General features: G+C 46.2%; 1 protein-coding gene across 1 annotated transcript; it reads left to right on the forward strand.

Moving 5' to 3' along the window:
• The first annotated feature begins 6,345 nt into the window (after positions 1–6,345).
• LOC138473498 (vomeronasal type-2 receptor 116-like) lies at positions 6,346–81,542 on the forward strand. Its single transcript, XM_069612137.1, has 4 exons — positions 6,346–7,252; positions 23,754–23,884; positions 29,221–29,344; positions 80,641–81,542. Exons 1-4 carry the CDS (start codon positions 6,346–6,348, stop codon positions 81,540–81,542), a joined length of 2,064 nt encoding a protein of 687 aa, XP_069468238.1.
• Positions 81,543–144,179: the final 62,637 nt, after the last annotated feature.

The following is a 144,179-nucleotide window of genomic DNA, read 5'->3' on the forward strand; positions in this document are numbered from 1 at the left end:
TGCCATGGACACAGAACTAGCAGTATGCCAAGTTTCGAGGGCCTCCTCGAAACAGCGGCGGTGACAGAGCAAACGTCCCGTGTAGGCTGGTCAGCCCACTGGTTGGCCCAGAGACACTTCCGAAGAGGCTTACTTGCAGGGTTTGGGGTAGACAGGATGTGTGGGAGGGGGAATAGGCACCCTGGAGTGGGTTGCCTACGCAACCCAAGTCGCACTCTGCCCTGTTGGGCTGGGGGGTTCTTCTGCCAGGAGAGCCACCCCACTGTGTGAGTGACAGCTAGGCTGTATGAATGGGAGTCTTGCTGCATAAAAGCAGGGTCCTGAGGACTGGAGGACAAGACATCGCCACTGGAACTAAAAGAACCAAAGAGGAGAGAAGCTGAAGACATCTGCAACGACTGAACCACCGGTGAAGCCCTGCTGCAGATCCTCACCATTTTTCTCCAACGACTTGAGAAGATCTTACTCTGCAAGAGTCTTCTTCCCTTGAGCTGGTGGGGCCAACCAGTTCACCAATCACCTTCCAGGACCTGCCTTGGTTGAATCGCCAGTGCCCTGCACTCGGAGACCGGATAGCCAGGCACTCGTCCACCCAGACCGCGATCTAAAGGAGCGTACTTTTTATTCGTTTTGCCAGCACCGCGGCTGGTTTCATCCCTGGGCAGTGCAGTTACTCGAACCTTCCTTGACGACAAGAGCCTCTCTTCCTCTGCTGGAACTCCCGAACTGCAGGAACGGCCAGGAACTACCGCCACCTCAGGAGCCTCTTCCACTTTTAAGGTACATTGTTCTGCCAGGCCTCCCATTGTCGTTGGTATTGCTAAAGGTTTTTTAAATCTTTTACTTACCTTCTGGGCTGGCCGCCTTTTTGTCTAAGTTTATCTTTCATCGTCCTGAAACCGCCTTTTCAATCATTTAACAAAGACCTGACTGCAGCTACTAGAACATTTTGAACCTAGGCACTTTACCTTGTACCACTGACTCTGGCACAGGACTATTGACTTTGGCTAGATCTGATACAACTGCCTTCTCTAGATTGTTTCTCTTCAAGAAATATGTTGGTGCAACTGAAACTCTTATAACCACCTTTCCTTCCCATTTATGAATTGCTGAAGTGCCATTTTGCTCGGTTTTCACCTCAGTTTTATACATGCTAAAGTACTACCCTGCTTAACTTGTTCACAATCTTCTTGGGAAGTGTTGCTGGCGTGTGTAAGAGTATATTCCTGTATAACTTGGCCTTTCCCTCCCTTTTGAGAAATTGACAGAGTGCCATTTCTGCTTGGTTTTCACTGTGCCATTTTGCTCAATTTTCACTCTTGCTCAAACTTGTCTACAATTTAAAAAGGGAGTTGTGTATACTTTTCAGACTGCTTTAACTTACTTTATGAAAGTGATTTGTGTGTAAACATCAGAGTGTGTAAGATAAATATATATATTCTTTTTGATACAAAGCTTTGGTCAGTGTTTTCTTGTTCCATAGTAACGTAGTCCTGTTGTGTAAACCCTGAATACTGCTCATCTCCCTCTTGAGATAAGTCTGACTGCTCAGCCACAGCTACCAACTTACTCTTTGAGGTACAGACTGATACCAAAGGGGATTGATTGCATATACCTGTAGTCTTAGGGCCTCATTACACGGAGGGCGGTAAGGATTTATCGGTACTGGTAAAATACCGGTACCGGTAAATCTTTACCGCCTTACTACAAGGCCCCTTTGCGGGTTGGGGGATTTAACGCTTGCTTTTTGCAGGCATTAAAAACCAAAGAAATCCCAGGGAGCTAATTACGGTACCGCAATTTGCGGTACCGTAATTGGCGCCTTCCCCATTCCCATTGAGCCCTATGGGCCAAAAATGGGAATGGGGAAGGACAATGGTTGAAGGGGGAATTACCGCCCCGCCAACCTTGGAATGGGGCGGTAATTCCCCTTTCCGCCAAGGCGGTGCCAGTATTTTACCGGCATGAACAATGGCGCTAATAGCGCCATGGTTCTCTGCCATCCGTGTAATGAGGCCCTTAATCTTCTGTAGTGCTCCCTAAGGGAACTGCACAGGATTCTGCCTAACAGCCAGTGATTTGGAGAGGCATGCTGGTTTATGGGCTGGGGCCATAGGAAGCCTGCGATTCGGAAAGGCATGCTGGTTTATGGCCTGAGGTCATAAGTAACCAGTGATTCGGAAGTGGGATGCTGGTTTATGGGCTGGGGTCATAAGTGCCCAGTGATTGGGAGAGGCATGCTTGTTTATAGGCTGGGGTCATAAGTAACCAGTGATTCGGAGTGGCATGGTGGTTTATGGGCTGGAGTCATAAGTAACCAGTGATTCGGAGTGGCATGCTGGTTTATGGGCTGGGGTCATAAGTGCCCAGTGATTGGGAGAGGCATGCTGGTTTATGAGCTGGGGTCATAAGTAACCAGTGATTCAGAGTGGCATGCTGGTTTATGGGCTGGGGCCATAAGTAAACCAGTTATTCGGAGGGGCATGCTGGTTTATAGGCTGGGGTCATATGTAGCCAGTGATTCGGAGCGGCATGCTGGTTTATGGGCTGGGGCCATAAGTAAAAAAGTTATTCGGAGGGGCATGCTGGGTTATGGGCTTGGATCATAAGTAGCCAGTGATTCGGAGATGTTAGGCAGAATCCTGTGCAGTTCCCTTGGGGACCACTGCAAGAAGATTAAGACTACAGGAGTAAGCAGTAAACCCAATTGGTAGCAGTCTGTACCACCCAGATTTACCTGGTAGCTGTGGCTGAGCAGTCAGACTTCTCTCAAGAAGAGTAGGGCTGTATACAGAGGATACACAATAGGGCTAAAAACGCAGTAGAGCAAGCAAACACTAACCAGAGCTTTGTATCAAAAAGTATATAATTATTTATTTAACACACACTTGAAGAAATACACCAGCACTATAAATCAAAGCAAGTTCAAACACAGTCAGAAAAGTATACACACCTCCCTTAAGAATTATTAGACGGAGGCCACCAGGGGGCGCACAGGCAATGGCAGCCTGATTGCGGTGCTCCCGGCGAAGCTGGGCCCATCCAGGGGATTGAGCCCCCCGAGAGACCCCAACAAGTGTAACGAGCAGCGGGAGCTGGCGACCCTCCCGTGGCGCCCCTGCTCGAAGAGACGGCCCTCCAGCGCCAAATGGAACTGGAGAACCGCGAGTGCTGGTGCGCGACTGGGAGGGCGGCGCGTCCGTCGGCGCAGGAAACGATGGATCCCTCCGCGAATCGGGAGCCGGGGAGAAGAGCCAGGCCCTCCTCTGGGCCCAGGAGGTGAAAGGCGAGTGTCGGGGGAACGGCGCTCCCCGTGCGGGCCCCAGCAGCGAGCCCCCCCGTCCTCGGGGAGAGGAGACAGACTCTTTCCCGGCGCTGCTCCGGACACCGCGGCAAGGCAGTAAGGGCCTGTGGGGTCGGCGCGGGAGGCCAGGCCCCGCCAGAGGAGACCCAGGTGAGGACGCTCTCCAGCGACGCTTCAACTCGGGTGGGGGGCGGAGCCGTTCCCCCCACGAGAACCGAGACATCCACTATCAATGCCAGCCAGATCTCCCCACCCAGGGTCACAATAGTGGCCCCCAGCCAGAGAGCAGGTGGCACAGACCCCCACGACCGTGGGAATCGCAGGGGTAGACCCCCAGGGCCGCGCCCCGGATTGAGAACCCGCTGGACAAAGGAGGTCCCCAGGGACACCGGCCCAGGGGGAAACAGTGGTCCGGCAGTCCAGGTGAGAGGCCCCCGCTCCTGGTAAAGCGGGGCGAGTGCCCGCCTGCGGGGCTGACCCATCACTCACAATGGCTAAAGCCCACACCCCGGAGATATTCACAACACCGCGGGCCCAGGTCAGTGCAGCACAACTCCAGGGGCCCACAGGGCCACAACGCACCACGCAGCTGGGAGGCGTTGAACATTTAAGACCTGAAGGGAGACCCACGACCACGCTGCTCAAGGGCATTGGAACACACCTTTGGCGTCCTTCACATCACTGGACCCCAGGCCCACCCTGATCACACAAGCGGTCCGCGAACCAGGTGAGAGGCCCCCGTCCTCAGCTGGCGGGGCGAGTGCCCGCCTGAAGGACTACCCCACAACCCGCAGGTGACAATCCATTGTCTACAATCCCCATCGGAGCGACGCACTACAGACTGGTCCCGGGACGGCACGGTGCTCTCCCCAAAGGCCCCTCGGACCCCAGCGGACCCCACCGCAGGGGATCAGCAACACCCCATGAGCTGGAAGAAGGCCCTACAAACGTTTCGATTCCAAGAAACAGAGAACTCCACCGAGGTCCCCAATACCTCCGGAACGATGGCCCACGCTGAATCCAAGGACCAATCCGCAGCGGCGATGGAGAGGGGCTTTGCCTCCATCCTCCAGGAGATTAGAGAAATGAGATCGGACATTGCCCAGAAGTTCGAGAAACTGGACCAAAGGGTAGACAAAATCGAGGACAGAGTCCTGCAAGTGGAAAATTATCAATTGTCCTCTACATCTCAGGAAATCCAATTCGATACACGACTTGTGGCTCTGAAAAAGAGGGACGAAGAGAGAACCAGGATTATGGACGACTATGAAAATAGGGAAAGGCGGAACAATCTAAGGTTCTTTGGGATCCCGGAGACGGAGGGCGAGACGGAGAGGGAGCTGACCCGAGTAGTGAGAGACATCATCACCCTCCTGTTTGCCGAGGAAATGACGACGGAACTCATGTTCGACAGGGTGCAGAGGGCTGGGGGAAGATCGGGGAGCCCCAGATCGGTTCTAGCTCGCTTCCACTATTACACGGAGAAAGCTAAAGTTCAAGAGGCGGTGAGGAAGGCGGGGGCGATAACTTATAACGGTGCACAAATCGCCATTTTTCAAGACCTCTCAGCTTATACTCTAGCTAAACGAAGGATGTGCCGCCCCCTGACACAACAACTGAAAGAGAAGGGCATCCGATACAGATGGGGATATCCCTTCTCCCTGTCCTTCGAATACCTAGGCCAACGCACAACGCTGGTAACGGAAGAAGACATCAAGGGTGCTATTCAAGTCTATGTGGAAGCACCCACCCCCGGAGGGGACCAGTGGGTCCGGAGGCGCTTAGCAGGGGCACCCCCGGGCAGCCCAACTACAGAAGGAGAAAAACCGGCGCGAGGAAGTTCAAGAAACTGAACACACCACCAACACCGATGGAGGACGACCATGCCGATTCAGAGGGGTGACACCTGCGACCCCATGCAGATCACCGAGATCGAAAAACAGGAGGACCCTGGGGTTGCTCTGTTTGCTGCACCCCCTCAAACTGCAAGTATATGGGGGCTTAGGGGGGCACACAACTGTGGGAACCGAGGGTAGTATCCGGGAGAGTGCCCAAACGGAGAGGTTCGGGGGAGAGTCGAGATGGGGGGGAGGGGCTCACGTTAACGAGATTTGTAAGTGAAGCCTGGCCGGGGGGATCCGGCTGGTGGTCCAGCCAATAATCCAGGAATGGAAGAACTACATGGCTGGACGCCGGGGAGGGGGGTGGGGGTCTGTTTACAAGTTGGGGGTTTTAGGGCGGGAAAAGTGTTGAGGGGTAAGTTGGGAAAACGTTTCAAAGAGGCCAAAACAAAAAAACACAGTAAGCAGGGTGAGAGCGACCATGCAACATCGGTGACCAAGGGGAAAGGTGACAGCGATTATGGCTGATGACCGACCGGCCCTGGGGGTGGGGCCCCTAAACGTACGGGGCTTGAACACTCCCACGAAGAGATCCCTAATCAGCAGGGAATTTAGGAGGGCGAAGCTAGATCTACTTTTCGTGCAGGAAACACACTGGGTGAGGGGGAGGGAGCCCAGGTTGTGGGGAGGCGGAATCGAGGAGGTTTTCCATGCATCCCATAAAGGAAAGAAAAGAGGGGTTGCAATTCTGATCGCCAGAGGGTTGGGTTTCGAAAAAGACTCCGCCCTGAGGGACCCAGAAGGCCGCTTCCTCTTCGTACGAGGCTCCCTACAGGGATCGCCCAAAACATTGGCGGTAGTATATGTCCCAAACGAGAGCCAGGCCCAATTCTGGGAGGGAGTGGGGGAAAGGCTGAAAACCTTTGTCCAGGGCCCATTGGTGGTGGGAGGCGACTTCAATATGGTCCTAGACCCATCCAGAGATGGACAACGGGTGGTTCCACCAAAGCCCAGACCCGCTGGAGACGCCTCGGCACGTTGCTTTCAGAGGGTAAATGAAGACCTGAACCTGGCGGATACACTACCTACCCCCAGGCAGGGACTTCTTCTTTCTCGTTCTATTCCTCCGCCCACAAGGCCTTCTCAAGGATAGACTATATCCTCGTGGACGTGGTACTCCGACCTCACATAGCGGGTTACATGATAGACCCCGTCCCCTGGTCAGACCACGACTTGGTTAGGGTCACCCTGGCAGGGGACTGGTGTAGAGAACGGAGGGGACGTTGGAGATGCAACGACGCCATCCTGAGGGACGAGGTACATGCCCAGAATGTCCTGGATGCCGTTACAGAGTTCTTCAAGCTCAATGACAACGGGGAGGTGGGGACGCACACCCTCTGGGACGCCTTTAAGGCGACCCTAAGAGGAGTGCTCATAAAAATAGGTTCCCGACAGAAGAGGGAAAGGGAAACCCAGGAGAGGATTTTGAGGGAAAAAATAGCTCATATTCAACCGGGGGGCTCCCCGACACGGACCCTGGAGCGAGACCGCGTGGCCGCCCTGGAGGACTATAGGCTCCAATTGAAGGATCTTCTCCTCCACAAAACCGAGAGGAGCCTCCTAATGGTTAAACAGAAATATTACGAGAAGGGGGACAGAGCGGACAGGATCCTGGCCTGGAAATTGAATGAGGTCCAGAGAAGCAGGATGGTGAAGGAGGTGAGGGATAGCAAGGGTACACTAGGCTGTGACACCCCCCACATAAGCGAAGCCTTCCGCCAATACTACGAATCACTATACGCCTCCAAATATGACGGCGGCGATGCCCAAATTGAGGAATTTCTCGGCTCCATACAGATACCGTCCCTTTCACGGGAAATGGCGGAGGGGCTGGAGGGTCGGGTGACCGAGGAGGAGGTGGAGAAGGCGATCAGCGGGATGAAGGTGGGGACCTCCCCGGGGGAAGATGGCTTCTCGGTCTATTTTTATAAGAGGTTGCGGTCCTCCCTGTCTCCCTATCTGGCGAGGGTCTTCAACGAGGTCTTGGAAGGGGGCACCCTCCCCGATTCCATGATGGGTGCCATTATAGTGGTCCTCCCCAAGGAAGGTAAAGACCCGAGGAAATGCTCATCCTACCGACCCATACCATTGCTCAACACCGATGTTAAAATCTTGGCCAAGGTGGTGGGTAGACGAATGGAGGGGATAATGCAGAAGTTAGTCCATGGGGACCAGGTGGATTTCATTAGGGGCAAAATCAAAAAGAGTCCCACAAATCAGCTTCCTTACCTTACCGCTACGAGTGAGCTACCCTAGATGTATACACATTTAGTTCTTTGCATTTTTTACCCCAAAACAAGGGCTCTTAACCATGTAGATGTTGAAAAAATATACATATTTTAATATTTATCACAACATATTAAATACACAATGTTAAAACAGTAGATAGATTTGGCCACATATTATTGTGTGTGCATTTCCACTGAAGGCGTACAAACCAAAGAAATAAGAAACCTTAATTATGCCTTTCTATGGTGGCTACTCCACAAGGAGCCACCGTTCTTGTTCATGCCCTTCCCAATATATACGGGCAAAAAAGGAATGTGCCAACACTTGATACAACAATGTGTTTCTAGAACCAACATGGAGATGTATCTCTTGACAGATCAGCAAGGCCAATGTTCCCTGTTGCGTATCCTGTTGGTCCTGTCCTCGGGGCACTTGGGCTTAATTCATGTTGTGGTTTTCACACATTGAATGGTACACCACAATTTGCAATCTCTATAGATCATCTTTAGTTCTGTGTAGTAACAAAACTGTTCTATTCTTCTTTTGTTTCTTTTATTGGAGTTACATATGTCAAAAGTTTGAATGAACTGCGTGAATCCGCTGATTGCCACAAGCATTAAGTCCAACAAGTCCACAAGTCCACAGTTTGCAGAAGAACGGCAGCACCAGCAACAAAGTCCTTCAGCGGCAAAGCAGTACTTTCGAGAATACCATTCAATGTGTGAAAACCCGAACATGATTTAAGCCCGAGTGCCCCCAGGACAGGACCAACAGGATACGCAATAGGGAACATTGGCCTTGCTTATCTGTCAAGAGATACAACTCCATGTTGGTTCTAGAAACACATTGTTGTATTAAGTGTTGGCACATTCCTTTTTTGCCCGTATATATTGGGAAGGGCATGAACAAGAACGGTGGCTCCTTGTGGAGTATCCACCATAGAAAGGCATAATTAAGGTTTCTTATTTGTTTGGTTTGTACGCCTTCAGTGGAAATGCACACACAATAATATGTGGCCAAATCTATCTACTGTTTTAACATTGTGTATTTAATATGTTGTGATAAATATTAAAATATGTATATTTTTTCAACATCTACATGGTTAAGAGCCCTTGTTTTGGGGTAAAAAATGCAAAGAACTAAATGTGTATACATCTAGGGTAGCTCACTCGTAGCGGTAAGGTAAGGAAGCTGATTTGTGGGACTCTTTTTGATTTTGTGTTTGATTAACCTCACCCACTCAGCCCCTAAAAAGAGGATCATTGTGGCTCATGAAAATTTGATGTTCATTAGGGGCAGACAGGGATCAGATAATATCCGCAAAACAATAGACTTGGTACATTTCGCCCAAAACTCAAATCTCAAAGCATGCATACTGTCCCTGGACTCGGAAAAAGCTTTCGACAGAGTAGAGTGGAGATACATGATCCTCCTCCTCCAACGAATGGGCTTTGGGACACACATCCTGAGCTGGGTTGCTGCCCGCTACAGAGCCCCCACCACAAGAGTCCAGGTGAATGGAGTGCTGTCAGAATCTTTCTCCCTCACCCGAGGGACTAGACAAGGCTTCCCCCTATCCCCCCTAATATATGTCCTCACAATGGAGGCCTTGGCCATAGCGGTCAGGTCCCACCCAGACATCAGGGACATAAGAAGGGGAGAAGTGGAATTCAAACTCTCCCTGTTTGCCAATGACATCCTGGCATACCTGGTGGACCCGGGCTCTTAGCTTCCCCCCTCCTGTCCCTGGTCAGCTCATTTGGGCGTTTCTCAGGCCTGAAAATCAACACGGCTAAGTCTGTCCTCCAGTGCTTTAAGTGGGGTAAGAAATTGAGGGGGGGCCCTCGTTTGGGGGCGTGGCTTTCATTGTGGGCGTGGCCTAAAAGTGCACAAATCATAGTAAGGTGCAAACAAATATATAAATGTATGTGAGCATTTATATGTTTTTATGCGTACCTTACTGTGGTGTGTGTACTTTTCAAACCATATTTTATAAACATAGCAATGTTACATGTTTCTATGTTTCTAAAAGATGGCTTGACACGTAAACAATTCAAGACATCTTTTATAAAGCGTTGATGACGGACAAAACAAACCGCAAGGTTGGCTTTGTCCGTCGACAAAGCTTTATAAAAGATGCCTTGAATTGTGCACGTTTCAAGCCGTCTTTTATAAACATAGAAATATTTCTACCTTTATAAAAGATAGCTTGAAACGTACACAGTTCAAGGCATCTTTTATAAAGCTTTGCCGACGGAGAAAGGCACCTCGGGCTCTGTGATCTCTGCTCAGAGCACATAGATCACTGAGCCCGAGCCGTCTTTCACCCTCTGTGAACCCGCGGGCTCCGTGATCTAATCTGCATATTAGATCACGGAGCCTGCGGGGGTCACTGACCTGGGGAGGGAAAACAAAGGGACAGTAACTTCCTCTGATGACCCTGATGAGGGGTCATCAAAGGGAGTTACACTAACTGACAGAAGTGCCGCCAGCCTCAGCGTCGCTGAGGCTGGCTGGCACTTCTGTCAGCTTGGCCGACATAATGACGGGCGCATCTCCCGTCGCGGCTGCGGCCGCGGCGGGATAATGCATCCCGCCAATGTTGTGTGGGACGGGGGCCCCGGCTGGGCCCCGGCTCAGCCCCACTTTCTGGAGACTGCCGGGGCCCGGCCCCGGCAGGCCCCGGCCCACTTTAAGCACTGCTGTCCTCCTCCCGATGCGCCTTGTGGACCCAGTACTAGACCCCCTGACCAGGTTTCATGGGATAGCTGTGGGCAAGAACACCATAAAATACCTGGGTGTCCTCCTCACTAGGGACTTATCAAAACTGGGGGCTTCCAATTACGAACCCATGTTGTCCGAGATAGCCTCTGACTTGAGGAGATGGGGAGGAATGATCCTCTCGTGGTATGGTCGGATGACGGCAGTTAAAATGAACATTCTGCCCCGGCTTTTGTACCTCTTTACAGCCCTCCCTACCCGGGTACCCGCGCAAACCTTCATAGATTTGCACAAGGGGGTCCATGATTTCATTTGGCAGGGGAAAACTCCACGGATTGGTAGGGCCACCCTAACGCTTCCAAGAGAGGAGGGGGGATTCGGATTCCCAGACTTCCAATTGTATTATCACGCAGCACAACTGCGGGTCCTCCTAGAACATATGAAGGAAGGCTTGCGAACATATTGGTCATATTTGGAGGACATGGATGTCCACCCCCTTAAAGTCCGCGACCTCCTGTGGGCCCCTCGCAAATCCATACCGAAACAAGTACTCTCTCACCCGACCCTGGGCGTTCTCTGGGACGTCTGGAGGGAGGGCCCCCGAACAGCCCATCTTTCCTCCTGGCCCTCCCCCATGACCTCCCTGTGGGGGCCCCCCCTGAAAATGGGCAGTATAGGGTTCGGACAATCCCAGCGTTGATCCGATGCGGGACTGGAATGGGCAGGCCAGCTGTTGAGGGAGGGTGAATTCTTGAGTTACGAGGACCTCCGGGAGGGACTGGGAGGTGGGACCCTCTCCATTTTTGAATACCTCAGGCTTAAGGGTATCCTCAACGATCGTGCATGGGGCACAAATTTGCGGAGACAACTAACTCCCTTCGAGAAACTCCTTGACTTAGCAACCTCCAGAAAGGGAGCGGTCTCCAGTATATACACAATCCTAAACACCCATGACCTTCAGGCTAGGAGGGGCTTCCGGGGGTTTTGGAATGATCTGGCTGGGGAGGAGATATCAAAGGATGCCTGGGCCCGTATTTTTAAGGTATCGTTTCATGGCAATCTTTTCACTGCGGATATGGAACATAACTTTAAGATCCTGCAGGGGTGGCACAGGGACCCGGCAAAACTCTCGAAAATGTTTGCTGGGGTATCACCAGAAGGCCCGAGGGGCTGTGGCCAGATAGGTTCTAGAGGTCACATGTGGTGGCTATGTCCGAAGGTGCAGACCTACTGGAAATCAGTGAGAGACTGGATAGCGGAGGTAACGGAGGTCCCTCTGCCCCTCAGTCCGTTGACCATGCTGCTGGGCCTCCCCCCGGAGGATGAGGAAATACACTGGTACCCAAGGATGTGGGAAACTATGTTGAGAGCGGGCAGAGTGGCCCTAGCCCAGAGGTGGGAGAGCCCGGAAACCCCTTCCAAAGAAGATTGGACGAAAAAACTTAAGAATATGTTTTTGATGGACAAATTGACCGCCCTGGTAAACAAGGACTCATCCTCATTCCTCGCTGACTGGTATGGGGTCCAGCAGACATGGGGATGGGATGTACATTAGTTCTGAGATCGTACCCCCGGTCAGTCGGGGCGGGGTCGCCACCGAGAAAGACTGCTCCCAACGGGGGGTCCGCGCGGCCCGGGACGGCGTCGGCCTCAAGCCAGCAATGGAGTTGGTCACACGTCGCAGCGCTCTGAAGAACTAGAAAAAGATGTGAAAGTTTGGTCTCTTTACTGTTGTTTTGTTTGGTTTGGATAAGGGGGGGAGGGAGGAGGGGGGATGGGGGGTACTGTGATACCCCTTTTTCTGTCTTTTGACTTTAAAAATGCCAATAAAAACTAAAGTTTAAAAAAAAAAAATTATTAGTCAAGTCAAAACACCACTTTCTGTCAAAACAGAGATGAGCGCGTAACTTAGATGGCACTCCAATAATTAAGTAAAAGGGAGAGAAAAAGGCAGGTCATGAAAATAAAACAGTTCCCAAAACTTTTAACAGACCAAAACAAGTTAAAGAAGGCAGAGTCTACTGTAGAGCCAAAGTTCATAGGCCAGGCCCACTTTAAATGGAGCAAGGTGAAATGTGCCCAAGATCACACAGTTGAGAAATGTATTCAAGTCTTTGTAAAATTGTTCAAAAGAGGTTGGGTTGATTCTGAAGGTAAAGTTAGAAGGTCTGGGGCCAATCCAGTTGTAAAGCAAAGGATTTAAGGGTCACCTTTAGCAAACCGTAGAAAGAGAGGCCAGGTGGAACACAGTACCTTTAAAGTTGAGGAAGCTCCAGCGGTGGCAGTTGTTCCTGGCAGCGGGTGCAGTTCATGGTTTCGACCAGGGGAAGAGATGATCTTGTCGAAGAGGAAACTTGGAGTCGTTGCACTGCCCAGGGAAGAAACCAGCCATGGAGTTTGTTGGTTAAAAGGTGCGTTCCTGGTATTTGTGGTCACAGTGGTGCAGCTTGGCTATCTGGCCGCCAGAGTGCTTGGCACGGGCGATTCAACCAAGTGACGTCCTAGAAGGCGAAATGGCGAACTGGTTGATGCCACCAGCTCAGAGGAAGAAGACTCTTTCAGCAGAAGATCTTCTCTTGTCGTCGGGAAAGTGGTGAGGTCGTTGCAGCAGGGCTCCACCGGTGGGTCGTCATTGCAGATGGCTCAGCTTCTAGCCTCTTTGGATTTCTTAGGTCCTGTGGCGACTTCTGAAGTTCCAGTCCCAAAAGCCCTGCTTTTATGCAGAAAAACCCCCATTCAACAGCCTAGCTGCCACTCATACATGCTAAGTGGTGAGCCGGGTGGCTGACCACTGGGCCAATCAGAACAGAGTGCGACTTGAGTTGCTAAGGCAACGCAGTCTAGGGTGCCCATTCCCCCACCCACACATCCTGTGGAACCCAGACAGAGTGGCACCAGTTGGAGGGCTTCTGTGGAGAAGCCTGCCAAAAAGTGGAACAAAGGGCCCGACCTTGGTTGGAGTTACAGAGACGGACACGAACGCCATTTTAGAAAAGAGTTCTGGCAAAAAGACCCAACCGGTGATTTTATATTAAATAAATAAACCGGCGGTATCTTTAACATTGCACCACAAAGTGGTGCGTTTAAAATCAATGGGAAAATCCCATAGGAAATATTCTGGTGGAATATTTTGCGTGGTAACCACTGTCACCAGCCAGAAACTCGACAAGGGGGGACTGGACAGTGCCCCCTTGATAACAGACCCAGGGTCAATCTAATTACCCCCTTCCAATACTTCCACAATATGATGGTTTGTACTGGTTCTGTTCACAATTTTGGACTAGTAACGTCAATGGTGACTTTACATGCCCTGGGAGACAGTAGTCAGTCCCAGGGTATGGAGTCTATGTTTGGGGGTCACTATGATACCCTTGTGTTACTGCACTGCGGGTGCTGTGTAACACACATAAAAAAAAACAGATGATACCCCATGGAGTAAAAGACCCCATAGCCCATAACCACACAAAGAGTCAAAGACATACCTCAAATCATGCCTAAGAGTGGGAGGAAAAGAGTCTCACTCTTAGCAGGAGAAAAAAACAAACCCTAAAAATCCAGCAACGCTGCTGGGGGACTCACTAGGTTTGGGAAATTAGCCTTATAAGAGAATTCTCCCTAACAGGAGAGGCATGCGGGTTTATGGCCTGGGGGCCATAAGTAAACCAGTGATTCGGGGTGACATGCTGGTTTAAAGGCTGTAGTCATAAGTAACCAGTGATTCGGAGGGGCATGCTGGTCTATGGGCCTGGGTCATAAGTAGCCAGTGATTAGTAGAGGCATGCTGGTTTATGGGTTGGGGTCATAAGTACCCATTTATTCCAAGTGTTATGCTGGTTTATAGGCTGGGTCATAAGTAGTCAGTGATTCGGAGAGGCATGCCGGTTTACTGACTGTGGTCATATGTAGCCAGTGATTCGGAAAGGTATGCTGGTTCATGGGCTGGGGCCAAAAGTAGCCAGTGATTTGGAGAGGCATGCTGGTTTATGGGCTGAGGTCGATTTGGAGAGGCATGCTGGTTTATGGGCTGGGGTCATAAGTAGTCAGTGGGAGTCATTACAACCTGGACGCAAAGGGATACCGGGCACCGGTAATGACACACCGGTGCCGGTAATCCCTTTGCGCCCTACTACGAGGTCCCTTTGCGGATCCCGTAAAGGCTGCCTGGTTTTACCAGGCGGCCTGAGCGGGAGCCGCAAAGGGAGCAGGGAGCAAATAACAGTACCGCAAATTACTCCATTCACCAGACCGGAATCGGACCGATTTTGGAGGCAGCCATGGCGCTAAAAGCGCCATGGCTGCCTCCAAACTCAGAATGAGGGCCAGTGGGTCTCCTACCGAGGTGGGCGCAAAGGTATTACCGGTAACAGTAAGGAGACCGGCGCCGGTAATCCCTTTGCACCCTATTCCGAGGTCCCTTTGTGGCCCCGTCCTTAACGCCTGCTTTTACCTGGCGTTATGGACGGGACCCGCAAAGGGACTTCAGAGCTAATAACGGTACCATAATTTACGGTACCGTTAGTAGCAGCCTCCCCATTCCCACTGAGCCCAATGGGGGCTCAAATGGGAATGGGGATTGACATATTCAATTCAATGGGAATTTACCGGTCCGGCAAAAGTCGGACTAAACCGGTAAGTCCCCATCGAACCAGGGCGGACACGGTACCAGTATTGGTGCTAATCATGGCGCTAATAGTGCCATGACTAGCACCAACCTCAGAATGTGGCCCAGTGATTCGGAGAGGCAAGCTGGTTTATGGGCTGGGGCCATAAGTAGCCAGTGATTCGGAGAGGCATGCTGGTTTATGGGCTGGGGCCTATAGGTAACTAGTGATTCGGAGAGGTATGCTGATTTATGTGCTGGGGTCATAAGTAGCTGGTGATTTAGAGTGACATGCTGGTTTATGGGCTGGGGTCATTAATGCCCAGTGATTCAGAGAGGCATGCTGGTTTATGGTCTGGTTCATAAATAGCCAGTGATTCAGAGAGGTGTGCTGGTTTATGGGCTGGCGTCATAAGGAGCCAGTGATTCGGAGAGACATGCTGGTTTATGGGCTGTTGTCATAAGTAACCAGTGATTTGCAGGGGCATGATGGTTTATGGGTTGGGGTCATAAGTACCCAGTGATTCAGAGAGGCATGCTGGTTTATGGGCTGAGTCATAAGTAGCCAGTGATTCAGAGTGGCATGCTGGTTTATGGGCTGAGTCATAAGTAGCCAGTCATTCGGAGAGGCATGCCGGTTTATAGGCTGGGGTCATATGTAGCCAGTGATTCAGAGAGGCCTGCTGGTTTATGGGCAGGGGCCATAAGTAGTCAGTGATTTGGAGAGGCATGCTGGTTTATGGGCTGGGGCCATAGGTAACCAGTGATTCGGAGTGACATGCTGGTTAATGGGCTGGGGTCATAGGTGCCCAGTGAATCAGAGAGGTATGCTGCTGGTGTTAGGCAGAAACGTGTGCAGTTAGTTCCATTAGGGACCACTGCAAAAGGCTTAAGACTACAGGTGTTGGCAGTAAGCCCAATTGGTAGCAGTCTATACTCCCCATATTTACCTGGTAGCTGTGGCTGAGTAGTCAGTCTTCTCTCAAGAAGAGTTAGGCAGTATATAGAGTATACACATTAGGTACAAAAATACAGTAGTACAAGCAAACACTGACCAGAGCTTTGGTATAAAAGAATATAATTATTTATTTAAAAACACACTTGTAAAAATACACCGGCACTAATATGTCAAGCAAGTTGTCATTAGAAATATATACACCTCCCTGATTAATTATTTGACAAGTCTAAGATAAAGCACCACTTATTTGCAAAACAGAGGTGAGCGTGTAACCTTAGATGGCACTCCAATAATTGATTTTAAAAAGGGAGAGAAAAGGCAGACATAGGAAAACACACAATACCAACACTTGTAAAGAACCACAGCAAGTCAAGAAAGGCAGGGTCTACTGTAGAGCAAAAAGTTCATAGGCCAGGCCCATTCTTGGAGAGAGCAAGGTGGAATGTGCCCAAGATCACACAGTTGGATTACACTTTAAAAGTCTTTGCAGATAGTTCAAAAAGGAGTTAGATCAGTTCAGAAAAGTTAGTTAACAGGTCCGTGGTCACCCCAGGATAGGGAGTCAAGGACTTAGGAGACACCTTGAACAGTCTGTTGCAAGGGAGACCAGGTGGTACACAGTACCTGAAATTGTGAGAAAGCTCCAGCGGGGGCAGTTGTTCCTGGCAGCGGGTGCAAGTTGGTGCTTCGTCCAGGGGAAGAGAAGTTCTCGACGTGGAGGAAAGCTGGAGGTCGCTGCACTGCCAGGGAAGATACCAGCCGCAGAGTTTCCCGGTTAAAAGGTACAACCCTTTTATTCGCGGCAGTGGTGAAGCGTGGCTATCTGGCCGCCGGGGTGCTAGGCACGGGCGATTCGACCATGAGACGATCCAGGAAGGCAAAAAAAAGGTGAACTGGTTAACCCCATCAGCTCAAAGGAAGAAGACTCTCCTGGAAGAAGATCTTCTCTGTCATTGGGAAGTGGTGAGTTCGGTTCAGCACGGCTCCACCGGTGGTGTCGTTGTTGCAGGTCGGCTCAGCTTCTCCCTCTTCGGATTCTTTAGGGCCTGTGGCGACTTCTGAAGTTCCAGTCGCCAAAGCCCTGCTTTTATGCAGCAAACACACATTCATCAGTCCTAGCTGTCAATCAAACATGCTAAGTGGTGAGCCGGGCGGCTCACCACTGGGCCAATCACACAAGAGTGCGACTTGAGTTGCAGAGGCAACTCAGTCCAGGGTGCCTATTCCCCCTCCCACACATCCTGTAGACCCAGACAGAGTGGCGCCACTTTTGGAGGCTTCTGTGTAGAAGCCCGCCAAAAGTGGAACAAAGGGCTCGACTTGGGTTGGAGTTACAGAGGCGAACACAAACGCCATTTTAAAACTGAGCCCTGGAAAAAAGACCCACTCAGAGAATAAATATTAAATAAATAACCCGGCGGTATCTTTAACATTGCACCAAAAAAGTGGTGCGTTTAAAATGAATGGGAAAATCCCATAGGAAATATTCCAGGGGAATATTTCACGTGGTAACCACTGCCACCAGCCAGAAACTCGACAAGGGGGGACTGGACAGTGCCCCCCTTGAAAAACAGACCCAGGGGAAATCAAATTACCCCTACCAGTACTTCCACAATATGATGGTTTGTACCAGTTCTGTTCACAATTTAAGACTAGTAAAGTCAATGCTGACTTTACATGCACTGGGAGACAGTAGTCAGTCCCAGGGTATGGAGTCTATGTTTGTGGGTCACTATGACACCCCTGTGTTACTGCACTGAGGGTGCTGTATAACACATATACCAAAAACACATGAAGCCCTTTGGAGTAAAAGACCCCATAGCCCATAAAACACATTACAAAGTCAGAGGACATTCTCAAATCATGTCTAAGAGTGGGAGAAAAGGAGTCTCACTCTTAGCAGGAGAAAAAATAAACCCCAAAAAATCCAGAAAAGCTGTTGGGGGACTCACTAGGTTTGGGAAATTAGCCTACACAGAGAATTCTCCCTAACAGCTGGTTTAGGGGCTGGGGTCATAATTAGCCAGTGATTCAGAGAGGCATGCTGGTTTATGGGCAGGGGCCATAAGTAGCCAGTGATTCGGAGAGGCATGCTGGTTCTTGGGCTGGGTTCATAAGTAGCCAGTGATTCAGAGAGGCATGCTGGTTCTTGGGCTGGGTTCATAAGTAGCCAGTGATTCGTAGAGGCATGCTGGTTTATGGGCTGGAGCCATAGGAAGCCAGTGATTCAGAGAGGCATGCTGGTTTATGGGCTGGGGTCATAAGCAACTAGTGATTCAGAGTGGCATGCTGGTTTATGGGCTGGGGTCATAAGTAGCCAGTGATTTGGAGAGGCATGCTGGTTTATGGGCTGGGGTTATAAGTAACCAGTGATTCGGAGTGGCATGCTGGTTTATGGGCTGGGCTCATAAGTGCCCAGTGATTAGTAGAGGCATGCTGGTTTATGGGCTGGGTTCATAAGAAACCAGTGATTTCGGAGAGGCAAGCCAGTTTATGGGCTGGGGGCATAAGTAGCCAGTGATTTCGGAGAGGCATGCTGGTTTATGGGTTGGGGGCATAAGTAGCCAGTGATTCGGAGAGGCATGCTGGTTTATGGGCTGGGGTCATAAGTGCCCAGTGATTCGGAGTGGCATGCTAGTTTATGGGCTGGGGGCATAAGTAGCCAGTGATTAGTAGAGGCATGCTGGTTTATGGGCTGGGTTCATAAGAAACCAGTGATTTCGGAGAGGCAAGCCAGTTTATGGGCTGGAGGCATAAGTAGCCAGTGATTTCGGAGAGGCATGCTGGTTTATGGGCTGGGGGCATAAGTAGCCAGTGATTAGTAGAGGTATGCTGGTTTATGGGCTGGGTTCATAAGAAACCAGTGATTCCGGAGAGGCAAGCCAGTTTATGGGCTAGGGGCATAAGTAGCCAGTGATTTCGGAGAGGCATGCTGTTTTATGGGCTGGGGGCATAAGTAGCCAGTGATTCGGAGGGGCATGCTGGTTTATGGGCTGGGGTCATAAGTGCTAAGTGATTCGGAGTGGCATGCTGGTTTATGGGCTCGGGGCATAAGTAGCCAGTGATTTCGGAGAGGCAAGCCAGTTTATGGGCTGGGGGCATAAGTGCCCAGTGATTCGGAGAGGCATGCTGGTTTATGGGTTGGGGTCATAAGTAGCCAGTGATTAGTAGAGGCATGCTGGTTTATGGGCTGGGTTCATAAGAAACCAGTGATTTCGGAGAGGCAAGTCAGTTTATGGGCTGGGGGCATAAGTAGCCAGTGATTTCGGAGAGGCATGCTGGTTTATGGGCTGGGGGCATAAGTGCCCAGTGATTTCGGAGAGGCATGCTGGTTTATGGGCTGGGGTCATAAGTGCCCAGTGATTTCGGAGAGGCATGCCAGTTTATGGGCTGGGGGCATAAGTAGCCAGTGATTTCGGAGAGGCATGCTGGTTTATGGGCTGGGGGCATAAGTAGCCAGTGATTTCGGAGAGGCATGCTGGTTTATGGGCTGGGTTCATAAGAAACCAGTGATTCGGAGAGGCAAGCCAGTTTATGGGCTGGGGGCATAAGTAGCCAGTGATTTCAGAGAGGCATGCTGGTTTATGGGCTGGGGGCATAAGTAGCCAGTGATTAGTAGAGGCATGCTGGTTTATGGGCTGGGTTCATAAGAAACCAGTGATTTCGGAGAGGCAAGCCAGTTTATGGGCTGGGGGCATAAGTAGCCAGTGATTTCGGAGAGGCAAGCCAGTTTATGGGCTGGGGGCATAAGTAGCCAGTGATTTCGGAGAGGCATGCTGGTTTATGGGCTGGGGGCACAAGTAGCCAGTGATTAGTAGAGGCATGCTGGTTTATGGGCTGGGTTCATAAGAAACCAGTGATTCGGAGAGGCAAGCCAGTTTATGGGCTGGGGGCATAGGTAGCCAGTGATTTCGGAGAGGCATGCTGGTTTATGGGTTGGGGTCATAAGTACAACACAGAAAAGCAAACAAGGTGATTCCACCCTATTAGAACTGGCACTTCACAGTTGGCCCCCAATACGAAGGGCTGTAAATTTCAAAAATGGTTCCAAAAAAATAATACAAAGGAATTCAATAGATTTTTTCAAATAGTAATACTTTCTAAATAGAGTCTTGAATCGATGTTAATATAACAGGAAATGTTCTATTCACATTCCTGTTATATGTTTTCCAAGTAACAATTATTCTCATTATACCGAGTTGCGCATTCATATCAGTCTGCCATGTTTGTACAATAGCCCATGCATTTCGGATAAACCTTCCTCAGGGCTGTACATGAGTTATATTTCACTCTATTAGGCTTTAACTGTTTTGATGAGACATGCATTTAATTCAAAGTAAACATAGTGGACAGATAATGCCATGTTCAAAATATAATAAAGCAATGCACATACCATTCATAGTTGTATCGAGCGTGTTGTGCCAAAGAAAAGAAACAAAATCACTTTTTAGTTTAAATGCATAAGAATCTAGAATATCAACGTATTCACACAAGGTGCATAGCCCCGTCCTACCTGATTGCGTAAAATGTTCTTATTCAAATGCGTGTCAAAACACGTAAAGCAGTGCTGTCCCTGCTGGGAGAAGAAACAAACCCTCAACTAATGTGGCTTTTTAAGTATTTCGCATCACGAAAGCTAGCGTAGGAGCGCCAGCTCTTACCTCTTGGTCAGATCGTTTTCTGCCGATAACTGTGCTAGCCGCTGAGACGCGTGCTTGCGCAGGCTGTGGACCTGTTTTAAGCGTCTCCATGGAGATGGTGCGAGGCGCCGCAGACCTGCTGTAAAGCTGGTGCACGTATGCTTCACGCCCCACCCTCGGGTGTGCACCCTGGGGCAGGGATGTCTCCATGGCAACGCAACGTTGTTGTAGGAAAACAGTATATGGAGCTGTCAAAGCTTCTGGTACACATTTAACTAACATGAATTGTAATAACCGTTGTGCATATCTAGATCATGCTGTATTGTTGCCTTACGAGAATGGGGAACAAAATGGAGTTAAAATTGAACTGTGAAATTTGAATAAGGTCAAAGCTTCTGGTACACATTGAACTAGCATGAATTGTAATAAACGTATTGCATATCGAGATTATGCTGTGTTGTTCACTACGAGAATAGGGAAGTAAATGGAAATTTAAATTAAATAAGGTAATTAAAATGATTTGACTGGTAAATCCCTTAATGTAGAGTGACGATTACCCTAAAATTGAATTTGTTAAATGTACAGTTCAGGTTGTAAGTCAGACCTCTGTGTCTTGAGCTAAATATAAGTCAAATCATCTGTGGTGCCATTAAGGTGGGTGCAAGGGGATGAGTATAGCATTAGAATCAAAATCATTCATTCACCAAGGTAACACATTATATTTTCATCAACATTGGCATTTATAGAAAGCACATGTAATTGATCTCTTCGTTTAGCCCTTTTGGTGTCAAGGAGCTAAGACGATCGATCCAAAAGGTTTCACGTTGGTCCATTGTTTTCTGAAATTTCTCATGAAGATCTCTTCTTTCTACTACCTCCAGAATAGCACATTTAATCTGGGCCAAATTGTGTTTTCTGTCATGCCAGTGTCTGGCCACAGCCGAGTTTGTATTGTTGTTCCTTATGCAGGACCTGTGTTCATTCCATCTGGCTTTAGCTGCCCTCAGTGTTTGGCCAACATAATACAGGCCACAAGGACATTTTATTGTGTAAATCACGTTATGGGAATCACACGTGGCGAAACTTTTTTATCTGATTGTCTCTCCTGTGTATGTATGTTTTAGTGATTCACCTTTCATTATATAGCCACAATTAAGGTACCAATTCGCCGCGGGAACACTACTTTTTTTGTGCTGCTCTGGTTTTGACAAGTTTATCTATGAGATTGTGGTTCCGTTTGCAGGTGAATGTGGGGACATCTTTGAATAAATGTTCAACACGTTGTTCACATGTCACTGTGTTCCACTGTTTTTTTAATGACGGTTTGAATGTGATTACTTTGTCTGGAGTACTTAGATACGAACACTTACGGAGGTGCATTTTCTTCCTTGATTTTGACTTTCAGCAAATCTTCCCTATTTTGAGTTGCTGCACGTACTTCTGCTGCAGCTATTTCTTCCTTCGTGTATCCTCGGTCCAAAAATGTCTTTCCCATTTCTTTAACTTCATTGTCGTTGTCCGTTGGGTCACCCACCAGTCTTTTCACCCAAAGCATCTGGCTGTAAGGAAGATTTTTGATAAGACTAGGTTAATGGAAACTTAGTCGTTGAAGCAAGTGGTTGCGGTCTGTAGGTTTTCGAAAAATAGTTGTCTGATATCCTGTATTCTTTATGTTGATCTTCACGTCTAGAAAGTGGATACTCTCTCGGGAGTATTCATGTGTAAACTGGATTCTGGTGTCTTTGCTGTTTATATATTCAAAGAATTCTAGTAATTCCAGTTCACTGCCTTTCCACACTCCGAAAATGTCATCTATGTATCTGATCCAAATATTCAAATTTTGTTGCCAACGTTGATTCAGGAGTAAGTGTTCTGTTTCAAATTTATGCATAAATGCATTAGCATAAGGTGGAACCATGGTCGCCCCATGGCTGTGCCTGCTACTTGGAGATAATATCTGTCTTTGTATTGAAAGTATGAGTTATTGCTTATGAATTCGAGGAGTGCCATTATGAATTCTTTTTGCGCTGGTATTTCTGCTGCCTTGAGTAGTATCCATTCTACAGCCTCACTTCCTAGGTCATGTGGGATTGACATATATACACTTTTGACGTCTATTGTAAAGTAAAAGTTATTGCAGTCAAATGGTATTGAATTTAAAAATTTCAGAAAATGAGTCGAATCCTTGATGTATGTACTCGTTTTTTGAATGAGAGGTTGTAAAAAGTAGTCTACGTATTTACCAAGAGGTTCTAGAGTACTGTTCATCCCTGCTACAATCGTCTCCCTGGTGGTTTCGTTGGGTCTTTATGCACCTTAGGTAATGTATAGAAATGTGGTATCCGAGGGTATGGGTTTGTCAGAAATTTCCTTGTGTGATGGTGGATCCATTTGAGTTCTTCAGCCTTATCTAATAGTGTTTCCAAATTGCACTTGATTTCTGGTGTTGGATCGTTCGCTAGTTGTGCATAGGTGTTTGTGTCACTCAGTTGTCATTCGCATTCCTCTTCGCAGTCTGTTGTGTTCAGCAATACTAGACCACCTCCTTTGTCTGCAGACCTAATAGTCACTGATGGATCTCCATATAGATCTTGTATTAATTTCAGTGTGTGTGGTTTTATATTGCGTGTTGAGTTGGACTTAAAACACATCTTTTCAAAGTCTCTCGTTACTTGTTTTTGGAAAATGTCAATTGAAGGTATGGTAAGCGGAGGGATGAAAGTACTCTAACTCCTGAATTCTTTGAAATCCTCTTCTTTTATATCTTGTTCTCCTTCTTGTTCGAGTTCCCTAAAGAACACTTTCAGCTTAATTTTCCTGATCAATTTGTATAATTCTATTTTGGACTCGAATAGTGTGCTATCGTATGTTGGCACAAAACTAAGAACTTTCTGTAATGTTTGCATTTCTTGGGTGGTCAGTGTTCTTGTAGACAAATTAATTACAATGTTTTCTTTTGCTGTAATCTTGTGTTTGGTTTTCCTCTCTGTCTTTCTCCCCCCCTTCTTGTTCTCTTCTTCCTTTGTCGAAAAAAGCTGTCTGCCTCTTGTTGATGCTTCCGATGGTCTTGAAGAACCTGACGTACTTGGGAGGGTTTCTTCTTCTATATTAGAGGACACTCTCTCTGTGTCTGTTCCTGAGCTTGATGTCTCACTAGTGTTTGTAGGTTTGGATTTCCTTTCAGGAGGACCATATTTGTCCATCCATGTGTAGACCTCATCTTTCAAATAATCATATGTGTCTCTTTTAAATTTCGGGATTTTTTTTAGTTTCAAGTTCCGCCTTGGCCTACGAATCCAGTTGCGCTCTACGTTGTGCAAAGAGAGCAAAAGCTTTGTAAAAAAATGGGAGGCCATACTTAATAAGTGTTCTCTAGACCTTATACTACTCACTCTTCAAGAATTGGCAAACAATTTGGCAGACCTTAACAACGAAATTCAAGGGATAGAAAAAGACCTTGTGGCAACACTGAACAGAGAAGAGGTGGATATCATTCTAGAAGAGATTAACAACAAGTTGGCAGAATATAAGGCAGAGGGGAGGGGGTGCTAGCGGGTGTGAAAACACTGTTGGTTAGCACGTATGACTTTAATGTGAATGACCCCTTCTTTTATTCAGAGTTAGCTCAGATGTGGGATTCCTCTGACGGCTTTGTAGTAATATGGGGAGGTGATTTTAATCCTATACTCGACTTACAAATAGACCGTTCATCGACGATGGGCGCATACAGCATCCACAAGAGTCATTAGGTGGACTATGGGGCTCATTCCGACTTTGGCGGTACAGTACCAACGGTGCCGGTTCAGCACCGGCACCGTTGGCACCATACCGCCAAATTATGAATTTTGCTTGTGGGTGCCTGACAGCCTGCGAGGTCTGACCTGGCGGGCTGTGCACCACCTGTTTACAAAACCAGCGGGTACACCGGCACTGTTATTAATGGTGCCGGTGCATCCATGCTCCCCACCCCCATTCTGCCCTATGGGCAGAATGGGGATGGGGAGACGGTAATACCGCTACCCGCGAATGGGCCATTAGCGTCCCGTTTAACTCTCAATGGGCTGGTAAATGCCCATTCATGTGTGGCGGTGCCGGTAGCGAGTTTGGCGGTAGCCATGTCTGTTTTACAGGCACGGCTACCACCAAACTCGTAATGAGGCCCTATGTGTCTCCACTTCAGCTGATGGATGCGTGGCGAGCTAATTCTCCTTTTATTCTTTGGTGCACAACACTATGTTGCGAGTAGACAACTGGCTGGTGTCGATGGCACACCTGGGGGCTCTAGATGGGTGCGCCCTTCTACCCTGCACATATTCAGACCATTCCCCAATCTCTTGGTTTCGATGCAGAGCATGTCTCCCATAGTTGTGGAGGATGTTGGGGTCAGCACTCTTTGAAGACATGGAAGACAACATTGCCACATACTTTGATATAAGTGCGGCTCGGTTTCAAGTTCCTCAACCCTGTGGGAATCATTCAAGGTTTATGTAAGGGGAATTGCACTATCCTCGGTGGGTGTGATCCTGTAGCAGATTAGAAGGGAGCTGACAGCTTCAGAGGAGATGATACGAGCCCTGGAGAACCAACATGGCACTGTGCGGAGGGAGGCTTTTTTAGGCATGATAAAAAGTGAACTCCTAAACTTTCAGGTTCTGGTTGAAAGTGAGATTCCTTATATCAGTGGGCTGGTCCAGGCTCATAAATACAGTGAGGCCGATAGAATGGGGCACACATTAGCCGGATTGATCAAACACGAGGGCAACAATACTACAATCACAGAGATACAGGATCGGACAGCAAGTCCTGTAACAGACACCATCGGTATAAACAATGCTTTTACCCATAATTATAGCACTGACTGTGATGCTGGAAATGCATTGGAGGGACAGGGCCTCCATGTCCTTGTCCTGATCTCCTTTTTCATATGTGTTCTGTATAATTCTTTGTCAAAAAGTCCATGTGGGACACCTGGCAGTGCAGCTCTTCCTCTTTCTGATTGGGGCAACAGATGCTTGGGATACCCTTATGGCACCCATGGGTGGGGGTACAACCCTGTACCCCTAGTGTATGTTTTTGGGCACCTGTGTGTGGCCAACAGAGCAGGGTATGTGCTGGTGGCAGCTCCATGCTGAATTTGACAGGTGCTCTGAGTATCCTCCATTTCTTGTTAAACCCAGGCCCTGCCATTTGAATCAGTTGATTCCTGATAGGAGACAAGTGGCCCGTGCAGCCTCTTGCTTTCTATTGCCTGTTACCTTATTTTCCCAAAGTCCTGGGAAGCCCTGACTCTGCCCCTTCCCCCTGACTGGCTGTTGGGTGGAAGTTCCAAATATGGTATTGTGGGAAAGTCCAGGCCAGACCGGCTGGAGCCTTCCCAGTGACTGGGCCTCATTAGGACCCTGGCGGAGAGGGTGTTACGCCAGCGTAGTGCATGGCGTACCTCTCCGCCATACTACGAGTTCCCGTAGCGCCATGGAGGTTTTCTCCGCCTGGTTTTACCAGCCGGAGAAAACCATGGCGCTACGGGACCTCGTTGTTAATTACGCCACCGTATTTTACGGTGGCGTAATTAACTCCTTCCCCACTCCCATTATACCCTATGGGGCAAAAATGGGAATGGGGAAGGGTAAAATGGGGATTGGGGATTTACCGCTCCGCCGAGGTCGGAATGGGGCGGTAAATCCGCCAACCCCCATGGCGCTATCGGCGGCTTTCCGCCATGCTTCGCGGTGCATTTAGCACCGCGAAGTCCGCCTGGGTCGTAATGAGGCCCACTGTGTGTTGTGAGTACACCTTTGGGGTGGGACCTGGGTAAATGGAGTGTGTGACCAATATGCAATTCATGTTATGGGTGCCTGGTTTCTGGTATGTGATACAAAGGCTGAGACAGCCCTGCCCGAAAATGGTATGAATGCAGTGTGGAGTGCTGAATGGCTGGGTGCTTGTCCCAATACACATTCCTTGATGTGGGTGTCTGGAGGGAGGAGAATGGCCTGAATGCACTGTGAGCCTGATTGGCTGCCTGCCTGCCTAAATGCCCTTCTGAATGATTGGTTGCCTGAATGTGACCCAGCAGAATGAATGAGAGACCAAACAGTATATCTGGGGACCTCTCACTGATGGAAATTGTTTAGAAGCTGAAGTCGAAACTTGATGCTTATTCTCAAAGCCGATCCGGTAAGAAGAAGGTGAACTGCTGTTTCTCTTCCATGCAATCTGAAAGCTGCCGTGCCTTCAAGGAACTGATCCAAGAGAGGATCTGGCTAGGAGACCTTTTCCCAAGTTACGAGGGAACATTGTGCAGACCACTAATCTTTGCCAAAGTGCCCTGGAAGCTAGCCTTGGAAAGACTGTAAATCAGAGACAGGGACCGCAGAGGAATCCGAAGTAAAGCAGCTGGACGTCAAGGCCATCGTCATCGACCAGGGTTTGGAGGACCGCCATAACTGCTGGAAGCCTGTCGAAGCTGTGTTGCCCAGAAGCGGGAACTGCTTGATACCATGCCAATGACAACCGGAGCGGCACTGCTAAACCTTTTGCCTAAAACACTTGAATCAAAGGACTCTTTTGTCCACACCGTCGACTGCTTTGTCCTGCTGGAGAAAGTCGAGGTCACAGACGTGCTGAGCTGAATCCGCCTGTGGGTTTCCCGCCACCCGAAGACCAGAAAAATGCCAACGACCTGATGCCCTTTTGGGCCAAAATTCTTCAGTGACTCTTTGCGGCAACAAACTATCGCTGTCGAGGTGCACCGCATGCCTTGTCTTTGCAGGATGTCCACGACCGATCGTCAACGAGCACCGCCCAGACCAAAGCTGCTGCCTTGACTCCACCAAACATTTCATAGAGGACTCTCAACGCCAAGTTCACCTTCTTCGAGGACTATCGACGATCTGTGGCTCCTGCCTTAAAGGGGGCCACTCAAGAAGGATTTGTCGATGACCCATCGAAGAAATCTTCTATACCAGGTACATTGGGGTGGTAGAAACTTTGTAGAAGGAAATAAGACTTTAATAGACAATATATGGACTGGGCTGGTTGAATTGCATGATTTACAGGGTGTCCAGGTGTGGGGAGCCTCATACAGAACTGTGCCTAGCGTAGGAGCCCAGTATTCTGCCAATTGTATAACCAACTTGTTTTCCTTTTCAAGTCTAGTGTTGGTTCACTGTTTATTAATGGATTTGTATGCCATATTGAAACTGTCTACAGTTCATGCATTTCAATGGAATCAAAGGAGTAATGGTGGTACCACATGGAGACTGTATATATTTACCAAGTTCGAATTGCCTGAGCACAAAATGTGTTATTGTATGTGTACATAATCAAAGCCGTATTTATATAAAGAACTGTGTTTTCACTAACATAGTGTGTGGACATTCCTTTGTGGGTGCTTGGGGACTACACTGTTCTTAAGAACCAGCCTGCATCACCTCCTGAGAGCTGAAGCCTTGATTGCTCGTCCATAGCTACCCTATCTCCTCTGCCATATAGAGAGCAGGGGTACAGATACCCCCCTCCAGTCTTTACATCCTCTGTGCTGACAGAGAAATGCATTAGTGCCAAGGAATTACTCAGTACATGCACGGGATAGATCTTCCCCACCTGACACCAGAGGACTCACCTTCCCTTGACGTGAAGTTCACAGTGGAAGAGGTTGAGCATGCAATTGAGACTTACCAGAAGGGAGAGCCTCAGGCACAATTGGCTTGGGTTGTAGGTTTTCCAAAGAACCAGTCGGGCTTCTTCCCTTTGTGATCCACAGTACACAACTTACTGAGGTTCCTCTGTATACTATCGCAAATTTATCTCCCTGGCATGAGCGATTGCAGCAGCGCTGGATGCCGAGCAGGTATTTGACTCAATCTCCGGGAACTATCTTCACAGAGTGCTGGACACTCTCCATCTAGGCCAGTACTGCATAGGCTTTGTCAAGTTACTTTACAAAGTCCCATAGCTAGAGTCTCTACCCATGGTCGTCTCTCGCTGCCAATACAGCTGAACAGGGGCACAAGGGAGAGATCGCTGTGTATTACTGCTATTATCATGCACAGCATTTCCATAAGCGAAGGCTGCTGAGCCCCGCACTGCCTATGCCCATTGTTTACCTCATGTAACTCGATGACGTTGGAGCACAACACTGCTCCTGGCAACCGACCACCAATCTGCGGGTTTGGGAGTAAACACAGTAATAATAATAGTCACCACTTGAAACAAGTGACATCTGTTGGACCGTAGCTCACTTTAAAAAATACAATTCAGAAGAAATCTGGTCTGGGGAGTCTACTTCATATAGAAGGAGCAGGAGAGAGATTGTTAGGCATCCATTGCTCTCTGCACCACGCCATGCTCACTTGCAAAACCTTTGGTGGTCTGTACACAGCTTTTCCACAGTTTAGGAAATATGTCTAGAGACTGCATCAACTAGTGCCTGTGTTGAGCTATGCCCCTATTTATACAATGATGCACTAAGTCTATGCTTGCTTCCCACGCACACAGACAGAGCTCTGGGGATTGAAGAACCCATCATTACTTAACATAACATTCCTTAACTTAATTAAATTGCTCAAGAACAATGCAACATGCATGAACAGTGATTTAAGACACAGTAAAGAACTTGAAAGCTACTGGAGTGAGTGATCAGCCCCCACTTGTTCCATGGAGATGAACGTTATCTATGCGCTCAATAGCGACGGCATCTTAACAGGTCTGAAAAAGACTGATGTGTACATTTCCATTTCCCTGATAAATGCTTTACTTAAATGTGTGACTGTCATAATCCCAACCAAGAAGGGTTACAGCAGATCCCGAGCCCTGACCTGACTCTTACAAGTGAATCGTTCTCTATGAATCTCTCTTTCTTGCAGATCCCGCGCTCTGTCTGCAGTGAGAGCTGCCCCCCTGGGTCCCGGAAAGTTCATATGGAGGGGCGTCCCATCTGCTGCTTTGACTGTGCGCCCTGTGCAGAGGGAGAGTTTTCAAACAGCACCAGTGAGTAAAGCTTGTTCACCTTATGCTTCATATTGGCCTCACCCTATTAACTGTATATCAGGTCTATTTCCCTGTATTTCAGGTTTAGTTCCCATATTTAAGGTCTATTTCCCACATTTCATGTCTATTTACCGTATCTTAGGTCTATTCCCTGTATATCTGTTAGGGAGAATTCTCCAGAATGGCTTTTTCCCTTACCTACTGAGTCCCTCAGCAGCTTTGCTGGATTTCTAAGATTAATTTTTTCACCTGGTAAGAGTGTGAGCCTTTTTTTTCCCACTCTTACATGTGTTTTGCTGTGTGTGTTTAACATTTTTGTGTACATAGACTGTGCAGCCTCACCTACTCCATAGGCATCATCTTTTTACTGTGTGTTGCACCGCACCTTCAGTGCAGTGACACAGGGTTGTCTTTTTCAGACATCCCCTTTAAATTCCATTTTCTGGGACTGACTACTGTCTCCCCAAACATGTAAAGTTGCCATTGACTTTATTAGTCTTTTTAAATCCACAGACCCAGTACAAACTATCTTACATAGAGTTCTGGAAAGGGTTAATAGTTATCCCTTTTTGTCTGTTTCTCATGGAACATTATGTTGTTCCCTTTTCATCAAGATTTGGCTGGTGGCAGTGGTAACTACCCTATTTTTCCTACCGCGGTTATATTAAATAGCCTTGGTTTTGTTTTAGGCTATCTTAGTACCCTCGAACTTAAACCCGCTGGACCATATTTACTTTTATACAGTTCTGGCTGGGTTTATTCACCATTTCTTTTTGTTAAATTCTTTCTCGTGTTTTACTCTGCGTGCCAACCAGGTTTGATTCCTTTGTTCGCCGACCTTTCGCAGGCTTCTGCGCAGAAGCCCTACTTAGGCGCCTGAATGTCTCAAGCGGACATGATGTGAGGGAGGGGTTTGAGACTCCCTGCACAGGGTCTCCTTGGAGACCCATGTCGTACTCTGGTATGATTGGCTGTGGTGACTGTCCCGGCGGGACAGGCACCTTGCTGCGTGATTGACAGCCAGGCTGTGTTAATGGGGGAAAACTGCATAAAAAGCAGGTCTCTGGGTCTGGAAAGGCAGAGTCGCCACTGGATTGAGACAGTCGATGAGAAACTGACAGAAGAGGACCTCTACGATGACTGAACCTCCCGGTGAAGCCCTGCTGCGGGTCCGAATCTTCAAACTTTGACGACAGGGAAGATCTGCAAGGAATCTTCTCCCCTTGAGCTGGTGGGAACAACCAGTTCACCAAACTGCTCGCCAAGCCTCCCTTCTCTGGTCGAATTTGCTGTACAGAGCTACAGTGAAGTGGATAGGCAAGAGGAATGGACTCTGCTTGGGTTTTAAGGAGCGCACCTTTTATTTGTCACTTTGCTCTGCTGCCGTTTTCTTCCCTGGGCAGTACAGGACCCTTCAGTCTTCCTCCTTCTTGTCAGTCTGACAGTTGCTTCAGGAACCGTGAGCCTGCAGGACCTGCCAGGAACGTCTGCCTCAGCTACAGCATTCTTCTGCTCTAAATGTACTGTACTATCCCAGTTGTTCGTTTCGTCCAGCCACGGTGAAAGTGTGTGAAATCTTTCACCAATCTGAGAGCTTGTACTTCTCTAGTCTTTAAAGTAACTTTTCGTCCGACCAACTTCGTTCTGAACTCTTGGCAAAGACTTAACCGCGAACTACCCTGAACTGTGTGATCCTCTGCAAAGACTTTGGTCCATTGACTTTGGCCCTGGCCTCTTGATTTGATTTCCTCACTGTAGTTCCTCTTTCTAGATTGCCCTGCTTACTTACATGTTGGTGCTGCTCAACCTCTGTCTAACTTTGTTTTTCTCTGCCTTTTAAATTACTGGAGTGCCATTTTGCTCACACTTCATTCTGAGCCTAACATGTCCAGAATCTATTGGGTCTGGTGTAGTGTATAGAATCGTGATTTTTTTTCAACTGCTTGATAATAGTGAAATGTTTAATAACTGAAGTGTAAATAAATGTATATTATTTTACTCAGAAACCTTGAGTAAGTGTTTGTTTGAATCATAGTAATTGCTGTCCTTTGTGTAACTATTAATACTTCTCACTTTACTCTTGAGATAAGTCTGGCTGCTCAGCCATCGCTACCACTTCACTGTGTAGTACAGGCTTGGACCAAAGGTGAATTTGTACTTGCACTTGTAGTCTTAATTGTGTGTGGTGTTTCCCAAAGGGGACTGCATATAATTCTCCCTAAAAATATCAGTTCTGTTTCTCTATATTTTACATATATTTCCCATTTTAAGGTCTATTTCCCACCTTTCATGTCTATTTACTGTTTCATAGGTCTATTCTCTGTATATCAGTGCATTTCCCTATATTTCTGGTATAACATCCATATTTAAAGGGATAGTCCAGCAAAAAATGTTATTTAAAAAATAGATAGGCAACATTAAAAAAGAAATACTAGCACTTTTTTTTTAAAACTTCCTATGTAAAATTTTGAGCTATTCAAGCTCAAAATTCGCAAAAGCAAGCACATGGGCGCATCCATTTTGTGAAATGGATGTCCGCCTGTGCTGGCTTTTGCTTTTGCGGCACTAATGAAGGAAAAGCCAGCCAGCTGTAGTAAACAAAAGCTACCGCTGGGTGGCTTTTCCTTCATTGGTGCTGTACGCGGAGGACGGGGACCGGAGACCAGAGCAGGAAAGCTGCAGCTGAATCTCGGTAAGTGCTATTTATTTTTTTTTTTAAAATAAGCACTAGCTGTGTTTTTTTTTTCTAAGTTTTCCGGGCTTTTATGCAGCAAACCCCCATTCACTCAGCCTAGCTGTCAATCAAACATGCTAAGTGGTGAGCCGGGCGGCTCACCACTTGGGCCAATCACCCAAGAGTGCGACTTGAGTTGCCAAGGCAACTCAGTCCAGGGTTCCTAAACCCCCTCCCACACCTCCTGTGGTACCCAGACAGAGTGGCACCACTTTTGGAGGCTTCTGTGGATAAGCCCGCCAAAAAGTGGAACAAAGGGCTCGACTTGGGTTGGAGTCACAGAAGCGAAAACAAACGCCATTTTGGAACCGAGTTTCGGCAAAAATTACCAACCAGTGATTTACTATTAATTTAATAAACCGGCGGTATGTTCGAGGCTATATTAAAAAGTGCTAGCCTCGAACAATGGGAAAATCCCATAGGAAAATATTCACGGTCGAATATAAAAAGTAGTATCCACTGCCACCAGCCAAAACTTGATCAGGGGGGACGTGCCCCCTCGAACAACAGACCCCGGGGCAATCGAATTGCCCCGACCAGTACGTCCACAATATGATGGTTTGTACTGGTTTCTGTTCATAATTTGGGACTAGTAAAGCCAATGGTGACTTTACATGCCCTGGGAGACAGTAGTCAGTCCCAGGGTATGGAGTCTATGTTTAGGGGTCGCTACAAAACCCCTGGGTTACGGCACGGAGGGTGCTGTGTAACCCACATACCAAAAACACATGAAGCCCTATGGGGTAAAGGACCCCATAGCCCATAAAACACATTCAAAGTCAAAGGAACACCTCAAATCATGTCTAAGAGTGGGAGAAAAAGAGTCTCACTCTTAGCAGGAGAAAAAAATAAACCCCAAAAAATCCAGCAAAGCTGCTGGAGGACTCACTAGGTTTGGGAAATTAGCCTTTACAGAGAATTCTCCCTAACATTGACGTATCGTTGAAACAGGTGTTGACGCTGGTAAGTTCAATATACTTCGCCAGAAGAGCTCTTCAATGCGCTTCCAGAATTTTCGCGGGATCATCAACATAGCGTCTGCGCCATAGATTAGGGAAGGAACCACTTTGCCCTTGTAAAATTGTATCAAGGGGATTGTTGTAAATTGACAGAATCTTCTGTCTATCGCTTTGGCCTGACTTGCCAGATTCTTCAATTTTTCCAAAAGATGTTTTTGCATTGGACACTCTTGTTTGTTGTTGCTAAGAATCACCCCTAGATACTTAAATTCCCCCACCTGTTCAATCTTCTCCCCTCCCAGGGTCCATCTGAATGTTTCGGTATGGATGTTATGTTTTTCCATAGTCATAACTTTGGTTTTGGTTTTGTTAATTTCCAAGTTATTCTTCTTTATGTAAACTACCAACTCATTTAATTGGCGCTGCAGGCCAATCAGTGTATAATCCAGTAAGATGAGATCGTCCGCGTAGAGAAGTCTCGAGATCTTATATCTTCCTACTGCTGGTGGAAATGAGCGGATCACTAGTTCTCCATCTTTAATATCCCACAGGTATGAGTTGAATAGCGTCGGGGCAAGGGGACACCCTTGCTTTACTCCTCTGGCCATGTGAATTTGTTCTGAACGGAGCCCTTCTCGATTTAAGCATACCACTACAGAGGTGTTTTGGTGAAGAGCTCTAATGGGTTCCAAAATGCCTTCCGGGCAGCGTTTTGCTCTTAATATTTCCCATAAGATTTCCCGGTTGACCTGGTCGAAAGCCTGGACCAGGTCAACAAATGCCAGATGGATTTTAGGACTTCCTTTTGAGAATCTTGCTTTTTAAGATGCTTAACAGCAAGATATTTGGGGCCGTCCCGGCATCCTTCACAAACCCCGATTGAAGTGGATCCTCAGTGCCCGAGGTTCTTGCCCATTTTTGAAAGTTTTCCAAAAGTAATGAGCCGACATTTTTTCCAATGACATTGAGGAGTGCTAATGGCCGACACTTCTTTGGTTCCTCTCTTGGTCCATGCTTATAAATTGGCACAATAGTTGCAGTCGTCCAAGAGGTGGGTATGGATATGTGTAATGTACAGTTCTTTATAACCTCATGGGTAAATTCCGTCCATTCTTCTTGATGTTCTTTTAGATCTGCGTTTGTAATGCCATCTGGCCCGGGGGCCCTTGAATTGTTCAAATGGACCAGTTTTCTCTTATTGGCGTCCCGATCCCATGTTGTCATCCAATCGGTGTTAGAGGCTGTTGGAATTGTTGAATTATGACACCCGACTTTCTGGAATAGGTCACTGAAGTGCTTAATCCACGCTTCTTCTCCAACAAAGTTATTTATTGGATTTGTTTGGATCCCTGACGTTGTTCTTATCAAGGTCCAGAAGTCTCTTGATTTCCGGCTACATACTGTCCTCAGCATTGCAGTTGCATCTGCTTGGGTGATTACAGCTCTTTGATGCCATAGCCAACTTTTGTATATCCTTACAGTGGTTTTAACTTGGTTCGCCATCTCAAGGGTATGTGTTTTGCTTGCAAGGGGTTTAAGTTTTCTTAATATTTTCCTCTCTTCCACAATGCATTTATTAAATTCGTGTATGTGGGTTTTTATTTCATGATTAGGCCATACATTTTTTTCCTTTTCATAAACTTTTAACAATGGATGGTAATTGATGTTGTCTTTTTCGTTTTTCAACCCCCTTTGATGCTTTCGTTTGCATATGATAGTGTATGTACCCGTTAGCTCTTCCACTGCTTTAGCTGACAGTCTCAACCTTGTGCCTCCTTTACATGTCTCAATCCCGACGGCCATGGTTGGTCTAGGCCTCCTCGTGTTGATCCATTTTACTTTTAATAAGTTGTGATCACTGTTATATGTTTTCACCACTTCAAAATCAACCATAATCCTCAGCATTTCGTTAGAGACAAATATGCGATCTAAATTTGCACTGTGGTTGTTTCTTTCCCATGTCGGGATAAGTAAACCCCCACTGCGCATTGATGTCTCTAAACTATGAAGGTCCCATGCTGACATCGTCGCCTTCCATAAGTGGCCTCGGACCATATTTAGTGGGACTTTTTTCGTGGTTCCATTGAAAATTATGCTTTTAGAGCAGATCGCATTAAAGTCCCCACAAAGAATAATACATTTGGGCGCTCATTCTAAATGTATTTTCTCCAATATGCAATCTGCTAATTTCAGGAAGTCTTTATTCTTAATTACTGCTGGGTTCCAATAGGTATTTATCAAAACCACTGTCTCCTCCTTTGCAACTTTTTGATTATTAGTATCCGCAGATGTTTTTGTCCATTTCAAAACGGATACTTGGAAATGAGCATTTGACACTTCCGTTTTTATATATTGGATTCCCACTCCAGATCTGATGGCTGTCAGCAAACCTGACAATGGAAAGCCTTTCCCCGAATGCGTCGCTGGGGATAGGAAGGTTTCATATCCCTCCAAAAAGGGTTTATTCATTAACCATGTCTCTTGGAGACATAAGATGTCAAACTCCCCTAGATTTACATCACTTTTTGCCAAGAGGTGGCTAAAACCTCTGGTATTCCAACTTCCCATTACGATAGTATCTTTTCCTGCTTCTTCCGGGTCAGCTCTCGGCGCTTGTTCCGTGCTGTCCTTCACTTCCCTGGGTGGCTAGCTCTTCTTTGTTAATGCTTTTGAAATCCACGACCATCTAGTGAGGGTGCCTTTTTCTTCATCGTTGGGGGTGATTATGGTTGTTTGTCCGTTGTCCCTGGTTAAATCTTCTTGTGCAAATGTTATTGTCAGGCTCCGAAGAGGGCCCTTGGGGTGTCTACCGTTGTTGAGAGGGTCCAAATATGGAGTTGTCACCGTTTCACCAGTTGTAGGATTTCCTCTTTGGGTCTCCCTCTCCGGGGAATCGAGCTGCGTTGGATTTGTGGATTCTGCCTCTTTTTGTTTCGACCTTTCAATTGGTCTAGATTTTAGTCCTTTTGAGCTGGCCTGACCCTTCTCTTGTTTTGACTGTATTCTCTTGTTTTTCCGGTTTACTTTTTCCGTGCCCCAATTTTTGGCTTCTTAGATGACACTCACAAACGTCATACCCCAGCATATGAAAGCTTTCCTGTTCCAATGTTATCATTGCTCTGATTATTGGAGAAGGGATATGTAGATAGACACAGTCTCTTTTCCCCGAGGAACTAAATTCCACAATTCTGATGTCGTCCGAATTGATCTGCCTCAGATTTGGTATACAATTCATTAGGGCCATTATGTTCTTCTTGTTCAGTATCAGTTTATCTCGTGTGTCCCCCACACGTTCCAATTTAAAAAACCTTTCACTACCCATTTTTTTACTATATGGAATGTAAGTATCTTTCTCATTCTCTGAATTGTTATTTCTTTTATTTCTTGAATTTCTCTCATAATCTGAATCTCTTGAGTTTTTTTTTGAGTATGTTCTTTCCTACGATTGTTGACGGATTTGACTTCTTCCCAAGAGTTTTCATGATTCCTTTTGTACGGGATGAACTGCTCCTGTGGTTCCTGTCCCGTGAGTACAATTCTTTCTCTCTGGAGTCAGTCCATCTTTTTTCTATTTCTGTTGGCAACGTTTTGTCCCTTTTGCTGGCCTTAGGGGCCCCGGCAATTTTATCACGCCTTTCTTTTAAGGTGAGAAAAGGACTTTTTTGATCTTTTTCTACAATTCCATTAGTTTTGACTCCTGCTTCTTTTGTCACACCTTCTAATTGTTGCATCTCTAAGCTGGATTCAGTGTCCACGGTTTCGACAGAGTATATCGACAACTCCATAAGATCGGTGCTCTCATCCAGGACTTGGTTCTCCTTTTGTCGACCTTTTATGCACGAACCTTGATCTGCTTTTTCCACAATTGGGAGCTCTACGTCTCGGAAGAACACAGTTCGGTTTGTCGTTTGTTCATTTGGCTGGATGTTTTTATTCTGGAAGTTTGCTGACTCCTTTTTCATCACCGTGTGGACCAGCTGTGTTTCTAGTGTGACTATTCTCTGTCCAACTTTTTTTGCATTCGTTTTCTCATTTGCAAAAAGCGGGTATGTTGTTTGTTCCAATATTTGTGGTTTAGATTGTCTTTACTCCAGGGTCGTGTTTTGAGATTTCGCTCTCTGAGCCTCAATTTGATGTCCTTTACTCCTACGCCCTCGACGGGCGTCGTGCTCAGAACGTCTTTTTCTAAAGTCAGGACTACACACCCATTTGTAGTTAGTTTCTTTGTGTCACCCTGCCGTTTACCCCCTTGTTGATTTTGTGCTTTTAATTGGGGGCCTTTCTTATGTTCTTCTCGGACGTACCGAGGGGTGATCTCGTTTTCTTTTATCATTTGCGTTTCACCCAGCTGGTTTTCGTCCGACTCTTTCCTGACTGCTTTAGCTGTGTCCTCGGTCTGCGTAGCGGTTGAATTAATTTGCTTGGTATTATTCGTCGCTTCTGTTTTATTTTGTTGTCTGGGTTCTCTGTTCAATAAACTGTTCAGAGTGTGGAGATCCCCCCCCCTTAGTTCCATAGCCGTAATGAAACCTTCAACATAGATCATTTTCGTGTGGAGCATTGCTACCAGAGCTAGCTGGTCCTTTAAGGTATCATGTATGGATTCATACAATTTGCAGACTGGGTTCATTGCAATATTTATCACTGACATTATTGCGAAAATGTCTGTTTTTCAGTTGTTAATCCATTCTCATTGTCACTGGTCACGGTTGAAGATCTTCTATTACGTGTTGGTGTCTTTCTCTCATTGTTCACTGACCAATTTGAGCATCTTCTATTTTGTGGGGAGGGTCGCTGATGAGGACCTGCCGAAAAGCAATGTCCAGAAACGTTGGACCTCAGAGAATTATCAGCTTAAAATTCCTCTTCTATATTTATTATTTTTTCTGATATATTTTCTTGATTTTTTTCCACAGGTAGAGCATCCGATGTCAGATCCCTTACGTTATTTCCTGCTTGCGGTAAGATATTTTTTTTCATTGAAATTGAAATTGTCTGGGCCTTATCTACAGGTAAGCTCTCTTGTAATGAGTCCCTTGTGAGCCTTTCATCTCATACTGGGTCTGTTTCCTGCGCTGATGTCCCGCTGGACTCCTTCAATGCGCATGGATCAACCTCCCTATTACTGTCAAATATATTGACTACCTCTGGTATGGAGGAACACCCTTTTGCCTGTTGCTTCTGGCTTTCCCCTGAAATATCGCTAGTGGTTTCATGTATTTTCTCTGATTGTGTGTTGTTTTGTAGGGGCAGGCTCGGGACAACCTGCTTCCCCTGTAAATCTGGGTCTTTAAAATATCGAATCCCTGTTTTTAGGACTGCTCATGGAGAGTCCGTTCTCATCCCTGACTATACAAACCTCCGTTCTTGTAATCTGTCGCTTGTATGGGAAACATCACCCTCCAACAACTCAGCGTCTGACAATTCTTCCATTTGACGATGTTCTTCCATCAATGGTTTTTTTAAAAAATCTTGCTACTGAATTGCTACTGAATTAGCATGGAGAGTGTTTGCTTTTTGTCTAGGTATTGCTCTCCTCAGAGCTCTTTTAGTTAGTACATCTGAGGTCTTTTTCTGAGGCATTTTCCCCGTAAATGTTAATGACTTTGGCTTACTGCCTCTTTGTTTATTTCCTAGTTTCTTTGGGGAATTTTTTGGTGGCAATTTCCTGGGTATTATCCCATCCCCTACCCCTTGAAGTTCATTATGTGCTGGTGAATGGCATGAATTTTCGGGATCATTATCACTGAAATCAACCCCCTTTTCTGTAGTCATTAGCTCCTCTTTGTCAGTCTCCTAGAACTGCTTGTTTTCTTCTATAAAAGATTTGACAAGGACGATCGTTGTATTTGGGCTCTTCGAATTACATATTGTTTTTTGTTCATTGCATGCGGGCAGGGAATCGTGGTTTTGAGGATAGCTATCACCAAGTTCAATCCTCAATTCCGAGATCGCTGTTTCCACTATTAGACCCTCCCCTAAATCCATGCTTTCTTCTAAAAAAGATTTATCCATTTCGGTCATAGTGTCCGGACTCTTCAGGTCGGGACAGGCCCTTGGAGAGTAGATCTCTATGGCAATGTTTATTAGGGAGTTTGTGTTTTCTTTCACTGTTGTCTCCCCTTGTTCGTCCTGAAGAGCCTCTCTGGACTCCTCCCAGCATGTTACGTTCCGACTGGCGGGCGGCTCTGCACCGAAGGCAGTGCACGGGGTTATCCCACCCACAGCGTCTGCTTCGAGTCCTGTGGGGATCGCCTGCAGCGCGAACACTTCTCTGCCGGCGGCCACCTTCGTTCTCCCCGCCAAGTCCTCCAGTTTTGATTCACTTTCCCCCCACCTCACCCACCTCCACTCCCACTGACTTCCCGGGAACTTCGACTTCCTGACGGGGACTCGAGGACTGCAAATGCTGCGATGGCTCAGCTTCGAATAACCCGTCATTTTGAGCCCCATTCGCCACCTCTCCTCTGTCCGGTAAGTAGGGCGCACGGGGCTTGTCGGCAATGGGGGGTGAAAAGGGGAGTTCTTGCTCCAAAGGGGTCAGCGCATGGGTTTTCTCCTTCTGGGAGTCTGCCCGTTGGTTTTGCGGAAAAGATGGCATGGGTTGGGGTATACCCCTAATTACATCAATATTTGAGCTTGTTTCCAAACGTTTTGAGTCACGCAGACTCATACCTGAGAGTTCTTGTGTTGTCGCCGCCATTGCGGATGATGCAGATGATGTAGGAACAGGTCGACGCTGGCGTGTAGGTTTTTTCAGGGGACTTCTCAAGTCCAGGACTGGGTCCTCTCGACTCGATCGACTGCTTCTCAGGGACCGCCCAACCTCCTCCATGTTCGGGAGGACAGGGGAAGCCTTCGCTCCCCGTGCTTCCACGGAGTGCCACATACTGCTTCCAACCTCAGCTTCCAAACTCTTGTCTATTTACCGTATCTTAGGTCTATTATCTGTATATCAGGTCTACTTCCCACATTTCATGTCTATTTACCATATCTTAGGTATATTCCCTGTATATCAGGTCTATTTCCCTGTATTTCAGGTCTAGTTTCCATATTTAAGGTTTATTTCCCACATTTTATGTCTGTTTACTGTATATGAGGTCTATTCCCCTATATTTAAGGTGTAGTTCCCATATTTAAGCTCTATTTCCCACATTTCATGTCTATTTACCGTATCTTAGGTCTATTTCCTGTACATTGGGTTCATTTCCCTATATTTCTGGTCTAGTTCCTGTATTTGTCTATTTCCCACATTCAATGTCTCTTTACCGTATCTTAGGTCTGTTCCCTGTATATCAAGTCTATTTCCCCATATTTCTCGTCTAGCTGCCATATCTAAGGTCTATTTCCCACATTTTAAACCAGTCAGCGTCAGTCCTCGTCCAGCTGCGTTGTGCTGTGCTGCCACTCTCTTTACATCTCCCGGACTCCGAGCGGAATATGGGGTTGCAGGACGTCCTTGCTGCACTTGAAGCAGCTAAAGGTACAATAATGAAACAACAGATTATAACAGATCATATTAGTAAAACAACTAGCAGACTTAAAACGGCATTAGAGGACATAAATAACCTGCTTGCACTAGAAGATAGTGATGACCAGATTACTTCATGGTCTACCTACAAGCCTGAGCTCGCTACTCTAACCCAACCCAGCTCACCTGCTATTGTTTTATCCATCACTTACAACTTCCTTATACCTGACCCTCTCACGGATACAGATAATAGCCTCCCTCTAAAAGAAGATCATATCTCTAATTCTATACGTAATAAACCCCTCACTCCCCATTCCTCCATTAAATTCCTCCTTATAAATACCAGATCGCTAGTAAAACATGCCCTGGAGATTGCAACACATATTGAAGAGCATAATGGGCCCATACAGCAGCAGGCCCCTCTCTTAATCTGGTCATGGGATGATTAGATGTGACAGGAGAGAAGGAAGGGGAGGGGGTGTTGCCCTCATACACAGGTTAACTTTTAATATCTGGCCAAGTAGGGCATTTGTGATGGAAGGCGTTGACTCCCTCTGTATTAAAACTAGCTTGAATCCAGAGAACACCCTCAACATACTCCTCATATATAAACCACCTAACATAGTTGTAGACTTTGTGAAAAACCTCTCTGCCTTCCTACTCTCCTCTCTCAAAGCAAATACAAAATGGTACTTCTGGTTTGACCACAAGGATGACAAGGTCGCACTTGAACTACAAAATGCTCTGTTTGAATTGGGCTTTACACAATTCATTCAAGAACACACACATAATATGGGACATACCCTAGACTGGGTAGCTAGTCACGCAATTAATATTAATAACATACTAGTATCACCTTGTCCATGGTAAGACTACTTCTTTGTGAATTTTGACATCTTGGTTGACCTTCCTATCAAATTGAATTGCCAAAATAATACCGAAATATTGTATCGGAACTTAAAAAATATCACTATAAACAAAGTACAACCAATATTTGACTCTATATCCATGCATCCTAAACTTGACACACCGGAAGAACTAGCAAAACTAATCTCCACCAATTTAGAAACTGTGGCTAACATTCTGGCTCCCATCAAAAAGAAGTCAGAAAAACCTGATACTAAACGCAACCTATGGTTCACACCAGAACTTCAATTTTTGAAGTCACTGATCCCCAAATCTTACCATATATGGAAGTCATGTAACACACCTCTGCTCCTCAGTAAATACAAAGCCACAGCCTCCACCTATAAGGCCAAACATAACTTCTTCACCTATAGGATCCAAAATGCTCAACACGACACAAAAGAGCTGTTTTGCGTACTGAAAGAACAAGAAAGAACCAATCACACTATCCCAGAGAGATCCATCACTGATGATGTCTCCTGTGTAATAAAATGCAACAAGCCATGCACAAGAAACTAGATACTATCAAGGAAAACTTCTTGGAAAAGAGCTTTAACTTAAAATGTACTGGGTCTAAGTCTGCGACTGCTTCTTTCAAAGATCTTCGCTCATCCCCACTTTCAACCTATCTCCAGTTACGGAAAAAGAACTAGAAATCATTATGAACCAACTTAAGCTCACAAAATGTAAGAACGTTATATCTACACCACCATGTTGATTAAAACCTGCGCCCCCTCTCTAATCACCTCTATCGGCAAATTTGTTAATGCTTTCATAACCTCTGGTATGGTCCCACAGGATCTTAAGAAGGGCTGGGTCATGCCCATTCTGAAAAAGTCTGGCCTCTCAGTCGATGCTCCAAATAACTACCGGCCTATCACTAACACAGCGTTTCTACTAAGAATCCTTAAACGCGTGGCCTACATACAAATTGCAGATCACCTAAAGAAATATCCAGTTCTAAATGACCATCAGTCTGGGTTCCGGGTTGGCTTTGGAACTGAGACCGCGCATCTGAAACTTAAGTCCAAGCTTATGTCCCGCATGGATCGTAATGAAGCCACACTAGTTATGCTTCTTGATCTCTCTGCGGTGTTCGACCTGGTGGACCATGATACCATGGCCACCAGGTTGCACGAAGTAGTACATTTCTCTCCTCTCATGTGATAGTAGGGTTTTCTGCTGCACGGCAGAATCTGAACCCATTACGATCACCTGCGGCGTACCTCAGGGTGCTTGCACCTCTCCCTCTTTCTACAACATTTTCACAGCCCCTCTATTTGCAATGCTTGACCATGAGAACATAATATTTACCAATTACGCGGATGACACTCAATGTGTCATCCCACGCTCTGGCTTACATAGCATAGATGAACCTGCCATCAATAGAGTCTTTGCCTTAATTGAATCTTGGATGGTCCATAACAAGCTTGCCTTGAACAAATCAAAAACTGAGCTGCTTGTTATAGGATCTTCTCACACTCTAAACAAATTTGGAACACAGTATGATAGTTTTCAGTTGGGAGATGAAACTATCATGCCACTAAAAAAAGTGAAAACATTAGGGGTGACCTTTGACCAAAGTCTGACGATGGAACAATATGTCAGCAGTTTGGTATCATCATGTGCCTATTACATTAAACGTTAAGTGCATCTAAGGCCCCTCATATCCCAAGACCACGTAGAGACCATCGCAAGAGCGATAATAGGATCCAAAATAGATTACTGCTCAAGTCTCCTCATGGGACTCAATAAGACTGATTGCAACAGACTGCAAGTATGCCAAAATGGGGCAATCAGAACTGTGATGAAACTTAAATATAGAGACCATGTCACGACCGCAAGACGCAATCTCCACTGGCTGCCCGTAGAGCCCAGAATCCTGTTCAGGACTCTGACCCTAGAGCAAAAATGTAGACTTGGCAATATGCCTGAATACCTACAACAGCTCCTTATCATGAGAACAAACACCAGAACATTAAGATCTAATAATCAGCACCTATTATTGGTACCGAAATGTCGAACTATTAAAGTGGCCAACTCACCCTTCTCCTCTATTGGACCAAAGGTTTGGAATGCTCTTCCCTTGGACATGAGATGCATCGAGTCACTTGAGATCTTTAAAAAGAGGTTGAAGACTCACCTTTTTAATTAACTCACATATTGTTTTTATCTGACGAGTACATCTCTTTTTAGCATTTACACCTGTATTTAACATGATCTTTGTTATTTGTTGGTATATGTCTTGTAGCGCCCTCATGCCTTAGGGTCCATGGCCGCCCTAAATAAATGTAATAAAGTAAAGTAAAGTTCATGTCTATTTACCATATATTAGGTCTATTCCCTGTATATCAGGTCTATTTCCCACATTTCATGTCTATTTACTATATTCCCACATTTCATGTCTATTTACTGTATCTTAGGTCTATTCCCTGCATAGCTGGTCTATTTCCCTATATCTCAGGCCTAGTTCCCACATTTAAGGTCTATTTCCCACATTTCATGTCTATTTACTGAATCTTAGGTCTATTCCCTTCGTATCAGATATATTTCCCACATTTTATGTCTATTTACTGCATCTTAGGTCTATTCCCTGTATATCAGGTCTATTTACTTATATGTAGGTCTAGTTCCCATATTTAAGGTTTATTTCTCACATTTCATCTCTATTTACCGTGTGTTAGGTCTATTCCCTGTATATCAGGTCTAATTCCCACATTGCATGTCTATTTACTATATTCGCACATTTCACGTCTATTTACTGTGGCAATAAGCCACGAGACTGCGGGCCAATACCGCCCCAGGTAATGCCCCCGGGGCCGTAGTTACAGGCCTGAGCGTAACGATGGCCTTAATGAAGCCCTGGGGGCATTACCTCGGGCCGTATTGGCCCGCAGTCGAGGGGCTTATTGCCATTAGTACCCCGGCCCGTTAGACCGGGGTACTAATTGCTTTTTTTTCTGTTCTGAAACACGTTTTGAAAAAAACTAAAAAATAACACAAACAAAAAAAATTGCCGCCAGGAAAGGGAAAACGTAGTCCGTTTTCCCTTTCCATGGCGGGCATCGGGAGCGGGTGCGCTGGGAACACTATGTTCCCAGCGTGTCCCCTCCCGAGAAAAGAAGAAAAAAGAAGGTAAGTGGGGTGGGGAAGAAAAGAAAAAAGTACCGTGGTCTCCGGCGGGGGACGATGGAAGCCCCCAGCCGTGTGGAGGCTTGGAGTGGGGATGCCCCCGCTCCGAGTCTCCACACGGCAGGAGGTTTCCATCATCCCCCGCCGCAGACTGCGGGATAGAAGGTAAGTGTGGTGGGAGGATCTAGGAGGAAAGGGGAAACAAACAAAAAAAAATTCTTACCTGAATCCCCGGCGGGGGACGAGGGAATCCTCCAGCCATGGGGAGGCTTGGAGCGGGGATTGCCCTGTTTCGAGCCTCCTCATTGGCTGAGGGGCTGCCACGCCCCTTACCGGGAACAGAGTAGCCGGCACGCAGGGCGTAAAAGGGAATACCGTGTGGTATGGCTCGCAAATGAGCCAATCACCATGCTCTATTCCCGTTGCACCGTGCGTGCCGGGTACCAATGTATCTTAGGTTTATTCCCTGCATATCTGGTCTATTTCCTTATATCTCAGGCCTAGTTCCCACATTTAAGGTCTATTGAAAGTTTATTTCCCACATTTCATGTCAAGTTACCATATATTAGGTCTATTCCCTGTATATACATTTACTTATATTTCAGGTCTAGTGTTAGGCAGAATCATATGCAGTATGTTCCCTCTAATTATTTTTCCCTAAGTGCGGAAATGCTTAGCTTTCGTGCACAACTTATTTTCCATGTGCGCAACTAAATTACGAGGTAAGCTACTTTGTGAGCATTGAGCATGCGTAGTTGGTGAGCTACCATCTCCACAGAGTTTGGAACAGAATTTCTCCTTCCCAACCACTGCAATTCTTTACGAGTCAGTGTAAAAGGTGCATCTTGAAACACTTTTTCCAGACATATAGGCTTAACAAAACCAAATATTTGATGTGGTTATAAGGAGAGCTCATCAACCAGTCCAAGACCTCAAGATATGCCATATGATATGCCATGGTTCATGACCAAAATTACTCATATGCAGAGAAATAAATTGTGTATGCACTAAAAAGCTTTGTACGGTCGGGATAAACAATAGGTTTAGTTGTGGCTATTCATTTGTCGAAACTGCTTAGAGACAATGCAGAAAGTGTGTAAAAACATTTGAAAAAGATACTTTACAAAAAAGCAAATATCACTTATCACTGATGTGGCTGTCAAAGAATTCAGACAGGATAACATTTTTGCAAATTAAATAATGGCAACTAAAAGGAATGTGTCAGAAAACATGCAAATAGGAATTCATGTGCCACTTTAATGAAGTAATTCAAGGGACAGGAGAACATGCCTCAAAATGTGCGTAAGGACGATAATTGAGTAACAGCACCACAGACTATGATGATCAGACCTTCTGGGCCTCTGCTCGCTATACACATTACGTGGTCCTGTGAGTTGTGACATTTGCTCAAAACCAGCCTTACAGCTGAGAGGCATATACACGATCCATTGTTACTCCCTAAAACAGAAGAATGTACCCAACAAAAACGAAAAACCATGAACATATAGGAACCTACACCCTGCTTCTACCCACAAAGTTCCACTGATATTTTTTTGAATCAGTGACTCGCAGAGCAGTGGCTTTGGTAGAAACTCAAATACTACTGCCCAATCTCAAGAGGAATTGTAAAGAGAAAACATATTTTAATAAACATGAAATATCCCCACTGCAAAGATAATTACTTTCTTATTCCCTGAAAAATCATTTCATTCGGAAGTAATATCATATCAGAGCCCTCCTTGTAACCCTGACATAGGAAGTGACATGACAGGATACATAATATAGCTTACAGTTTTGCCCACCCTTCCTCACCACAGCATAGACACAATTCCACTAGAGTCTTACTGAGGTTTTTTCTGGAGCACCGTTGAAGCAAATCACATATGTTTGCCTTTTAAGTCAATAGCAGCAATGTTCCTAGGTACAACAGATCGAGTGCTTTCTTCTTTAACTAGGGACCCCACTAATGAAATTCACTGTTATCAGTTGGACAAGATACATGGGGATGCTAGAGACAATAAACGCAAACACATTAACATATTGAAAAACCCTCAGCAGCTGAGCAGAGTAAGAAACCGAAGGCACAGTTTCCTAGAGTGTTCCTAGAGTATCCTAGCCTTCAGAAAACAAACGCAGTTCCGTCACCATACTGCCCTGCCAAAACGTCTGATTTGGTTTTTGAAAGTTGCTGATTTGTTTTTCACCCCAAAGGAGTGTTCCCCCGTACCCTTCCATCTGTACCCCACCCCCGCTCCTGTGCTAGCCTCCAATACCAGTTGACAGGGCTCTGTAAAAAGTGAGGAATTGTAGCAATAAAATGTGCAGTTTAAGAAAATGCCATGAATCTGTAAGTGCCCAATTCCTATGAAGTGTATACAAGATTGTCTGCAACATACCCCACCTTTAAATTGTTGGGCAGGATTATAAAAATGCTCAGTGAAACTCTTTTTGTATTGCAGCGAGTTAGCATACAATTTGTTAAGGTCTATGACCCATGGAACTTTGAAAACTTGGAAAGGCGGAGGATTGTGTGAAAAGTATTCTAGTATTCTGAATATCCATTGCCCTAATACTATATACGAATAATGGCAGGCATAGCCCATGCCCATTATCCCTTGCAGGCCAGGTAAATGATATTGCAAGCTTGGCTCCTATAAATTAAACATAACATTTTCCTACTCAAAATACTTAGAGGACAAATTAATTGAGTTTTAGAATGTATTAACTTGCAAGGGTGGCCGCTTCAAAGTGCTTGTGTAACATACGTACACAGAATAGGAATCATGGTATGAGGTTTGCACTCAGTATCTGATATTTGAGCTGACAGTTGACGCTTTTGCTAAGGCGCCATGAGTAACACGTCATTCATATTAGGAACATAAAACAAGTGGATGTAGGTTTAAGTCTGGTAACCTTTTGCAGAGCCAAGGTAGGCAGAGTCAAGGTTGTCTGGTAATATCTGAATGAGGCCTGGGGCGGAAGTTCGAGTCATAAGGTATACGTGTGGTGGAGTCAAGTATAGGAATCATGGGTAGGGAGGGGAGATAATTTGGTTAATGTGTCGAGACATCCCTTAATTATATCTTCTGTTCCTGCAGTAACATTTTCATATTAGTTTTGAACCTATTGTGAATGTATTCTACTTTTAGGGTTTGGGGGGTTTTAAGGTCAAGCTTGCATAGTAGGGCAATGTAAATGAGCTAGACCAGAATATCAAGACTAGTTCATATAATTTAGCTTCATTTTGAGAGAAAGCAAATATTAGGTACCTGCTGTGCCTTGTGCATTATTAAATCATTTTAAATAGGTGGGAATTGTCTGTGTGTGCTGCTGAAATTCTTATGAGCGGCACCCAGAAGGAAGTTGGGCAAGCACACATGCGCACAGCTTAGAGGGAACAATGTGCAGTACCCTTTGGGAACACCACACACAATTAAGACTACAAGTACAAGTACACATTGCCCTTTGGTAGAAGCCTGTACTACACAGTAAAGTGGTAGCGATGGCTGAGCAGCCAGACTTATCTCAAGAGTGAAGTGAGCAGTATCAACGGTTACACAAAGGACAGCAATTACTATGGTTCAAAGAAACACTGACTCAAGGTTTCTGAGTAAAAGAATATACATTTATTTACACATCAGTTGTAAAACAATTCACTAAAGTAAAGCAGCAGAAAAATCACAATCTTAATACACCACACCACACCCTATGAATTCTGGACAAGTTAAGCTCAAAATGAAGTGCGAGCAAAATGGCACTCCAGCAATTTATAAAAGGAGGGAAAGACAAGGTTATCAACAATCAATCAGCACCAACGAGTAAATAGTCAGGCAATCTAGACAAGGCTTACTACAATGAGGATTCAAATCAATAGGCCTGGGCCAATGTTAATGGGTCAAAGTCTTTGCTCAGGATCACACAGTTCAGAGTAGTTTGCGGTTACGTCTTTGCCAAGAGTTCGAAACGAAGTTGGTCGGATGAAAAGTTATTTAAAAGAGTAGAGAAGGACAAGCCCTCGGATTAGATAAAGATTTCACACACTTTCACCGAGGTCGGACAGAACGAACGACCAGATTTGAACAGTACCTTAATAGAAGACGAATTCTGTTGCTGAGACAGAAGTTCCTGGCAGGTCCTGCAAGCTCACGGTTCCTGAAGCGAATGTCGGACTGACAAGACGGAAGAAGACTGGAGGGTCCTGCATTGCCCAGGGAAAAAACCAGCAGCAGAGCAAAGCAACAAATAAAAGGTGCACTCCTTAAAACCCAAACAGGGTCCGAGCCTCCTGGCTATCCAGTTCACTGCAGCTGTGCAAAGCAAATTCGACCAGGAGAGGGAGGCCTTGCTTGGTGTTTGGCGAACTGGATGGTCCCACCAGCTCAAGGGAAGAAGCTTCCTTGCAGATCTTCTCTGTCGTCGAAGTTTGGAGATTTGGACCCGCAGCAGTGTGGCGTTGGCCCTTTAAGGGTACGCACGCGACGGGGTGATGTTCACTCCGTCGCGTGCGCCGTTAAATAAACGGGGCGTTCCCGGTGACGACACAATCACCGGGGAGCCCACACTGGTAACACAGCTGTCTCCGTGTCTCTGTGTCACGGGGGTGGGGGGCTCACGGACGGCGGCATCCGGAGACCGCCAACAGTGGCGACGAGTGCCGGGATCACTTCCTGGAACAGGCGGAGACATTCGCTGGGAGCGTAGATGATCCTACGTGAACGCTCCAGCGAATTCTGACCGCGGAGAAGGAAGAGACACACGCTGCCGGCGGCCATCTTGATGAATAGGCCTCGGAGACTCACGGCTTCATAACGAAGTGTCGGTGAGCCATCCGGACATAATTTTTGGATATTTCAGCGGCGGACAGTCGCTGGAGACAACACGTGTCAATTTCAGAATGAGTCATTGACATTTTCACTGTTTTTCACCGAGTAGATGGGTAAGACTCTATGGGAAGCCTGCTGAATGCACTAGGGGCCTTCCCCCCTGCTCAATTTTTGGACACTTCATTGTCTGCCTGCTGGCTTGAGTGATACATCTGCGAGGAGCGCGCCTGGTGAGAGGCAGAATTCAATCCATCTCTGGAGGCTGACTGCTGGTGGTGAGTTGCGGCCCCATCAATTATATCTTCTGGGGTGCCTGTGCGCTATCCACCATGAGTCAAGCTGCTGCTGCTGCCGCTGCTGCTGCGCCTCCGCCTGCTCCCCCGCTGAAACCACTTGGGTCCCTACAGCCAATGCCTGAGTTTGATACCTCGGGTGCTCCATCAAGCCTGGGACAGAGGTGGAAGATGTGGATGGATAGGCTTGAGATGTACTTCAGGGCCACGATGGAGACAAGCGACAACAGCAAGCTGGCCACTCTCCTATACTCTGCTGGCCCAGCAGTGCATGAGATATTTCTGTCCCTGCAGCCGGCGGATGGGTCGTTTGCGGCGGCAAAGGATGCACTCCATAATCACTTTCTGCCAATGGCCAACGCAGATTATGAACGTTTTCTCATGGGAACGGCTCGACAGAAGGATGACGAGACTCTGGATGTGTTCTATGGGCGGCTGCGGAGACTGGCGGCGCCATGTGCGTGGAACGACCCTGAAGTCATGATTCGCAATCAACTCATTCAGGGGTGTGTCTCTGGGAAACTGAGGCGCCAGATATTGCGCGAGCCTGGCATCACCCTTCCTCGCATCCTAGAACTGGGAAGGTGCCACGAAGTGTCGGAATTGCGGGCGACCAGAATGGAAGCTGGTGCCCGCCCAGGCAAGGTGGAGGAGGTCTGCGCGGTCGGAAGAGGCCGTGGAGCGAGGCGCCCCATGAACACTCAGAGCCCGTGCCCGCCTGGGACGACTTCCTCGTGCCCAAAGTGTGGGTACGATCTCCCGCACCCAGCTGAATGCCCTGCGACTGGGGTTAAGTGCAGTAGGTGCGGAGGTGCGGACCACTTCGCCAGGATGTGCAGATCTGCAGCTCCCAAGATAGTGCCTAGGGGGCCTGTTCGAGCCGGTTTCTTCCGACCCCAAAGGACGTCCAACGTTGCTCAGGTGGACCAGGGTGACGAAGGGGCCCCTCAGGAAGGGGAGGAGGAGGACGAGGAAAACGTCTTCTTCGTGTCCAGTGTGAGCATGCTGAAATCCCGCTCCAAGAGACAGCCCAGGTGCAACGTGCTTGTCAATGGAGACTCTGTACCAATGCTAGTGGACACCGGTGCGTCCGTGAATGTGATGGCCAGACAGCATTATGATACCATGCAGGCCCTGCCCACGCTGACCGCACCGAGAGCACGCATATTCGCTTTCGGGGGCGATCAGCCCCTTCCTCTGGATGGCGTATTCGTGGCTGATGTTCAATATGGTGACTCACACATCCGGGCCAGGTTCTATGTCACACCGGTGAGCGACAACACCCTGCTTTGCTGTGCTGCGGCTGAGGCGCTGGGCATTGTCACATTCGCATACTCAGTGTACTTAGACGACATTCAGGTGCTCTTGGCCAAACACAGCTCCCTGTTTGAAGGCATTGGACAGTTGGTGGGTGAGCCGGTCCGGCTCCACATCGATGAGTCGATCCAACCAGTGGCGCTGAAGCACCGGCGAGTTCCTTTTCATCTCAGGGATCTGGTGGATCGAGGAGAACTGAACAATCTGGTGGGGCTGGACATCATTGAAAAGGTTGAGGTCCCCACCCCGTGGGTATCTCCCATTGTCATTGCGCGCAAGCCGAAATAGCCGGATGCGGTGAGGATCTGTGTGGACATGCGACTCCCCAATAAGGCCATAAAGAGGGAGCGACACTTGACCCCTACCATCGATGACATCATAGCAGAACTGCAAGGGGCGAGGTTCTTTTCCAAACTGGACCTGAGAGCAGGCTATCATCAGGTGGTCCTGCACCCCGAGTCCCGCTACATCACAACCTTTACCACTCATCGAGGTCTTTACCGATACAAGAGGTTGAGTTTTGGGGTGTCTTCCGTGGCGGAGGTTTTCCAAAACATCATAAGAGGGGCACTAGCGGATCTGGATGGAGTCCTTAATATTAGCGACGACATCTTGGTGTATGCCAGGTCGGAGACGGAGCATCTGGCACGCCTGGCCAAGACCTTTGAGCGCCTGCGCTCGCTGGGACTCACCCTGCACAAGGACAAGTGTGAATTTCTGAAAACAACGATCGAATTCTTTGGGTTCGTGTTTAAGGCGGATGGGGTGTCGCCGGACCCCCGCAAAGTGAGGGACATAAAGGAGGCGCGTCCGCCAGAGAATGTTGCGGAGGTGAGGAGCTTCTTGGGCATGGTCACTTACTGTGGCCGTTTCATCAGGAACCTGGCGTCCCGCTCAGAGCTGTTGAGATCGCTCACAAAGAAGGACACCACCTGGCAGTGGGGCCCCCTTGAGCAGGCGGCATTCGACGACATCAGAGGTGCCTTGGCGGCGGACGACACCATGGCGTTCTTCGATCCGAGCCTGCAGACAGAGATCGTGGTGGACGCCAGCCCATATGGACTGGGGGCAGTGCTTACACAAGTGGGGAATGACCAGGAGATTCGACCCATAGCATACGCCAGTAAGGCGCTCTCGAACACCTAGCAAAGGTACTCCAAGATTGAGAGGGAGGCCATGGCGGTGCTGTGGGGTTGCAGACATTTTCGCCTCTACATTCTGGGGCACCCCGTGACTGTGGTCACGGACCACAAGCCGTTGTTGCCGATCATGGCGGGCTCATCATCCGGTCCACCAGTGAGAATAGAGCGCTGGATGCTCGCCCTGCTCGAGTATGGAGTGTCGTTGACATATCGTCCAGGGGCTAACAACGCGGCAGACTACCTATCTCGGCACCCAAGAAGGGACTCGCAGGAGTCTGCATCAGCGGAAGAGGCCGACGAACATGTCCGTCTGGTCGTGGAGACGGCCACCCCAAACTCCATGCAGGTGGAAGAACTCGAGGTTGCGTCAAAAGGCGACGAATGTTTCGTCATCCTGAGGGAAGCCATGCAGAGGGGTACCTGGAAGAAGGTACTGGAGGCTGTGGAACGCAGGACATGTGAAGCCAGAGTGGCCCTTGAGCAGTTATGGAGAGTGAGAGAAGAACTGACATTCTCAGAGTCGGGGCTGCTACTGAGGGGTGAGAGGATCGTGGTGCCCCAGGCCAAAGTGGCACAGGTCATCGTCTTGGCGCACCAGGGTCACCAAGGGGCTCCCAAAACCAAATCTCGCCTCCGCCAGAAGGTGTGGTTCCCGGAACTCGAGCGGAAGGTGGAAGCATTTGTGGCGTCATGCGTATGGTGTCAGGCTGCGGCACCGGCCCAGCGGGAACCGTCCATTGAAGCGATGCCCAGAGGGACCCGGCCATGGGAAGTAGTGCACGCAGGGTCCACGTCAAGAGGCACTCACTTCCTAGTTGTGGTGGACGAGTGGTCTCGATACCCGGAGGTCGAGTTCATAGAGTCTGTCGCATTTGAGAACGTGGTGGTGGCGCTGGAGAAGATTTTCGCCACCCATGGCCTGCCCTCTGTGCTATGCTCCAACAACGGGCACCGTTCCAAGGCGAGAGTTTTGCCGAGCTCATGAGGAAGTATGGCATTCAACACCGGCGGGTAACCCCACTGTGGCCCCGGGCCAACGGGGAGGCAGAGCGCATGATGCGCACCCTCAACAAAGTGTTCAGGATCGCCCATGGAAAGGGCAAGTGCTTGCAGAGGGCCCTGTACGTCTTCCTGCGGGGATATCGGACCACACCTCACTCCTCAACGGGTGTGGCCCCGGCGGAGGCTCTCTTCCAGAGATGCCCGAGAGACGTCAGACCGGAGGTGGGGGACAGGGACCCTGCCGTCATTGACAATGAACAGGTCGAAGAGGACAGACGAGTCAGGACGCAGATGGAAAACATCCGGAGGGGCCTAAGGCCCCCACACATCGCGCTGGGAGATGAGGTGCTGGTGAGGAATCGTCACCCACAAGGAAAGTTGTCGCTCACGTATGAACCCGCTCCTCTAGATGTCATGGCGGTCAAGGGTTCTATGGTAACAGCCTCTGATGGGACGTCGTCTGTAACAAGGAATGCTTCGTTCTTCAGGAGAATCGGCGACCCGAGAGTGGACAGCCCGGACAACCGAGAGGGTGAGGGTGCCTTGGATGAAGGTGGGGGTGACAGCCCCGCCGTGGACTCTCCGGCTCGAGGCAGACCCGGTCAAGAGACACCGGCCAGGGACGTTGGCAGGAGGTACCCCCTGAGAACAGGGCGTGGGAAACCTGCCCGTCTCACAGACTATGTGACGGACTGAGCTGGGGAGGCTGACCGGGGGCTAATGGTCAGGCCGTGACAGGTACCCGCGGGGGATCCAGGTGGCTGTGAATAAATGGGGGTTTTTGGAATTGACAGAGTTGTGTGCTTTATAAACGTGTGATAGTTAGTCCCTCCTGTTTCCAATTTGTTGTTATGGAAAAGGAGGAGTGCGGCGTTGGCCCTTTATGGGGTACGCACGCGACAGGGTGACGTTCACTCGGTCGCGTGCGCTGTTAAATAAACGGGGCGTTCCCGGTGACGACACAATCCCCGGGGAGCCCACACTGGTAACACCGCTGTCTCCGTGTCTCTGTGTGACGGGGGGTGGGGGGCTCACGGACGGCGGCATCCGGAGACCGCCAACAAGCAGGGCTTCACCGTGAGGTTCAGTCATGGTAGTGGTCCTCTTCTTTCAGCTTCTCTTCAGTTCGCTCAATCCAGTGGCGACTCTGCCTTCCAAGTCCCAGAAACCTGGTTTTTATGCAGTTTTCCCCCATTCACACAGCCTGGCTGTCAATCACACAGCAGGTTGGCTGTCCTGGCAGGACAGTCACCTAGCCAATCAAACAAGAGTGCGACTTGGGTTTCCAAGGGAACCCTGTGTAGGGGTCCTAAAACCCCTCCCTCACAGAAGCCCGCCAAAGGATGTAGAACAAAGGAACCAAACCTGGTTTGGCGCGCAGAGTAAAACAAGAGAAAGACCTTAACAAAAAGAAATGGTGAATAAACCCAGCCGGAACCAAATAAAATTAAAAGGGGTCCAGCTGACTAAGGTGCAAAGCTATTAACATAGCCTAAAACAGTACCAAGGCTTTTTTCACAGTCCGCGGTAGGAAAGAAATGGTAGATACCACTGCCATCAGCCAAGTCTTAAAGGAAGGAGAATGAAATAATGTTCCATGAGAAATAGACAAAAAGGGATAACTATTAACCCTTTCCAGAACTCTATGGAAGATAGTTTGTACTTGGTCTGTGTTTTTAAAAAGACTAATAAAGTCAATGGCAACTTTACATGTTCTGGGAGACAGTAGTCAGTCCCAGAAAATGGAGTTTAAAGTGGGAAGTCTAAAAAACAACCCTGTGTCACTGCACTAAAGGTGCTGTGTGACACACAGTAAAAGGATAATGCCTGTGGAGTAGGTGAGGCTCCACAGTCTATGAACACAAACATGTACACACATAGCCTAAAACACATGTAAGAGTGGGAAAAAAAGGCTCACACTCTTACCAGGTGAAAAAAAGAAATCCTAGAAATCCAGCAAAGCTACTGAGGGACTCAGTAGGTAAAGTAAATTAGCCATTATGGAGAATTCTCCCTAACACTCTTCAAGCTCATCTTTGCTTCTTTCGTTCCAGTGGTCGACTCAGCCTCCCAAGCCTTGAGACTTGCCTTTTATCCAGTTTCCTCCCATTCATTCCAGCCTAGCTACCACTCACCCAGCAGGGTGGCTGTCCTTGCCGGACAGTCAGCCATCTAATCACGCCAGAGTTCATTTGGGTCTCCTGGGAGAATAAGCACAGGAAGTATTGGCACATCCCTCACTTCCTGCCCACCCCAGACACTCAGGCGCCAGTGGTGATCTTCAGTCCTGATGCCCGCCAAAGGCGGAGGAACAAAGGGACCAAACCAGGTTTGGGGCACAGAGACAAACACTAGGACCTTTCCAAAAATAAATGGCGAAAAAAGAAAACCCGGAACCTGTTTAAACAAAGGGGGCTCAGAAGCCATCTTGAAAAACATGGCTCCTGCGATTTTTAGCTACCCGTGTTCACGGTCGGGAAAAATCATGGTAATTAGTTGTAAAACCACTGCCACCAGCCATTTCGATAGGAAAGGGTAGCATTTGACTGCTACATGAGTATCTAGACACAGGGGATACTAGGTAACCCCTCCAGCACTCTATTGTAAAACAGGGTGTGCTGTGTCTAGGAATTTACTTTACTTCCTCTGGGAAACAGTAGCTCATCCTGAGAAGGTATTTAACCCTTAGGAGAGACTGTAAGGCTTCCCTGTGTCACTCCAATGAGGGTGCTGTGTGACACACATGACAAGATGATGACTGATAGAGTTGTCTAAAACTCCATAACCAAAAGAAATAAACACAGAAAACACATGAAAAGTTCAAAGTCCCAAAGTTTAGCAAAAGAGCTGAAGGGCCTGTTACACTCACCTGGTATCCACGTGGGCGCCACACGATACTGGATGGATGGCCGTGCACTGTCCTGGACCCCTCTCTGCTGGTTTGTATGTCGGTAGTTGGGTAGAACCTGTGACAGGAGAACGGAGGATTTAGATACTGAGTATGTGATGGGGGGGCTCCCACCTCCCACTGATCCAAGTCCCTCCCTTGGAGGCTATGTCTCACCTTGGTTTTTTATGCATTGAGCTCTCCGTCCTGCATCTCTGTGGAGGGGCACGTGTTAGCTGTGGGCGTTCTGAGGGCTAGTTGCTTCACTGGTCCATGTGCCCTTGTGTTGGGTCCAGACAGGCTGTGACACTGACTCTGATTATTCTAGTCATGTGAGTCTTCATGTCTTTGTTCTCTCTCTTTCTTCTCTTCGTTTCCTGTGCCTTTTCGGTGTTCCTTTTCTCTGTTTTGCTATTTAACGTCTCTTTCTGTCTCCACAGGGGTTATAGCAGTTGCAGAGCTGCAGCGCCGGATGGAGAAGACTGAGGTAAGCAGATGAGCACGGAGTGCGGCGCTTTATAGTTAGAACCAGTTGCTAACCCACATTCCTTTCTCTTCTTCATACAGGTTGCAGCGCGCTAATGATCCGGAGTGATGTTCGATGGACGAGCGGCTATTCAGGTGAGTGTTTATTGGTATTGCGCTTGTTTCTTCTTAGCCTTTGCAGGTTACAATGCAATCCAGAATGGGAAGAGGGCCGAAGCGCAGCGCGATGTCAGGGCACGCTGATTGCCAGGTACGGGTTATTGCTAATGCTGTCCTTCTCTTTTCCTCTACAGGTCGCAGTAAAATCCGGAGATGGGTGAGATCACCGAGCGCGGATGGATGTAGGAGCTGCAACTCACAGGTAAACTTTCTTTGTTAACACTGTTCTTGTTCTTTCAGGTAGCCGGTGGGATCCAGGACGATGACTTGATGTTCAAGCCGCCGGGAGGAGCAGATGAGCTGGAGCTGGACACGGTGAGCATTACGCTTCAGGAGAGCAGAATAACGCGAAGCACGAAACCCAGTTCGGGCATGGCTTATATAGCCAGCCACACCTGATGATCCAGCCACACCCAAAACACTAGTCTGCACAGCTTGTTTCATGAAACTGAGCTCCGTGATGTACCTCCATGTTGATTTAAGGCCCAAAATGGGTACTTGCCTTATTCTTGATAATGAGCCTGGCGCCAAAGGCGCCAGGACTAACTCCATGTCTTCTGCTGATGGACTTTTAAGACCCTTGGAGCCACTGTGGGGGACTGTAGCCCCCTACTGTCAGGGGGCTGTTGCATCTGAGGGAGTCAGGGATGTGGGTCGTGACAGCACTCCCCCCTAAGGCCCCTCTCATTGTATTCCTTCTGACTGGCCGCGGCTTAGTTGGATGGTTCAGATGAAAGCGTTTAACCAGGCGTGATGCATGAATGTGCTCGCTAGGCTCCCATGTCCTTTCCTGAGGACCGTACCCTTTCCAGTCCACTAAATAATATAACTTGGATCTGGTGATTTCGAGTCTAGAATTTCTTTAACTTAACCAGTACCGGATTTGGTGGTGCCTTGACCATGGTTCCAGGTTGAACAGGCTTTAGGAGGGAGACGTGCAACACAGGATGGATCTGCATGTTTGGTGGTAATGCTAGTTTCCCTTCCACAGGGTTTATGACAGCCTTGATGGTATAAGGCCCTATGTATCTGGGACGAAATGATTGAATTCCTCTTATGGGCACATGCCAAGATGCCAACCAGACTTCATCTCCAACTTGGTAGGCTGGGGCTCTTCATCGATGTTGGTCAGAGAACCTTTTCTGTATTCCTTTGGCTTGAATCAAGTGTTCTGCAGCCCTTTTGAAGGTCTGAGTGATAGTTGTATGTAAAGTCTTTACTGCGGGCATTTCCAAGGTCATGGGGGCGTCCAACTCAGAAGTACGTGGATGCCTTCCATACATGGTATAGAGTGAACTCTGTCCAGTGCTGGTGTGTAACGAATTGTTGTAGGCATATTTGGCTATCCACAGCACATCCTCCCAACCTTCTTCCATTTGATGTAACATGCACCTTAGATATTGCTCTAGTGTCTGATTTGTCTGCTCTGTTTGACCATCAGTTTTGGGATGGTGACTAGTGGATAGGCAGATATCAGTTTGGGCAATTGCACAACTCTTCTTCCAGACGTTAGACACAAACTGACTGCCTCGGTCTGAAATCAGGACAGAGGGGAATCCGTGTAGTCGCACGATTTGTTCTAGAAATACCTTCGCCAGACTGGATGCGTTTGGTAGCTCCTTAAGAGGAATTAAATGGGCCATTTTTGAAAAGTGGTCAACTACCACCAAAATAGTGTTGAATCCTTGGCAGGAAGGTAGGTCAGTGATGAAATCGAGGGAGAGAGTGTGCCAAGGTGCTGGTGGAATTTCCAGCGGCTGAAGAAGTCCTGCAGGTCTTTGCTTCTGGGATTTATTCTGTGCACAGATGCCACATGATAGAATAAACTGTGTAATGTCCTTTCGCCAGAATGACCACCAGTAATCTCTTTTCACTTTGGCTAGAGTTTTGTCAATCCCTGGATGTCCTTCCACCAGGGAGTCATGATAACCTGAGATGACTTGTTCTTGTAATGCCTTATTCGGTAGATATAAACGTCCCCTGAAATATGGGAGTTGGTCCTTGGTTGTGTGATGTTCACTGAGAGCGGCCCAGTACTGTAATGCCTTGGTGTTCATTAGGAGCTGAATTTCCTTTTTGAGTTCGTACAATGATAACGTGGTTGTGAGTCCTAGTAATTTTTCACCCGGAATGATGGCTACGGGGTCTGGGGTTGAGTATGCATTCTCATCAACTCAAATGCGGGATAGCGCATCTGCCTTTCCGTTTTGAACTCCAGGTCGATAGGTGATTACGTAATCATACTCTTCGAAGAATAAGGCCCATCGGAGTTGACAAGAGGATTGAGCCTTTGCCGTCTTGAGGTATTGTAAGTTCCGATGGTCAGTGATTACAGTGATGGTATGTCTGGCGCCCAAGAGGTAATGTCTCCAAGCCTTAAAGGCTGCCTTAATCCCTAGGAGTTTCATGACTGTTATTGCATAATTAAGTTGAGGTGCGGAAAACTTACGCAACCAAAAGGCCACGGGATGTAATTGGCTGGTTCTGGGATCGCTTCGGGAAAGAACAGCCCCCATTGCCATGCTGGAGGCGTCTGTACCCAATACATACAGGAGATCCGGGCGGAGGTGTCGCAAAACCGGGGCTGATGTAAACCTTCTCTTAAGTTCCTGAAAGGCCTTTTCTGCCTCTTCTATCCACTGGAAATGCTTGTTCTTCCTTCGTAATAAAGAATTGATCAGGTGTACAATCTGTGAGAAGTTGGGATGAATCAGCAGTAGAGGTTCGCAACACCGAGCATACTCTGGACACCTTTGACTGAAGACTGTGCTGGCCAATTAAGGATGGCATCTATCTTGTGCATATCCATCCGGACGCCTCTGGGAGTGAGGATGAAACCAAGGGACTCGACTTCGGTGACATGGAAGGAACATTTCTCGAGTTTGGCGTATAGCTGGTGCTGTCGGAGTTTTGCAAGGACTGAGCGACATGCCTAACATGATCTTGTTTGGAAGAGGAGTACACCAAGATATCATCAATATAAACTAGGGCACATATATCGATCAACTCCCGCAGTACCTCGTTCATGAAGTACTGGAATGTGACGGGAGCGTTGCAAAGCCCAAAGGGCATCACCTGATATTCGTACAGCCCATACTTGGTGTGAAAGGCGGTCTTCCATTCGTCTCCTTTCTTTACACGCAAGAGGTGGTATGCCCCCCTGAGGTCCAAATTGTTGTAAATTTGGGCATATTTGACTTGGTCCAGCAGTTCTGGGATAAGGGGTAGAGGATAGCGATTCTTCACTGTTACTTGATTTAGAGCACTGTAATCGATGCACGTCCTCAAGTCCCCCTCCTTCTTGGGTACGAAGTATAGTAGTGAGGCTGCCAGGGATTTAGACAGGCGGATGAACCCGTTTGCTAGATATTGGTCCAGGTATGATATCAGATGGAGGTTTTCTGGTTCAGTGAGCGCATAAATGCGACTACATGGGATTTGCGCACCGAGTACAAGGTCGATCTGACAATCATATCGCCTGTGAGGGGGTAGGGTATTAGCCTGTTCCTTCTGGAAAACATCTTGGAAGTCTTGGTATTCACTGGGTAACATACTCGTTACACGTAGAACCACTGCCTCTTTTCCTTGAACGGGTGTCGATGGATCGGACATTGGTACCTCCACTTGGTAGCAGGCGTGAGCACAGTCATTGGAGAAAGCCATTTTCTTTGCACGCCAATCGATGCTAGGATTGTGAGCCACCAACCACAGCAGCCCCAAAATCACCCAAAACTGAGGGGCCTTGATAAGGTCGAAGGCAATGGCTTCCCGATGTCCGCCTTGGCACAGAAGGATCAATGCCATTGTGCGTTGAGTTACAGGACCAGAAGCTGTCTCCGTACTGTCGACAGAGGTGACCTTCTCAGTTGTCATTTTCTGACAAAGGGGAAGCCACATCCTTGTTGCCAGGCCTTGGTCTATGTAGTTACCAACGGCGCTGCTGTCTATATAAGCCTCCACAGCATGCATCCAAGATGGTTGTTGGTGACTGATCAAAATCACAGGCAGGGCAAGGTGCGAGGTCTGTGGCTCTTTCCTTTCGCTCGACAAATGGACCTCTACGCTTGCCGGGCCTGGAAGTTTTCCGACTCATGTTCTCCTTCTTTTTCTGTAGTACTGACTATTCTCGTAGGAGGTTTCACTGGACACTCCCTGAGGAAATGACCGGACTTCCTGCAGTATGGGCATAATTGCTGTTGCCTTCTTTTGTCACTTTCGGCTTTGGTCAATGGAGCATGTACCCCCCTGATTTGCATGGGTTCAGAAGTGTTTTTTTTTTTTATCTGTTTATAGTTCAAATACAAAAATGTAGAACCTTTACAAAACAAAATTTAAAAGAACAATAACATATTTACATTTACATTTAGAGACAAAATTTACATCTTCTTATAACACAGTTTAAGATGGAGGATATCTAACACTTTTGTATCCTCTAGTTCTTAAAACTTAGTAGCTCTTTTTCCATGTACTTACACAGGCTAACCAATTCAGATACCACGGGTTTATGCGTACCTTGCATCATTCGTGCCCAAAGAAATTGCAGACAGTCTTCAAAATCAATGTTTAAAAATTTTGCGAGTCGATTAGTCCTCATTGATTTGAAGTGTGGGCGTTCAAGAATAAGATGTTTCATGGACTCAATCAGTTCTTTACATAAGGGGAAACGGCATTTACTTACTTTAGGTTCCCCTTTGTTGATCCAAATAGCAGTTCTTTCTCTAGTATGATATAGGTTCAGTCTGCACCATATATTCGCTTGTCTGGAGTGGTTGCATGGGAATAAAATAACATGATCGAATCTATGGATACGTTGTTTAAGAAAAGCACCCTACTCTTTGTACATTTTATATGCTGATATTCTTTCAATTGTAAGCAGCCAATCCTGCTCAAAGAGATTCCTTTTCCTTTTTGCGAAGCCTGGTCGCAGATATACATCTTTAATAGTAATACGTAAAGAATACAAAAGATACTGCATACTAAGATGATATTTGTTAAAGGAAGCTGAGGTGGATGAATCCAACATACATTTCAGGTCTTCGTACAAAGAGTTTTTAGGTGGAAAATGAATTTTTACATAGTGAGATAGCTGTCGCCATTTCCAGCGTGTAGATAGTGCAACCAGGCCAAACTCATGGCGTATTACTGCGTTAGGTGTGCACATTGGGAGGTGCATAGCAGATTTTATCAATGAACCCTGCGTGGAATCAAGGATTGTACTCATATCACATAGGCCCATATCCATGGAATACAGAATGACACTTTCTATTTTTAACGTTAAGAACTCAATCATGGGGATTAATGAAAATGTACAATATTTTGAATAAATCCTTTTTAACTGGGATAATAGAGGACGTGAATTGTTTTTAATCAATTCTGTCCATGCATTAATGGAATTTTGAGCCGTGAGATTGTATCCCAAATAAATCGCACTGGAAGGGCATGGGATTTGAGTTTTCATAATCTCCCATTTGAATCCCTTACTATTTTGTTTCTTACCAAATTTCAAAATAGCCGTTTTTGCGGGATTTGGGGTCAAATTATGAGCAACTGCAAATTCCTCAAAAAGCAATAGCTTAGTTTGTAACCCGGCCGGTGTAGGGTCAAAAATAATTATGTCATCTGCGAACGGGATCCATTTCATCTGTAACGAGCCAATTTTAACAGAGAACAGATTGCTATGATCCCATTCCTTATCAAGGTCAGAGAGATATAAATTTTAAAAAGTTGCCACTAAATTTCAGCCTTGCTTAAGACCAATAGATGTACTAATGGGGTCAGTTGTTCTTCCGTCTGCAGAAATTTTTATTTTGTAGGAGGTGTTAGTATGGAGTTTTATAAACCAATAAAGTAATACTGTAGGGATTCCCATAGTCCTCATTTTATCCCACAAGTGATTTCGTACAACGTTGTCAAAAGCTGATGACATATCTGTATGGCTATGTATACAGAATGCAAATTCTTTCCCTTAGTGCCAGCGATCAAATGTGACATGATAGCCACATTCAGAGAGGTACTCATGCCCTTCCTAAAGCCTGTTTGGTATTTTGAGTAAAGTTTGTTTTCCTCGATAAACTTTTCAAGGTCATGTAACAGATGAATGGTGAACAGTTTCGCGTCCGTGTCAATCAAAGAGATTGGCCTGTAATTCTGTGGGAGAGAAGGATCGCCCTTTTTGAATATTGGGACAATATTCGCTGAGGTCCATGAGGGGGGAATATGACCAGTACTGACAATAAAGTCAAATTTAGTTTTGAAGTGTTTTCTGATGCACGCAGATTATTCTCCTTAGGGCGTACATACACAGTACGATTATCTGTTCTAGCTCAGTCTGTCTTTCGATCTTGTAGTCTGTGGTCGAGCTGCACAACTAGGTTGATGAATTTAGCACAGTCTCTTGGTGGGTCTACCACCTGGGCAAGGACATCTTTCAATTCCCCCTGTAAACCTCGATCGAATAACGTGTTTCTTTTCTCCTCAGGCCACCTGGTTTCAACGACGAGTCTGTTAAAGGTGGCAATATATGTCAACAAGTCTTGGTTGCCTTGGCAGAGAGACAGAAGTTCGTTATCCAGAGCTTGGCCCTCGGTGTGTCGGGCGAACAGCTTCTCCATCTCCTGTTGGAACCCTCCGAAATATTGCAAGAGCTGATCGTCCTGCCTCACTAATGGTACGGACCAATCCGCAGCACTACCACTCAGATATGACAGAAGGAAGGCAACCCGCGACTGATCATTCGGAAAGGCTCCAGGTCTGCAGAGAAAATGGAGGTGTCACTGGTTCATAAACACTGCATGTCTTTTTGGGTCCCCGGTGAACGGTTCTGGTGGGGCCAGAGGAACCGCCGCAGGGAGGACTACTGGTACTGGATTGACGAGCGTGGCTGAAACCGATGGAATAGTTCCTGCCAACGGAGCCTGACCAGCCTGCGTTTGGAGTAATTGCCTGGCTAATTCATTGGTACAGTCCTTGGCGACTATTAACTCTCTTCTAAGGGCGTTGGTTTCTTGCCGGGCACAGTGCACTTCAGCCCTTAATTCTCCCAGTAGCTGGGCTAGTTGGTCAGTCTCTGATGTTTCCATGATTCCCAGGTAGATGTTTAAATTGAGGCTTTGTGTTCTGTTACGCTCACCTGGTATCCACGGGGGTGCCACACGATACTGGATGGATGGCCGTGCGATGTCCTGGACCCCTCTCTGCTGGTTTGTATGTCGGTCGTTGGGTAGAGCCTGTGACAGGGAACGGTGGATTTAGATACTGGGCCTGTGGGGGGGGCTCCCACCTCCCACTGATCCAAGTCCCTCCCTTGGAGGCAATGTCTCACCTTGGTTTTTTGTGCATTGAGCTCTCCGTTCTGCGTCTCTGTGCAGGGACGCATGTTAGCTGTGGGCGGTCTGAGGGCCTAGTTGCTTCACTGGTCCATGTGCCCTTTTGTCGGGTCCAGACCGGCTGTGACACCGACTCTGATTATTCTAGTCATGTGAGTCTTCATGTCTTTGTTCTCTCTCTTTCTTCTCTTCGTTTCCTGTGCCTTTTCGGTGTTCCTTTTCTCTGTTTTGCTATTTAACGTCTCTTTCTGTCTCCACAGGGGTTATAGCAGTTGCAGAGCTGCAGCGCCGGATGGAGAAGACTGAGGTAAGCAGATGAGCACGGAGTGCGGCGCTGTACAGTTAGAACCAGTTGCTAACCCACATTCCTTTCTCTTCTTCATACAGGTTGCAGCGCGCTAATGATCCGGAGTGATGTTCGATGGACGAGCGGCTATTCAGGTGAGTGTTTATTGGTATTGCGCTTGTTTCTTCTTAGCCTTTGCAGGTTACAATGCAATCCAGAATGGGAAGAGGGGCGAAGCGCAGCGCGATGTCAGGGCACGATGATTGCCAGGTACGGGTTATTGCTAATGCTGTCCTTCTCTTTTCCTCTACAGGTCGCGGTGCAATCCGGAGATGGGTTAGACCACCGAGCGTGGATGGATGTAGGAGCTGCTACTCATAGGTAAATGTTCTTTGTTAACACTGTTTTTGTTCTTTCAGGTAGCTGGTGGGATCCAGGTTGGGAGAAGCAGATGAGCTGGAGCTGGACACGGTGAGCATTACGCTTCAGGAGAGCAGAATAACGCGAAGCACGAAACCCAGTTCGGGCATGGCTTATATAGCCAGCCACACCTGATGATCCAGCCACACCCAAAACACTTTTCTGCACAGCTTGTTTCATGGAACTGAACTCCGTAATGTACCTCCATGTTGATTTAAGGCCCAAAATGGGTACTTGCCTTATTCTTGATAATGAGCCTGGCGCCAAAGGCGCTAGGACTAACTCCATGTCTTCTGCTGATGGACTTTTAAGACCCTTGGAGCCACTGCAGGGGACTGTAGCTCCCCTACTGTCAGGGGTCTGTTGCATCTGAGGGAATCAGGGATATGGGTCGTCACAGGCCCTAAGGTAGAGGGAATTGGCACATTTATGAGAATTTTCCCAAACAGTTCCCCTTATTTAAGGTCTATTCCCCACATTTCATGTCTATTTACCGTATTTTAGGTCTTTTCCCTGTATATCAGGTCTATTTCCATATATTTCAGGTCTAGTTCCCATATTTAAGGTCCATTTCCCACATTCCGTGTCTATTTACTGTATCTTAGGTCTATTCCCAGTTCTAATTCCCATAGTGCTAATCCCCTTTCCAATAAGGCTTTGTGGTCTGTATTTTATGTCTCAATCCTGTAGTGTAAGTCTATTTCCGAGGAGGGCTACCTGGTACCTATTTTATATCTTGTTCATGTAGTGTAAGTCCATTTCCCAGTAGGATGGCCTAGTCCCTCTTTTAGGTCTATTTCCCTTAGTGTATGTCCATTTACCAGGATGGCTTCCTGGTCCCTGTTTTAGGTCTGATTCCTGTAGTGTAAACCATTTTCCCAGCAGGGCTTCCTGGTCGCTATTTTAGGTGTTGTTCCTTTGGTGTAAGTCGATTTCCCAGCAGGGCTTTCTGGTCCCTATTTTAGGCCAATTTCCCATAGTGTAAGTCAATTTATCAGTGGGGAGCCCTGGTCCCTCTTTTAGGTCTAATTCCTGTAGTTTAAGTCTTTTTCACAGTAAGGGTTCCTGTTCCCTATGTTACGTATATTTCTTTTAGTGTAAGTCTTTTCCCAGTAGGGATTCCTGGTCCCCATTTTAGGTATATTTCACATAGTTTAAGTCCATTTACCAGCGGGGCGCCCTCATCCAGTAGGGTTTCCTGGTCCCTAATTAAGGTCTATTTCCCGTAGTGTAATTTACTTTTGCAGTAGCGCTTCCAGGTCCCTATTTTAGGTCTCGTTCCTGTAGTGTAATACATTTCCCAGTAGGGTTTCCTGGTCCCTATTTATGGTCTGTTTCCTGTAGTGCAAGTCCATTTTGCAGTAGGGCTTACTGGTCACGATTTTAGGTATCATTCCTGTAGTCTAATAGATTTCCCAGTAGGGCTTACTGGTACCTATTTTAGGTCTTGTTCCTGTATTGTAAGTTAATTTCCCAGTAGGGTTTCCTGGTCCCTTATTAAGGTCTATTTCCCTTAGTGTAAGTTACTTTCCCAGTAGGGCTTCCTGGTCCTTTTTTGAGGTCTATTTCCCATAGCATAAGTTGATTTCCTGAAGTGTAAATCCATTTCCCAGTAGGGTTTCCTGGTCCTTATTTTCGGTCTATTTCATGCAGTGTAATCCATTACCCAGTAGGGCTTACTGGTCCCTATTTTATGTATTTTTCCTATAGTGTAAATTTATTTCCAGTAATACTTCCTGATCCCTATTTAATGTCTCTATTTTAGGTATTGTTCCTCTAGTGTAAGTCCATTTCCTAGTACGGTTTTCTGGTCCCCATTTAAGGTCAATCTACCGTAGTGTAAGTTCATATCCCAGTAGCGTTTCCAGGTCCCTATTTATGGTCTGTTTTCTGTAGTGCAAGTCCATTTCGCAGTAGGACTTACTCGTCAATATTTTAGGTATCATTCCTGTAGTCTAATCCATTTTTTAATAGGGCATCCTGGTACCTATTTATTTTTTTAGTTTACATTTTTATTGATTTTTGAACATCGATATTGGACATACAGGTGGGTGCATTTTATATTCACATGGTTACATTAGGTAACAGTTTCGTTCCACCTGAAGAAAATTTTAACATCATAACATTATATACTTGTCCCCCCTGATTGGTAGGACGTTTTCAACCCTTACCCCCTCCCTCCCACTCCTTAGCAGTGCTCATAAAACTTCCAGGTCTTTGGCGTTTATTGTAGCGATTTGTTACGGGTGACGTGACATTCGGTGCTGGTCGTCGCTTGAGTTGAGAATGCTTAAGTTTAGGTTTAAGTTTGCGACAGGCATGTTTAACTGGCGGTGTGTCCTGTGATGCTCTGTTCGTGCAGGGGCTGAGTGTTTCCTAACTTCCTTGATGCGTCGGGTTGCTTACCCCTGAATCTGCAATGTAGTGACTTGCAAAGTTGAACCAGGCCTCTTCGTGTCGTGCAGCCTTATCGTGGAGGGCTGCTGTAATTTTTTCCATTGTGTAAATGTTTGTTGCGATCTGTATCCAGTCTTTTTTAACTGGAAGGCGTGGAGACTTCCATTTGATGACCAGCCCTGCTCTCGCAGCCAATAGCAAGGAGGATGCCAGTCCTTTAACTCTAGTCAGTTCATCATCCTCTTCTTCAAGACCGAAGAGGATCAGAAGGGGGGACGGTTCCCTTTCTATGCCATCTAACTGTTTGATCCATCCCAGGACTTCTTGCCAATAGATGCGAACCTTCGGGCAGTCCCACCACATGTGCTAATAATCGGCATCCATGCTGCATTGCCGCCAGCACCCTGGGCTGGAGGACTGAAACATTTTGGAAAGCCTGCGTGGGTCATACTGACATCTATGGAGTAGCTTTATTGCATGCAGCTTATACTGAGCTGCAATTGATATTCTGGATGGTGTTTCACAAATTCTGTTCCAAGACTGCTGATCGAATTCTCTGCCGAAATCTTTTTCCCATCTCACTTTCAGGCGGGCACTTAAAGTTTGTTCTTTACAGATCAGAGCGCTGTACATGCGTGCTATTAGGCCTTTATTTGTGTTGGTCGTGCCCAAAATGGTCTCGAAAGACGTGAGTCCTCTTTGCGTTTTGGCTTTCCACTCCCTCTTGGATAATACACCTTTCAATTGCAGGTACAAGAAGATCGGAATCGGGTGTAGTTGAAGAGCTTCCTCTAGGTCTGTAACTGAGATGAATTTCCCGTTTCTCCACAACTGGCCGACTCTCTCAAGACCAGCATCGAACCAAGCTTGATATCTGGCGTGTTCGGGGATTTCCTCTCTGATCCCAGGGGACCAAAGGTGGCTCGAAGGAGAGGGCCACGTTGTAACTCCGGACATTCCCTTCCCTTCCTTCCATATGTTCCACAGTGTCCCCAGTATTGGGTGGTTGCGCAGTCTTTTTATCAGTTTCGATCTGTGAGAGTAGCGGGAGTCAAATTATCATTGTCCAACTGAACCCATTGCAGGTCCCTTCTGTCACGCAGGTGTGGGATCAGGATTCTGAGTTGTATCGCCTGATAATATCGCTCTATGTCCGGGAGGCCCACTCCCCCCTGCTCCTTTGGTAGTATCAGGGTTTGATAGGGTATCCTGGGTTTTTTCCCATTCCATAGGAATTCTAATATAGGCTTTTTAACTTGTTTGAAAAATTGGTCCGGGATTGTGATGGGCAGGACCTGGAAGGGGTATAGGAAGTGTGGGAGACTCACCATCTTAATAGCATTTAGACGACCCATCCAGGAGATTGTAAGTGATTTCCATTTTGTGAGATCCGCTTTAAGGCCATCGAGGAGTTGGGGAAAGTTTGCTTCATACAGGTTTTCGAGTTCTCTTGTTAGATTGATCTCCAAGTATCTCAGTGTTGGGCCTCTGATGACTAGTCCTAGACGCTTGAGGTCTATTTGATGGTCTGGGGAGGGTTTGTGGAGCAGGAAGAGGATAGATTTGGTTTTGTTTATTTTGAAGCCTGAGAGTGTGCCATATTCTTCTATCAGACGGATCGCTCGGGGGATTGATGATATCGGGTTTAGTACGTGGAGCAGGATGTCATCTGTGTATAAGGCCAGCTTATACTCTCTGCCGTTTACTCGCATCCCCTCCACGCCGGCGTCTGCTCGAAGCATCTGGGCAAGGGGTTCCAGCGATAGCGCAAAGAGAATTGCTGAGAGGGCACAACCTTGTCTCGTTCCTCTACTGAGGGGGACCCAGCGGGAGTATTGGGAGTTCACTACTACAGATGTGCGTGGAGCCAAGTAAACAGCTTTGATCCCTCGTCGGATGGTGGGGCCCAGGCCAATTTTCTTTAGTGTGGCCTCCAGGAAGTACCATTCAACTCTGTCGAATGCCTTTTCGGCGTCAATCGAAAATAATGCAGGCGTGTTTGGCATCTTTTTGGCCTCATGTATGAGTTGGAGGGTCTTCCGGGTAGAATCTGCGCCTTGCCTTCCAAGGATGAAACCCACTTGGTCGTTATGAATTAGCTGGCATGTGTGACTCAAGCCGCGCGGTGAGGACTCTCGTATAAATCTTGGCGTCAATGTTTAGGAGGGAAATTGGGCGGTAGGTAGTGCACAGCTTTGGGTCCTTGCCTTCCTTAGGAATGACGGTCATTAGTGCTTCTGAGAAGGATTCGGGCGCCACAACTGATTGGAGGATGTTATTGAAGAGCTCGACCATGAATGGGAGAAGGGCGTCCTTAAAAGTCTTATAAAATCATGTTGTGCGGCCATCGTTTGTGGGGGCTTTCCCCGCAGGAAGTCTTTTGATCGCTTCTTCAATCTCCTCTACTGTGATAGGGGTATCTATGGCTTGTGCTATGTCCAGGGGGAGGGTCGGGAGTGACACTTTGTTCATATATTCGGTGATCGCCTCTGGGTGTGGGGCGGCATCTGAGGTGTATACCTTCTCGTAGAAGTCAGAAAAGACTTCGGGGATATTGGGAGGCCGGTGTCAGTGAGGTGTTTGTCCATTGTGTATCGTTGGGACCCATCACTCTTTGCGTTGCACTCGGAGTCTTGCGGCAAGTAAGGCACCCGCCTTATCTCCATGTTCATGTTGTTTTTGCTTAAGACATTGGAGTTTGTGCATGATGCTGCCAGTTTCTAGTTGCTGCAATTTCTCCCTCTTGTTGTTGGCTTGCTCAATTTTTTGTAGCCTGTCGGGGCCTGAGGATTGGGCGATGAGGTCGAGTTGGGAGATTTCTTTTCGGAGCCTTTTTTCTATGAGTTGGCGTTCTCTTTTCTTAGCAGCTCCCTCTTTGATGAGTAGTCCTCTCCAGGTGGCTTTACCTGCCTACCACACTGTGTTTACAGACGTTTCGCCTGTGTTGTTTTGTTCAAAGTATTGGGTGATGTCCTGCTCAAGTTGATCCCGAACGGTCGGGTCTTTAAAGAGAGACTTGTTGCATCACCACTTGGAGCTCTTCTGGGGGAGAACCATCCGGTCGACGGTGACTATGACCATGTCGTGGTCCGACCATGTTACGGGAGATATGCTGGATTCGACCATTGCCTCAGTGAGTTCAGGGGTGAGATATATGTAGTCAATTCTGGTGAATGTTGTGTGCGGTGTAGAGTAGAAGGTGAAGCCTGTTTGATTCAGGTTCATGTGTCTCCATGCATCCTTGAGGCTGTAGACCTCCTTCATGTCCGTCACTTGTGAGCGACCGGGGCCAGATGGTGGGGCTGCAAGTGGGTTGCCTGCCTGTCTATCCAGATCTGGATCCCTCCACGAGTTCAGGTCGCCTCCAGGATCACCTCGCCTTCCGCTTCCGTCATAACTTTAGCGACTGTTTGTTGTAGGAACCTGGACTGTCCAGTGTTAGGTGCATATATGGACGCAAGTGTGATGATAGTGCCTTGTATTTTGCCGACCAGAACCAGTGCTCTTCCACTTATGTCAGCCCAGGTTTTTAAGTGTTCGAACCAGATTGCTTTGTTGACTAAGATGCCAACTCCAGCTTTCTTGAGAGGGCCTGAGCCCCAGTATTCGGAGCTTGCTTTGGTGTATAGAACTTTCTTCTCATCTCCTTTGGTGTATTGGGTTTCTTGTCAAATAAAGTATGTCAAGCTTTGCCCTCTTGAACTCTCTGTATACTAGCGATCTTTTGGTGGGAGAATTTAGCCCCTTGATGTTCAGTGTGCCAATTTTGAATGTGCCATGCCTGTCACTTGGATTGTCTTGTCCGTAGATCATTGGTGTGCCCTTTGGATTCACTCATCATGTTGTGTCGCCCGTCGCGAGAAGTCGCCGCAGTGAAAGTAACCTGGTAAGTGCCTCCAACAGACTGAGGCTGTAAAATATTTTGCCTTCCTTCACCCTCACCTCCCTTCCAAGGTATTAAACATAATACCCATTGCCCTCAGTCTCGTCTCTTCGTTCTTCGCTCTTTCGATGAGGGTCTGAATCCTGGATCGATGGCGTCCGAGTTGGACTTGATGTATACAGCCGCTTTTACTGTAGAATAGCATACGTGGTGATACATGCGGTTTCTGGGTTCATCGTCTGTCGGCTACTCGTCCTTGCAGCCCGGGCAGTGGACACACCCTGAATCTGGTCCAGCAGCGAGGGTGTTATGAGTTCTGAAATGTAGATAAGTCCAAAGTCAATAATTTCGAGGTGGACATCGCAGGGATACGGGACTTGAGTGAGCAGTGTCATTTGTTACTGTCTGGTGTGTCGTTGGGTCGTCTGTACTTTCTGGATCCCTTGGCTCTTTTCCTTCTCAGGCCCTGGAGCTCCCATCCCGGTCTGTCCTGCACAGGGCCCTCTTGTGCTCCACCTCTCAGGCCTGTCCCAAGGAGATCTGCAATACATTCTCAAATTTCTTCTTCGGAGCGGAGCAGGATCTTTCTGCTTCCGTGTTCGAACGTAAGGGAGAAAGGATATCCCCACCTATATCTCATGCCTTGGTCTTCAAGCCATTTTGTTAGGGGGCTACAAAGGCATCTCAGGGCCAAGGTGAGCGAGGACATATCCTGATAGATGGTGATTTAAGCCCCCCCCCGAGGGTGAGGGAGCGCCCGGCTCTGGCTTTCACGAGTATCCGTGTTCTGTCCTGGTATCTGTGGAATCTGGCAAGGACGGACCTCGGGCCACCTGGTGGGCCGTCAGCTCTGTGTATCCTCTCGGATTTTAGTTCATCAATGTCCTCATCTGCTGTTAGGATTTTAATGATATTGTGTATTGTTTGTTTGAGGTCCTCTTCTGTTTCCCCCTCGCCCTCCGGAATCCCAAAAAACCGTAGGTTATTCCTTCTTTCTCTGTTTTCTAAATTGTCTATCTTAAGGCGGATTTCATCCTCCCTCTTCTCTATGTTGTGCATCCTGAGGTCTAGTTGGGCTTCCAGAGTGTCTCTCAAGGCTTGATTGTTCTCGATGCCCTCCAGCCTCTCCCCCGATGTTGTCCGCTCTCTGGGTCATTTTGTCAATTCTGCTGCGAGGTTGGCTCCCATGTTTTGGATTTTACTGAAGAGGGCAGCGATGTCCCCCTTGGTGCCCGCCGCTCCCGTCTCCGAGGCTTCAAGTGACATTATGGGTCTTGGCTTTGGTTCCGGAGGGAGGGTGGTATATGCGTATCTGGCCAATTTGCTCTTAGTGTTTATCTGGTACTGGTGTGCGAGGAGGCACATGCCCCGGGAGTGGGGGCCCTACCCTCTGCACTGCCGCATTGTACAGTTCTAGAAGTATGTAGTGGGACGTTGTGCAGGGCGTCCTGTGGATCGGGAGTCCATGGGTGGTAGGAGGCACATGCCCTCAGTCCAGGGGCCCTACCCTCCGTTCAAGTTGGCTTCTGTTCATTGGCCCTTATACAATGTCAAGGGTGCTCCAGTGTTGGTGCGGGCCCGTGTGTAGCCACTGATGGGGTTGCGTGGGATCGGACCCTTAACAGGGGGCTTTGGCTTGAGTTAAAGTTCAGGTGGGGACACAGTTGGCTGTTCCGTTTCCCTTCGTCGCCGGCCCGCCTGTCCGGATCTTGTCAGTGCGAGGGGCCGGTGGTTGTACAGAGGAGGGCACACGCCCCAAAGGTGGGGGCCCAACCCTCTGCGTTGTCTTTGGTGCAGGCACAAGCTCCTTGCCTTAAGTGCTGTGGTCCTGGTGGTAAACTCAGCAGAGAGACCGCAAAAAGTTCTTCAGGGGCTTGCAGTAGGTTCAGGACTGACTGTTTAGGTGCTGTGGTTGGGGGGATAGGGTCTGGACTTGGTATAGGGCACTCCCAGGTAAAAACGTGTGTTGCTGCCCTCTGGGAGGAGTCAGGAGGTTGCTGATTCTCTTGCGGCGGCACCTGGGGGAAGTTGTGCCTCGGCCGGGGGTATCTAGCGTGTCAGCCACACTGAGTTGGGCACTGCTCCCTTGTAGATGAAAGGGGAGCGCACCCCTAGGCATGCTGTAGGGTGCTTATGATTGGGGGCAGGCTGAGGGCACATGGGGCTATATGCGGTATTGATTGGGGCATGGGTTGGCATTGTGCCAAGTGCAGGAGGTATGACAGGGCCTACGGCTACAGCCGTATGTTGAAATCTCCTCCCTTATGCCCCCAGCACAGTATTCATTTGGGCCCTCAGGGCCTTCTAGGGCAGGGGTGTGGGCAGGGTCCAGTCCATGCGTGCCCTTTCCCTGGGGGCCATACCTTCAGGTGTGGTTTAGCAGATGGTGCGGTCAGCGATGGGCTTGTGCAGGCTTACACGTCACTGCCACCGTGATTCTGGTCCGGTCCTCTGGTGGGGTGGAGGGCAGGGGGCGCTCCTCCCTCACGACAGGCACACCACCACCTGACTCCGGATCCCCGGGGGAGCGCCCTGTGCGGAGATGGGGCCTCGGATCTCGCGGGGCGCTTATGCTTGTTCCAAGGGGGAGGAGGAGCCATCTACCTTGTCTCCGTGTGGCGGGGCGCCTGAGGCCGGCGCTGCACAGGCGGCCGTACCGAGAGTATGGAAACGTTCTCCGGGTGTTCGGCTGTCCCACAGGGGCTGTGGGACAGGCAGCAAGGCAGTGACTGCTGGGGGAGCCGCAGCGCGTCCTGCGCTCTCCGCAGGAGGGTGATGGGAGGAGCTGGATGCCTCGGGTGTCAGGCGGCCTCGGCCCTCGCCTGAAATGCTGCATTTGTGGCTAAGAGGGGGAGGCGCAGGTTGATGGTCTTTTCCCCGTGTTGCCTTGAGCGTTTTTCTCCAGAATTTCGCTCGGTAGATGGGGAGCCGATTCACATTGCCTGGGCAGCCGTTGTTGTGGACCGGGGGGGTCAAAAGTGGGGGCTCAAATCACTTTTAGGGCCCGTGGGTCCGGAGCTCACACGGAGGTGTCCTTCATCCGTGCGCCCCCTGGTGGCCAGTCTGGTACCTATTTTTAGTCTTGTTCCTCTAGTGTAAGTCCATTTCCCAGTAGGCCTTCCTGGTCCCTATTTTGGATTTCGTTTCTGCAGTGTAATCCATGTCCCAGTAGGGCTTACTAGTCCCTACATTAGGTCTATTTCGTGTAGTGTAAGTCCATTTCCCAGTAGGTCTTACTAGTCCCTATTTTAGGTCTATTACCTGTAGTGTAAGTTTATTTCCCAGTAGTGTCGCCTAGTCCTTATTTTAGGTATATTTCAGATAGTGTACGTCGATTTCCCAGAAGAGCTCTCTCGTCCCTAATTAAGGTCTGTTTCCCATAGTGCAAGTCGATTTCCCAGTAGGGACCCCTGATCCCGATTTTAGGTCTCATTCCTGAAGTGTAAGTCCATTTCACATTAGGGCTTACTGGTCCTTATTTTCGGTCTATTTCCTGTAGTGTAAATTCATTTCCAGTTGTACTTCCTGATCCCTATTTAATGTCTCAATCCCATAGTGTAAGTCCATTTCCCAGTAGGGCTTTCTGGTCCCTATTTTAGGTCTTGTTCCTGTAGTGTAAGTCTGTTTCCCAGTCGGCCTTCCTGGTCCCTACTGTAGGTCTCTATCCTGTAGTGTAATCCATGTCCCAGGAGGGCTTACTGGTCTCTATTTTAGGTCTTCTTCCTGTAGTGTAAGTCCATGTCCCAGTAGGGCTTCCTGATCCCTATTTTAGGTAGGTTTCCCATAGTGTAAGTCCATTTACCAGTGGGGCGCCCTGGTCTCTATTTTAGGTCTATTTCCTGTAGTGTAAGTCCATTTCCCAGTGGGCTTCCAGGTCCCTAATTTAGGTCCATTTCCCATAGTGTAAGTTAATTCCCTAGTAGGGCTTCCTGGTCGTTATTTTAGGTATATTTCACTTAGTTTAAGTCCATTTACCAGTAGGGCGCCCTGGTCACTATTTTAGTTCTCATTCCTGTAGTGTAAGTTTATTTCCCAGTAGTGCCTCCTAGTCCTTATTTTAGGTATATTTCAGATAGTGTTCAGTCGATTTCCCAGTAGGGCGCCCTGGTCCCTAATTTAGGTCTTGTTCCTCTAGTGTGAGACCATTTCCATGCATGCCAACATTCTGTGACCAAAAATCTGTAGGAATCTGTAGGAATCTTAAAGTTTCAAAAATAGTCAGGCAAGGAGGTAATGATAGGAATAGGGCGCGTTAGCAGCCCATAGTCATTGAATGAGCCCACCTTCGCGGGTGCATTCAATGGCAATGATGTGCCTGCCACGCCTTCTGTCACCACGCCAGCTCGGGGCAGCCCTTGAAAGACTCCCCCGAGCTGGCATGAGGGGGGCTAATGGTGCCTTTTGTCAAAGGCACCCGCGGCCGTGGGGCGCATTTAGCCCACCGCCGTGGGTGCCTTTTGACATCAAAAGACTGCATGCCGCGCCTTCTCTCGCTACGTCAGGTCGGGGGAGCCCTTGAAAGACTCCCCAAGCTGGCGTGCGTGAAAAAAAAATGTTAAAAAAAACAAAAAAATTGTATTTGTTGCCAATAAAGTGGGAGGCGGTAGGACTGCTTAAAAAGCAGTATCCTACCGCCTAAATCGGTAGGGTTGGCAAGTATGCATTTCCCAGTAGGATTTCCTGGCCCCTAATTAAGGTCTATTTCCTGTAGTGTAATTTACTTTTGCAGTGGTGCTTCCAGGTCCCTATTTTAGGTCTCATTCCTGTTGTGTAATACATTTCCCAGTAGGGTTTCCTGGTCCCTTATTAAGGTCTATTTCCCTTAGTGTAAGTTACTTTCCCAGTGAGGAACCCTGGTCCCTCTTTCAGGTCTATTTCCCAGTAGGGTTTCCTGGTCCTTATTTTCAATCTATTTTCTGCAGTGTAATCCATTTCCCAGTAGGGCTTACTGGTCCCTATTTTATGTATTTTCCCATAATGTAAATTTATTTCCAGTAATACTTCCTGTTCCCTATTTAATGTCTCAATCCTATAGTGTTGCTATTTTAGGTATTGTTCCTCTAGTATAAGTCCATTTCCCAGTAGGGCTTACTGGTCCCTATTTTATGTATTCTTCCCATAGTGTAAATTTATTTCCAGTAATACTTCCTGATCCCTATTTAATGTCTCAATCGTATAATGTCGCTATTTTAGGTATTGTTCCTCTAGTGTAAATCCATTTCCCAGTAGGGCTTTCTGGTCCCCATTTAAGGTCTATTTACTGTAGTGTAAATTCATATTCCAGTGGTGTTTCCAGGTCCCTATTTTAGGTCTCGTTCCTGTAGTGTAGTACATTTCCCAGTAGGGTTTCCTGGTCCCTATTTTAGGTCTCATTCCTGTGGTGTAATCCATTTCCCGGTATGATATGATATGATATGAAATGGCATTTATAATGCGCCTATACACAAGTGTTTAAAGGTGCAACGAGGCAAGGGAGGGCAACAGAGGGAAGACAGAGACAATGATCTTACTAGGCCAGGTGACATTCAGATCACGCAAGTGCAGGGGAGGCGGAACAGGGAAAGGTGCAGGGGGAAAGTGGGAGGGGGCAGTGCAGTACATAGGATAACAGTAAAATAAATAAAGACAATAAATAAAAGTGCAGCCAGCTGATGGCAAGTGCAAGGGTAAGTGCAGACATCGGGTGTCAAGTGCTCGTAGGGTCTGTAGGGATATAGAAACAGTCCCCGGGTGCAAGCGTTGCCAGGGGGGCAGTGCAGATTTACAACTGGTTGGGAGGGGGCCTGGGCCCGAGATCAGAGGGTAGCCAGGTAATCAGTGCAGTTTCAGCCATTACATCAGCAGGGGAGAGCAGGAGATAAAGCAGAAGCAAAGGGTAAGGTCTTGAGGTGCTTCCAGAACTGGAGATGCTTCTCCTCAAGTTTCAGAGAGGCAGAGAAGCTGTTCCAGAGGGAGGCCCCTGCAGAATAAAGAGATCTACCACCAACTCATTGCTTGGAGAAGCGACTGACCCTGAGGGAGTTGGAGGCGGTTGACCGAAGAACTCGAGAAGGAAGATATTTAGGAAGAGAGAGTTGAGGTATTGTGGCCCCAGAAGGCCTTGTGGACAATGCAGAGGATTTTGAACTTAATCCTCACCGCCACTGGGAGCCAGTGCAGAGATTCCAGTCCTGGAGAGATACGTTCCCTGGACCTGAGGCCAAGGACAAGTCTCTCAGTGCTGTTTTGGATGTGTTGCAGAGGGCGGAGAGTAGAGGCATGCAGATTTAGAAAGAGTCTGTTGCAGTAGTCCAGCCTAGAGAGAACCAGAGCTCTGGAGACGGTGAGCTTCTGGGGCTGGGGGAAGGAGAGGAAAGGAAGAATACCTCTAAGAAGGTGCAGCTGGTAGTGTGACTTCTTAGAGACGTCAGAGAGGTGAGGAGAGAAGGAAAGTGTGGCATCAAAGATAACTCCAAGGTTTTTTAGCCTCACCGGTGGGAGCAGGAAGAGGGCCTACTGGTCCCTATTTAAGCTCTATTTCCCATAGTGTACACCCATTTCCCAGTAGGGCTTCCTGGTCCCTATTTAGGTCTATTTCCAGTAGTGTAAGTCTATTTCCCAGTGGGGCTTCATGGTCCCTATTTAGGTCTATTTCCTGTAGTGTAAATCTATTTCCCAGTAGGGCTTCCTGTCCCTATTTAGGTCTTGTTCCTGTAGTGTGAGTCTATTTCCCATTGGGGCTTCATGGTCCCTATTTCGGTCCATTTCCTGTAGTGTATGTCTATTTCCCGGTAGGGCGTCCTGGTCTATATTTAGGTCTCATTCCTGTAGTGTAAGTCTATTTCCCAGTGGGGCTTCCTGGTCCCTATTTTAGGTTTCGATCCTGTAGTGTAAGTCCATTTCCCAGTAGGGCTTCCTGGTCTATATTTAGGTCACGTTCCTGTAGTGTAAGTCTATTTCCCAGTAGGGCTTCCTGGTCCCTATTTTAGGTCTATTTCCTGTAGTGTAAATGCATTTCCAGTAAGACATCCTGGTCCCTATTTAGGTCTCGTTCCTGTAGTGTAAGTCTATTTTCCAGTGGGGCTTCCTGGTCCCTATTTAGGTCAATTTCCCATAGCGTAAGTCTATTTCCCAGTAGCAGTTCTTGGTCCCTATTTCAGGTCTTGTTCCTGTAGTGTAAGTCTATTTCCCAGTGGGGCTTCCTGGTTCCTATTTATGCCTATTTCCTGACGTGTGAGTCTGTTTACCAGTAGGGTTTCCTGATCCCTATTTTATGTCTATTTCCTGTAGTGTATGTCCATTTCCCAATGTGCCTTCCTGGTCCATATTTATTTATTTATTCACATTTGTATAGCACGCAAACAGCCCGGGGACATTGTGGCCTCTTACAGAGAAAGGCTTAGTTACAGGAATAAAATAATATTTACATTTTTTGTACAGATGAGGTAATGCATACATATACAGAGCTCTGCGGGATCGCAGAAGTGGCCGAGAAAGTGAGAAGTACATGCAGTAGAGAGTATAGACAGTGTGGCTGGGCAATTTGGGAGGGTGTAGGTAGAAAAGAGAGGTTTTCATTTTTTTTCTGAATGCCAAGAGGGAGTTCTCTGCTCTTGAGGTCTATTTCCCAAAGTGTAAGTCTATTTCACAGTAGGGATTTTTGGTCCCTAGTTATGGTCTATTTACCATAGGGATCATCTATTTCCCAGTAGGACTTCCTGATCCCTATTTTAGTGTAAGTCCATTAACTGGTAGGGCGCCCGAGTCCCTTTTTTAGGTCTTGTTCCTGTAGTGTAAGTCTATTTCTAAGTGAAAATTCCTGGTCCCTATTTTAGGTCTCGTTCTTGTAGTGTGAGTCCATTTCCCAGTGAAGCTTCCTGGTCCCAATATTAGGTCTATTTCCCATAGTGTAAGTTCAATTCCCAATAGGGCTTCCTGGTCCCTATTTCAGGTCTTTTTCCTGTAGAGTAAGGCCATTTCTCATTAAAGGTTCCTGGACCCTATTTTATGTCTCCTTCCTGTAGTGTAAGCATCTTTCCCAGTAGGGCTTCCTGGTCCACATTGTTGGCCGATTTCCTGTAGTGTAACTATTTCCCAATAGGCTTTCGGGTCCCTATTTCAGGTTTATTTTCCGTAGTGTAAGTGCAGTTCCCAATAGGGCTTTCTGCTCCTATTTTAGTTCTCTCTCCTGTAATGTAAGTCTTTTTCCCAGAAGGGCTTACTTGTCCCTATTTTAGGTCTTGTTCCTGAAGATAAAGCCATTTCCCAGTAAGGCTTACTAGTCACTATATTAGGTCCGATTCATGTAGTGTATGTCTGTTTCCCAGTAGGTCTTTCTGATCCCTATTTGGGTCTCATTCCTGTAATGTAAGTCCATTTTGCTATACGGCTTACTGGTCCCTATTTTAATTCTTGTTCTTGTAGTGTAATCCATTTCCCAGTAGGTCTTACTGGTCGCTATCTTAGGTCTTTTTCCTGTAGTGTGAGTACATTTCCCAGTAGGGCCTCCTGGTCCCTATTTTAAGTCTATTTCCCATAGATTAATTCTCTTTCCCAGTAGGGCTTCCTGGTCCCTGTATAAGGTCTATTTCCTGTAGTGTAAGTCTATTTCCCAGTAGTGCTTGCTGGTCCCTATTTTAGGTCTTGTTTCTATAGTGTAAGTCTATTTCTCAGTGAACTTCCTGGTCCCTATTTTAGGGGTCGTTCTTGTAGTGTGAGTTTATTTCCCAGTGAAGCTTCCTGGTCTATATTTCAGGTCTACTTCCTGTAGCGTAAGTCTTTCTACCAGTAGGGCTTCTTGGTCCGTATTTTAGGTATCGTTCCTGTAGTGTAATCAATTTCCCACTAGGACTTCCTGGTCCCTATTTTAGGTCTATTCCACACAGTGTGAGTCCATTTACCAGTAGGGCACCCTTGTCCCGCTTTTCGGTCTAATTCCAGTAGTGTAAGTCTTTTTTCCAGTAGGGCTTCCTGGTTCCTATTTATAGGTCTCATTCCTGTAGTGTAATTCTCTTTCCCAGCAGGGCGTCTGGTCCCTATTTGAGGTCTTGTTCCTGTAGTGTAAGTCCTTTTACCAGTGTGACGCCTTGGTCCCTGTGTTAGGTCTCGTTACTGTAGTGTAATTCTATTTCCCAGTAGGACTTCCTTGTCCCCATTATAGGTCTATTTCCTGTAGTGGGAGTACATTTCCCAGTAGGGCTTTCTGGTCCCTATTTTATGTCTATTTCCTGTAGTGTACGTCTAGTTTCCAGTAGTGCTTATTGGTCCCTATTTTAGGTCTTGTTCCTGTAGTGTAAATTCATTTACTGGTAGGGCTTCCTGGTCCCTATTTTAGGTATTGTTCCTGCAGTGTAAGTCTATTTCCCAGTGGGGCTTTTTGTATTTAAAACTGTTAATTATTGATCTTTAGTATTTGCATTTCTGACGTTTTTAACTGAAATATGTTATGTTGATGGTGATAATGTTGATGATGAATGTTAATCCTAGCTCCCAGGAGTGATGTCTGCTGCACGAAAAAAGTCTATCTAATGATCGAATGATTGAATAAATGAGTGTCTGATCTGTCGAAATAAACAATGAAAGAACAGTCCTCAGTTTCATACTCTTCCAACACCTGCCATTTTGCAGCCTAGTTCGGATCCCTAAACCGATAGAAATGATTCCTGAAAGCACTCATGCGTTATTTTTACTTGCAGATATGGAGAACTGTTTGAAATGTCCCGAGGACCAGTGGCCCAATGCAAGGAAAGATGCCTGCATGGAGAAGGTCATAACATATCTCTCATACAGTGATGGCCTTGGTGGGAGTTTGGCATTTCTGGCTATTCTCTTCACTATAACGACGGCTGGCGTGCTGGGAATATTTCTCCAACATCGAGATACACCAATAGTGAAGGCCAATAACCGGGATCTGAGCGAAGCACTCCTCGTCTCCCTAATGTTGGCCTTTCTCTGCTCCCTCTTATTCATTGGGTGTCCGGCTAAGTGGGCATGCCTGATCCAACAAGCTGCGTTTGGGATTGTTTTTACTGTTGCTGTGTCTTGTGTGTTGGCAAAAACCATCACTGTTGTCATTGCCTTCAATGCCACCAGGCCTGGGAGCAGTTTGAGCCGATGGCTGGGGTCCCGGGTATCTGGCTCTATGGTTCTCTTATGCACACTGGGGGAAGTAGTAATTTGCCTCTCTTGGCTGCTCACCTCTCCTCCTCATCCTCACACTGACATGCAGTCTGAGACTGGGAAGATGATCCTGCAGTGTGCTGAGGGCTCTGTCACTGCCTTCTACAGTGTGATTGGTTACATGGGACTCTTGGCCTTTGCCAGCTTCATGGTGGCTTTCCTAGCCAGGAACCTGCCTGATAGATTCAACGAGGCCCAGCTCATCACATTCAGCATGCTGGTCTTCTGCAGTGTCTGGGTCTCCTTCATCCCAGCCTACCTCAGCACTAAGGGCAGGTACATGGTGGCTGTGGAGGTCTTCGCCATCTTGGCTTCCAGCGCTGGACTGCTGGGCTGTATATTCATCCCCAAATGTTACATCATTCTATTCAAGCCAGATCTTAACATTAGCAACCATTTAACCATGCAGAATAAATGATAGGTGAAGGCATTGCTAGCTATCTGAAACCGGCTATAAAGACTAGCAACCCTAGTCGGGTGTAGGGAATTGCTAGTCATCTCAAGCTGAACATAAAGACTAGCAACCATGAAAAATACATGATAGCCAGGTGAAGGGCATTGCTAGCCATCTCAAGCTGGATATCCAGACTAGCAACCATGATAAATACATGATAGTCGAGTGAAGGGCATTGCTAGCCATCTCAAGCTTGATATCCAGACTAGCAAATGTGATAAATACATGATATTTGGGTGTAGGGCATTGCTAGCCATCTCAAGCTGGATATCCATACTAGCAACCATGATAAATATATGATAGTCGGGTGGAGGTATTGCTAGCCATCTCAAGCTGGATATAAAGAATAGCAACCATGATAAATACGCGGTAGTCGGGTGTAGGGCATTGCTAGCCATCTCAAGCTGGATATCCAGACTAGCAAATGTGATAAATACATGATATTTGGGTGTAGGGCATTGGCAGCCATCTCAAGCTGGATATAAAGACAAGCAATCATGATAAATACCCGGTAGTCAGGTGTAGGGCATTGCTAGCCATCTCAAGCTGGATATAAAGACAAGCAATCAGGATAAATACCCGGTAGTCGGGTGAAGGGCATTGCTAGCCATCTCAAGCTGGATATCCAGACTAGCAACCATGATAAATACATGACAGTCGGGTGAAGGGCATAGATAGGCATACTATGCCACCATAAGAACATCAACCGCAAACATACTACTACACTCAGTATGGCAACCAATTTACCAAAATATCATTCCATACCCCCTACCCACTTTCTGCCGCCCTTACATTTCACCATCTCATATGACCTTCTGTCTCCCAGAGACCACAAGCACAAGCCTGGCCAACTCAAGACACAGAACCTCATGAGTACTAATCACACATTAGAGACCACACCTATTAGCCATTATCAGCCATATCCACAGGCAAACATGATCCCACACTACACCTAACTACAACCACACCACCCTCTCAAACCACAACACCCTCAATTATATGGAGAAACACACACCTCAACTCAAGAGCACCCCATCCTATCCCCAAAAGATTCCACTCTCCACATCACATAGATACCAAGCGCAATACAATGCCTTCCACCTGGGAAGCTTTATCCATCACACCCAATCAGCCAGACCCTTGTAGTCACACTCCCAGAATTATTAGCACCCACACAGTGACCACCTCCACATCTCCCCACCCCCACCTAGGCTTTCAACCACAACTACCCTGCCAACACCTGTTGTTTCCAACAGCCCTGAAGCCCCAACACTCAAAGGCACTCTCATTAATGCAAGATCTCTCCCAGCTCACACGTTAGACATCGCTGACCTCATCATGACTAATAATTTGCACTTGCTAGCCATCACTGAAACTTGGCTCCACGCTGCAGCTGGACCCTCACTGACCATCCCCAATAACTATACTATCTTCAGAGCAGATAGACAGGGCGCCAAAGGTGGAGGAGTGGCTTTCATTGCCAAAAACCATATCTTAATTAGAGAAATTCCCAACCAATCATTTCATTCAGGAGAAATACTCTCCATTAAATTGTTACTAACCCACTCCAGCACTGTGACCATCCACCTAATCTACAGACCACCTGGAGCAGGCCTAACATTTGAAGAAGTCAAGGCTCAACTCCTATCAGCGAACACGAAGCCATCCTCACAAATAATTCTGCTGGGTGATCTAAACTTAGGTCTCTGTAATCCTAATGATGACTATGCCTCCACCATCGCCAACACCATTGAAGCACTTGGGTTCACTCACTGCATTACCAGCCCTACTCATTTTAAAGGTCGAGCACTCGACTGGCTGGCTGTCCACAACTGCCAGACCAAGATCCTTTCCAACGCCACATGGCCTTGGTTTTATCACCGCATCATCTCTTTCACCATTCCCAAAAACAAGTCCCAAGACACACCAATACCACAAGCCCCAGCAGCCCCTTCGAGAAACACTTGCAACATAATGCTTGAAAAACTATTACCACTTCTGACTGAAATAACAGACTCCCAGAAACACACTTACAACAGCCCATCTGCTATGTTAGAGCTTTATAAGCAAACACTGCTAGTTTTGAACTCTTGGCAAAGACTTAACTGCGAACTACTCTGAACTGTGTGATCCTCTGCAAATACTCTGAACCATTAACATTGGCCCAGGCCTATTGATTTGAATCCTCATGGTAGAAAGCCTTTCCAGATTTAATTGCTGGAGTGCCATTTTGCTCATACTTCATTTTGAGCCTAACTTGTCCAGAATTCATTGGGTGTTGTGTAGTACATTAAGAGTGTGATTTTTCTGCTGCTTTACTTAGTGAACTGTTTTACAACTGATGTGTAAATAAATGAATATTCTTTTACTCAGAAACCTTAAGTCTGTGTTTGTTTGAACCATAGCAATTGCTGTCCTTTGTGTAACTGTTGATACTGCTCACTTTACTCTTGACCTGAGTCTGGCTGCTCAGCCATCGCTACCAGTTTACTGTGTAGTACAGGCTTGTACCAAAGGTGAATTTGTACTTGCACTCGTAGTCTTAATTGTGTGTGGTGTTCCCAAAGGGTACTGCATATGATTCTGCCTAACACTGTGCAAATGCTTCCCCAGTTACCAGCTCTCATCCAGTGCAATGACATGACTGTCAAGATACCTGTTATTGTGCAGAGTGAAGTGCCTGTGAGAGTCCTGTTGGGTAATGACCTGAAAACTCTTGGAGTTGTGTCTAGTATCCCTAAGCCTCCCACTAAGAGGAGACAGGAGCTCACTAGGCCTGCAAGGGAGAGGACCTCAAGAGGCTCTCCAGGGGAATTGATAGAGAAAACTATCACCCCCAGTCCACAGGAATTGCTCACTGCTATTTCAGGAAAGAAAGAGGCAAAGAGGAAACCTAAGACCTTCAAGACGAAAGCAGATAGCACCCCTGTGCTACCAACGAGGACATCCCCAAGATTGTTCAAAGTCACACCTGTGACTCCTCCACCTGCTGAGGCTGACTGTGAGGTACAACCCTGTGTGGTTCAGCCAGCTTCTGAAGAGTCAAATATGGAAGAAGACATTGCTCTAGTTGGATATCTGGATCCTGTTGACCATCCTGAGCTGCTGTCTTTACTGGCAGAAGGTTGACCCAACAGGGCAGACTTCAGCAGAGGACAAAGAGAGTGTCCTGCTCTTGAAGGTATTTGACAACAGGCAGCTTCTCAGCTTGATGGGAAAAAAGTTGGGAAGCATAGGTTGAGCTGGGAAGATGGCCTCTTCTACAGTGAACCGACTGAGCCTAACCCCGGGGACTGCAAAAGACTTGTAGTGCCCCTAGAAAATAGACTCCAGTTCCTACAGTTGGCCCATGAGATACCTTTGGCTAGTCATTTGAGTTTCAAAAAGACCAAGGAAAGGCTCTCTTTATACTTGTACTGGCTATAAATGGGTTCAGAAGTTGACAAATTCTGTAGGAGCTGTCACACTTGCAAACCTCTGGCAAGAGTGGAGCCAAGAATGTGGCACCATTGGTGCCTCTCCCGGTGGTGGGAGTTCCTTTTGAGAGGGTGAGCATTGACATTTTTGGTCCCCTTGGCCCTCCCACTTCTTCAGGAAACAGGTTTATCCTGGTTGTAGTAGACCATGCTACTAGATATCCTGAGGCAATACCTATGAGGACTGTTATGGCTCAGGCTGTGGCTAAGGCTCTATTTGGTATTTTTAGCAGAGTAGGGTTTCCTAAGGAAGTGATATCTGACAGGGGGTCCAATTTTATGTCCCACTACATGCAAGCCATGTGGAAAAACTGTAGTGTCACTTACAAGTTCTCTACAGCCTACCATCCACAGACAAATGGGCTGGTAGAGAGGTATAATCATACTATGAAGAGCATGATAGGTACTTTAGAAGAACCCCTTAAAAGAAAGTGGGACCTTCTACTGCATGCCCTCTCTTTGTTTATTGAGAAGTCCCTCAGGAGGGAGTTGGATACAGTCCCTTTGAACGTCTTTATGGCCATCCAGTCAGAGGGCCCTTGGCCCTGATTAAGGGGGGGTTGGAGAGTGCTCCTCCCCCAAGCCAGTGAGAGTGACTGACTATATGATAGGTCTCCAGAGGAGAATGTCACACATGATGGCAGAAGCTAGTGATAACATCAAAGCAGGTCAGGCTCTGGTCAAACATTGGCATGACTAGAAGGCCAGCATGGTTCAGTTCACCCAAGACAGGCTTGTACTAGTCATGGTGCCAACAAGGCAGAGGGCCTTGCAGGACAAATGGATAGGACCCTTCAAGGTTGAGGGAAAACTTGGAGAGGTGAACCATCTGGTGGACTTAGGCAGACCTAAGGAGGCTCCCAGAGTCTTTCACACCAACCGTTTGAAGGCATATGTCTCAAGACCAGAAGTGGGAGCTTTGCTTCTAGCTTCTGCTCAAGAGGAGGGGGAAAGTGAACCTCTACCTGACCTACTCAGTGGCCAACCTTTAGATGAGAAGATAGAAGGAGTTAATCTCTCTTCTAATCTGATATCTGAACAACAGGATGAGTGCAAGTTTCTGTTAAATCAGTTTGCCTCCCTGTTTTCACTTTCACCAGGCTTGACTACTTGGGGCCAGAATGAAATTCTAACTGGTGACTGTTTACCTGTGAAAAGCAGAGGTTACAGAAGGTCAGACCATGTAAGAACCCACATAAAGGAAGAGGTCAACAAGATGCTTGATCTCGGGGTTATAGAACCATCTACAAGTCCATGGTCTAGTCCAGTTGTTCTAGTACCAAAGGCAGAATCCAAGGAGTTGAGATTATGTGCGGACTATAGAGCTCTAAATGCAGTCACTAACACTGATGCCCCTCCTTTACCAAGGACAGATGAACTGGTGGATATACTTGGTGCAGCCAAGTACCTCAGTACATTTGATCTGACGTCAGGCTATTGGCAAATAGCTTTGACAGACCATGCCAAGGAGAAAACTGCATTTTCAACCCCAGAAGGACTCTACCAGTTTAAGGTGATGCCTTTTGGATTAAAGAATGCACCTGCTACATTCCAAAGGATGGTCAATCAAGTTCTGCATGTCATACTTGGATGACATTGCAGTGTTCAGTTCTACTTGGAAAGAATATGTTGATCACTTAGGATATGTTTTGCAGGTACTTGAGCAGGCACATCGGACCATAAAGGCAAGTAAATTTCAAATTGGTCATGAGGTAGGAGGAGGTGAAATAAAACCATTGCCTAGCAAAGTACAAGCTGTACAAATCTGGGCCACCCCTACTATTCAAACCCAAGTGAGAGCCTTCTTAGGTCTCACTGGGTACTGCAGGAATTTCATAGAGAACTATGGGTCCATAGCTTCTCCCTTGAATTTAGTCTCCTCTCCAAAATTCCCTAAAAAGGTTAGATGGAATGAGGAGTGCACTCAAGCCTTTGAAAACCTAAAGAAAGCCCTTTGTCAAGCTCCAGTCCTAAGAGCTCCTGATTATCACCAACCCTTCATTGTGCAGGTAGATGCATTCAATACAGGTATGGGTGCAGTCCTTATTCAACTGGATGAGAAAGGTAGGGAGCACCCCATTTGCTGCATCAGCAGGAAGCTGAAGGAACCAGAAACAAGGTGGGCAACCATAGAGCGTGAATGCTTTGCTATTGTGTGGTCTCTGAAGAAGTTTAGACTATACTTGTATGGATCTACTTTTGTGATTCAGACAGACCACCATCCCTTGAGATGGTTAATGCAAATGAAAGGGGAGAACCCAACACTTCTAAGATGGTCAATCTGCCTGCAAAGGTTTGATTTCACCATTGAGCACAGGTCAGGATGTCACCAACAAAATGCTGATGGTCTCTCTACGATGTTTATAACTGACTAGAGGTAAGAGACTCATCCAGGAGTGGATTAAATCCTCCTGTTCCTTAGTCTTGGGGGGGCGAGTGTTAGGGAAAATTCTCCAGAATGGCTAATTTCCCTTACCTACTGAGTCCCTCAGCAGCCTTGTTGGATTTCTAGGATTTTTTTTCACCTGGTAAAAGTGTGAGTCTTTTTTCCCATTCTTACATGTGTTTTGCTGTGTGTTCATAGACAGTGGAGCCTCACCTACTCCATAGGCATCGTCTTTTTATTGTATTTCTGTGAGGAATAAGGGCTGGAAGCGCACAGGAGTCACACGTTTTGTCTCTTAATCCTTTTTGGGCTAGTTTTGGAGGCAAAGACTACAATTCCCAGCAATCCACGGGAGGTTGGTAGTTCTGTGCACTATCAGGAAGAAGGTCACGTGCGCATTGCCAGCTGCAGTGATTACAAACAGCATAATGAGCTGAATCCAGGAGCGGTTGGCGTGAGGAGCATGTCGGCGAAACTCTGAGGAAACCATGGACAGCAAAGCTCTGCCCCAAAGCTACACGAGGTTTCGAGCGTTCTCTTGCACTGAGTTGCATGCGGAACTGCGGCAGCATTTTCAGCGTGCTACTAATCCTCCGAGGAGTCCCGCGGGGCCCTCGGAGCTCAGATAAGTGTAGAAGGCATTGCGGGGTGGGAGCTTATGATGCATATGTTTTCTCTCGCATGAAGCTGATACTTGGCAATCACGGAAGGGCTGAATTTGGGGATAAAGCAATTGGTTTTGTGTAATAAGACACAAGGACATTACGGAACATTTTTGGGGCATATTCTCTCGAATACAGCTCATTAAGGGTGACAAGAGTAATCACTCTCATGGGGTGATGATGTGTATTAGTTTGTCTGGTTAAACCGCAAGGACATGCATTTATGTGTTTATGTATTGCAGTCGCAAGCTTGGCCTACGGGCCATGTGTTTCGTTTTTTCATTGATGGGAAAAGTTCCACTGTCCTGTGTTCATCCCGCTTGCTACTACATGTGCATGTTTTGTGCTCTATGTTTGTTCTGAAGTCAGGGGCATACGTATTAAGGTGTGTCCTGATCTATGTTACTGGGTATTCATGTAGTCAATGTTACAGTGTGTCAGGAACTAGGATATACAGGTATATGAAAGGAAGGGTTTTTCCCCAGTGCTCCCCCCTACCTATCCAACTTAGGTTTTGTCCTAACCCTTTTCCCGGTTTCCCTAACTTCCCCTCCCCATCCACAACCTCTCCCTAACTCCTCTTCCCCCCATTGGCTGCCACGTGGTGTCCTGTGTTACACTTCAGGCACCTGTGCCAACCACGGTGGGAGGGTCGAATTCATTCAGCTTCTGTGGTTCGGGGAGAGTGTTGATTCTCTCCTCCAAGTAAGTGTGTGTTTAGACATAATAAGCCACCCCCATATTGGGATACTTACAACCACCCAAGCCAATGGATTCGACACCTCCGCCTTTGACCGATGTTTTAAAGGCCTTACAGGATATTCAGGTAGAACTGGCACAGGCCCGTCAAGAGTCGGACACGTTAAAGGCACAAGTACAAGGTTTAGTGGCTCAGCAAACCCCTTTGGAAGGGCCAAGTGGGTCTTCTGCAAGGCCCAGGGAAGTAGTTTCTAATAAGAATGCTACAGTAATCGTGCAACCTCCCAGCAGTGTACCATTGGCAGCCCCTGAACGTTTTTCAGGAGATCCTTGCAAGTACATGATGTTCTTGACTCAATGTAGATTGCATTTTCTTTGTAAATCTACAGCCTTTGAAACAATACAGGCTCGAACTGCATTTGTGATTTCTTATTTAACGGGGGATGCAGCAGCTTGGGCTATGCCACTAGTTCAAAAGGATGACCCATTGTTATATAATTGGGATGCGTTCCTGGCAGAGTTTGGTAGATTATTTGATCGCCGGGAGGTATCTTTGGCACAGGATAAGGAAATGTTGAATTTGAAACAGGGTAGTAGAGATCTTGTGACTTATGTGACTCAGTTTAATAGGTTAGTAATTGAGACAGAGTGGCCTGTGGAGAAACAGACGGTTCTATTCTATCAGGGTTTGAAGGATGAATTAAAGGATGCCATTGCTCAGGTAGAACCACAACCAGGGACATGTACCGCTATGATTGATTTGGCGTTAAGATTGGATCACAGAATGAATGAGAGAAAAGGAGATAAGAATAAAACGGAAATTACCTCTTTTGTGAGACTGGATAAGATGAAGGGAGGCAAGGGAAGTGAAGTGGAACCCATGCAGATCGGTAGTGTTAGAGGACCCCTATCGGTAGCAGAAAAAGAGCAGCGTAAAGTGAACAAATTATGTTTGTACTGTGGGCAGGCAGGACATTTTATACGTACCTGTCCCAACACACCAAATAGAGGGGTAGGAAGTGAAAAGAACAAGAAGGAAGCAGGATAAGAGACGGGCCGGCCGTAGAGGGAACACGGGTGACAGGCCCCAATGACATAAGGTTCCCTAGATGGGTAGCTAACACCATTGGTAATAGGACTTCACATGTGTATATTTTGGTGACGCTGTGTTTTGCAATGTCTAAACAGGAGGCATGGGCCATGGTGGATTCAGGTGCAACTTGCAATTTTGTAGACATTGCATTAGCAGTACAATAGAAATTACCAATACAGGAGAAGGAAAAGGTGGAGGGAGTACAGTCAGTGGATGGATCGCTGTTAATATCAGGCCCTATTCGGCAGCAAACAGGGAAGCTGGAGATGGTGTGTGCCTCCGGCCCTAGAGAAGAGATTACATTTGACTTAATTGCAGCACCTCAGTTTGGGTTAATCTTAGGAATGCCCTGGTTAAGAAGACATAATCCTCGAACTGATTGGGTGAAACAGATGGTGTGGTTTGAGAGTCAGCATTGTCAGGATCATATGTTATCGGAAGTAGGAGCTGCATCTTGGTTGGCGGAAAGAGAATCCTCGGAGCAAATGGTGGGAGCAGTTGATGTAGGCATCCCTGTCCAGTATAGAGAATTTGCAAAAGTTTTCGATAAAGGAGGAGCAGAAAAATGACCTCCTCATCGTCCTTATGACTTTGTAATTGAATTGGAGGAAGGGGCAAAATTACTGTGTAGCAGGATATATGCTCTCACAGAGTCTGAAAATAAACATCTCAGGGAATATCTTCATGAAATGTTGGCCAAGGGATTCATCCGGCATTCTACCTCCCCGGTCTCCTCGGCTTTATTTTTCGTTCCTAAAAAGGAAGGTACCTTACGAACTTGTATTGATTATCGGGCTCTAAATAGAGTTACGGTTAAAAATAGGTTCCCATTACCATTAATTTCAGTGTTGTTGGATCAAGTGAGATCCGCCCAGATTTACACCAAGTTTGATTTAAGAGGAGCTTATCATTTAATAAGAGTGAAAGAGGGAGATGAGTGGAAGACGGCTTTTCGAACCAAATTTGGGTTGTTTGAATACCTAGTGATGCCGTTTGGTTTATGTAATGCCAGCAGCTTTTCAATTTTTTATGCAAGAAGTATTGCGAGATTTCATTGACATTTTTGTTATTGTTTATATTGATGATATTTTGATATACTCAGATTCGCCTGAACAGCATGCACAACATGTTCAGGCAGTGTTACAGCGTTTACAAGAATACCAATTATGTGTAAAATTGGAGAAATGTGCTTTTCATGTAAAACAAGTGGACTTTCTTGGATATCTGCTGACGCCATCTGGTGTGATCATGGACCCTAAGAAGGTACAGGCAGTCAAAGATTGGCCATCTCCACAATGTGTCAAAGACATCCAATCCTTTTTGGGATTTGCCAATTTCTATAGGCGCTTTATCAGTAATTTTTCTAAAATAGTTACGGCCATTACACAATTGCTGAAGAAGGCAGTCAGTTTTGTGTGGAGTCCAGAAGCAGAGAGGGCATTTAAGGAATTGAAAAAGGCCTTCACTACGGCTTTGGTATTAAGACATCCAAACATGGAAAAACCGTTTCAGGTAGAAACGGATGCAAGTAATATCGCAATAGGAGCCATATTATCACAAAAGGATGAGGAAGGGGTTTGGCATCCCGTAGCCTTTTTCTCAAGGAAATTAACTGGTTGTGAACAGAATTATTCAATTACTGACAAAGAACTGTTGGCCATTCGAGCTGCATTCTTAGAATGGAGACATTATCTATTGGGAGCGAGACATCAGGTGGTGGTGGTAACTGACCATAAGAACTTACAATGTTTCAAAACAGCACACACCTTGAGTCAAAGACAGCTCCGATGGTCCCAGTACTTTAATGAATTTGATTTTGTAGTAACATTCAGACCAGGGAGTAAAAATGGGAAGGCGGATGCATTATCCCGGCAACAACACACAGACAAAACAATAGGTAAAGTCAAGACCATTATTTCTCCAGAGAAAGTCATTGGGGCAGTCACTAAACAACTAATTGACCAAATAAAGCATGCAGTTTCATCTAGACAATTGCAACAATGGAAAGACAGTCATCCGGCACGTACGGTGCGAGATGGGTTACCCTATCATCAGGGTCATTTGTATTTACCCACCAAAAGGTTGCAAGAAAAAGCGATGTTTTGGTGTCATGGATCTCCTTTGGCGGGGCATGCAGGTCAGAGAAAGATGAGAAAAATGTTGGAAAAGTATTTTTGGTGGCCTACCCTAAGACAGGATGTGGTTAAATATCTGTTACAGTGTGAAAATTGTGTAAGGAACAAGGCTAAGCATGTCAAAAAGAGAGGGTACTTACAGCCATTACCTACACCAGAGAAAGTGTGGACTCACATTTCCATGGATTTTATCACAGATTTACCACCAGATAACCAGTTTGATACCATATGGGTAGTGGTGGATTTCTTGTCCAAACAGGCTCATTTTGTTCCATGCATTGGTATTCCCGGGGCAGGCAAGTTAGCTGAATTGTTCCTACAAAATGTTGTTAGGTTACATGAGTTACCAAAGAGTATTGTTTCAGATCGAGGATCACAGTTTACCTCCAGATTTTGGCGTGCTTTCTGTCGAGTGCTAGGAATCAACTGTACTTTGTCAACCAGTTACCATCCCCAGACTGATGGTCAGACTGAAAGAGTTAATCAGACTTTGGAACAGTATTTGAGAGGTTATCTAGGAGATGGTAAAGAGTCCTGGGTGCAGGCACTGTGGTTGGCGGAATTTACTTACAATAATACTTTTCACAGTTCACTGGGAATGGCACCTAATGAATGTTTGTATGGACAGGAACAAAATGTGATCCCTCAACAATTACCTGAGGTTGAAACCATGCCAGTGTTACAAGACAGAAAACAGTTGCTTCTTGCATTTAGACAGAGAGCACGCACAAATTTGGAAAAAGCCAAGAAAGCCTACAAGAAACAAGCTGACAAGCATAGGCAAGAGAGCCCACGATATAAGATTGGGGACAGAGTGTGGCTTTCAACACAGAATTTAGCTTTGGTTGGATCGAGGAAATTTATGCCTAGATTCATTGGTCCCTATGACATCGTTAAGTGTGTATCAGATACTGCCGTGAAATTGAGTTTGCCAAAAACTCTGCCGGTACATCCGGTATTTCATGTATCTCTGCTTAAACCTGCAGCTCCGGAAGTAAAGACAAAGCGCCCTCCTCCTATGGTGAAAGTAGGACATTTGGAGTATGAGGTGAAACGCATTTTGAATGCTAAAAGAGTGAAACAAAAACTATGGTACTTGATCCAGTGGAAAGGTTATGGATTGGAAGACTGCTCATGGGAGCCGGCAGAAGCGGTACATGCACCGCAATTATTGAAACTTTTTCATAAGAAACATCCGCAAAAACCTGGTCCTGGAAAGAGGCCTGGGAGGGGAGGTAATGTGAGGAATAAGGGCTGGAGTCACATGTTTTGTCTCTTAATCCTTTTTGGGCTAGTTTTGGAGGCAAATACTACAATTCCCAGCAAGCCACGGGAGGTTGGTAGTTCTGTGCACAATCAGGAAGAAGGTCACGTGCGCTTTGCCAGCTGCAGTGATTACAAACAGCATAAAGAGCAACGGCGCGTGAAACAGGTGTGGCTTATTACGAATCCAGGAGCGGTTGGCGTGAGGAGCATGTCGGTGAAACTCTGAGGAAATCATGGACGGCGAAGCTCTGCCCTAAAGCTACACGAGGGTTCGAGCGTTCTCTTGCACTGAGTTGCATGCAGAACTGCGGCAGCATTTTCAGCGTGCTACTAATCCTCCGAGGAGTCCCGCGGGGCCCTCGGAGCTCATGTAAGTGCAGAAGGCATTGCGGGGTGGGAGCTTATGATGCATATGTTTTCTCTCGCATGAAGCTGATACTTGGCAATCACGGAAGGGCTGAATTTGGGGATAAAGCAATTGGTTTTGTGTAATAAGGCACAAGGACATTACGGAACATTTTTGGGGCATATTCTCTCGAATACAGCTCATTAAGGGTGACAAGAGTAATCACTCTCAAGGGGTGATGATGTGTATTAGTTTGTCTGGTTAAACCGCAAGGACATGCATTTATGTGTTTATGTATTGTAGTCGCAAGCTTGGCCTACAGGCCATGTGTTTCGTTTTTTCATTGATGGGAAAAGTTCCATTGTCCTGTGTTCATCCCGCTTGCTACTACATGTGCATGTTTTGTGCTCTATGTTTGTTCTGAAGTCAGGGGCATACGTATTAAGGTGTGTCCTGATCTATGTTACTGGGTATTCATGTAGTCAATGTTACAGTGTGTCAGGAACTAGGATATACAGGTATATGAAAGGAAGGGTTTTCCCCCCAGTGCTTCCCCCTACCTATCCAACTTAGGTTTTGTCCTAACCCTTTTCCCGGTTTCCCTAACTTCCCCTCCCCATCCACAACCTCTCCCTAACTCCTCTTCCCACCATTGGCTGCCACGTGGTGTCCTGTGTTACACTTCAAGCACCTGTGCCAACCACGGTGGGAGGGTCAAATTCATTCGGCTTCTGTGGTTCGGGGGAGAGTGTCGATTCTCTCCTCCAAGTAAGTGTGTGTTTTGACAATTTCACACAGCACCTTTAGTGCAGTGACACAGGGTTGTCTTTTTCAGGCTTCTCACTTTAAACTCCATTTTCTGGGACTGACTACTGTCTCCCAGAACATGTAAATTTGCCGTTGACTTTATTAGTCTTTTTAAATTCACAGACCCAGTTCACACTATCTTCCATAGAGTACTGGAAAGGGTTAATAGTTATCCCTTTTTGTCTGTTTCTCATGGAACAATATTTTGTTCCCCTTTCTTTAAGATTTGGCTGGTGGCCGTGGTATCTACCATTTTTTTCCTACCGCGGACAATGAAAATAGCCTTGGTACTATTTTAGGCTATGTAGGTAGCCTCCAACTTTAATCCGCTGGACCCCTTTTAATTTTATTTGGTTCCGGTTGGGTTTATTCGCCATTTCTTTTTGTAAAGGTCTATCTCATGTTTTACTCTGCGCGCCAAACCAGGTTTGGTTCCTTTGTTCGCCATCCTTTGGCGGAGCCTGAGTGTCTGGGTGGACAGGATGTGAGGGAGGGGTTTTAGGCCCCCTGCACAAGGTCTCCTTGGAGACCCAAGTCGCACTCTTGTTTGATTGGCTCGGTGACTGTCCTGCCAGGACAGCTACCCTGCTGTGTGAATGACAGCCAGGCTGTGTGAATGGGGAAAACTGCATAGAAACAGGTCTCTGGGACTTGGAACGCAGAGTCGCCACTGGATCGAGAGAACCGAAGAGAAGCTGAAGGAAGAGGACTACTGCAACTACTGACCTCTACCACGACTGGTGGTTTGTCTGAATCACAAAAGTAGATCCATACCTCCTTGTGATTGGCAAACTGGTGGGTCTCACCAGCTCAAGGGGAGAAGATTCCTTACAGATCTTCCCTGTCGTCAAAGTTTGAAGATTCGGACCCGCAGCAGTGCTGCAACAGGAGGTTCAGTCGTGGTAGAGGTCCTCCTCGGTCAGCTTCTCATAGGCTCTCTCGATCCAGTGGTGACTCTGCCTTCCCAGACACAGAGACCTGCTTTTTATGCAGTTTTCCCCCATTCACACAGCCTGGCTGTCAATCACACAGCAGGGTGGCTGTCCCGCCGGGACAGTCACCACAGCCAATCATATCAGAGTGAAACATGAGTCTCCAAGGAGACCCTGTGCAGAGAGTCCTAAACCCCTCCCTCACATCCTGTCCCCCTCAGACATACAGGCGCCTAAGAAGGGCTTCTGTGCAGAAGCCCAAGAAAGGACGGCGAACAAAGGAATGAAACCTGGTTTGGCGCACAGAGTAAAACACGAGAAAGACTTTTACAAAAAGAAATGGCGAATAAACCCAGCCAGAACCGTATAAAAATGTATATGGTCAAGCGGGTTTAAGTTTGAGGCTACCAAGATAGCCTAAAACAACACCAAGGCTATTTAAGATAACTGCAGAAGGAAAAATAGGGTAGTTACCACTGCCACCGGCCAAGTCTTAATGAAAAGGGAACGAAACAATGTTTCAAGAGAAACAGACTAAAAGGGATAAGTATTAACCCTTTCCAGAACTTTATAAAAGATCGTTTGTACACGGGTCTGTAAGTTTTAAAAGAGACGAATAAAGTCATTGGCAACTTTACATGCTCTGGGAGACAGTAGTCATTCCCAGAAAATGGAGTCTGCGTTGGGAAGTCTAAAGGACAACCCTGTGTCACTGCACTGAAGGTGCTTTATAACAAACAGTAAAAAGATGATGCCTATGGAGTAGGTTAGTCTCCACAGTCTATGAACACAAGAAAATGTTAAAAACACACAGCAAAACACATGTAAGAGTGGGAAAAAAGGCTCACACTCTTACCAGGTGAAAAAAATAAATCCTAGAAATCCAGCAAAGCTGCTGACGAACTCAATAGGTAAGGGAAATTAGCCATTCTGGAGAATTCTCCCTAACACTCGGCCCCCCACCCACCAGACTAAGGGGCAGGAGGATTTAATATACTCCTGCATGAATCTCTACCTCTAGTCGGTTATAAACATCCTAGAGAGACCATCAGCATTTTGGTGGTGACATCCTGCTCTGTGCTCAATGGTGAAATCAAACCCTTGCAGGCAGATTGACCATCTTAGGAGTTTTGGGTTCTCCCCTTTCATTTGCACTAACCATCTCAAGAGTTGGTAGTCTGTCTGAATCACAAAAGTAGATCCATACAAGTATGGTCTAAACTTCTTCAGAGACCACACAATGGCAAAATAGTCACACTCCATGTTTGTCCACCTTGTTTCTGGTTCCTTCAGTTTCCTACTGATGAAGCAAATGGGATGCTCCCTACCTTTCTCATCCAGTTGACTAAGGACTGCACCTATACCTGTATTCGATGCATCTGTCTGCACAATGAAGGGTTGGTGATAATCAGGAGCTCTTTGGACTGGAACTTGACAAAGGGCTTTCTTCAGGCTTTCAAGGGCTTGAATGCATTCCTCATTCCACCTAACCTTTTTAGGGAATTTTGGAGAGAAAATCACATTCAAGGGTGAAGCTATGGTCTGATAGTTCTCTATGAAATTCCTGTATTACCCAGTGAGACCTAGGAAGCCGCTCACTTGGTTTTGAGTAGTAGGGGTGGCCCAGTTTTGCACAGCTTGTACTTTGCTGGGCAATTGCCTTATTTCACCTCCTCCTACCTCACGACCAAGGTAGACCACTTCGCTCTGACCAATTTGACATTTGCTTGCCTTTATGGTCAGATGGGCCTGCTTAAGACCCTGCAAAACATACCCTAAGTGATCAACATGTTCTTTCCATGTAGGGCTGAACACTGCAATGTCATCCAAGTATGCCATGCAGAAGTCCCCCATCCCATTCAGAACTTGATTAACCATCCTTTGGAATGTAGCAGGTGTATTTTTTAGTCCAAAAGGAATAAACTTAAACTGGTAGAGGCCTGCTGGGGTTGAGAATGCAGTTTACTCTTTGGCATGGTCTGTCAGGGCTATTTGCCAATAGCCTGACTTCAGATCAAATGTACTGAGGTACTTGGCTGAACCAAGTCTATCCACCAGTTCATCTGTCCTTGGCAAAGCATGGGCATCAGTCTGAGTGACTGCATTTAGAGCTCTATAGTCGACGCAGAATGTCAACTCCTTGGATCCTGCTTTTGGGACTAGAACAACTGGACTAGACCATGGACTTGTAGAGGGCTCTATAACCCCGAGATCAAGCATCTTGTTGACCTCTCCTCTGATGTGGGATCTCACATGTTCTGACATTCCGTAACCTCTGCTTTTCACAGGTAGACAGTCACCAGTGAGAATATAATGCTGGCCCCAGGGGGTCAAGCCTGGTCAAAGTGAAAACAGGGCGGCAAACAGATTTAACAGAACTTTGCTCTCCTCCTGTTGTTCAGATGTCAGTTGAGAAGAGAGATTGACTCCTTCTATGTTCTCATCCAAAGGTTGGCCTCTGAGGAGGTCTGGTAGAGGTTCAATCTCCTCCTCCTCTTGAGCTGAAGCTAGAAGCAAAGCTCCCACTTCTAGTCTCGAGACATATGCCATCAAACGGTTGGTGTGAAAGACTCTGGGAGCCTCCTTAGGTCTGCCTAAATCCACCAAATAGTTCACCTCTCCAAGTTTTCCCACAACCTTAAAGGGTCCTATCCATTTGTCCTGCAAGGCCCTATGCCTTGTTGGCACCATAACTAATGCAAGCTGGTCTTGAGTAAACCTAACCATGCTGGCCTTCTGATCATGCCAATGTTTGACCAGAGCCAGACCTGCTTTTAAGTTATCACTAGCTTCTGCCATCATGTGTGACATTCTCCTCCAGAGACCTATCACATAGTCAGTCACTCTAACTGCCTTGGAGGAAGGAGCACTCTCCAACATCTCCTTAATCAGGCCCAAGGGGCCTCTGACTGGATGGCCATAGAGAGGTTCAAAGGAACTGTAACCAACTCCCTCCTGAGGGACTTCTCTATAAGCAAAGAGAAGGCATGGCAGTAGAAGGTCCCACTTTCTTTGAAGGTGTTCCTCTAAAGCACCTATCACGCTCTCCATAGTTAGATTAAACCTTTCTACCAGTCCATTTGTCTGTGGATGGTAAGCTGTAGAGAACTTGTAAGTGACACTACAGTTTTTCCACATGGCTTGCATGTAGTGGGACATAAAACTGGATCCCCTGTCAGATATCACTTCCGTAGATAACCCTACTCTGGTAAATAATACCAAGTAGAGCCTTATCCACAGCCTGAGCCTTAACAGTCCTCATAGGTATTGCTTCTGGGTATCTTGTAGCATGGTCTACTACAACCAGGATAAACCTGTTCCCTGAAGATGTGGGAGGGTCAAGGGGACCAACAATGTTGATGCCCACCCTTTCAAAAGGAGCTCCCACCACTGGGGGAGGCACCAGGGGTGCCACATTCTTGGCTCCACCCTTGCCAGAGGTTTGGCAAGTGTGACAGCTCCTACAACTGCAATATTCCTATCACCGACATTGCCCCACAACCTTGGATGGACCATTATCTAATAACCTTTACTGCCACTCTTGACCTCTTGAGCCGCAAAATTATCAACATGGCATCTCCCCTTCCCACCAGAAGTAAGAAAGATATTACTGCAGAAAAACTCATCCCTCTCCTCCTCCTGGCCATTAATAGCCTTGACAATAACACTGACCCAGACACTCTATTGGACACCTTCAACAAAGCTATGACCTCCGCATTAGACACCATGGCACCAATCAAACTGCGCAAAGGTAAGCAGGATGCACACTTGAATGCCTGGTTCACACCCCAACTTAAGGACCTATGAAAACAAAAAAGAAAGCTTCAAGCTATCTGGCGCAACTCTCCCACTGAAAACAATAAAGCTAAACTAACTCAACTATCCAAGCTCTGTAAGAAAGACATCATTAATACAAAAATAAATCTCTTTAACGATAGAATCACAAAAGCCAAATCAAATACTAAGGAACTCTTTTCCATCCTGCGGGAAATAGAATCCCCCCTACAACCTATAGACACCACTCCCAAGGACAAGATATGTTGTACTAACATACAAAACACCCTATCTACCAAAATTGCCACCCTTCAACATAAAATAATACAAAAAAAGGATTCCCTGCCCCTATCTGATCAAAAACCACCACTGCCCATCGAATCCAATACTATTCCTCCCTTCAGCTTCAAAACCATGTCCATTATTGACATTGAAAAAGTGATTCTCTCCTTGAAACCGCCCAACTGCAAAGGGGACAGCTGCCCAGCGCAAATAATAAAGGACGCAGCCAGGGACCTTGCCCCGTTCATCTCGAAGCTTATAAATTCCTCTTTTAAATCTAACACAGTACCAACCAACCTGAAAGAATCTTGGGTCCTCCCCTTACTTAAAAAAAAACCCTTGATACATCCATCCCTACCAATTACAGACCCATCACGACAGTGCCATTCCTTCTCAAAATTATTGACAGAGTGGCATACTTACAAATCCAGGACTACCTGGAAGCCAACCACCTGCTAGGCACCCGGCAATGAGGCTTCCGTCCCCTCCATGGTACCGAAACAGCCTTGCTAGACCTCAAGACAAAAATTGAGGAGCTGAAGGACAGCGGAAAAATGGCTTTGCTTCTCCTATTGGACCTATCTGCTGCCTTCGACTTGGTGGATCATGCAGTCTTATGCAGCCACCTCAAGCTTGCTGCCAACTTCAGAGGGGAAGCTATAGCAGGGGTCCAATCCTTTCTAGCTAACCGGACTATGAGAGTCTTCTCAACTTCAACCTGTGCTGATCCTATCCAAATAACATGCAGAGTCCCACAGGGCTCCTGTGTCTCACCCACCATGTATATCATCTTCACCAAGCCATTGGTTGACATGTTGGACAGACTGGGTGTCACCTACACAAATTATGCAGATGATACCCAGATCCTCAAACCCCTTTTGGGCAACTATGTAACAGACCTGGCCTTGGTGAACATGATATCCATCCTCATTCAGGCATGGATGGTGACCCATGGCCTCTGCCTGAATGACGATAAAACTGAGATACTGTTCCTCGGAATCGTCACTAACCAAATAAAACTACCACCAAACTACACATCTTTCAATATTGATAAGAATATCATCACAGTTATTCCTGTAGTAAAAACCCTAGGTTTCTATCTAGACTCCTCCCTCACCTTCAAAAAGCAAGTTAGCTCCCTCGCTTCCTCAACAGCTTACACCTGCAAGCTAATCCACGCTGCCAGACCATTCTTCTCTAGTGCCAGCTGCACCACCTTGGCCAATGCACATATCATGTCCAGACTAGATTACTCCAACGCCTTGTACTCTGGAGCTACCAAATACGTCACAGACAAACTACAACGACTGCAAAATAAGAGCAGCACTGAATATCCCAACCAGAGACCACATCACTAAATTCAGGAAAGAAACCCACTGGCTAAAAATAAAAGACAGAATTCTCCTCAAAACTATCTCCATAACGTCCAAATGCCTAAACAATTTAGCTCCTTCGTGCCTAGCGGAAAACATTTTCAGGAGAACCACAACCCGACCCACCAGGTCTGCCAATTCATTCATGCTTGAAACCCAACAATTCAAGTTGACTATGGCTGGAGGAACCAGCTTCCCAGTCAAAGCTGCGCAATCTTGGAATACACTTCCAATTGACCTTAGACGTCCACTACCTTACGCCAGATTCAGACACTATGCTATCAACTGGTGTAGGTGCCTTTCCCCGGCTTACTACGTGTGAGAGAAAATAAAATAACCACCCCTGTCGGGGAAGGAGGCACTGGGACCCAGCTGCAAGAGTTCAAAGGATGGTTTATTGCTATGCTAAATGGACCCGATTGGCCAGGCGGTTTGGTGCTGTAGGTGTGGGTGGCATCTCTTCCTTCTGGTTGGCTCAGTGGCTGACGAGATGACGGACGTCAAATATCTTGTGCTCCACACTGGTCAGGGTCCGGTCACTGTGGTCACTACCGAAGCTAATATGTTGCATTCGAAAAACACTAAATAACAAATTATCTAAAACATTTTATTCTACTTTTCACATTTCTACACAAGTTACACATAATAATTATTGTCAGTACAATTGGGTTATTCGTGGCTTTAATTAGAGGCCTTGACCTTTATTGTGCATGTAAAAAGAATCAAGCTGTGTTTCACATATCTCCTAAACTTCAAAACTATTAGTATGAAAAAAAAACATATATTGTAGTAAAATGCTTAAGGTTAGTAGTGGGTGTGTTGGGTGGGTTTTCGCAGCACAGGCGAGGGTCTGGCACTTGAAAGAAATACCTTACAGGGAGCGCAGGGTCAAGATGGCAATAAATTGTTCTAAATGGGGGTGGGTGGCTTGCACGTTTATGGGGGCGAACGAGCAGAAAGTGCTTAACTCATCCTGGTTCACATGCTGGTTCTCATGCTAGCAGTGATCTCAGAGGAAGAAAACTGTATCATATTGGTTCTTGCAACTTTCTCCGGCTTCTGTGTGAGAATGGGAGCGCGCCTTGTGTGTGTGTGTGTGTCTGTCCTTGGCTGCTGCGGTGGAAGGGGAGCTGAGCATTGCTGTACTATCGCAGTGAGGCCTGTTTACCCAAGATGGAGTCGAAAGGGGGCACAAAAGATGGATGCCCCGTGTCCTGCTCAGTAGTCCCATCTATATAGCAGTCAACCGTGGTTAACTTTACATAAGGGCAAGGGGCAATCCCACTACCGGAGGCACGTGGTCCAAGCCTCGTACTGAGGAGGCCTGGGGGCCCCTCACTCCCATACATTCCCCCTTTTCGTTACATCTAAAGTAACAAACTACTTATTTCGTTCTTTCCGTTCTCCCTTCTGTAGCATTCAGCTTCAGCCACAGCCTCATCCCAAGCGTGTGTATGCTTTGCACACACTTCTTAAGCTGTTACCTCTTCTTGCATATTCTTCTGGGGTGACCATTAAGTATATCCCACCATCCCCATCTAAATCTATCCAAACCTCATTATACCACAGCAAGTCCTTTGGTTCTTTAATGGTAGTGTGATGTAGACTATCGACCACGTCCCCTTACTGCCTATAGATGGCAGTCATTCTATCCTGCGGTGTAGTGTATTCTCCAGTTTGTACTTGGGCATCTATCATGGTAGCCACCGTTGTCTGTCGGCCCACTGTTACCATCATCATCGCTGAATTAGGCATATTATTTTCACAGCATCTTAGTCCCAGTTGGCACACACAGAATATTAGGAGAAGAAAGACAATAATGGGAATGAGTATCTTCGCTGCTATGTTCACCCACGATGGTATCCAGCTGAACAGATTGTCGAACCACGTGTCGTTATCTGCTCCACCTTCTGCTCTCATTCTTTCTACTAAATTATGCACTGCTGTTATCACGTGTGACAGTGTCCCGTTATCAGCATCTGAAGTTGGTACGAACGTGCAACACGCCCCCCCAATTCTTTTGCAAACACCGCCGTCCATCGCCGTGATAAGATCTAAGACATATCTGTTTTGCATCGTCATCAGGCGCAGTGCACGGAGCTCTATTTTTATGATGTTGAATCCTTCTTCAGTGTCGTTAGCCAGCTGGATGAGCTCCCAGCGTGTTATCTGCAGCCATTTTGCGTTTGTCCTTGCTTGAACGCTTGGTGCTAGAAATGATGCAAAGAATGTCTCTGCAGATGAGAAAAGCTTGTACTGCTGTGGGAGTTCATCAAGGAGTTCTGACGATTTGGACGAAATATAATTGGATCTTTTTCTGCGTGACAACTTGGTTCTCAACGTTTCTTCTGACAATAGTTTGTATGCTGGGGGCTCTGTGATTGTCTCATCGGGCGCTGTCGATGGTTCAGCCGATTGCCCTGCTGCCGATACGTCAGCCGATTGGCTTGCTGTCGAACTGTCAGCCGAAGGCCTTGCTGTAAACTGAACGTGGCTCTATGGTATCACCATTAGTGCTGAGTGAAGTGTGTCTAGGGCACAAGTGCTGCTCCAGGATGCTGGGAGATGCAGGTAAGCTCGTTTGCCACAAATCCAGTATATGTCCATTAATGCAGCAGTGCCTTTTTTCATATCTGATATTATTAAAGTCTTATTGCACTGCCACACGGTTCCCATATTCACCTTCCCTTCTCCATGGAAGCAAAGTTCGTGCAGTATTTCCCTTTGAATCTTTATGGGTCTCTCCAGGGGTGTGACCCATGTCAGCTTGGTGATATGCTGTGACCAGATGGGGATGCACGTTTCTTTTGCCCACTCGTATGTTTCGTCTGGCAGCCCTCGAAGCCCCTCAGCTTTGCATTTAATCGTTTCATCATGCCACTTGTCGTCTGCATACCTTGTCCCTTTTATGATGAAGAATGGCTCTTGGAGGCAGATTACTCCTTGTCGTCTGCTGGTGCATGTTTGTTCGTTTTCCAATGTTTCCGTGGCGACTCTGTGTGCCTGAAATGTCTTTTTTATTCTACACAGCATCAGATGAATCAAACATTGGGCCTCAGACAAGGGTACTTTCTGTGGAACTAACATTTTTGGGGTTCCAGTTGCATGAGGAATAAGTGAGCACACGTAGCAACTTTCATTACTTGCTTGCTTTGCTGCGGCGCTCATGTCTGAATACCATTTATTTGATGGGTCAGGGTGTCGGGGGTCCTCTATTTCATCTAACCCCAGATTGTGATAAATATCATATCTGTTTTTTCCCGCCCCCGTTTCTCCTCCTTCTTTTGTTTTTTAATTGGGTACCAACTCGTTGATATTGCAGCGGGAATATTCTGGACCATGCATCATCAATGTTGTTCATGGTGACGTGTGTATTCAGTAGTGGTTTCTGGTGCCGTCTGTGTGTGCATGCTTGTATTTCTGGAGTTAGTCAACCAATAGTAATCGTCATTTACATTCCATCCAAGCTCTATTTCCTTAGCCATAGTATTACTCAACAATGGAATAGCAGTTTTGTTTACGTGTAATTGTACATAGGGTGGTGTTGCATTTATGCTATTTGATTCAACATTATAAGTGTCCTTCAAAATGGTTGTTACTCCAGTCCATATTAGTTTAGACCTTGGTTTTGTCATATTAGCCCCGCTCCCCCCTTTGTTAATTTCATTTGCCACAAATAAAACAACATCATACCAAATAAAATAAAATATCATTATTGCAAATAATATGGCAGCAAATTTTATAACGCATTCCACATTACTTAATCTACTTGCCCTAGTGGCATCCCTATTTCTATCTAACATTTCAGCCTGCTCAGCCGTTTCATCACATTGGCTCATGTTGAACCTATATGGGCGAGACAAATTCGTTAAGTCATCATGAAAAGAAATGTATTTGCAATTGTTCATTCTTTTTCATCTTTTTGCTCAATTAGGCATTTAACAATTTCTTTCCATTTATCATGAAAACAATGAAGAAAAATGGAAAAAATAACACGATTCATATGAGATTTAAAAGAAAAAAGAAAAAAGAGAGAGAGAGAAAGACAGAATATATATAAAAAAAACATTTTGCTTTTTCACTATTCTTTCCCTGTCTTAGTTGCAGTTTTCATCGTTTCAGACCGTGTTAGCGATGCCATCCACACAGTCTGTTTCATTTTGGGGGAGTGCGACACCGCGTGCCCTTCTCACATCTGAGAGGTGCACCCAGTATTTCAGTCCCTTCACTTTAACTGCAGTTGGGGTGCTGTATACCACTGTGTATGGACCATGAAATCTTGGTGAATTCTACCTTCTTACAAAGCTTCTAACATAGATGTGTTCCCCTGGCATTAATGGCCCCTCCGGGCTATCTGCTGCCGGCATGGAGCTGTCTGTTGCTACATCTTCATTAAATGGCAGAGCAATTTGTTTTGCTATGCTGCGTACTGTGCGCGTTAGTTGTGCTAGGTATTCCTTAAACTCGTCCCCCAGCACTGTGGCAGCCCTGTGTGCATCAGACGCCCTCCTAACAGGAGAGAGCGGCGTGTGCATTCTTCTCCCCGTCACGATTTCGTGCGGGCTCAAATGGTGATCCTTGCATGGTTGATTTCTGAGTTGGAACAGTGCTAGGGGCAGACAATATACCCAATTTTTTTTCAACATGCTGCATAATTTCGATAAATTGCTTTTGAGCAGCCCGTTGATCCTTTCCACAACTCCATTGGCCATTGGATGAGAAATCGAACATAGTTTATGTTTCACCCCCAGAAGGGAGGTTACTTCTTTGAAGAGATCATTCACAAAGTGCGTGCCGTTGTCTGAGCGGATCACGTCACATATTCCCCACCGCGAGAATACTTCTCGCACAAGGAACTTGGCAGCACATTTTGCATCAGGATGGGGACAGGGGCCCGCTTCCACCCACCGTGAAAAAGGGCATACCACCACAATCATTTATCTCGCTCCATTACATCTTTCTCCCGTATCGGCGTAGTCGATATGTAGTTCTCTGAATGGACCTGTAGGGTGTGGCAAAGTGCCACGCAGAGTTCGTAATGTCATTCCTGAATTGTAAGTTTGGCATGTAGTACATTCAATCACAAATTTAGACAAGTATTCATGCAGATTGGGAACAAACCAATCCTCCTGAATGTCTGAGGCGATGTGTTGTTTTGCAACGTGAGCTGGGAAATGCAGTTGTTGGAACGCTACTTCTAATAATTCTACAGGCATCACTACCTTGCCTGTCGTTTCCTGTCTCCAAATAAGATCTGTGGCTGATTGTTTACACCCTTGTTTGCCCCACAACTCCTGCTCTTCTGGTGGGGCCCTTCTCTGGAGTTCTATCAATTGGGCTATATGCGTGTTACTGTATGCTTCTGCTGGTTGTTCTGCTGTGGCTGTTTTTACAACGTACTCTGATGTTGGTGTCTTATTGAAGTACGAGTCTTCCTTCGCTGCTGTGTCGGCTGCCGCGTTCCCCAATGAGACAGCATCTGTGTTATTGGTATGGGCTTGGCATTTATCCACTGCCACTACCGATGGCTCTGCTAAAGCTTCTATTAGTTTATTTAGTAACGTGGCATGTTGTACAGGAGACCCGTCTGCTCTTCTGATCCCTCTTCTTCGCCAGCGTGATTGCCCTTAGTGAACTGTGGTGGTGACGTAAGCTGAGTCTGAATATATTGTTACGGCACAATCTTTGGCTGTGTGTAACGCACTGATTAGTGCAGTCAGTTTGGCTGCTTGTGCAGAGTAATGTGAGGGGAGGCGCTTTTGAACAATCACTTCGTATGTGTCTTCTTCCATGCGCACTACTGCCATCCCCACATGTTTCTCTCCTGTCTCTGAGTTTATGGATGCTGACCCGTCTATGAAATAGATTTCTCCTTCTGTAAGGGCATTTTCTCTTGCTTTGGGAATGTCATCGCCCTCTCCCTCATATGTGCTACAATCGTGTTCCTGTAAATCTTCAGTTGTGCATGGCTCTGTAATGAATGTGGCTGGGTTCACTGTCTTGCATCGGACCACATGTACATTTGAACTGGATATTATTATTTCATAAGCAGATGCTCTCTGTGTTGTGAGAGTATATTTTGATCTTTCCAAGATAGCAAATAATGAGTGTTCCACATATAGCGTCACTGAACATCCCATTACAATTGTGGCACTTTTCTCAATGGCGAAGGCCGCTGCAGCGAGGGCCTGTTCGCAAGCGAAATGTCCCTGCATTACTGGGTCTAATATTCCACTGTAATACGCTAATGGTTTGTGGCCTAGCGATGTCTTTTGTGTCAATACTGCTGTCATCAATGTTCCATTGCTGTGTGAAAACAGGAAGAATTCCCTTTCATAATCTGGATTTGCAAGGACTGGGGCGTCTGAAATAAGGTCTTTTAATCAGGAGAATTGGGCAATTGTCTCATGTGTCCATTTTATTTGGGCCCTGTTCTTTTGTGCTTCTTTCAGTGCTTGTAGCATTGGCCGTGTGTATGCTGCATAATCGAGGATTCATGCTTGGCAATAGTTACATATGCCAAGAAATTTCTGCATGTCCTTCACTGTTTTTGGTATGATACTGTGTCGAATGGCTGCTGCTCTGTCTGGTAATATTCTTTTTCCATCTTTAGATATTTGCTGACCGAGATATACAACGTCTGCAAGGCAGTATTGTAACTTTCCTTTGTCCACCTTGTATCCCTTGGCAGCCAATACGTTAAGCAGTGTTATCGAATCTTCTCTACACTCTTCTTCTGTTTTGCTGCAGACGAGTAAATCATCTACGTACTGTATAATGGTGCTCCTTACATCTATGTTGCCGATGTCTTCTTGTAGTACTCTGTTAAAAATGCTTGGGCTCTCGCAATACCCCTGTGGAAGTCTGCGGTGTTCATATCTGTTGTTTCCTAATGTAAAAGCTGTGAGGTACTGCGATTCTGGTGCAAGTGGCACAGAAAAAAAGGCATTTTTCAGATCAATGACAGTGAAGCAAGTTGCCTCTTTTGGTATACTGCACAATATTGATGACGGATTAGGCACTAAAGGGAACTCTTTTTGGATGAAGTCATTGAGTGGGCGGAGGTCCTGGACCATTTTCCACGCCCCTCCCTTTGCTTTCTTAGTTGGAAAAATAGCTGTGTTGCGTGGGGAAGTTGATGGCACTAAGATACCTTGGCTTAGGAGTGCATTCACCGTTTCTCTAATACCTTCCTCTGCTTCTTTGGATATTGGGTATTGTTTCACTCTGGGTGGGAGGGCACCTGGTTTCAGTTTTATCTTTATGGGAGTCACCTCATGCAACAATCCCACATCGTGTGGCCCTGTAGTCCACATTTCAGGTGCTACCCTGGCCATGTCTTCCTCAAATATTGTCAGTGGGGCCTTTATGTTGGCCATGAGTGGGTTATGTATTTCTCTGTATTGGATCATAATGTCACATGGTATGCTTATTTCCATTATTGTTTCTCCATCCCCCTCGTAATCGGTAAACAATTCTTCATCAGTTATATCTTTTAGCATTATGTTTGGCTCTATATATAGCACACTTCTCCAATCGCGTCCCTGCGCGTGCAGGCCTATGACCACAATGCGTTTGTTGGAAACTTGAACTGCCTCAATGTCTATAGATATAATTGTGCCTGGCACTACATCTGTTGGTGTGATTGGGCGGAATATAAAGTCTGCTGGTATTCTCCACTCTTTTTGTGTTATTTCAGGCACTACTCTGGCTAATACCTGTATTCCATAGACGAACATGTCCATGTCAATGGGGATCCCTCTTACTGCAACTTCCTTTGTAATCGTGCTTATTATCAGGAGTGCTCGTACGGGGCATACCCCTGGCGTCGAGCACACTATCCCTCTTTCAGTAAAGGCTATGGTCATGTTTAACTTACTGAGCAAGTCTCGTCCCATCAAATTGATTGGCGTGTCTTCGTAATACAATAAGGGTGCGCGCACGGTTTTTCCCCCTACTGTTACATCAAGATCTTTTGTATAAGGAACTTTTAAAATAGCCCCAGAGAACCCCTGCTTCTCCAAATTTCTTCCCAAGAGCTGAAACCGCCCTTCTGTGAGACATGATTTTTCTGCTCCAGAGTCTACCATAAAGATAAACTGCTTGTTTCCTATCTCTGCCACCACTAGTGGTTCCTCATTTTCACTTTGTGTGGTGGATAGGACTGGACACGCATGTGCTCCCTGTGGGCTGTCCTAGTCTTAGTATCTTTGCTGACCTGGCACTGAAAAAACGTTGTCACCCATGACCGTTACGCCACGGTATGGTGCAGGGGCACCGTTTGAAGCCACTGCAAAAGGATTAATGTTTATGTTCCCTACTGGGTTTTGTCTTGCCATGGGCTGTAGTGCGTTTTGCTGTTGTGGCTGCTGCTGCTGTTGCTGCTGTGGTGGGGCTGTCTGTCTCTGTTGCATTTGGGGGTCATAGCAGTACTGATCTTGTTGTCCCCCTCTTCCCATTGGAGCTCCACAACGGCTACCTGGGTGTGGGCAGCCCCACCCCTGTTCATTGTTCATGGGCTGCTGCCCCTGAAAATACCCTGATGGTTGCATTCTACAATCTCGTGAATAATGTCCCCATCTTCCACAATTCCAACATGACCCCTGTTGTCCTCCTCTTGGTCCTTGCCCACCATAACCTCTGTTTCCCATTCCTCCGTATCCTCCCCTCTGTCCACGGTACCAACCTCTTCCTTGGGCGGCCTGTTCTGCCACTGTGATCCTTGGCATGGCTGTTCCTCTCTGTTCCACTGTCCTTGGTCCTCTCCAACCCACTGCGCTGCTATCCCAATGGGTCTTCCTCCCGCGTTTTCCTCTCCTTCGTTTCCTCTGTCTGCGGTTACACTGGCAGTAATGGCGGCAACCTTCACTAATTTCGTCTGTACTAATTTTGCTTTGTCGGCCAGCCTCTTTTGCGTGACCTCCTTTTCTTTCTCTTTGATCCTCCTCCAATGGTGTACAATTATGCTCTGAATTTCAGGCCACCCTTTGGCTTCGATCCCAGCTATTTTGTCCAAGGCCTTCTGCACCTCTTTCGGCAACCCCTTTTTAATTATAAAATAAAATAAAGCTGTTGATTGATTCCATGCCGTACCAGTTTAGCTTCTCCATAAGTCTTGCACTCGCAAAATGAATTGCGCAGGGTCCTCGTTCTCCTCCATCGTGCACTGCATCACTGCATGTAAATCTGGAACGTCTGGAAATGCACGCCGCAATGCATCCCACACTTGTGCTCGAACATTATTGAATGGTGATCCATCGTGGCGATCACAGCTCATTGTTACTCCCGGGAACCCTGCCCTTTCCCAGATTGTGTCTGCTTGGTCCCCGATTGCTGATACTAATAAGCTTTTCACATCACCTATAGCTAACGGCACGCCTGCCGTGTTCTTCTCAAATACATGTATCCACTTACCTGCTCCTCCCGTCAGCGGGGGGGAGTTTTAACAGGTTGTTTTTGTCCATTTGGGCCCACGGAATATAATTTGGCCTACCTGCTCCTTTATGTATCAGTGGCATTTGTAGTTTCTGTTTCTTTCCTGTTTTGCTCGTTCTCCCTTTTTTCGTTTTACTTACCAGTATGTTTCCTGTCCTCCCTGTTCGTTGTCTTAATCTACCTTGCCATAATGGTGGTGATAGTGTGTCTGGGTAACGGCAGTTTGGCAGTGGGGAACCCTCGGCGGCAGCTGCCTCTTCGTATTCATCTAAATCATCCCATACTTCTTCTATTTCTGACTCTAGCTCGTTATTATCCTCCCAGTTTTCCTTAGGTTCACTTCCTTGTCTTTCACCTAGATCTCCACTTTGTTGACTCTCTGGTGTATCTGGGCGTATAATTCACACTGGCTTGTTATTCAATTGGAACAGGAACTGTCCTGACTGCCACTCTTGTTCTTGTCTTTGCTGTGATGACGTCCCTTGCGATGCTATAGATTGCCCTGATATCGAGGCTGCTGGGGTTGAATTGCTTACTGCCCCTATCTGGGGTGTGAGATCTACCAGTGACAGCGGGGGTACCTCCCCTCCCCATGGCAACATTTGCCCTTTGTCACATAGAGCTCTTAACCGCATTATTTCCATTTGTGCGTGTGCTAGCTGGCGATTTAAATCGCCTGTTAAACGTGCTATGTCCACAGGAGGCGCACTTGTGGGGCCGTACAGGCCTCCTTTGTCATATGGTAGAGGCTCGGGGGCTGTTGCCTCACCCTGAGCAGTGGGGGTGGGTGGTATATACAGGGGCTCACTAAACCCTACTGCTGGCCTGGTCATTAAGGGATAGATTTTGGTTACTTTGTTCTCGGTTGTAGTTGTTGAGCACTCCCCTTTTGGTGTTCCGCTTACTTCTTCAGGTATTTTCTGCTTTTCTATCATTCGGCTGGTACCTACCTCTGCCGTGGGGGTAACTTCCTCAAACATTCGCCATAAATCTAATACTTCTCTCCGGTTCTGTAACTGTTTCCCTTTGTATCGTGCTAGCAAATGTGTTAATACTAGGTCCAACACTCTTTTGTCGAATGACCCTCCTTCTGGCCAAATTGGTATAACCCCATCTCCTTTTATCTCAGTGATCCACTGATCATGATACTTCTGTATCCTGTCGCTATATAGTGGAAGGTGCTGGCAAATATGTGCCAGTGGCGTTACTCCCCCCATGGCAATGCTTCTTTTCCTTTCATGTGTGTTCTGGTACCTCTGAGTCCCTTCCCACCTCTCACTTGATATGTCACTTACAATATGTGAAAAATACGTTCTTTATCAAAGCTTGTAATTATGGTATGTCACATTAGCTGTTCTTTCTGAGAGGTGTTACCTGGTCACCTCTCACAATTTATTTCTTTGCCTATTATTCATTAATCACAAGTTACTTGTACTGAAATACTTTGGCGTGTTCAACAAGACATGTACACAAAGCAGACCGACAAACATATAATCATGCAACATACACATGCACTGCCTGCGCGCGTTTGTTCTTTCCCAATTCCCGTTACTGTCCCTGATTTTTCTTCTTCCCTATTCAACCTACTATTTCGCATTCGCTCCCCACCTCTTTCACCTTTATTATGTCTCAAGATTTCTTACCTCCACGGAAAAAGAATATTCTAAACACTACTCCGAGTCTACTCAATATACGAGGCCCCTACTATTTTTCTCTTTATCTCTATTCTGCACTTGGTCGGGACAAATGCTACGCGGCGCCGCATTCTACCCCGTACGGGCTAGGATACCACTTCTCTTCTTCTCACTTCTTACAACACCTAATGGCCATATAAAGGATAGAAGAGGAAGTAAAAGGATCCAGATTGGGAGATAGATCACCATCACTCACACAGACCCTATTCTTCACTACCTTCCCTTTGTTTGCTATTTCTCTTCTTCCCGTATTTTCCCCTTACCTTCCTTTGGGGTCTTTGCAACCGGGACTCCACGTGTTCAGTCAGGTACTCCGAGGGTCACCGCTCACGGCCAGACCTCGCTCAGGTCCGTCCCCCAACCAAGCCGTGGCCTGCCTTGGCGAGCAGCCATTTCGATCGGGTATTCGTCAACCGGGAACCCTTGACCCTTTCTTCTTGGTGTGCACAGTCTGGTCAACCGCGGAGGCAATGGTTTTGCTGGGGGCACCCTGGATCTCGCTGCCGGGCGGTGCAGGCCTCGAGGCACCTCTCTAAATCACGCCGCGGGGTCTCCAAAAATGTAGGTGCCTTTCCCCGGCTTACTACGTGTGAGAGAAAATAAAATAACCACCCCTGTCGGGGAAGGAGGCACTGAGACCCGGCTGCAAGAGTTCAAAGGATGGTTTATTTCTCCAGCTAGGAAATAACCCAAAAAACCTTCACTCAACATTTACATCACACTCGTATATATATCAATTAAAGTAACTCTAACAAAAAGTGCTAAATGGACCCGATTGGCCAGGCGGTGTGGTGCTGTAGGTGTGGGTGGCATCTCTTCCTTCTGGTTGGCTGAGTGGCTGACGAGATGACGGACGTCAAATATCATGTGCTCCACGCAGGTCAGGGTCCGGTCACTGTGGTCACTACCTAAGCTAATATGTTGCATTCGAAAAACACTAAATAACAAATTATCTAAAACATTTTATGCTACTTTTCATATTTCTACACAAGTTACACATAATAATTATTGTCAGTACAATTGGGTCATTTGTGGCTTTAATTAGAGGCCTTGACCTTTATTGTGCATGTAAAAAGAATTAAGCTGTGTTTCACATATCTCCTAAACTTCAAAACTATTAGTATGAAAAAAAAACATATATTGTAGTAAAATGCTTAAGGTTAGTAGTGGGTATGTTGGGTGGGTTTCGCAGCGCAGGCGAGGGTCTGGCACTTGAAAGAAATACCTTACAGGGAGCGCAGGGTCAAGATGGCAATAAATTGTTCTAAATGGGGGTGGGTGGCTTGCACGTTTATGGGGGCGAACGAGCAGAAAGTGCTTAGCTCATCCTGGTTCACATGCTGGTTCTCATGCTAACAGTGATCGCAGAGGAAGAAAACTGTCTCATATTGGTTGTTGCAACTTTCTCCAGCTTCTGCGTGAGAATGGGAGCGCAGAGCTTTCCTTCACAGGGGGAGTGCAAGGGTGGGGGCCAGCCAGCTGCCTGCGCGCCTTGTGTGTGTGTGTATCTGTCCTTGGCTGCTGCGGTGGAAGGGGAGCTGAGCATTGCTGTACTATCGCAGTGAGGCCTGTTTACCCAAGATGTAGTCAAAAGGGGGCACAAAAGATGGATGCCCTGTGTCCTGCTCAGTAGTCACATCTATGTAGCAGTCAACCGTGGTTAACTTTACATAAGGGCAAGGGGCAATCCCACTACCGGAGGCACGTGGTCCAAGCCTCGTACTGAGGAGTGTACGGCGCGAGGGGCCTGGGGGCCCCTCACTCCCATACACTGGCTTCACAGTAACAACCTATAACTCTCTCGCCAACTCACCCACCCCAATCTTGACTTGCCTAGCCCGGTCTCTAACTTGCACCTTGATCAGCGAAATCCTGTACTGTACACTGTATTATATGTTTGTACTCACATGTATATATTGTATAAATTTATCCTAAATATAACGCCTAATTTGGTCCTGAGCTGTATCTAATCAGCCACACCCTCTGTATTATACAATGTACTATATTGCATATATTACTGTATTTTATTCACATGTATGTACTTGCCTACAACTGGCATTGTAACCAAGCCTCGAGAATTCTTGTACTGCTGCGCCCGTCTACCTAAGGAGTTGGTGCACAGGTTGGTGCGCATTATCAAATTAATAAACAAACAAACAAACAAACAAACAATACAGCATTTGTCAACTTCTGAACCCATCTTAGGCCAGTAGAAGTATACAGAGAGCCTTTCCCTGGTCTTTTTGAAGCTCAAATGACCAGCCAAAGGTATCTCATGGGCCAACTGTAGGAACTGGAGTCTGTTTGCAAGGGGCACTACAATTCTTTTGCAGTCCCCGGGGTTAGACTCAGTTGGTTCACTGTAGAAGAGGCCATCTTCCCAGCTTAACCTATGCTTTCCAACTTCTTGCCCATCAAGTTGGGAAGCAGCCTGTTGTCGAATACCTTCAAGAGTAGGACACTCTCTTTGTCCTCTGCTGAAGTCTGCCCTGTTGGGTCCACCTTCTGCCAGTAAAGACTGCAGCTCAGGATGGTCAACATGGTCCAGATGTCCAACCAACATAGTGTCTTCCTCCAGATCTGACTATTCATACACTGGATCAACCACACATGGTTGTACTTCACACTCTGCCTCAGCAGGTGGAGGAGTCAAAGGTGTGACTTTGGACAATCTTGGGGATGTCCTTGTTCGTAGCACAGGGGTGCTGTCTGTCTTTTTCCTTGAGGTCTTGGGTTTACCCTTTGCCTCTTTCTTTCCAGAAATAGCAGTGAGCAACTCCTGTGGAGTGGGAGTGATAGCTTCCTCTATCAACTCCTCTGGAGAGCCTTTTAAGGTCCTCTCCCTTGCAGGCCTAGTGAGCTCCTGTTTCCTTTTACTGGGAGGCCTGGGGGTACTTGACACAACGTCAAGAGTTTTCAGGTTATTACCCAACAGGAATCTCCCAGGCACTTCACTCTGCACACTAACAGGTATCTTGACAGTCATGTCATTGCACTGGATGAGAGCTGGTAACTGGGGAAGCATTTGCACAGGGCCTCCAGGTAACTTGGTGAGGTGTTTGTGTGCCTTAGCAACATCCTCCGCCTTGAAAAATTATTCATCCACCACAGTTATGCTGGCTCCAGTGTCTCTGATGGCAGGCGTCTCCTGACCATTCACAGGGACACTATCTTTATAATACTCTTTACTATTATCTGGGATGGAATTATAGACATCTAAATTATGTTGTTCCCACAAGCCCAGGGACACTAAAGAAACACTGGCTGAGACTTTCATGGGTTCATCAGCCAGTAGGTGAAAGTTTCCACTTGCCATAGCTACTTCTTCCTATGGGGAGAAGGCTAAGGAGACAGTGTGGACCCCTGAAGGTTTACCCTTACATCTGGGATCCCCTTTCACATGGTCAGTTGACCCACAAACATAACATTTCCCAAATGTCTTGATGAATGGGGTTTTGTTCTGACCTCCATATGGTTTGGGTCCAGATGGTGCACTAGCCAAATTTGGTTTCCCTTGTGGTTTCCCCTTATGTTGCTGTTTGGGGCCCTCTTTTGGATGGGAGGTATTAGAATTATCTTTCTTATCTTTCTTTGGCTACTTTCCCTCATCCTTCTTCTGAGTTGCCCCAGAATCCTTGTGAGTAGCCATGTTGGCAACCTTCAAGTCAGCAGCCTTAGCTATCTTCTTTGGATCTATCTCCTTAGAATCAGCCAAGTGCTGTCTGAACTCAGGAGAGCAGACATCAAAAATAGACTCCAACATAACAAGATTTCTCATTCCTTCATAAGTGTTCACTCTGTAACCCTTAACCCAACCATCTATGTTTTTCAAACATTCACATACCCAGGTAGCCCAAGGGGTACCATCATGATTTCTGAGGGTCCTAAACCTCTTAAGGTACTGGGAAGGGGTCTTCCCAAATCTAGCAATTAAATCTAGTTTCACACACTCATAATCCATCCTATCCACTTCCCACAACTCCATCACAGCATCAAATGCAACAGGGGGTAGCCTAGAGAAGAGCCAAGGAAGCAACTGATTCCCTGTACAGTCTTGAATCCCATGGTTATATTCAAACATGGCCAACCAATCCAAAATATCAAGCTTAGCCTCATACATACCCACAATTTCTTTAGGCATACAGGGTCTCTTAGGACTGGAAGACCTAGAATACTCTGGGAGAGAAGCATTTTCAATAGACAACTTTTTCATTTCTAAGGGATGGTTCATCTCCATTTCTCTGAGCTTAAGTTCTTGATGCTTTTGTTCAGTTTGAGTATTTAAACGTTTACATTCCAATTCAAGCCTTATCTTTTCTAGTGCAATTAATTCAGGACTGAGTGTAGGACTTGTAGGCGCCTAAGGAGGGCTTCTATGCATAAACCCGCGAAAGCACGGCGAACAAAGGAACCAAACATGGTTTGGCGCGCAGAGTAAAACACGAGAAAGACTTTTACAAAAATAAATGGCAATTAAACCCAGCCCGAACCGTATATAAACGTACATGGTCCAGCGGGTTTAAGTTCAATGCTACCAAGATATCCTAAAACAATACCAGGGCTATTTAAGATAACCACGGTAGGAGAAAGAGGGTAGTTACCACTGCCACCAGCCACGTCTTAGGGAACGAAACAATGTTCCAAGAGAAACAGAAAAAAAGGGATAAGTATTAACCCTTTCCAGAATTCTATATAAGATAGTTTGTACTGGGTGTGTGAGTTTTAAAAGAGACTCACAAAGTCAATGGCAACTTTACATGCTCTGGGAGACAGTAGTCATTCCCAGAAAATGGAGTCTGTGTTGGGAAGTCTAAAAGACAACCCTGTGTCACTGCACTGAAGGTGCTTTGTAACACACAGTAAAAAGATGATGCCTATGGACTAGGTGAGGCTCCACAGTCTATGAACACTAGAAAATGTTAAACACACACAGCAAAACACATGTAAGAGTGGGAAAAAAGGCTCACACTCTTACCAGGTAAAAAACAAAATCCTAGAAATCCAGCAAAGCTGCTGAGGGACTCAATAGGTAAGGGAAATTAGCCATCCTGGAGAATTCTCCCTAACACTTCTTGCAGCCATGATATATATATATATATATATATATATATATATATATATATATATATATATATATATATATATATATATATTATATATAATATATATATATATATATATAATAGTCAGGTGAAGGGTATTGCTAGTCATCTCAAGCTGGATTGAAAGACTGGCAATCATGATGATTACATGATAGATGTGTGAAGGGCATTGCTAGCCATCTCAAGCTGGATATAAAGACTAGCATCCATGATCATGACATTATAGTCATGTTTAGGGCATTGCTAGTCTACTGAAGGCCATGTCACACTGTTGTATTTTTCTCTTCCTTTATATGGTAAACATAGTTATGTTATTATACGTTAGCCATTTCGTACTGAGGTACAGCGCAACTATCAATGAAGAGCACCCTGGCACTCCAAGACTGTGGAGGCACCGAAGGCCAGACAGAGGAAATGAAAAGAGAAGAGTTTTCAAAGCACGTCTGAATTGCAGGTGGGTCACCATGGAGCACAGTGCAGTGGGCAGAGCATTCCACAACTTGGCAGGCCTTACACACCAACACGGGTGAACCGGAATCTAGGCACAGAAATGGGAAACCTGTCCCCAGAATGCAGAGGGCGGCCTGGAACATCCGGCCTGAACTCATGCTGCAGGTAATCAGGCCCACAGCATGGAATGCCCTGTGTACAAGACACAGAGATTTGACATGCACACGCTTGGCCACATGAAGCCAATGGAGAGCATGCAGAATAGGGGAGATGTGATCCCTGAAAGGGTTGCCAGTGGCTAGCCAGGTAGAAGAATTCTGTAGGATTTGCAAGCGTTGAACCAGATAAGCTGGTTGTGCAAAGTACACTGAATTGCAGTAGTCAATGCGACTAAGAACTAAAGCTGCAACCACAGGGGCGCGAAGATATCAGGGAATGAACTGCAACACCTTTCTCAGAATCTTCAGCTGGAAATGGCCCGGCCAGCACACTGAGCTGATCTGGAACGACATGGAGAGGGAGGAAGAAAATTTACCACCGAGATGTTTAACAATCACAGCAGCGACAGGGATAGAACCAATAGATGAAGGCCAAAAGGAGGGCATCCAGAACCTTGGATTTGCCCTTATTCAATCCGAGCCAGATGTTGCTCATCCAGCTCCCAATGGCCTGCAGGCAATCTCTCAGCTGTGTGGTATGGGAAGGGTGGAGAAGAATAATGGGTGGAAGAACAATGTAGTTGCTTGGTGCACAGATGTCGTTATATAAGTCACATACTGTGACGTTAACCACCAATCCGGTGAGCCGGGTCGGGTGTTAAGGCCATTAACACCCCGGGTTACCAAACGTTAACCCGGGGTGCTCAAAAAAGGATTTTCCTCCCTACAACAGAATGCGCGCAGCATCCCATTGTTGGAAGGAAAATCCTTTACCAACATGGGCGCAATGGAAAGGGAAGACAGGTTTTCGCATGGAGCCCCACTTCCTTTTCCATTGTAGCCTTTCTATACAGAGAGGAAGGTGCAGCTGCGGCAGCGAGTGCGGCAGCAGTCGTGAAAAGGTACAACAGGGGTAGGGGGGATTATTTAAATAAATGGACAGGGGAGGTGGGGGGAAGATGGTGGCTGGGGAAGCCGGTCGTCAGGTGGTTTGGAACACAGGTTTACACCAGCAGTTCAAGCCTGCGTTTCAAGCCACCGGATTGGCTGGCTCCCCCATGACGGGTGCTAATTTATGTAAAACACATCAAATATGTTAACAAAAAGATTTGCCCCATTGTGACACTGTCTACTAGCACGACTCCTTAGTTGTGATCAATACTCTCGTCTATAGGAATGTCATGTTTTAGGGGGTCTGTAACTGTGCCCCCTTAGTCTAATCTACACTAAGCATTCAAACTATTGATTTGGTGACACAATGTTATTTTTGGCTAATTTGGTGTTAATTGACACAGGGGTATTAAAGGAGAATAACAAAAGTGCACTGTTACCTGAAACAGGGCATTTTTCAGCATTTACTGAGCAGAAACGACCTGACATGATTTGACTAAATTTGCCTTTGAGTTTGTGATCTTCTCCACTAAATGGCTAGTCAAGGCCATTGATTTTTGGTTTCCCCTAAAAAAAAAGTTGCTTTCATGCACGTATGCATAGTTTTTGTGTAGACTAAACATTTCAGCATTCTATGTTCATATATGTAAAAAATCAACTAAATGTTCTCTGCTATGAGTGTTTTCAGAACAACTGTTGGTTTCCAGTAAGTAAGGCCAAGCTTACTCACTGGTAGCGTGACTGAGCACCAAGGCTTTGACGAAGGCAAGGCGGGATCTGATGTTAAGTGCAGATACACAGTGGCTCTCAAGCATTGATCGACCATGCAGGAATTAAGTACACACTTACATTTTGTAGCAAGAAATGTGCATTATTATTTTTACTATTATTAATATTATTTAATTCTAATAACGCGCTGCATGCCCATAGGTCTCGACACACACATAACAAATAGAACAAACAATATGCATTTCACAGCAGGAAGAATGAAAGCAATGAAGTCAACGCTACTCATCCCAGCTTTGAATTGAGTAGGTGCACTTATGAACTTATTAAACACAGACAAAGGAGGACATCCTCAGGGAGAGAGGAAGAGTGTTCCATTCTTAAGGGGATTGGACAAATAGAAGCTCGTCCCACCAAATTTCACAAGTTCAATGTGTGGTTGTAGGAGGTGGTGAGTGATTATTACTGGGACGCAGATTCTGATTGGGCTGATCAGATACTAGGTGATATTGAGGGGCCTGGGTGAGGGGTCAGAGACGAGAGGCGGATGTAAAGTGGTAGTGTTTTCAATATCAAACATCTTCATTAAAAGAAAAGGGTAAAATACAGGCCTTTCTTTCCCTTTCCCTAAAAAGAGTGTCCCTACCTAGGAAACTAAAACTAAAGGTCAGTCTGTGTCTCGTCATCAATATTAATGAATCTGTCCTTGTGTCCAAAACATATCTACCCCCACACTAGAAATGAACAACTAAGACGTGTAAAGAGAAATTGTCACTCAGCTACATTTAGCCAAAAAGTAAAAGTGTTAAAATTTAAAGCAAATAGATAAAGCCCACAAAAATGGTTTCTTGCAAGAAGACGTCCTTGGATCCAGAGAGAAGTTCCCTTCACCTGGATTATTTCAGGCAGGATGGTGAAAGTGTCTTTTTCCAAACAATATTTCCTTAAGGAAGGCAAGAATGTCTCTTCTATAAAACAAAGTTTTAAGGCTGGCAAAAGTTATCTTTTACACAACTGTTTCAAGGAGGACTTCCTAGTATACTCCACTGCCAGGAATTCTTCAGCAGATTCTTGAGATCCCCTGGTATACTCCACTGCCAGGAATTCTTCAATAGATTTTTTATATCCCCTGGTATACTCCACTGCCAGGAATTCTTCAGCAGATTCTTTATATCTCCTGGTGTACTCCAATGCCAGGAATTCTTCAGCAGATTATTTATATCCCCTGGTATACTCCACTGCCAGGAATTCTTCAGTAGATTCTTTAGATCCCCTGGTATACTCCACTGCCAGGAATTCTTCAGCAGATTCTTTAGATCCCCTAGTATACTCCACTGCCAGGAATTCTTCCATAGATTCTTTAGATCTCCTGGTGTGCTCCAATAACAGGAATCCTTCAGTGGATTATTTAGATCCCCTGGTATACTCCACTACCAGGAATTCTTCAGTAGATTCTTTAGATCCCCTGGTATTTCCACTGCCAGGAATTCTACAGCAGATTCTTTAGATCCCCTGGTATACTCCGTTGCCAGGAATTCTTCAGTAGATTATTTAGATCCCTGGTATACTCCGCTGCCAGGAATTCTTCAGTAGATTCTTCTGATCCCCTGATACACTCCACTGCCAGGAATTCTTCAGCAGATTCTTTAGATCCACTGGTATACTCCGCTGCCAGGAATCCTTCAGTGGATTCTTTAGATCACCTGCTATACTCCGCTGCCTGGAATTCTTCAGCAGATTCTTTAGATCCCCTGGTGTACTCCACTGCCAGGAATCCTTCAGTAAATTCTTTAGATCCCCTGGTATACTCCACTGCCAGGAATTCTTCAGCAGATTCTTTAGATCCCCTGGTATACTCCACTGCCAGGAATCCTTCAGTGGATTCTTTAAATCCCCTGGTGTACTCCGCTGCCAGGAATTCTTCAGCAGATTCTTTAGATCCTCTGGTATACTTCAGTGCCAGGTATTCTTCAGTAGATTCTTTAGATCCCCTGGTATTCCACTGCCAGGAATTCTTCAGTAGATTCTTTAGATCCCCTGGTATACTCCACTGCCAGGAATCCTTCATTGGCTTCTTTAGATCCCCTGGTACACTCCACTGCCAGGAATCCTTCAGTAAATTCTTTAGATCCTCTGGTATACTCCGCTGCCAGGAATTCTTCAGTAGATTCTTTAGATCCCCTGGTATATGTTCCTGCAGGGAAGGCCTCCGTACATTCTTTAGATCCCCTAGTATTCCACTGCCAGGAATTCTTCAGTAGATTCTTTAGATCCCATGGTATACTCCGCTGCCAGGAATCCTTCAGTGGATTCTTTAGATCCCCTGGTATACTCCACTGCCAGGAATCCTTCAGTAGATTCTTTAGATCCCCTGGTATACTCCTCTACCAGGAATCCTTCAATGGATTCTTTAGATCCCCTGGTATACTCCACTACCAGGAATTCTTCAGTGGATTCTTTAGATCCCCTGGTATACGTTCTTGCTGGGAATTCTTCAGTAGATTCTTTAGATCCCCTGGTATTCCACTGCCAGGAATTTTTCAGTAGATTCTTTAGATCCCCTGGACTCTCCACTGCCAGGAATTCTTCAGTAGATTCTTTAGATCCCCTGGTATACTCCACTGCCAGGAATTCTTCAGTAGATTCTTTAGATCCCCTTGAATACATTCCTACTGGGAATGCTTCAGTAGATTCTTTAGATCCCCTGCTATACTCCACTACCAGGAATCCTTCAGTAAATTCTTTAGATCCCCTGGTATACTCCGCTGCCAGGAATTCTTCAGCAGATTCTTTAGATCCCCTTGTATACGTTCCTGCTGGGAATGCTTCAGTAGATTCTTTAGATCCCCTGATATACTCCACTGCCAGCAATCCTTAGGTAAATTCTTTAGATCCCCTGCTATACTCCGCTGCCAGGAATTCTTCAGTAGATTCTTTAGATCCTCTGGTATACTCCGCTGCCAGGAATTCCTCAGTAGATTCTTTAGATCCCCTGGTATATGTTCCTGCAGGGAATGCCTCAGTACATTCTTTAGATCCCCTGGTATTCCACTGCCAGGAATTCTTCAGTAGATTCTTTAGATCCCCTGGTATACTCTGCTGCCAGGAATCCTTCAGTGGTTTCTTTAGATCCCCTGGTATACTCCACTGTCAGGAATCCTTCAGTAGATTCTTTAGATCCCCTGGTATACTCTCCTGCCAGGAACCCTTCAGTGGATTATTTAGATCCCCTGGTATACTCCACTACCAGGAATTCTTCAGTGGATTCTTTAGATCCCCTGGTATACGTTCTTGAGGGGAATTCTTCAGTAGATTCTTTAGATCCCCTGATATTCCACTGCCAGGATTTTTTCAGTAGATTCTTTAGATCGCCTGGACTCTCCGCTGCCAGGAATTCTTCAGTAGATTCTTTAGATCCCCTGGTATACTCTGCTGCCAGGAATTGTTCAGTAGATTCTTTAGATTCCCTGGTATACTCCGCTGCCAGGAATTCTTCAGTAGATTCTTTACATCCCCTGGTATACTCCGCTGCCAAAAATTCTGCAGTAAATTCTTTAGATCCCCTGGTTTACTCTTCTGGCAGGAATTATTCAGTAGATTCTTTAGATCCCCTGGTATACTCCGCTGCCAGGAATTCTTCAGTAGATTCTTTAGATACCCTGGTATACTCCACTGCCAGGAATTCTTCAGTAGATTCTTTATATCCCCTGGTATTCCACTGCCAGGAATTCTTCAGTAGATTCTTTAGATCCCCTGGTATACTCCACTGCCAGGAATCCTTCATTGGCTTCTTTAGATCCCCTGGTACACTCCACTGCCAGGAATCCTTCAGTAAATTCTTTAGATCCTCTGGTATACTCCGCTGCCAGGAATTCTTCAGTAGATTCTTTAGATCCCCTGGTATACTCCGCTGCCAGGAATCCTTCAGTGGATTCTTTAGATCCCCTGGTGTACTCCACTGCCAGGAATTCTTCAGCAGATTCTTTAGATCCCCTGGTATACTCCACTGCCAGGAATTCTTCAGTAGATTCTTTATATCCCCTGGTATTCCACTGCCAGGAATTTTTCAGTAGATTCTTTAGATCCGCTGGCATACTCCGCTGCCAGGAATCCTTCAGTGGATTCTTTAGATCCCCTGGTGTACTCCACTGCCAGGAATCCTTCAGTAAATTCTTTAGATCCCCTGGTATACTCCACTACCAGGAATTTTTCAGTAGATTCTTTAGATCCGCTGGTATACTCCACTGCCAGGAATTCTTTAGTTGATTCTTTAGATCCCCTTGTATACGTTCCTGCTGGGAATGCTTCAGTAGATTCTTTAGATCCCCAGATATACTCCACTGCCAGGAATCCTTCAGTAAATTCTTTAGATCCCCTGGTATAGTCCGCTGCCAGGAATTCTTCAGTAGATTTTTTAGATCCCCTTGTATACATTTCTGTTGGGAATGCTTCAGTAGATTCTTTAGATCCCCTGATATACTCCACTGCCAGGAATCCTTCAGTAAATTCTTTCGATCCCCTGGTATACTCCACTGCCAGGAATTCTTCAGTAGATTCTTTAGATCCCCTGGTATATGTTCCTGCTGGGAATGCTTCAGTAGATTCTTTAGATCCCCTGACATACTCCACTGCCAGGAATCCTTCAGTAAATTCTTTAGATCCCCTGGTATACTCCGCTGCCAGGAATTCTTCAGTAGATTCTTTAGATCCCCTGGTATACTCTGCTGCCAGAAATTCTGTAGTAAATTCTTTAGATCCCCTGGTATACTCTGCTGCCAGGAATTATTCAGTAGATTCTTTAGATCCCCTGGTATACTCCACTGCCAGGAATTCTTCAGTAGATTCTTTTTATCCCCTGGTATTCCACTGCCAGGAATTTTTCAGTAGATTCTTTAGATCCGCTGGTATACTCCACTGCCAGGAATTCTTCAGTAGATTCTTTAGATCCCCTTGTATATGTTCCTGCTGGGAATGCTTCAGTAGATTCTTTATATCCCCTGATATACTCCACTGCCAGGAATCCTTCAGTAAATTCTTTAAATCTCCTGGTATAGTCCGCTGCCAGGAATTCTTCAGTAGATTCTTTAGATCCCCTTGTATATGTTCCTGCTGGGAATGCTTCAGTAGATTCTTTAGACCCCCTGATATACTCCACTGCAAGGAATCCTTCAGTAAATTCTTTCGATCCCCTGGTATACTCCGCTGCCAGGAATTCTTCAGTAGATTCTTTAGATCCCCTGCTATACTCCACTGCCAGGAATTCTTCAGTAGATTCTTTAGATCCCCTGGTATGCGTTCCTGCTGGGAATGCTTCAGTAGATTCTTTAGAGCCCCTGATATACTCCACTGCCAGGAATCCTTCAGTAAATTCTTTAGATCCCCTGGTATACTCCACTGCCAGGAATTCTTCAGTAGATTCTTTATATCCCCTGGTATTCCACTGCCAGGAATTTTCAGTAGATTCTTTAGATCCCCTGGTATACGTTCCTGCCAGGAATTCTTTTGTAAATTCTTTAAATCCCCTGGTATACTCCACTGCCAGGAATTCTTCAGTAGATTCTTTAGATCCCCTGGTATACTCCACTGCCACAAATTCTTCAGCAGATTGTTTAGATCCCCTGGTATACTCCACTGCCAGGAATTCTTCAGTACATTCTTTAGATCCCCTGGTATACTCCGCTGCCAGAAATTCTGTAGTAAATTCTTTAGATCCCCTGGTATACTCTGCTGCCAGGAATTATTCAGTAGATTCTTTAGATCCCCTGGTATACTCCGCTGCCAGGAATTCTTCAGTAGATTCTTTAGATCCCCTGGTATACTCCGCTGCCAGAAATTCTGTAGTAAATTCTTTTGATCTCCTGGTGTACTCCGCTGCCAGGAATTCTTCAGTAGATTCTTTAGATCCCCTGGTATACTCCGCTGCCAGAAATTCTGTAGTACATTCTTTAGATCCCCTGGTATACTCTGCTGCCAGGAATAATTCAGTAGATTCTTTGGATCCCCTGGTATACTCTGCTGCCAGCAATTCTTCAGTAGATTCTTTATATCCCCTGGTATTCCACTGCCAGGAATTTTCAGTAGATTCTTTAGATCTCCTGGTATACATTCCTGCCAGGAATTCTTTTGTAAATTCTTTAAATCCCCTGGTATACTTCACTGCCAGGAATTCTTCAGTAGATTCTTTAGATCCCCTGCTATACTCCACTGCCACGAATCCTTCATTGGCTTCTTTAGATCCCCTGGTACACTCCACTGCCAGGAATCCTTCAGTAAATTCTTTAGATCCTCTGGTATACTCCGCTGCCAGGAATTCTTCAGTAGATTCTTTAGATCCCCTGGTATACTCCGCTGCCAGGAATCCTTCAGTGGATTCTTTAGATCCCCTGGTGTACTCCACTGCCAGGAATTCTTCAGCAGATTCTTAGATCCCCTGGTATACTCCACTGCCAGGAATTCTTCAGTAGATTCTTTATATCCCCTGGTATTCCACTGCCAGGAATTTTTCAGTAGATTCTTTAGATCCCCTGGCATACTCCACTACCAGGAATTTTTCAGTAGATTCTTTAGATCTGCTGGTATACTCCACTGCCAGGAATTCTTTAGTAGATTCTTTAGATCCCCTTGTATACGTTCCTGCTGGGAATGCTTCAGTAGATTCTTTAGATCCCCAGATATACTCCACTGCCAGGAATCCTTCAGTAAATTCTTTAGATCCCCTGGTATAGTCCGCTGCCAGGAATTCTTCAGTAGATTTTTTAGATCAACTTGTATACGTTTCTGTTGGGAATGCTTCAGTAGATTCTTTAGATCCCCTGATATACTCCACTGCCAGGAATCCTTCAGTAAATTCTTTCGATCCTCTGGTATACTCCACTGCCAGGAATTCTTCAGTAGATTCTTTAGATCCCCTGGTATATGTTCCTGCTGGGAATGCTTCAGTAGATTCTTTAGATCCCCTGATATACTCCACTGCCAGGAATCCTTCAGTAAATTCTTTAGATCCCCTGGTATACTCCGCTGCCAGGAATTCTTCAGTAGATTCATTAGATCCCCTGGTATACTCTGCTGCCAGAAATTCTGTAGTAAATTCTTTAGATCTCCTGGTATACTCTGCTGCCAGGAATTATTCAGTAGATTCTTTAGATCCCCTGGTATACTCCGCTGCCAGGAATTCTTCAGTAGATTCTTTTTATCCCCTGGTATTCCACTGCCAGGAATTTCTCAGTAGATTCTTTAGATCCGCTGGTATACTCCACTGCCAGGAATTCTTCAGTAGATTCTTTAGATCCCCTTGTATATGTTCCTGCTGGGAATGCTTCAGTAGATTGTTTATATCCCCTGATATACTCCACTGCCAGGAATCCTTCAGTAAATTCTTTAAATCTCCTGGTATAGTCCGCTGCCAGGAATTCTTCAGTAGATTTTTTAGATCCCCTTGTATACGTTCCTGCTGGGAATGCTTCAGTAGATTCTTTAGACCCCCTGATATACTCCACTGCAAGGAATCCTTCAGTAAATTCTTTCGATCCCCTGGTATACTCCGCTGCCAGGAATTCTTCAGTAGATTCTTTAGATCCCCTGCTATACTCCACTGCCAGGAATTCTTCAGTAGATTCTTTAGATCCCCTGGTATGCGTTCCTGCTGGGAATGCTTCAGTAGATTCTTTAGAGCCCCTGATATACTCCACTGCCAGGAATCCTTCAGTAAATTCTTTAGATCCCCTGGTATACTCCACTGCCAGGAATTCTTCAGTAGATTCTTTATATCCCCTGGTATTCCACTGCCAGGAATTTTCAGTAGATTCTTTAGATCCCCTGGTATACGTTCCTGCCAGGAATTCTTTTGTAAATTCTTTAAATCCCCTGGTATACTCCACTGCCAGGAATTCTTCAGTAGATTCTTTAGATCCCCTGGTATACTCCACTGCCACAAATTCTTCAGCAGATTGTTTAGATCCCCTGGTATACTCCACTGCCAGGAATTCTTCAGTACATTCTTTAGATCCCCTGGTATACTCCGCTGCCAGAAATTCTGTAGTAAATTCTTTAGATCCCCTGGTATACTCTGCTGCCAGGAATTATTCAGTAGATTCTTTAGATCCCCTGGTATACTCCGCTGCCAGGAATTCTTCAGTAGATTCTTTAGATCCCCTGGTATACTCCGCTGCCAGAAATTCTGTAGTAAATTCTTTTGATCTCCTGGTGTACTCCGCTGCCAGGAATTCTTCAGTAGATTCTTTAGATCCCCTGGTATACTCCGCTGCCAGAAATTCTGTAGTACATTCTTTAGATCCCCTGGTATACTCTGCTGCCAGGAATAATTCAGTAGATTCTTTGGATCCCCTGGTATACTCCGCTGCCAGCAATTCTTCAGTAGATTCTTTATATCCCCTGGTATTCCACTGCCAGGAATTTTCAGTAGATTCTTTAGATCCCCTGGTATACATTCCTGCCAGGAATTCTTTTGTAAATTCTTTAAATCCCCTGGTATACTTCACTGCCAGGAATTCTTCAGTAGATTCTTTAGATCCCCTGCTATACTCCACTGCCACGAATCCTTCATTGGCTTCTTTAGATCCCCTGGTACACTCCACTGCCAGGAATCCTTCAGTAAATTCTTTAGATCCTCTGGTATACTCCGCTGCCAGGAATTCTTCAGTAGATTCTTTAGATCCCCTGGTATACTCCGCTGCCAGGAATCCTTCAGTGGATTCTTTAGATCCCCTGGTGTACTCCACTGCCAGGAATTCTTCAGCAGATTCTTAGATCCCCTGGTATACTCCACTGCCAGGAATTCTTCAGTAGATTCTTTATATTCCCTGGTATTCCACTGCCAGGAATTTTTCAGTAGATTCTTTAGATCCCCTGGCATACTCCACTACCAGGAATTTTTCAGTAGATTCTTTAGATCTGCTGGTATACTCCACTGCCAGGAATTCTTTAGTAGATTCTTTAGATCCCCTTGTATACGTTCCTGCTGGGAATGCTTCAGTAGATTCTTTAGATCCCCAGATATACTCCACTGCCAGGAATCCTTCAGTAAATTCTTTAGATCCCCTGGTATAGTCCGCTGCCAGGAATTCTTCAGTAGATTTTTTAGATCAACTTGTATACGTTTCTGTTGGGAATGCTTCAGTAGATTCTTTAGATCCCCTGATATACTCCACTGCCAGGAATCCTTCAGTAAATTCTTTCGATCCTCTGGTATACTCCACTGCCAGGAATTCTTCAGTAGATTCTTTAGATCCCCTGGTATATGTTCCTGCTGGGAATGCTTCAGTAGATTCTTTAGATCCCCTGATATACTCCACTGCCAGGAATCCTTCAGTAAATTCTTTAGATCCCCTGGTATACTCCGCTGCCAGGAATTCTTCAGTAGATTCATTAGATCCCCTGGTATACTCTGCTGCCAGAAATTCTGTAGTAAATTCTTTAGATCTCCTGGTATACTCTGCTGCCAGGAATTATTCAGTAGATTCTTTAGATCCCCTGGTATACTCCGCTGCCAGGAATTCTTCAGTAGATTCTTTTTATCCCCTGGTATTCCACTGCCAGGAATTTCTCAGTAGATTCTTTAGATCCGCTGGTATACTCCACTGCCAGGAATTCTTCAGTAGATTCTTTAGATCCCCTTGTATATGTTCCTGCTGGGAATGCTTCAGTAGATTGTTTATATCCCCTGATATACTCCACTGCCAGGAATCCTTCAGTAAATTATTTAAATCTCCTGGTATAGTCCGCTGCCAGGAATTCTTCAGTAGATTTTTTAGATCCCCTTGTATACGTTCCTGCTGGGAATGCTTCAGTAGATTCTTTAGACCCCCTGATATACTCCACTGCAAGGAATCCTTCAGTAAATTCTTTCGATCCCCTGGTATACTCCGCTGCCAGGAATTCTTCAGTAGATTCTTTAGATCCCCTGCTATACTCCACTGCCAGGAATTCTTCAGTAGATTCTTTAGATCCCCTGGTATGCGTTCCTGCTGGGAATGCTTCAGTAGATTCTTTAGAGCCCCTGATATACTCCACTGCCAGGAATCCTTCAGTAAATTCTTTAGATCCCCTGGTATACTCCACTGCCAGGAATTCTTCAGTAGATTCCTTAGATCCCCTGGTATACTCCGCTGCCAGGAATTCTTCAGTAGATTCTTTATATCCCCTGGTATTCCACTGCCAGGAATTTTCAGTAGATTCTTTAGATCCCCTGGTATACGTTCCTGCCAGGAATTCTTTTGTAAATTCTTTAAATCCCCTGGTATACTCCACTGCCAGGAATTCTTCAGTAGATTCTTTAGATCCCCTGGTATACTCCACTGCCACAAATTCTTCAGCAGATTGTTTAGATCCCCTGGTATACTCCACTGCCAGGAATTCTTCAGTACATTCTTTAGATCCCCTGGTATACTCCGCTGCCAGAAATTCTGTAGTAAATTCTTTAGATCCCCTGGTATACTCTGCTGCCAGGAATTATTCAGTAGATTCTTTAGATCCCCTGGTATACTCCGCTGCCAGGAATTCTTCAGTAGATTCTTTAGATCCCCTGGTATACTCCGCTGCCAGAAATTCTGTAGTAAATTCTTTAGATCTCCTGGTGTACTCCGCTGCCAGAAATTCTGTAGTACATTCTTTAGATCCCCTGGTATACTCTGCTGCCAGGAATAATTCAGTAGATTCTTTGGATCCCCTGGTATACTCCGCTGCCAGCAATTCTTCAGTAGATTCTTTATATCCCCTGGTATTCCACTGCCAGGAATTTTCAGTAGATTCTTTAGATCCCCTGGTATACATTCCTGCCAGGAATTCTTTTGTAAATTCTTTAAATCCCCTGGTATACTTCACTGCCAGGAATTCTTCAGTAGATTCTTTAGATCCCCTGGTATACTCCACTGCCACGAATTCTTCAGCAGATTGTTTAGATCCCCTGGTATACTCCACTGCCAGGAATTCTTCAGTACATTCTTTAGATCCCCTTGTATACGTTCCTGCTGGGAATGCTTCAATAGATTCCTTAGATCCCCTATTATACTCCACTTCCAGGAATCCTTCAGTAAATTCTTTAGATCCCCTGGTATGCTCCGCTTTCAGTAATTCTTCAGTAGATTTTTTAGATCCCCTGGTATACTCCACTGCCAGGAATTCTTCAGCAGATTCTTTAGATACCCAGGTATACTCCACTGCCAGGAATTCTTCAGTAGATTCTTTAAATCCCCTATTATACTCCACTTCCAGGAATCCTTCAGTAAATTCTTTAGATTCTCTGGTATGCTCCGCTTTCAGTAATTCTTCAGTAGATTTTTTTAGATCCCCTGGTATACTCCACTGCTAGGAATCCTTCAGTAAATTCTTTAGATCCCCTGGTATACTCCACTGCCAGGAATTCTTCAGTAGATTCTTTAGATCCCCTGTTATACTCTCCTGCCAGGAACCCTTCAGTGGATTCTTTCGATCCCCTGGTATACTCCACTACCAGGAATTCTTCAGTGGATTCTTTAGATCCCCTGGTATACGTTCTTGAGGGGAGTTCTTCAGTAGATTCTTTAGATCCCCTGATATTCCACTGCCAGGATTTTTTCAGTAGATTCTTTAGATCGCCTGGACTCTCCGCTGCCAGGAATTCTTCAGTAGATTCTTTAGATCCCCTGGTATACTCTGCTGCCAGGAATTATTCAGTAGATTCTTTAGATTCCCTGGTATACTCCGCTGCCAGGAATTCTTCAGTAGATTCTTTACATCCCCTGGTATACTCCGCTGCCAAAAATTCTGCAGTAAATTCTTTAGATCCCCTGGTTTACTCTTCTGGCAGGAATTATTCAGTAGATTCTTTAGATCCCCTGGTATACTCCGCTGCCAGGAATTCTTCAGTAGATTCTTTAGATCCCCTGGTATACTCCACTGCCAGGAATCCTTCAGTGGATTCTTTAGATCCCCTGGTGTACTCCACTGCCAGGAATTCTTCAGCAGATTCTTTAGATCCCCTGGTATACTCCACTGCCAGGAATTCTTCAGTAGATTCTTTATATCCCCTGGTATTCCACTGCCAGGAATTTTTCAGTAGATTCTTTAGATCCCCTGGCATACTCCGCTGCCAGGAATCCTTCAGTGGATTCTTTAGATCCCCTGGTGTACTCCACTGCCAGGAATCCTTCAGTAAATTCTTTAGATCCCCTGGTATACTCCACCACCAGGAATTTTTCAGTAGATTCTTTAGATCCGCTGGTATACTCCACTGCCAGGAATTCTTTAGTAGATTCTTTAGATCCCCTTGTATACGTTCCTGCTGGGAATGCTTCAGTAGATTCTTTAGATCCCCAGATATACTCCACTGCCAGGAATCCTTCAGTAAATTCTTTAGATCCCCTGGTATAGTCCGCTGCCAGGAATTCTTCAGTAGATTTTTTAGATCCCCTTGTATACATTTCTGTTGGGAATGCTTCAGTAGATTCTTTAGATCCCCTGATATACTCCACTGCCAGGAATCCTTCAGTAGATTCTTTAGATCCGCTGGTATACTCCACTGCCAGGAATTCTTCAGTAGATTCTTTAGATCCCCTGGTATATGTTCCTGCTGGGAATGCTTCAGTAGATTCTTTAGATCCCCTGATATACTCCACTGCCAGGAATCCTTCAGTAAATTCTTTAGATCCCCTGGTATACTCCGCTGCCAGGAATTCTTCAGTAGATTCTTTAGATCCCCTGGTATACTCTGCTGCCAGAAATTCTGTAGTAAATTCTTTAGATCCCCTGGTATACTCTGCGGCCAGGAATTATTCAGTAGATTCTTTAGATCCCCTGGTATACTCCGCTGCCAGGAATTCTTCAGTAGATTCTTTTTATCCCCTGGTATTCCACTGCCAGGAATTTTTCAGTAGATTCTTTAGATCCGCTGGTATACTCCACTGCCAGGAATTCTTCAGTAGATTCTTTAGATCCCCTTGTATATGTTCCTGCTGGGAATGCTTCAGTAGATTCTTTATATCCCCTGATATACTCCACTGCCAGGAATCCTTCAGTAAATTCTTTAAATCTCCTGGTATAGTCCGCTGCCAGGAATTCTTCAGTAGATTTTTTAGATCCCCTTCTATACGTTCCTGCTGGGAATGCTTCAGTAGATTCTTTAGACCCCCTGATATACTCCACTGCAAGGAATCCTTCAGTAAATTCTTTCGATCCCCTGGTATACTCCGCTGCCAGGAATTCTTCAGTAGATTCGTTAGATCCCCTGCTATACTCCACTGCCAGGAATTCTTCAGTAGATTCTTTAGATCCCCTGGTATACTCCACTGCCACAAATTCTTCAGCAGATTGTTTAGATCCCCTGGTATACTCCACTGCCAGGAATTCTTCAGTACATTCTTTAGATCCCCTGTTATACTCTGCTGCCAGGAATTATTCAGTAGATTCTTTAGATCCCCTGGTATACTCCGCTGCCAGGAATTCTTCAGTAGATTCTTTAGATCCCCTGGTATACTCCGCTGCCAGAAATTCTGTAGTAAATTCTTTAGATCTCCTGGTGTACTCCGCTGCCAGGAATTCTTCAGTAGATTCTTTAGATCCCCTGGTATACTCCGCTGCCAGAAATTCTGTAGTACATTCTTTAGATCCCCTGGTATACTCTGCTGCCAGGAATAATTCAGTAGATTCTTTGGATCCCCTGGTATACTCCGCTGCCAGCAATTCTTCAGTAGATTCTTTATATCCCCTGGTATTCCACTGCCAGGAATTTTCAGTAGATTCTTTAGATCCCCTGGTATACATTCCTGCCAGGAATTCTTTTGTAAATTCTTTAAATCCCCTGGTATACTTCACTGCCAGGAATTCTTCAGTAGATTCTTTAGATCCCCTGGTATACTCCACTGCCACGAATTCTTCAGCAGATTGTTTAGATCCCCTGGTATACTCCACTGCCAGGAATTCTTCAGTACATTCTTTAGATCCCCTTGTATACGTTCCTGCTGGGAATGCTTCAATAGATTCCTTAGATCCCCTATTATACTCCACTTCCAGGAATCCTTCAGTAAATTCTTTAGATCCCCTGGTATGCTCCGCTTTCAGTAATTCTTCAGTAGATTTTTTAGATCCCCTGGTATACTCCACTGCCAGGAATTCTTCAGCAGATTCTTTAGATACCCAGGTATACTCCACTGCCAGGAATTCTTCAGTAGATTCTTTAGATCCCCTATTATACTCCACTTCCAGGAATCCTTCAGTAAATTCTTTAGATTCTCTGGTATGCTCCGCTTTCAGTAATTCTTCAGTAGATTTTTTTAGATCCCCTGATATCCTCCACTGCTAGGAATCCTTCAGTAAATTCTTTAGATCCCCTGGTATACTCCACTGCCAGGAATTCTTCAGTACATTCTTTAGATCCCCTGGTATACTCCGCTGCCAGAAATTCTGTAGTACATTCTTTAGATCCCCTGGTATTCCACTGCCAGGAATTATTCAGTAGATTCTTTAGATCCCCTGGTATTCCACTGCCAGGAATTTTTCAGTAGATTCTTTAGATCCCCTGGTATATATTCCTGCCAGGAATTATTCTGTAAATTCTGTAGATCCCCTGGTATACTCCGCTGCCAGGAATTCTTCAGTAGATTCTTTATATCCCCTGGTATTCCACTGCCAGGAATTTTCAGTAGATTCTTTAGATCCCCTGGTATATGTTCCTGCCAGGAATTCTTTTGTAAATTCTTTAAATCCCCTGGTATACTCCACTGCCAGGAATTCTTCAGTAGATTCTTTAGATCACCTGGTATACTCCACTGCCACAAATTCTTCAGCAGATTGTTTAGATCCCCTCGTATACTCCACTGCCAGGAATTCTTCAGTACATTCTTTAGATCCCCTGGTATACTCCGCTGCCAGAAATTCTGTAGTAAATTCTTTAGATCCCCTGGTATACTCTGCTGCCAGGAATTATTCAGTAGATTCTTTAGATCCCCTGGTATACTCCGCTGCCAGGAATTCTTCAGTAGATTCTTTAGATCCCCTGGTATACTCTGCTGCCAGAAATTATGTAGTAAATTCTTTAGATCTCCTGGTGTACTCCGCTGCCAGGAATTCTTCAGTAGATTCTTTAGATCCCCTGGTATACTCCACTGCCAGAAATTCTGAAGTAAATTCTTTAGATCCCCTGGTATACTCTGTTGCCAGAAATTCTGTAGTAAATTCTTTAGATCCCCTGGTATACTCTGCTGCCAGGAATTATTCAGTAGATTCTTTAGATCCCCTGGTATACTCCGCTGCCAGGAATTCTTCAGTAGATTCTTTAGATCCCCTGGTATACTCTGCTGCCAGAAATTCTGTAGTAAATTCTTTAGATCCCCTGGTATACTCTGCTGCCAGGAATTATTCAGTAGATTCTTTAGATCCCCTGGTATACTCCACTGCCAGGAATTCTTCAGTAGATTCTTTAGATCCCTGGTATACTCTGCTGCCAGAAATTCTGTAGTAAATTCTTTAGATCTCCTGGTGTACTCCGCTGCCAGGAATTCTTCAGTAGATTCTTTAGATCCCCTGGTATACTCCGCTGCCAGAAATTCTGTAGTAAATTCTTTAGATCCCCTGGTATACTCTGCTGCCTGGAATTATTCAGTAGATTCTTTAGATCCCCTGGTATACTCCGCTGCCAGGAATTCTTCAGTAGATTCTTTATGTCCCCTGGTATTCCACTGCCAGGAATTTTCAGTAGATTCTTTAGATCCCCTGGTATACGTTCCTGCTAGGAATTCTTTTGTAAATTCTTTAAATCCCCTGGTATACTCCACTGCCAGGAATTCTTCAGTAGATTCTTTAGATCCCCTGGTATACTCCACTGCCACGAATTCTTCAGCAGATTGTTTAGATCCCCTGGTATACTCCACTGCCACAAATTCTTCAGCAGATTGTTTAGATCCCCTGGTATACTCCACTGCCAGGAATTCTTCAGTACATTCTTTAGATCCCCTTGTATACGTTCCTGATGGGAATGCTTCAGTAGATTCTTTAGATCCCCTATTATACTCCACTTCCAGGAATCCTTCAGTAAATTCTTTAGATCCCCTGGTATGCTCCGCTTTCAGTAATTCTTCAGTAGATTTTTTAGATCCCCTGGTATACTCCACTGCCAGGAATTCTTCAGCAGATTCTTTAGATACCCAGGTATACTCCACTGCCCGGAATTCTTCAGTAGATTCTTTAGATCCCCTGGTATTCCACTGCCAGGATTTTTTCAGGAGATTCTTTAGATCCCCTGGTATACGTTCCTGCCAGGAATTCTTTTGTAAATTCTTTACATCCCATGATATACTCCGCTGCCAGGAATTCTTCAGTAGATTCTTTAGATCCCCTTGTATATGTTCCTGCTGGGAATGCTTCAGTAGATTCTTTAGATCCCCTGATATACTCCACTGCCAGGAATCCTTCATTAAATTCTTTAGATTCTTTAGACTCTTCAGATCCCCTGGTAAACATTCCTGCCAGGACTTTTTCAGTAGATTCTTTAGATCCCTTGGTATATATTTCTGCCAGGTAACATTTGACATTGTCTTTTTCTTTCATATACTTTAATTGGATTCCCTGGTGTACTCCCCTGCCAGGAATCCCCTTGTAGGTTTTATAGGCTCTCTACCTGATATCTCTTTTATTAGGGCTTCTTTCAATGTTCTCTCTGTTTCCCAGTATAGCACAGTTGTACTTTAGTACTCTCTATACATCATTGATTTTAGATACTACTTGTCCCAAACATCCTCATATGGGCATCTCAGTACTTGTTCAAGTTCTGTCTTTTATCTCCCTCCCCTGGTACATGCGAGGGGATCTCAGGCTGGGGACCAATGAGGACTCCACTGGATTCATCACACTGGGCTGTCTGGGCTGTCTGACATTTATATGTCAATGACAGCAGCTTGTGAATAATCCTATACTCGACTGGAAGTCAGTGCAAGTCCCGTCTAGACTGTGTGACATTATCACGTTTTGGTAGACGAAAGATGTCCCTAACAGCTCTCTTTTGCACAGTCTGGAGAGAGTGTAAATTAGCTTGAGATTTTCCAATCAAAAGGCTATTGCAATAATCGAATCTCGTAATGACAAAGGCAGATGCAGAAAGGACTGATTTTCTATAGACAGATAGGGCCTGATCTGGTGCAGGAGCTTCGTAACATATCCACAAGAGGAGCAGAGATGATAAACATGAGGTTTTATAGACAACTCTGCATCCAGGTAGAATTCCAACGTTGTAACCTGTCTGACAGCAGATATCTCGAAACCCACGGTCAGAAACCAATTGTAAAGAGGATTTCTTTAATCGAGAACCTGAAGCAATAATGAGAAGCTATAGCTTCTCATTATTGAGGGCAAGAGAGTCTTTGGCGATCCAGGATTGAATACCAGAATAAACCCCATCCATGGCCTCTGAATCCTGAGAATGATTCCCCTATAACTCAAGGAGGATCTGGGTATCATCAGCATAGATGGCTTAATGCACATGCAGACCCTCCTGGAGGTCGAGTAAAGGCCTGATGTAAATATCGAATAGAGATGGAGATAAACATGAACCTTGTGGTATTCTGCAGGTGGTAATAATGGGAGGTGATTGGGTATCCTCAATCACTACTCTAACGGGTTCAGGGCCCAGGAAAGGTTGAATCCACTGGGCCGCAGGCTCAGAGCAGCGCGCAGTGCCCTTGAGACTTGTTCACCAGGAGTGCAAATGAGCTTGTGTGGTCCACAAGGTGGAATTCTGCTAAGATGTCTAGTAACATCAACAGTGTGGGATGACCCCTCTCCACAATACCAGTAATGTTGACCTTTTAGTCCAATAGGGCTGTCTCCATCCCATGCTCAGATCTAAATCCCGATTGCCAATTGTCTTCTATGTTATTAGTTTCTATGAATTTTTGGAGAAGCAAATATGCAACCCAGTCCAAAGGTACGGGATATTCATTATGCGACGATAGCTTTTTGCAATAGAAACGTCCAAATAGCTTTTCTTTAGAAGTGGAGTAATCCATGCCTCATGACAATCTCTATAAGAGGCATTCACAATCCAACAAGAAAAGAGAGCCTAACCTAGAAATAGTTTATCATGAGTGCTCTAATTTCCTCACTGATTTTCTCCTGACTCTTTAACTGTTCTACTACTCTTTTTCGTCTTCGAAGCTCTCATCTTGTTCAGCTGAAGTCAGTCTTTAACTCTTCAATTCTTTTACTTTGTCTTCTTCCCTATCGTGACTCTATCTCCTCCTCCTCTCTCGCTACACTTGGTTGGCTGTCCTTCTACTCTAAAATCAAATTTCACTTTCTTTGCTTCATCCTCAAATCATTCTATGAACTAACTCCTAACTACCTTGCTGTGCTTCTATCTTTCTACACACCGTCCCGTTCTCTCTGGTCTCCCTCTCTCTTTAGACTTGTGGTTCCTCATCCTCCATGTGCCCAGTCCCGTTTCCGATCCTTTCAGCTTCTTGCTCCTCTGAACTGGAATGCCCTTCCACTTTCACTTTGATCTATCACTCTTTACTCTCTCTTGTGTGCTTCCTTGAAAACCTTCTTCAACACCCCTGAATGATAGCTACCTGTATTTGATTGTTCAATTGTTTAACCATTTTTTATTCTATCTTCCTTTCCTCTCCTTCCCCCAAAAGGTCACCATCTCCAGAGCTCTGGTACTCTCTAGGCTGGACTACTGCAACAGTCTCTTTCAAAATCTACCTGCCTCTACTCTCCACCCTCTGCAACTTATCCAAAACAAGACTGCAAAACTTGTCCTTGGCCTCAAGCCCACAGATCATATCTCTTCAGGACTGAAATCTCTGCACTGGCTCCCAGTGGTTGTGAGGATTAAGTTCAAAACCCTCTGCATTGTCCACACGACCTTCTAGGGCCTTGGGCCTCAATACCTTCATCTCTCTCTTCCTAAATATCTTCCTACTCAAGCTCTTTGCTCATCCGCCTCCAACTCCCTCAGGGTCAGTTGTTTCTCCAAGCAACACGTTGGTGGTAGATCTCTCTCTTCGGCAGGGCCCTCACTCTGGAACAGCCTTGCCGCCTCCCTGAAACTTGAGGAGAACCATCTCCGGTTCTGGAAGCACCTCAAAACCTTCCTCTTGGCTTCTGCCTTCTTCCCCCCTCTCTCCTGCTGAATTCCTGGATCGAACTGCACTGGTTACCTGGCCACACTGTCTGATCTCGGGCCCAGGCCCTGCCAATTGCACACCTGCACTGCCTCCCTGGCAACCCCCGCACCTGGGGGCTGTTATTCTGTATCCCTTCAGTCCCCCTACCAGCACTTATGTCTGCTCTTACCTTGCACTTGCCACCATCTGGCCATTTTATTTATCTTATTATTCTACTATCCCATGTACTGCACTTTCCCTTCTCCCTTCCCCCATGCACTTTTCCATTTCCCCCTTCCCATGCACTTCGGCGATCTGAATGACACCTGACCTAGTAGGATCGCTGTCTGTCTTCCCTTCCCTCTGTTACCCCTCCCTTGCCTTGTCGCACCTCGAAACATTTGTGTATAAGTGCGTTATAAATGCCATATCATATCATATCATATCATCTTCTGATCTCTGGCCCAGGTCCCTTCCCTGCCAGTTGCACACCTGCACTGCCTTCCTGGCAACCCCCGCCCTTGGGGACTGTTTCTGTATCCCTACAAGTCCCACTACCAGCACTTGACACTCTTACACTGAGCTGGGATGTTGGGGCATGGTTGCAGCCCTCCCTTCAAGTGGATTCCCCTTGTCAGGCTTCTTCCCCTGCTCGTGTGCTATGGACTGCGCTGGTTGTTGGCACTGCCCCTGCAAGGATATGAGAGAGCGTGAGAATGCTGCAATATGATTGTTGTCTCTCTCAAACACTTTATTGATGTTGGCGAGCTCTCCGTCCTGCTTCTCACTGCAAGGGCGCATTTGATGGACCGAGTTCCTTCACTGGCCCATGTGCGCGGCCGCCCAGACCGGCTGTGGCTGAACCACTCTTAAGGTAAGTGTCTTATGGCTTTTAGATATTGTAGTATTGATTCTTGATTATTGTCCGTGTCCTTTTGATAATGTCTTTCCTCCGCTTTCTCCCAATAGGTGATATGCGGCCCAGCAGTATTTGCGGTGCATGATGCAGGCCCAATGAGAAGAGAATGCGTTTGCAATGCTCTGACGGAAGGTGAGTGTGGATTTAAGGTCTAGCATGAGGATTTGTCAAAGTGCGACCTTAAACGTAATGTCTTTTGCGAGTTCTAACCTGTCTTTATCTCTTTCTCTTGCAGATTCTGTCTTCCGATGGATTGCTTGTGGTGGAATGATGTCGGTGTGAACGCTGCATTCTGGAGGTCTCCAAGCGGGTGAAGAATGCCTGGGTCTACAATGATGCTGGCCATAAGCTGAAAACAGATAAGGATGCGATCAGGCTATGGTAGCTGGAAGCAGTTAAGGATGCGCTCTGACTGCGGTAGCTGGAAACAGGTAATGATGTATTCGGGCTGCGGTAGCTGGAAACAGGTAAGGATACGTTCAGGCTGTGGTAGCTGGAAACAGGTAAGGATGCGCTCAGGCGGCGGTGAGCCTTACGCTGTCATAAGCAGATTAACGCGAAGCCCCTTAGTTCATGACTCATGGCCCCACCCAGCCACTCCTAAAGAATGCTGCACGTGCAGCCAGTTCCTTCTCAAGGCCACGCCCAAACTGGATGCACATGGAGGCTCCTGCAGGGGAGACAAGCACCTTGCACAAAAATAAAAGTGTGCAGTGCACACTTATTCATGAGCCTGGCACCAAAGGCACCAGGACTGGGTCCAACTGGACCATATATGTTGTGTGGTCTGTGGTTCCTGGCCAGTGGCCATGACAGACACCTGATGTCTGCACTAACCCTTGCACTTGCCCCCTGCTGCCCTTACATTTACTTATTGTTATTTATTTATCCCATGTACTGCACTGTCCCCCTGTCCCCCTGCCCTGCACTTTCTCATTTCCCCTTCCCATGCACTTGGGTGATCTGAATGACACCTGGCCTAGTAGGATCGGTGTCTCTGTCTTCCCTCTGTTCCCCTTCCCTTGCCTTGTCGCGCCTTGAAACACTTGTGTATAGGTGCGATACAAATGCCATATCATATCATATTGTACCCGGTCTTAAAATGTTCAGTGCCTTGGATTAAGGCACTTTATAAAACACAAATAAAATACAAATACAAAATTCAGGTAAGTAACTCGTTTTGGGTGTTGAGAGGCAGTTCACAAGAATTCTCCAACAGGGTTTAATGAACTCAGTACAATCGTCAACACAGTTATACTGACATAGTTCCTAAAATGAAACTAACAGGTTTTCCTTGCAGGAAGAGGGAAGCTACCAATCCCAAGACGCTGGTGATGCTACAGATGAGAGTCCTATACCCAGTATGCAGCACTAAAGGGAAGGAACCGGTGGCTGCAAGGAAGGACTGTACGCTCTGTTGATTTTAATGGGGCCTGAGGGGAAAGAAAAAAAGGTATGAAGCCACACCTCTCAAACCCAGACCAAGAAGACCAAAGACGCAAATAACTTAATGTGACAGCACGGTCTGGCTTGTCAGTTGCTCTGGCCTTCATTCACAACCTCACTCTTTTGGATCCCATCTAGTGCTGGACTTCCCCATATCAAGCTAGGCTGCCACGTACATCGCTGGCCGATTGTCAGTAACAATATTAGTGATTGACCTTAGAATGTAGGCCTCTATTACCTTAAGAGTTGCAGCCATCTTTATTGAATTGGGTTCCATGTTTTGTCATTTTGGTCTGAATGAGGCATGGTCCCTGCTGCATTCACAAGAGCTTTTCACGCTGTCAAGGTTCGTGTCTGAATGTTGAGCAGTGCAAACATTCATCAGATCCTTTATTGTGGCAACAAATAGACTTGGCCATTCTTTCTCATGAAGCCGTTCCAAAGAGATGCGAGCACTCTGAAAAATAACCAATTATGTCCTTAACACCAGGAAGCAGGAAATACAATAACTGCAAAAAACATATTTTAGTGTGAACCAGGCCTCGGGTTGAGGCACTGCCAAAATATTGAATCAGGCTTTGGGTTTTGCTGCCCTCTAGCAAGTTACTGGACTACTGTTGTAGGTGCAGACCCCTAATGAGCTCAGCCCAAACCACCACCATAGGAATGAGTGCACGTTTTGTAGGTAAAGCAAGATTTATTGTTCAAATTATCCAGGTAGCAGTTGGATAGTAACATGGGACCAAACCAACTCAAGTCTCAATGAACTGCATCAATTGTTATATCTTTATCAATTTAAGCAACAGTTAAAACATTCCCAGATATTCTATAACGAGCCACCTCACAAACAGGATTGGACAAAACATTTACAAAAAAGTTCCATCTTTTTCCAATTGATTCTCTCTCATTGGTCATCGACAATCTTTACTGTAATCTTCTGATTGTGTTCAAAGTCCACCTTTTCTGGGGATTAGTCCAATGTGTCATTGGGAGGCACCAATGCGCAGAAAGTACTCCCGATTTTTCGACATACTCCATTGTCCATTACTGTCAGGAAGTTGACCATGTACCGGTTTTGCAAAGTCATAAGCCTGAGGGCCGCAACTCTTCCCTAATTGCACTGAACGCAGACTTGAAAATGTTCACAAAGAGTAAAGGTTTGTTCCTGGTCATCTGGAGCCATTTGGTATTGGAGTCACTTGGGCGCCAGGAGGGAAGCAAAAAAGGTCTTGATGTGGCTAAACAGCCAGTACCGATCGGGAATGTCCACTGAAGACTTTAATGATGCTGCTGAAAGGTAGTTAGGTCGTCTACGTTGCCATGGTTCCTGATATTCACCATCAAACATAGTCTTTGGTTTGTCCATATAAGGTGCTAAAAGGAACGCAAGGGACACTGCGGACAAAAGGGGGCACAGATGTAACTTTGGGCATCGGTCGGGCACGCGAATGGGCACATGAAGGGTAGAGAAACTGCACACACCTCGCCAGGCTGGAATCAACTGCCTGTACACATTCTGTCCACAGGTGCAACAGTTATCTAGAAGAGCAGCCGTACCTGCAGCGAAATCTGCAATGTAAAACATGCAGGCACTGTGGCATTCGATTAAAACACAGAGAAAAATGGGTGAGTGTCTGTATTTTAACAGGGTTTTCAAGCTCCTTGAGCCATGTCAGGTACTGCAAATCATTTCTCCACACTGTCCCACACTCTTGCTGTATTTGTGCCACCCCTTTGTCTGTGAATTCCCGCATTCCTCCAGTTCTGCAACTCTTTATTCACCCCTTCCTCCAATCCATTTTTAGAAAAAATAGCTCTTTCAACATCAATTGGTCTCTTTCAACACGCCTTATGATTTTGGCTCTGTATGCTTGGCAACTGAACACGTTTTTGGCAATTAGTATGATTGATGCTGTAATTGGCTGCCCTTTATACTGCCCTCATACTCTGCACAAGGCCAGGTGCACTAGATATGGGGCATCTGCTACCTTTAACACCCTAGGGATAAACACCCTAGGGATGCCAGAAGCATGGGGGATGGGAGAGCAGATGTAGCAATATCCTAGAGATCTTTCTCTGCCCACTTTCCTCATATGGCCACACCATAGGTTATGCACTGCAGAACCATGTGCATTCATTGTGGGATATAAACACTAGGGGTGTTTCGAACTTCGGCTTTGAGTAACCATTCGGCCAAATTCCGGCTGAAATTAGCTATTCGGCTTTCTGCAGAATACCTAATGTAATACTTACTCGAGCCGAAGTTCAGTACACTTCTGATTTTATTTGGTGCTAGTAGGGTGCAGTATTGCATTAGAGCCAACGGAGGGCAGCATTGCCATATGTATATGTCGTATAGACACTGACACACAAGGGAGTGTTTCTGGCTGGCTCCGTCCTGCCCTGCAGTTCGAGCATCCGCGAGTTCTTCATTTACGTGTACAAGTTTCGCCAATGCATGCCCGAGACTTCTTATTTGTATCCTGTTCTACAACACCATGAATGATGGAACCCACCCACTGCTGCACCCCCTCTCAGACAGTACAACTTTCAGCAAAAGCAGAAGCTCCCACTCGTTCCTCGTGTGCTCACGTATCACTTACCTTTTTAAATTAAATCGTGATAGAGTTAAAATAAACTTTATGCACATTTTTTAACACTTTCTAGAGTGTTACGGTTGCAATACAAACTGCCACCAAAGACACAGAGAAAAGGACACAAACTGTATTTTTCTGAGAATCGAGTAAAAGCAGTAATGGCCATTAATGACTGCAGCAAAGAGGTTTACCGTGCGCCCTATTAAAGTAAGACAAAGCCAAGGCACTAGCTGTAATGATTAGCATGAGCATTTCAAAGCCGTCTCCTCCACACAGCTCCGGATTTGCATGTAAATGGTCACAGCCGTCAGCATATTAGAGGCTCAGTGCAGTCTGGAAACACCCCGGCTTGAGAAAACCCCCATGGCAGACCACAGCCTGCTCACTGAACCACCACAGCAGTCCCAAACAAATGGAGCATTTCAAAGCTGCCTCCTCGGCAGGGCTGGGCATTTGCATGTAAATGGCCACAGCCCACTGGCCATTGCTCGCCAAGGGTAGACGATCCTTGTTGACCCTCCGCCCTGTCATTGGGCAGTTTGTTGAACCTCCGCCCTGTCATTGGGCAGTTTGTTGACCCTCCGCCCTGTCATTGGGCAGTCTCAAGAGGAGATTGCGGCTGTGGAGGGTGGGGGCTGCATGGCCTCACATTTGGAGCCTGGTAGTTCCTACAGCAGGTCTCAAATTGCACAGAAACACCCCAGAGGCATTCGCTGTTCAGACATGAAAAATAGATTGTACAAATAGATTCCAGGCAGCCAGGACAGCAGGGAGTATCCATTGACGGGACACAGTGCCAGAAAGACTCGCTGTATATTGTGCTCTCTTCCTTGGCAACATGCAATAAAATAAAGCCCC

The sequence above is a fragment of the Ambystoma mexicanum genome, chromosome 8 (genome assembly GCF_040938575.1).
Source record: "Ambystoma mexicanum isolate Mex_15411 chromosome 8, UKY_AmexF1_1, whole genome shotgun sequence".
In the NCBI taxonomy this organism is placed as follows: Eukaryota; Metazoa; Chordata; class Amphibia; order Caudata; family Ambystomatidae; genus Ambystoma; species Ambystoma mexicanum.

Bases quoted from the DNA above. Each gene is read 5' to 3' on its own strand.
- LOC138473498 (XM_069612137.1), top strand. From the start codon at position 6,346: ATGATAGACCCCGTCCCCTGGTCAGACCACGACTTGGTTAGGGTCACC. The intron at 23,885-29,220 runs GCAGAGGGGAGG...TCTTTCTTGCAG, and splicing joins ACAAGTTGGCAGAATATAAG to ATCCCGCGCTCTGTCTGCAG. The intron at 29,345-80,640 runs GTGAGTAAAGCT...TTTTACTTGCAG, and splicing joins AGAGTTTTCAAACAGCACCA to ATATGGAGAACTGTTTGAAA.